Source organism: Pteronotus mesoamericanus, unplaced genomic scaffold (assembly GCF_021234165.1).
Source record: "Pteronotus mesoamericanus isolate MK-2021 breed Mesoamerican mustached bat unplaced genomic scaffold, CSHL_Meso_final scaffold_165, whole genome shotgun sequence".
NCBI classification, from domain to species: Eukaryota; Metazoa; Chordata; class Mammalia; order Chiroptera; family Mormoopidae; genus Pteronotus; species Pteronotus mesoamericanus.
In genome coordinates, this window is record NW_026555307.1 from 8,629,140 (window position 1) to 8,751,470 (window position 122,331).

The following is a 122,331-nucleotide window of genomic DNA, read 5'->3' on the forward strand; positions in this document are numbered from 1 at the left end:
GGGACTGTAGTCTCATGCAAGCTGCAGCCTGAAAGAGGACCTTTAAGGCTTGGCCAGAACACTGGTAATGTGGTTGAGAGGAAAGACCCAATAATAACTCTGAGGGCCCCTGGGGGAAATTGGGCCTAGAAGTAAATTACACTCCTTGAAGCATACTTTGTTTCTCCCTCAAGCTCTGTTAATCTTATACCAGATAACCAGCTCAAGGCTGGTAAAGAAATTTACAGAATTCCTGGACCCTGACCCAAATCCCACCTGGCGCCATAATGTTTGCTCATCTCGGACCCAACAATTTGGTGTGTTCCTGCCATTGTCTTCTTTAAACATAACCCATTCTCTGTAAGCTTAAGTTACTGATGTAATTAGATTACCTATACATTCCTGGTACCTATCCTCCACTTGTAATCCTCTCAATAAAAGCCATGGAGCACAGGAGCTCAGGGCACTCTCCTTTGGAGAGACTAGCCTTCCCCTTTCCTTGGCAGGCAAATGGTGTCTGGAATGACTCTTTCTTTCATCATGGCAAATCAGGAGACATCACGGGCCAGAGTCCCCCATAGGTCTTCTATAAGCCTCATTTCTTGGAACCTAACCTACTGAAATTTTCTCACTAATCAGAGAACACATTAATAAGTCCAAGTCCTTATTTTACTACATTGTTTGGGATGGACTTGGTTGACACACCCTGGACAGTTAATTTGGTCCAAAAAGGTCCCTTTTGGATTACCACTTACAACAGAAGCCAGAGTGTAGGCACTCTGTCTCCTGAAGCTTGTAAGATAAATATTACTTTTAATAATACAATGTGGCTACAGTATCAACACCCAAACATTTTCCTGCACCTAGGCATTGGCTTTGGACATATGAGATATACAGGTGGCCTTATTTTCCACACAACTGGGCTGGCACTTGCACCATCAGGCAGCTGTTTATCCCAGGTCAAATATATGACACTCTATCAGTCAGATTCAATAACTGCCAAGACGGAAGGCTCTTTGGTCCCAAGGTCAACACACCACATGGTGGATGTACCCATTTACCTTCTTCTCACTGATGTTTGCTAGTTTAAGTTCAAATTGGCAGATAACAGCACTTACATAGTATAACACAATGGCTCTAAACTATTCCAAACAAACTTAAACTATTAGGTCAAGAAACTACTCAGATTAGAAAAAGTGTACTTCAAAATACAATGGCTTTAGATATCATGACTGCATCTCGATGAGGAGCTTGTGCTATTACTCACACTGACTATTGTGTATGTATTCCAGATAACCACCGTATCTTTAGCCGTAGACCAGATGACTTCACAGATATAAGACATTGAGAAAATTGGACAAGATTCACTGACAGTTTGGTTTCAATAACTTTCTATACATTGGAAGAATATTCTTATGGTTTTTTTATGCTTTTGTCATCTGTTCATTGCTTGTCTGTTGTCTTTGTCCTAGTCTGACTTTAGGAAGAAAGAAATCAGTAACCTAGTTATTTCATTCAAGGCAGCTAAATTTGCTAAGGAACAAGCTGCAGAATTTCATGGAAAGAAAGCTTAAATATTTAATTATATAGATATAAGACACATTACTAACAGTGGGGATTGATACGGGAAATAGAGATAAAATTCTTTTTAAGGCCAGCTGTGTTTTCTCTCATATAGCCTTAGGTAATTACTAATAGGATGTGTTACCAATTAATCAAGTGTATAATTAACCTCATGTTCTGGCTGAGATCTCATTACAGTAACAGTTGACCAAACAAGAACGAAGGGACATTCAACCCAGACCTCTCCCTGGAATGTTCAACTGCCAGAATGCAGAGGTTGACCATCATGTACCAGGAACCAGTGATAAATATGGTTAAGACCACTTCCAAGGACTGAAGATTACAAGACTACACGTCACCAGAACTTTTTTATACTCCTTCCTTTTTATTCCCTTCCCACACTTTCCCTATATATATAAACTTGCTTGTGAAAGCCCAAGGGAACATGGATGTTAGGATTTTGACCCACAACCTTCTCAGATTGCCAGCATATGATATTAATAAAAGTGCAATTATTAACCAATCCACCTCTGCTTTTTGGCTGAGTGATAACAGGCAGCATGAGTCCTGGATGCGGTTGACCTCATTTCATCATTAAAAACTAGATGGTGTTTGAGCTGGCTGGTGTGGCTCAGTGGATTGAGCACTGGCCTATGAACTGAAAGGTCAACAGTTTGAATCTCTGTCAGAGCACATGCCTGGGTTGTGGGCCAGGTCCTAAGTTGGGGGCCTGTGATAGGCAACCAATCAATATTTCTCTCACACATCAATGTTTCCCTCTCTTTCTTCCTCCCTTCTCCTCTTAAAATAAAAATATTTTAATAAAAGAAAAACAAGATGGCATTTGAGGAAATAGAAAACTCCAACTCATCCTGGCCAAATTTCTCCCTTCTGGTTCCTCTGCTGGGGAAGAGCCCTGCAGCTCTGGAGGAGGAAAAAGGAGATAAAAGACTCTAGGTCTGTTTTGCAGCTTCCAAATACACATGATTCGAATCTCATGCTTGCTTCCTCCTCTGGCCCCCGATATACATGGAGATTCTTCAGAAGGCTGATTTTTGCCACAGAACTTGCTTTAAGCTCTAGGACATAGAATTCACAACTTTCTCTCCTGAAGGGGGGTTGGAGAGGTACACAACAGAGAGGCTCAAGAATTTTGTGTTTTGTGATTTACACCTTAATAATTCTAATAGTAATAATACTAGCATCTAGGTAAGAACTTTGTATATATTATATGCATTCCTGAAGAAGGAAAAAAATATAAACAAACACAAGTGCAATGTTAAGCATTTCTCTCCATTTTACAGATGATAAAAACAAAGAGGTTGTGGTAACTTACCAGTCACACATTTATAGGTGAGAGAATCCAGAACAGAATTTAGGTTTCTCTGATTCTGAAACTATCCCTCTTTAAGACAGTACAGCCTTGCAAATATGCTCCAGCTGTCTTCTCTGTATGTTATATGGAGTAACATTTGTGTATCTTCATCACAAGACCATATCTACAACTTAGAAAATTTTGTGCTTGGAACCTTCAAACTGAGGCTCAAATTCCTGAGAACATTTCATCACAGATTCTCTAAGGCTATTAGAGGAAAGGAGAAAGAAACAAGGGATTCACAGCTGTAGACACCAGAGACCCTAGAAAGTGTCATCCCTGAAATACCATTATCATACTGCAGAAACAGGTATGATATTTCTGCTTGAGCACACCTTTCCGCAAAGATGAGGAATCACGCATGAAGGATCACGGAAGCCAGATTTTCAGACATTCATCCTATCCTACCTTGGCAAAATCAGCAACTATTTGAGGCACAGAAAGAAAATGCTTACAAACACCATGGAATCAATAGGTTACTAAGGATTACTCCTGGGTAGCCATATAAGAGCTGTCACACACTCATATTGGCACAACCACACAATGTTACACTATCTCACTAACCTTGTGACAACAATCTTGCCTTGGTCTCTCTCACATACACACAGCTGCACCACATTACACACCATCATACATAGGTCCCCCCAGATAGGTGATTACGGCCTCACACATGGAACTCTCAGTAGCAACGCAAGATATAAAGACCCCCCTCCACCAATCCCCACAGCATGCACATGCACACATGCTCAAAGGAGCAGCCTGAGACACACCAAGGGACCTGACAAATCAGACACACAGTCATTCATGCCTAAACACTAACAGGCATCCCTGGACACAGGCTGACAGACTGGCCCCACTCCTTGACCTGCATAGACTGATCCCTCCTTAGCATCTAGCCACACCAATTAGAGTCCCAGAATTGACAGAAACACGCCCTTTATTACATCAGCCTAAGAAAGACTAGACATGGATGCTGCTGTTACATCACAAGTCTTAATCGGGCACTGCTGGGGACAGGGCAACTGCTGTTAATGCTCCAGCTCAAAGGATCTGGAGCTCACAGTTCTGGAAGGAGAAGCAGTGCTCTCAGGGCAGTAACACACTCAAATGGCAGTCTGGATGCACCCCAGAGCCAGAACTCCACCCTGTCCCATGGTCCTGAGGGACAAACCAGGGCTTCCCCAAGCAGTTCTCTTACACAGAGAAGGAGCACTGGGAGGAGGAGAGAGATGGGAAGCAATGAAATAATAAGCTCCTTAGCATGGGGAGGGAGGATTCCATAGACTGCCTGCCCATCAGCTGTTGTCAGGGAGTTCCAGAAGTGGGAGTATCCTCCTGGGAGAAGATCCTGGGAGAGGAGCCCTCATGCTACCTGTCCAAGGGAACCAATGAGCCAAGAAGCCTGCAGTTCATGGTAATGTTCACAGCTTGTTGTGTTATAACCAGGCTCAGAGGCTGAAAAAAAAGTTTGAGGGACTGCATTTCAGGAGAAAAATACTTGTGAGGGCTGCAGAAACAATGGAAATGTCTGTCTTCTTGTAAGAGGTGGTACTCAAATCACCCAAGTAGGAATCCATGATACAGGTATAGTGTTTCATGGATGCTGGACTACTGAAGGACTGGTAGAGAAGGAAATCCTGGGGGCTTCCAGCACCAAGGCCACCAACCTTTACCCCAGGTGGTACCAAAAACAAGGCATTGGATTCCTATATGCCCAAGTTTTCTGTAAGAATTGAGGGTATTCTATCTATCTGTTGGGACCAGAATAAACTAAACACCTGGATGGGCAGGAGGCAAAGGAATTTCCCTGTTAATGACACTGAGGAGGGGGAACTAGCAAAAGGGACCAAGAAGAAATGGCCCAAATTATTGTTTCTCAACCTTCATCATGGCACAATCAGGAAATGGTAATATTTGTATGGCACATTGGAATTGTATAAGTTAGGGGATAGATTATGCTGATGCAATAAAGACCTCAACATACAGAGTCCTAAATACCACATGTTTATTTCCCCCTCATGGAAGAATCTAGAGGTGAGAAGTCTAGGGTTAATGGGATAGCTCTGCCTTCCTGAATAGTTTCCATCTTTGAAGGATGTTAAAATTCTGAAGTCTCCCAGCCAGGAGAGCAGAGGAAGGGCAGAGAAAGCAAGCAGAGAAATAATAATCATTACTTTTATTGACATCTCAATGTTTAGGTAAAACTGGCTTGATAAAAATGTAAAACTTTTGTGCATCAAGGGACATAATTAAAAAGTTAAAAGATAACCTACAAAATGGGAGAAAATATTTGCAAATTATGTATAAGATAAAGGCCTAGTATCCTATATATATGGTTGGCCAAGAAGTTCATTGGGTTTTTCATTAAGACGGCTCTCATAGCACTTAGCTGTCTTTAACTTCATTCAAAACAATCTTGTTAGATTGTATTGTGACAGCTTTCATATAAGTGTGCATTTAAAAACACTTTTCAGCCCTGGCTGGTGTGGCTCAGTGGACTGAGTGCTGGCCTGTGAACCAAAGGGTCACTGCTTCGATTCCCAGTCAGGCCACATGCCTAGGTTGAAGGCCAGGTCCCTAGTGTGGGGCACACAAGCGGCAACTACACATTGATATCTCTTTCCCTCCCTTTCTCCATCCCTTTCCCCTCTCTCTAAAAATAAAAATCTTTAAAAAATTTAAAAACTTACCAAAATTGGTGCATTTTTGTGTAGCCATTTTAATACTGAAGAAGATAGGCAACGTTTTGGTATATTATGCTTTATTATTTCAAGAAAGATAAAAAATGCAACAGAAATGCAAAAAAAAAAAAAGGATCTGTGCAGTGTATGGAGAAAGTTCTGTGATGGTGGAACATGTCAAAAGTGATTTGTGAAGTTTTGTGCTGGAGGTTTCTTGCTGGATCATGCTTCACAGCTGGGTAGACTGCTGAAGTTGATAGCAATAAAACTGAGACATTAATTGACCACACTCAACGTTATACCATGAGGGAGATAGCTGAAATACTCAAAATATCCAAATCAAGCACTGAAAATCATTTGCACCAGCTTGGTTATGTTAATCACTTTGATGTTGGATTCCACATTAGTTAAGTGTAAAAACCTTGTTGACCATATTTCCACATGCACTTCTCTACTTAAACATAATGAAAATTTTTCTTTTTTTTTTTTAATTGTGGCAGGTGGTGAAAAGTGGATACTTTACAATAATGTGGAATGGAAGGGATCATGGCCAAGTGAAATGAACCACCTACAACCACAGCAAAGGCCAGTCTTCATCCAAGGAAAGTAATGTGTACATGCTGAGATTGGAAGGGAGTCTTCTATTATGAACCCCTTCTGGAAAATCAAACAGTAAATTCCAACAAGTACAGGTCCCAATTAGACCAACTAAAAGCAGCACTCACTGAAAAAGAGTCTGCAATTAGACAACAGAAAATGCATAATCTTCCATCAGGATAAAGACAGACCTCATGTTTGTTTTTCTTTTATTGTTCAAATATATTTGTCTCCATTTTCCCAACACAATCCCCTGCCCCACAAACCCCTTCTTCACTCCCTCAATCCTTCCCCACTTTGGCTTTCTTCATGGGTCCATCATACATATCCCTTGATTTGACCATCCCCCCTTCCTTTCCCTGCTACCCCTCTCCTTCCTTCCCTCTCATTTCTGTCAGCTTCGGTTTTTTCTTTCATTGTTGCTGGTTATATTTCCCTTGCTTGTTTGTTTTGTTGCTAAGGTTCCACTTAGAGATGAGATCATATGCTACTTGTCTTTCACCCCCAGGCTTAGTTCACTTAGCATAATGCTCTCTAATCCTATCCATGCTCTCACAAAGTGTAGTAACTCTTTCTCTCTTTCCGCTGCATAGGATTCTATTGTGTAAATGTACCATAGTTTTTTGATCCACTAATTTACTGATGGGCACTTAGGTTACTTCCAGCACTAGGCTATTGTAAATTGTGCTGCTATGAACACTGGGGTGCACAGGTTCTTTTGAATTGGTGTTTTGGGATTCTTATGATATAATCCCAGCAGTGGAATCGCTGGGTCAAAGGCAGGTCCATTTTTAGCTTTTTGAGGAAATTCCAAACTTTTTTTGAAGTGGCTGCACCAGTTTGCATTCCCACCAACATTGTACCAGGGTTCCCTTTTCTCCACAACATCGTCAAAATGCGTTGTTTGTCGATTTGTTTATGATGGCCATTCTGACCAGTGTGAAGTGGTATATATCTCATTGTAGTTTTAATGTGCATTTCTCTGATAGCTAGTGATGATGAGCATCCTTTCACATGTCTCTGGGCCCTGTGTACACCCTCCTTGGAGAAGTGTCTGTTCAGGTACATTGCCTATTCTCTAATTGGATTATTTGTCTTCCTAGAGTGGAGTCGTGTGAGTTTGTTATATATCTTGGAGATCAAACCCCTGTCCAACGTATCATTGGTAAATATATTTTCCCATACGGTTGATTCCCTTTTCATTTTGTTGATGTTTTCTTTACCTGTGTAGAATCTTATTACTTTATGAAGTTCCATTTGCTTATTCTTTCCTTTATGTCCCTTGCTGTAGTGGACATATCAGTGAAAATATTGCTACATGGATGTCAGAGAGTTTCCTGCCTATGTTGTCCTCTAGGATTTTATGGTGTTGCAACTTATATTTAAGTCTTTTCTCCATTTTGAGTTTATTTTTGTGTATGGTGCAAGTTAGTGGTCAAATTTCATTTTTTTCCATGTAGCTGTCCATCACTCTCAATGTCATTTGTTGAAGAGATGATTTTTACCCCATTTTTTAAAAATTTTATTTTTTCAAATACATTTGTCTCTGCCAACCCCCCACCACTTTCCCTTGCCCCCTCCCTTCTTCCCTCCCTCAGCTCTTCCCCTTTTGTTTTGTCCATGAGTCCTTGCTATATGTTCCTTGACTTTCCCCTTCCCTTCCTTGTCCCCGCCCCCCTTCCTTCCCTCTTGTCTCTGTTGATTTCTTTTCCTTTCAGTGTTACTGGTCTTATTTTCCTTGCATCTTTGTATTGTTGGTTAGGTTCCACTTATAGGTGAGATCATATGGTATTTGTCTTTCGCCCCATTTATGCCTCTGTCTCTTTGTCTAATATTAATTGACAATAGAGACATGGTTTATTTCTGGGCTCTCTATTCTGTTCCATTGATCTATGTGTCTGTTCTTATGCAGTGCCTGACTGTTCTGATTACACTGGTGTTGTAATATAGTTTGATGTAAGATATTTTGATCCTTCCTACTTTGTTTTTCTTTCTCAAAATTGCTGCGACTATTCAGGGTCATAATTTTTTAAAAATGTTTGTTCTATATCTGTGAAATACGTCACTGGTATTTTAATAAAGATTGCGTTGAATATATAAATTGCTTTGGGTAATATGGACATTTTGATGATGTTAATTCTTCCAACCCATGAACACAGTATATGCTTCCATTTATTTGTGCCTTCCTTAATTTCTTTCTTCAGTGTTGTGTAGTTTTCTGCATACAGGTCTTTTACGTCCTTGGTTAAATTTATTCCTAGGTACTTTATTTTTCTTGCTTCTATAGCAATTTTTCCCCTAATTTCTGATTCTGGTATTTCATTTTTGGTGTACAAAAATGTCTTAGGTTTCTGAACATCGAATTTGTATCTCGCTGTTTTGCCAAATTCACTAATTAGGTCGAGTAGGTTTGGGGGAGTCTATGGGGTTTTCTATGTTCACTATCATGTCATCTGCAAACAACGATAGTTTTAATTCCTCCCTTCCAGTATGGATGCCCCTTCTTTTTTCTTCTCTGAGTCCCGGGGCTAGGAATTCCAATGCTATGTTGAATAGAAGTGGTGAAAACCGAATCCTTGTCTTCTTCCCAATTTTAGTGAGAGCGCTTTTAGTTTTTGCCATTGAGTATGATGTTGGCTGTAGGTTTTTCATATATGGCCTTTAGCATGTATAAGTATGCCCTGTTTTTCACATGTTTCAGAGTATTTTTATCATAAATGGATGTTGTACCTTATCAAATGCTTTTTCAGTATCTATTAATATGATCTTGCAGTTTTTGTCTTTTATTTATGTGAAATACTACATTTATGGATTTGTGAATATCGAACCATCCTTGCATCCTTGAGATGAATCCCACTTGATCATGGTAGGTGATCTTTTTAATGTATTGCTGGATGTGGTTTGCCAATATTTTGTTGAGGATTTTAGCATCTATGTTCATCAACGACATTAACCTGCAGTTTTCTTTCTTTGGTGTGTCTTCTCTGGTTTGGGGGATTAGGATGATGCTGGCTTCATCAAAAGAGTTTGGAAGTCTTCCCTCTTCTTGGATTTTTTGGAATAGTCTGAGGAGGACAGGGGTTAGCTCATCCTTAAATGTTCTGTAGAATTCTGTGAAACCATCTGGTCCAGGTTTTTTGTATGTTGCGAGTTTTTTGATTACTGCTTCAATTTCATCAGCTGTTATTGGTCTGTTCAGGATTTCTGCTTCTTATTCATTCAGTGTTGGAATATTATATTTTTCTAGATATTTGTCCACTTTGCCCAGATTTTCAAATATCTTGTTATATAATTGTTCATAGTAATTTCTTACAATCCTTTGTATCATGTTTCAGAGTATTTTTATCATAAATGGATGTTGTACCTTATCAAATGCTTTTTCAGTATCTATTAATATGATCTTGCAGTTTTTGTCTTTTCTTTTATTTATGTGATATACTACATTTACAGATTTGCAAATATCGAACCATCCTTCCATCCTTGGTATTTCTGTGGTATCAGCTGTAATTTCTCCTCTTTCATTCCTGATATTATTTATTTGGGTTCTCTCCTTTTTTTCCTTGATGAGTCTGCTTAAAGGCTCGTCAATTTGTTTATCTTTTCAAGGAACCAGCTCCTGGATTTCTTGATCCTTTGAATTTTTTTTAGTCTCTATGTCATTCAGTTCTGCTCTGATCTTGATTATTTCCTTTATGTCCTTCTCTCTACTTGTTCTGGGTTTTCATTGTTTTTGTGTCTCCAGTTCTTGAAGATGTAGGGTTAGGTCATTTACTTAAAATGTTTCTATCTTTATTAGGTAGGCATGAATTGCTATGAACTTCCCTCTGAGGACTGCAATTTCTCTGTCCATAGGATTTGGACTGTTGTGTGTTCATCATCATTTGTTTCCATACATTTTTTTATTTATTCTTTGATCTCATTCTCAATCCATTCATTGTTTAATAGCATGCTATTCAGTCTCCATGAGTTTGAATGTTTTGACATTTTTCCTTGAGGTTGGTTTCTAGTTTCAAGCCCTGTGGCCTGAGAAAATGCTGATTATGGTTTAAGTTTTCTTGAATCTGTTGAGGCTTGTCTTGTGCCCTATCATGGGGTTTATTTTTGAAAATGTTCCATGTGCATTCGAAAAGAATGTGTATTTTTCTTCTTCAGGACAATGGGGGAAAGAAGGAGAAGGGACTAAACAAAGAACATGAATGAATGACCTGTGGACATGGACAACAGAATGGGAATTGACTGTGGGGGAGGGAGACAGGGTGAGATTGGTGGGAGAGGGCAAAGGGGGAAAAATTGAGACAACTGTACTAGAATAAACATGATTGAAAAATGAAATTTTAAAAAATGTGAGGTAACACTCTCCATCAACTAGGATGGTTATAGAAAAAGGAAAATAAGTGTTAGTGAAGATGAAGAGAAATTAGAAACCTTGTACACTGCTGATAGAAATGTAAATGTTTAAGTCACTATAGAAAACAGTTTGGCAGTTCCTCAAAAAAGGTAAGTACTGACAGTTGTCTGGGGGGAGGGGGAGTGGGGGACTGGATGAAAGAAGGCAAGGGATTAGCTAAAGAACATACATGCATAACCCATAGATACAGACAACTGTGTAGTGTTGGCAGGAGGGAAGTGGGGTTGGGTGGAGGTGGGCAAAAGGGGGAAATGGGGACACCTGCAATAGTGTCAACAATAAAAAATGTTTTAAAGTTAAGCATAGAATTAACTTACAACTCAAAAATTTCATTCCTAGGTATATCCCCAAGGAATCGAAAACAAGTACTTGTAGATACATACAGCAGCACTATTCAAAATAGCCAGAAGGTGTAAATATCCAAAATATTCATCAACAGAGGAACAAATAAACTAACTGGGATACCTCATATATACAAGTACATACAGTAGAATACTCCTCAACCATAAAAAGGAATAAAGTACAAATAATGCTTACATGGTTGAGCTGCAAAACATTATCTTCAAGGAGCCATATAAAAAAAGTCAAATATTGTAAAATTCCATTTATATGAAATATCCAACCGATATGTTCAGAAAGATGGAACACAAATTAGTGGTTGCCAGGGTCTGAGGGAAGGGCAGAAAATGTTTAATGATAAGGGGTTTTACTTTGGAATGGTGAAGATGTTTTGGAACTAGATACAGCTGGTGGTTGCCTCACACGGTGAATGTACTAAATGTTGCTAAATTGTTCATTTAAAATGACTAATTTTAGGATTTGGAAGAGAATCAAGATAGTGGAGGAGTGAGAGGAAGTCACATTGACCTCCTCCCAGAACCAGCTACAACTAAATTGGGTAGAAATAACCAGGAACAAACAACTGAAGAATGGCGAGAGGAGAGCCTTGTAACCTCAGAGGCAGAAGAATCGGCTTTAGCGCAATCTAACTGGTAAGGAGTACAGTACAGACCAGAGAAAGTGGGCAGGGTGCCCACAGACAGCAGCGCCAGAAGGATATTGAAATGGTCAGCTGGATCCCCCAGAGAAGAGCGGGGTCTAAACCAAAAATGGAGATCTCTAGCCCACAGCACCAGAGCCCAAAAGGTACACAGAAAACAGTCAGCTGCGAAAAGCGGCAGGGTTGCTCTCTGCAGAGACAGGGGGCTGGAAACGCAAAGAGCCTCCTAAAGGGCCAACATAAAATTTTTATTTGCAGCCACTTACCTTGGTTTCTGGCAAAGGCAGGGGCAGAGTGGTCTAGAGACCCACTCTAGAAGGTCAGAGTGGGCTAGAGGATAGACTGGGAAGTTTTGTGGAGAGAACTGAAACAGTAGCCAGCGGGATCTCAGTACTCACTCATCCCCTATGCAGCAGCAGCCATCTTGCTCAGCCAGAGGACCACTCCCTCCAGGTGGCACCAGTGCCAAAGGACCCAAAAGCACCGCCCACAGGTGAGATTCCATCCTGCTGTGTGCTAAGATGCTGCTGAGCGCAGAGTGGCAGCAACAGACAGATTCCTGGCTAAGGGGGTGCACAGATGTCTGGCAACACTTGAGGAGAGACTGGGGACAGAGGTTTTGGGGACAGAACTGAGACAGTAGCTGGCGGGATCCCAGTGAGGACTCCTCCCCCTTATGGCAGCAGCGTGAGAGGACCCAATAATCCCGTGCCCAGGAGTGACTCTGCCCCGCCCTGAGCTGTCTAAGGCAGCCTGCTGAGTGTAGAGTGAAAAGATTAACAGCTGAAGGTGACAGCCACAAACAGTTGATTACTGGAAGTTTCAAACAGACAAGATCAGACAGGGTCAACATCGGACACCATCAGAGGCAGATCCAGAAGCTACAAACAGCGGTCTCCAACCATAGAATGTCACTCCACAAAGTCAGAAAATCAAGACAGATCAACTCAAGAAGCAGAAGCAAAAGAGAAGACTCTCACAAATAATGGGAAGACAAAGAAATATGCCCCACTCAAAGGGAAATGAGGAATCCCCAGAAAGAAAACCAAATAAAATAGAGGCAAGTAAACTATAAGATATTGAGTTCCAAACAATGGTTCTAAGGAGGCTCAATGAGTTCAGTGAGCTCAGAGAGAATTACCAAAAACTACAGGGAAACTATGAGGAACTTACTGCAAAGTATATCAACATGAAAAAGGACATAGAAACTATCAATAAGAGACAAGAGGAAATGAAGAATACAATTTCTGAATTGAAGAACACAGTAGAAGGAATCAAAAGCTGGCTAGATGAAGCTGAGGACCAAATCAGCAAGCTGGAGGATAAGGGAGAAAAAAGCTCCCAGAAAGAGCAAGAAAATGAAAAAAGATTCAAAAAGAATGAGAGGCATTTAGGGAAATGCAGGACAACCTGAAACATAATAATATCCATATAATAGGGATACCAGAAGGAGAAGAGGATGAAGAAGGGACAGAGAACCTCTTTGAAAAAGTCATGATGGAAAACTTCTCCAATTGGAGGAGAGAAAAAGTCACACAAGTCCAGGAAGCACAGAGGGTCCCATTCAAGAGGAACCCAATGAGGCCCACTCCAAGACACATCATCATTAAAATGGCAAATATCAAAAACAAACAGAGAATCCTAAAGCAAGCAAGGGAGAAAGAGCTAATAACATATAAGGGAGCCCCCATATGGCTAGCAGCTGACTTCGCAACAGAAACCCTACAAGCCAGAAAAGACTGACAAGAAAGATTCCAAGTCATGAAAAGCAAAGGCCTGCAACCAAGACTGCTCTACCCAGCAAGGCTCTCCACTGAAATGGAAGGTGAAATAAGGAATTTCCAAGATAAAAGGCTGCTAAAAGAATACACCTCCACCAAACCAGCACTGCAAGATATGCTAAAGGGACTGCCTTAAGATTAAGAAAAAGTTTCTATGAATACCCAGTTCCTTTCACAGTTGCCAATACTTGATATTACCAATATTCTTAGTGCTCATTAATCTGATTGTGATGTTATTTTAATTGTTCCTTTACTATTTGTTGAAACTAAACCTGTTTTAGTATATTTCTTGCTTATTTCCATTATTTTTTAAAAAAGCTTTAAATGACTTTTTAGTATTCTTTATCCATTTATTGATTAAAGGTTTGTAGAACTTTTTTCTCTAAAAATAACAAAAACAAACAAAAAACCTATTAACCATGTTTTAGATGTGTTGCAAATACTTTTCTATTCTATTTCTTGTCCTTTAACTTTTTTATATGTATATTACTATATAGTTAAATGTTTAATACAGTCGTGTTGTCAATATTTACTTTATAGCTTCTGAGTTTGAACATTTTACTTCAGGTCATGAAAAATATTAGTTCCATTTTCTTCTAAACCTCCTTAGATTCCACATATTGATTTTTATCTCACCTGAATATTTCTTGTATAATGTGTAAAATAGAGCTCTATATTTGTTTTATTTCAGTAATAGTGATCCATGTATCTTATTTGTTGAATAAGGCTTATTTTACCCATTGATTTGAAATCTCACCTAATTATATATTATACTGTTAGATGGATATATATGTTTGTCTCTAGAATGCTCGTTATATTTCACTGATCTATTTGATTATTTCTGTGCTGGTGCCATGTTGATTTAATTGCTGAGACTTTATAATGGTTTTAATTTTTTTAATATTTTATAATTAACTTTAACATCTAAAAGAATAAAATCAATCTGCATTTAAGAATGAAAGAAAAAAGAGAGAGAGATGGAACTCCTACCTTTTGCGACAACAGGGATGGAACTGGAGAATATTAAGCTAAGTGAAATAAGCCAGTTGATGAAAGACAATTACCATATGATCTCACCTATAAGTGGACTGTATTTAACTAAAGAAACTAATGAACAAAATAAACCACAGGCATGGAAACATGGAGCAGACTGAATGTGACCAGAAGGGATGGGGAAAGAGGACAATGGTGGAAAGAAGGGGAAGGGACTAGGCAAAGAACATGTATGAATGACTCATATACATGGACATGGAATGGGGAGTAGGAGTGGGATGGGTGGAGGGGGGTAAAAATTGTGACAACTGTAATAGAATAAACATGAGTTATAAATTAAAAAAAGAAACAATAAAAATGATCTTTTTAGAATAAAAAATGACTAATATTGTAGTGTGTGTATTTCACCTCAATAAATTTTTAAATGTGAATAGTCTAAGCACTTCAATTAAACAGCACAGATTTTCAGACTGAATTTAAGAAACACCCAATTGTATGCTGCTTATGAGAAACCCATTTTAAATAGAAAACCACAAATAGGTTAAATGTAAAATGATGGGAAAAGACATAATATGCTAAAACTAATTAAAAGAAAGCTAGAGTGGGCATATTAATATCAGACAATGTAGAATTTGAAAGCAAAGAATACTACCAGGGACAAAGGAAGTCATTTTGTAACAATAAGGGGATCAATTAAGAGTACAGAACTGAAAAAGAGAAATAGAGAAGTTCACAATTACAGCCATCTTAAAGACAATTAGAGATTATAAACTTAAAACATTGCAACAGAAAATGAAATACATAAATGTACTCAAATACACCTGGTAATTTAGTATATCTAAAGGTGACATTTCAAATAAGTGGAAAAAATGAATTATTTGTAAATGGTGCTGAGAAATGGGGTAGGCATGTAAGGGTAAAATTAGGTTCTTAGACACAAAAAAATTAAATGTAAAAAAAATAAAAGCACAAAAATAACAGAAATCTGGAAAATTTTACAATTATTTTAAGACACAAGGGTCTTTTAAACATGAATCAAAACTCATACTCCTTAAGAGAAGGTACTGGTAAATTAGAGAAATAACATAACATTTAATTTCACATGGCAAAAGAGGACCATAAACAAATTCAAAAGACAACTAGTAAACTGGAAAAAAAATATTTTCAAATCAGATCATAAAGTGCTGATGAGATCTAAGTAAAAGGTGAATTAATATTCACTTTCCAACTGAATATTAATTGTGAAATAGATAGTTCAAAGAAAAGAAGTTCAAACTCATTCATATTTTTTAAAAATGTATTAAAAACTATACTGAGATATAATTTTCCACCTATAATGTTGATAAATATCCAATAGTTTAATGGTTAGACCTAATAGGTAAGAAATTTATTCTCAGCATACACTTTAAAAATATACATGTAACAGTATACTAGGGTTCTCTTTTCTCCACAGCCTCATCAGCACTTGTGGTTTTTTGTTTTGTTTATGATGGCCATTCTGACCAGTGTGAAGTAGCATCTCACTATGGTTTTAATTTGCATCACTCTGATGGCTAGAGATGCTGAGCATCCTTTCATATGTCTCTGGGCCCTGTGTATGCCCTCTTTGGAGAAGTGTCTGTTCATGTCCTTTGCCCATTTTTTAATTGGATTATTTGTCTTCCTGGTGTGGAGTTGTGTGAGTTCTTCAAATATTTTGGAGATCAAACCTTTGTCCAAGGTATCATTGGCAAATATCTTTTCCTATACAATTGGTTCCCTTTTCATTTTGCTAACATTAAGAATCCTGAAACACAAATTCAGAAGAACTTATGTTCTTCTGAATTTTCATGGCATTCAGTGTTCATGACAGCACAATTTACAATAGCCCAGTACTGGAAACAGCCTAAGTACCCATCAGTAAATGAGTGGATCAAAAAAACTGTGGTACGTTTACACAGTGGAATAGTACACAGCAGAAAGAAAGAAGGAAATCCTACCCTTCACAACAGCATGGATGGAACTGGAGAGCATTATGCTAAGTGAAATAAGCCAGGTGGTGAAACGCAAATACCATATGATCTCACCTAAAAGTCGAACCTAATTAACAAGACAAACAGGCAAGCAAAATGGAACCAGAAGCATGGAAATAAAGAACCAACTGACAGTAACCAGAGGGGATGGGGAAGGAGGGAAATCGGGGAAAGAAGAGGAAGGGTCAAGTCGAGGAACATGTGTAAAGGACCCATGGACAAAGACAAGGAGGGGGAGGATTGAATGTGGGAGGTGAGGGTGTACAGGGGAGGGGGAGAATAATGGGGCAAAATGGGGACAACTGCAATGGAACCACAATAAAAAATATATATATATATACATGTAACAGTTATGAAAATTGATCACCCATAAGGCTATAAGGAAAGCCTCACTGAAATCAATATGAATTTCTAACTATAATGCAATTACTTTAGAAACAATAACAAAAAGGCAAACAAGATTTTTGAGTTAAAGAATACCTAAAGTATATTCTAATATATGCGGAGGTAAATAACAAAAACACTAAATGTCAAAATTGTAGGACACAACTTATGTTGTAAAGGAAAATGTATAGCTTTAAGTATATTAATTATTAGAAATCAGTGGGCTTTGTCTCTGTAATTCACTATTTTTATCTCCAATATCCAGATTAGAACAATGCCTGGCACACAGTAAGCATTCAAAACAAAAAATTTAAATAAAACACAAACACACATACAAATGCAAACTTTCTACTTAACGAAGGGTAAATTTTAAAAACTCTTAAATATGACAAGTAAAAATGACATAAACTAAAACAAAGCAGAAAGATACATTCAGCATACAAATTAAAAAAGGAAATCTAATGGTTCATGATTGATCACAATGAACAAAATGGAAAGGGATTCGTCACCAGTATGTCCTAAATTAACTGATCTGGAACGTACTAATGAAGCATGAGTTTTTAATAATGCTAAAAGAACAAGTCAATATATCACAAGACAATGGGTTGTATAGCTGCAAATAAACAGTACCTCCCTGTGAGGAGAAACACCAGAGCATAAACTACAAACACCTATGCTAAAGGAATGGATATAAAGATTTTATTAACATTATGAATGAAGTTTAACTGTAAAAACAAAGAATCAGTCGGTGGTTTGGGTACCATGGAGGAAGAAATCAGGTGCCATACTTAGATCAGGAATTAATTAGTGAATAACTCAGACTCTTCAATTGTGTGTCATTATTCTTTTTCCTTTAGGCTTGGTAAGTTTACTGTAATCTTGGGGAGCTTTCAAAATAAGTTATTACTCAACCCTTAGAAAGTATTATAATAAATGTTCCTACACCTACAAGAAATATAAGGAATAAAGAAATGTAGACATGAATTTAGCTTATGATATTAATATATTTTTGATTTAATGTAAAATGTTTGACAATATTTTATTACATTTGTTTCTGTTCGGTGTCTGAAGTATTCAAATATATATATTAAATCTGTACTTTAAAGTTGTTTAAAGGTAATTTGTCTTAATACTTAAGAAAAATAATTTTCAGATATTTGTAAGATATAAGTATAAATTGGCTATTAAAGAAATAGTGAAAGTAGTGGCCACTGTTGCAGTCCATGCACCCATGTAAGTCTTCACTCTTTCCTAGCTCTTTTGTTCTGCTCTGCTTTTATACATTATCTCCAGACAATGCCCAAGGTTCCGACTGGTTCTAACTATTTCCATATCATCCAACTACATTTCCATAACATCAAGGTTTACCTCCCCACATCCACCCATAAAATAGGAATACACTTCTTCATACCCTCATGTTCACCAATACTCTGTAGAATGTTAATATTTATTCTCTAAATATTTTAGACTCCAACTTATTTTTACCATTATTTGAAAATAGCTTATTCTATCTGCCAGTAATGTCTTTATCTGATGTCTTGAGTTGCAAAGAAGTTATCCATCAATTTTTTTTAAAGATTTTATTTATTCATTTTTAGAGAGGGGAAGGGAACGAGAAAGAGAGGGAGACATCATGTGGTTGCCTCTTGAGTGCCCCTCTACTGCAGACCTGGCCCGCAACCCAGGCACATGCCCTGACTGGAAAGTGAACTGCTGACCATTTGGTTCACAGGCCAGCGCTCAGTCCACTGAGCTACACCAGCCAGGGCTCCATAAACTTCTTAAATGAAGTTTACAACCCACCCACAAAAGACCTCATTTTCAATTCTATCTTACATTCTACCACAGACTTTGTTTAAACACATGCCAAAAGCAGAAAATTAAATAATTTCTTTAAAATGAAAAGTCATTCACTAAATTGATGAATCCGTTATTCTCTTAACTTGTCATTCTTTCTTTGAAGGCCTAAGGTGAGTCACTTGCCATAAATAATTTTAATTCCTTATGAGAAAGCCCATTAAGGAGTTTTACTAGGTGAATTAAAAAAAATTCATCCTTATTGTGAAACAGAGTAATAAATACCAAATTAATTATCAACAAATAAAATGAAACAATTCTATCAGCTTTATGAAGTTTTGTATTGAACTTCTGCATATTTGTTATATCACAACTTTTCAGAATAAATAATTATGCCATATAAAAGATCAAGGCTCTCTTACTTGTGTAGCAAATATATGGTATATGCATCAGGGCTCTAATTCCAAGATATATAAATCCAGTTAAAATTAACTAAAGCAAAAAATAATTTTTTTTTTTACTGGCTCACAAAAATGAAAAAGTGAGGGATAGTGTAGAGTTCAGACATGACTGCATCCAAGAGCTCAAACAATGTCATCAGATTTCTGTCTCTTACCTCCATTTTTGTCCATGTTTCATTTATCTTGGAAAAGCTTTTCTCATGTAATGGCAAAAAAAAAACCCCAAAAAACAAAAAACAAAAAACTCTGCTAGTAAGTTTTTAACCTTACTAAATCCTTGAAACTTGCAGTTAAAAAAATCCTCTTATTACCCATAATAATGCCTGCTACAGCTCTATTGGTCCAGATAGGGTCATTTGCCAATCCCTTCTTAATCACTAGGTTGAGGGAAATAACTGGCCAGCCTACGACCAATTCACCGTCCTCCCTGATTAATAGTTTCACCAGAATCATATGCATTGAGGGGGAGGTATGTCTCAAAAAGGGCACAGAACAGATCACAAAGTAACAGATGTCTACTACTCAGGCTATTTCAAATAAGGGATGCTCATGAACTGAAGGTTTTTCCATATGTACTACATTCATAGAATTACTAAACAAAGAATTCACTGGTATTTATTTAATAAGGACTGAGTGGTGACTGAATGTTTTCTTTCTTATACTTGTTATAGTCAGAGAGTTTTTCTATCATGAATTTTCTGATGTCGTCTAAGGGTGGAGGCACAGCTAAAATTATTTCCACATTCACTGCAGTTATAAGGTTTTTCTCCAATATGAATTCTCTGGTGTAGCCTAAGGGATAATATCTGATGGAAAGCCTTCCCACATACATTGCATTCATAGGGTTTCTCCCCAGTATGAATTCTCTGATGTTGATAGAGGTATGAGCCACAACTGAAAGCTTTCCCACATTTGTTACAAACATAGGGTTTCTCTCCTGCATGACCTCTCTTATGATGAATTAAAACTAAAGCATCATTGAAGGCTTTCCCACATTTGCTGCATTCAAAAGGTCTCTCTCCAGTGTGGATTCTACGATGTCGATTAAGTTGTGAATCAGTCCGGAAGAACTTCCCACATTTGATGCACTCATAGGGCTTTTCTCCAGTATGAATTCTCTGATGTTGATTAAGATGTGAGCGATAGCCAAAGGTCTTCCCACATTCGTTACATTTAAAGGGTTTCTCTCCTGAATGAATTCTTTGATGCAGAGTAAGGGCTATGCGTCTGCTGAAGGCTTTTCCACACTGATTACATTGGTATGGTTTCTCTCCAGTGTGAATTCTCTGATGTTGATTAAGGTGTGCACTCTGTCTGAAGGTTTTATTACATTCCTTACATTCATATGGCTTCTCTCCTGTGTGAATTCTCTGATGTTCAACAAGGAAGGCATAACGGCTAAAGGCCTTCCCACATTCATTGCATGCAAAGGGTTTTTCTCCAGTATGAATTCTCTGATGTTGAGCAAGGTGTGCATTCTGTCTAAAGGCTTTCTTGCATTCCTTACATGCATATGGTTTCTCTCCAATATGAGTTCTCTGATGTTCACTGAGAAAGAAGTCATGGTTAAAGGTTTTTTCACAGTCATTGCATGCATATGGTTTCTCTCCACTGTGAATTCTCTGAGGTTGAGTAAATAATGAGTAACAACTAAAGGCATCACCACATTCATTGGGTAATTCTCCAAAATGAGTTGTTTGATGTTGAGTAAGTAATGAGTGGAAACTTAAGAAATTTGAAAAATCATGACTTTCATAAGGTTTCTCTCCAGGAGGAATTCCTATATCTTTACTAAAGTATGTACTCTGTTTGAATTCTTTACATTCATTACCTATCAAAGATTCCTCCTCAGCACATCGTCTTCTATGTTCAATTAGGACTGAATTTGAAGGGAACATTTTATCATAAATATCAAATGTATGTACCCGCTGTAATGCAGAAACTCTCTGTTGTGTTAAAAGTACTGACTTCAAGAAAATATTTCTTTCAAAATTTTTATATTCATTGTCTCTTTTCACAGCATAGATTTCCTTAAAACTTGCCACTTGCCTGAAATGCCTCTCCTGATTTCCATGACACTGCTCAAATTCACCCTCATGTTTCCAAGTTTCTCTGAAACTGGAGTATTGAAAGTCATGACTTTTAAGTCTTCCCATTACTATGCCCTGGGAAATTTCCTCTTCATCAATGTACCATTTTGGAGATAATTCCTTGATTTCACACCAAGACTCCCAGTCTGAAAAATATCAAGAAAGCAAATGTATTCTTTTTATCTTTTGCAAGGAGAAAGAAAACTATTATAAAAGAAATTGAAGAATTTAATTGAAGTAATGAGGAAAGAAAGTACATCATTCTGACATCTCTCAAATGATGTTATACAAAATGAACAAAATACAAAAAAAGCACAAAGAATAAAAAGAACTGCTAAAGGAAGGTATATGTGTTGGTAATGAAGAGGAGGTGACAGGGGAAACAGGTTAAATGTAGGGCAGCAGGATGTAGACAAAGCCAGATGCCAAAAAGATAAAGAACCAGAGACAACTGATTTGATCACAATCACAGTTTTCCTGCATCTAATCTTTAAAGTCTCCAGTCCATCCTGCACTATCCAGCGCTATTCATAGGATGAAAAGCTCCACAAGGGCAGGGATTACTCTCTTCTTCTTCTTCTTCTTCTTCTTCTTCTTCTTCTTCTTCTTCTTCTTCTTCTTCTTCTTCTTCTTCTTCTTTTTGTGCTGCTGTATCCAGTGCCTATTACAATAGCAGCATTTTTTGAATCTATGAATGCTCACCGAATACTCAACAACTTTAAAATTTTATGAGACCAGAGGAGGGCAAAAAGTTTTCTCAGTGTGTAGTAGGAATCTAGAGGTGAACATGTCTCATCGTTAAGAAAACATACCTCAGGACATACTTGATATTTTCAGGAGAGGATACTAGTTGAGATAAAATAGAGAACTATTGCTTATAATATAATCTCAAAAAGAGAAAAACAAGAAAGTTGTTTTACTGTCAGATCACAATAACCAGGTTATATTCAACTATATGGAACCTACTACTAGAATACCTAGTAGAGGATAAAAAATGTCTGAGACACAGGTCTTCTCTCTTTTTAAAATTCTAATAAGAGAAAACTTCTGTGCATAAAAATTCAATATGGCATATAAACAATTAGTTAATATGGCCCTGGCTGGTGTGGCTCAGTCATTGAGTGCCAACCTGCGAATCAAAGGGTTTCTGGTTTGATTCCCAGTCTAGGGCACATGCCTGGGTTGCAGGCCAGGTCCCCAGTGGGGACACATGAAAGGCAACCACAACATTAATGTTCTCTCCCTCTCTTTCTCTCTCTCTTCCCCGCTCTAAAAAAATAAATAAAATCTTTAAAAAAACAATTAGTTAATATGATAATGATTATGAGTAGCATAAATGTCAGAAAAACGGAGATCAAAACTCTCTACCTTAATTAAGGAAGAGGGGCTTGATTTTCAAGGCTTTGCTGAGGGTTCCAAAATACAGTAATTATTTCAGTAATGGAGTCATTTTCACTTTGATGTGCTTAGTGATTATTTTCTCCACAGTTCCTCCTACATATAGCCATGGATATTCTCCTCCTTGGACCCATATCACAAGCGAGGCCTGGAAGGGATTTGTTCACTTATCCATGTTAGGTCCACACTTTCTTTCTACAGAAGAACAACTACTTTAGTTTCCTAACCTTCTCTCCTAAACATCTCCTGTATCTATCACTCAGGACCACTATATTCCCTCTTACCAACGGTAAATCTTTACTCTAGGAAAACAGTAGCTTTATGTGGTACCTATTGCAATGCTGGGTAAAACAAGCCTGAAGGAAGGATATTACACACATTTCTAAAATGGGGGATTCTGGGGTGCCTAGACTCCAACCACTCTCTTAAAATTAAAAAATAAAAAGAATATTATGGAGTTAGGTAAGCAGATAAACGCTACAACAGAAAGAACTCCATATAGGTTATTTCCAGTGGAAAGTATAAAACAGGAAATACATATCATCCATGTGGAAAATATATTCACTATGATTGAAGTAGAGAAATACTAAGAGGTCAATATATTTATGAGGGGAATATCAAGATGGTGGAGGAGTGAGTGGAAGTCACATTGACTTCCTCCCAGGACCAACCTGGAATTACAACTAAATTAGGGAGAAATCGTCTGGAACACACAACTGAACAATAGTGAGAGAGGAGCCTTTTAACCTCGGAGACAGAAGAATTGGCTTTAGCGCAATCTAACTGGTAAGGAGTACAGTACAGACCTGAGAAGGTGGGTGGGCACCCACAGGCAGCAGAACCAAAAGGATACTGAAACAGTGAGTTGGCCCCTCTGAGAAGAGCGGGGTCTAAACCAAAAGTAGAGATCTCTAGCTCACAGCACCAGAGCCCAAAATGTACACAGAAAAGAGCCAGCTGCAAAAAGCGGCAGGGTCACTCTCTGCCAGAGACAGGGGGCTGGAGACGCAGAGAGCCTTCTAAAGGGCCAACGCAAAATTTTTATTTGCAGCCACTTACCCTGGTCTCCGGCAAAGGCAGGGGCAGAGTGGGCTAGAGATGCCTGAGGAGAGACCGGGGAATGAGGCTTTGGGGAGACAACTGAGAGAGTAGCTGGTGAGACCTCACTGCGGACTCACCCCCATGCAGCGGCAGCCATCTTACGCAGGCAGAAACCACTCCACATGAGTGGCACCTGTGTCAAATGACCCACTATCCCGTCCCCAGGTGGGATTCGATGCTGCCCAGTGCTGTCTAAGATACCTGCTGAGTGCAGAGTGGCAGCCACAGACAGTAGATTCCTGGTTAAAGGGGGGCACAGAGTGGTCTACAAACACTTGAAGAGAGACTGGGGATGGAGGCTTTGGGGAGAGAATGGAGAGAGTAGCCAGCGGGATCCTGATGCGGATTCCTCCCCCATACAGCAGCAGTATGAAAGAACCCAATAACCCAACCCTGAGTTGTCTAAGGCATCTTGCTAAGTGCAGAGTGAATAGATTAACAGCTGAAGAAGACAGCCACAAACAGTAGATTACTGAAAGTCTCAAACAGACCACCTAAGGTCAGACAGGGTCAACATCTGACATCATCAGAGGCAGATCCAGAAACTACAAACAGTGGTCTCCAACCAGAAAAGTTCACACCACAAAGTCATAAAATCAAGACAAATTAACTTAAGAAGCAGAAGCAAAAGAGAAGAGTCTCATGAATAATGGGAAGACAAAGAAACACGCCTCACTCAAAGGGAAAGGAGGAATCCCCACAAAGAGAAGTAAAGGAAATAGAGGCAAGTAAATTATCAGATGTTGGTTCCGAACAACGGTTCTAAGGAAGCTCAATGAGCTCAGTGAGCATGGAGAGAATTACCAAAAACTACAGGGAAACTACAAGGAACTTACTGCACACCATATAAGCATGAAAAAGGACACAGAAACCATCACTAAGAGACAAGAGTAAATGAAGAATACAATTTCTGAATTGAAGAACACAGCAGAAGGAATCAAAAGCTGGCTAGATGAAGCCGAGGACCAAATCAGCGAGCTGGAGGAAAAGGGAGAAAAAACTCCAAGGAAGAGCAAGAAAATGAAAAAAGACTAAAAAAATGAAGAGGCATTTAGGGAAATGAAGGACAACCTGAAACATAATAATATCCATATAATCAGGATACCAGAAGGAGAAGAGGATGTGAAAGGGACAGAGAACATACTTGAAAAAGTCATGATGGACAACTTCCCTAACTGGAGGAGAGAAAAAGTCAAACAAGTCCAGGAAGCACAGAGGGTCCCATTCAAGAGGAACCCAATGATGCCCAGTCCAAGACACATCATCATTAAAATGGCAAATATCAAAGACAAAGAGAGAATCTTAAAGGCAGAAAAGGAGAAACAGGTAGTAACAACAAGGGAGCCACGGTATGGCTAGCAGCTTACTTCTCAACAGAGACACTACAAGCCAGAAGGGTATGGCAAGAAATATTTCAACTAATGAAAAGCAAAGGCCTGCAACCAAGATTGCTCTACCCAGCAAGGCTCTTAATTAAAATGGAAGGTGAAATAAGGAGTCTCCCAGACTAAAGAAGTATAAAGGATACACCTCCACCAAACCAGCACTGTAAGATATGCTAAAGGGACTGCTTTAAGGAGATGGAGAAAAAGAGGAATACAGGTTCAAAAGGAGAAAATGAGTACATGCATATCAATAATAACTATAAGTGTAAATGGATTAAACTCTCCACTCAAAAGACATAGGGTACCTAAATGAATAAGAAAACATGACCTACACATATGCTACCTACAAGAGGCTCACCTCAGAACTAAGGACCTTCACAAACTGAAAGTAAAGGGATGCAAAAAAATATTCCTAGCAAATGGAGAGGAAAAGAAAAGATGGAGTAGCAATACTAATATCAGACAAAATAGATTTCAAGACAAAGGCCATAAAAAGTCACACAAAAGGACATCACGATACTCAAGGGAAGAATCCATCAAGAAGACATACACATTGTAAACCTATACGCACTCAATAGAGGGGCACCCAAATGTATAAGGAAAATATTTGAAGACTTCAAGAAATATATAGATTGCAACACACAGATAGTAAGGGATTTTAACACCCCACTCTCAACAGAGGATAGCTCTTCCAATCAAAAAATCAACAAGGATATTATGGAAGTGAATGACACATAGATCAAATGAATTTAACTGACATATGTAGATCTTTCACCACAAAGAAGAAAATACACATTCTTTTCAAATGCACACAGAATATTTTCAAAGATAGACCACACAATAGGATACAAAAAACAAGCCTCAACAAATTCAGGAAAATTGAAATCATAACAAGCATATTCGTGGACCACAAGGGCTTGAAACGAGAAACCCACCTCAAGGAAAAAAGTCAATAACATTCAAATTCATGGAGACTAAATAGCATCCTATTAACATTGAGTGTGTCAATAATGAAATCAAAGAAGAAATCAAAACATTTAAAGTAACACACTACAGTCCAAAACCTATGGGACACAGCAAAGGCAGTCCTGAGAGGGAATTTCATAGCAATACAGGACTACCTAAAAATGGCAGAAACACTTCAAATAAACGACCTTACCCTACATCTTCAAGGACTGGAGAAACAACAACAAAGAAAGCCCACAGCAAGTAGAAGGAAGGAAATAATCAAGATCAGAGCAGAACTGAATGACATAGAGACAGAAAGAACAATTCAAAGGATCAATAAACTCAGGAGCTGGTCCTTTGAAATGATAAACAAAATCGAGAAGCCTTTAAGCAGACTCCCCAAGAGAAAAAGGGAAAGGACCTAAATAAGTAAAATCAGAAATCAAAGAGGAAAAATTACAACTGATAGCACAGAAATACAAAGGATTGTAAGAAATTACTATGAACAACTACATCCCATGAAATCTGGAAACCTAGATGATATAGACAAATTTCTGGAAAAATATAACCTTCAAACACTGAATGTATAAGAAGCAGAAACACTGATCAAATCAATAATAGCTGGGGAAATAGAACCAGAAATCACAAAACTCCCAGCATGCAAAAGCCCTGGAATTGACAGTTTCACAGGAGAATTTTACAAAACATTTTAGAAAAAGCTAACCCATGTCCTCAGAGTATTCCAAAAAAGCCAAGAAGAGGGAAGCCTCCCAAACTCTTTTTATGAGGCCACCATTATCCTAATCCCAAAACCAAATAGAGACACAACAAAGAAAGAAAACTACAGTCCAATATAGCTGATGAACACAGACACTAAAATCCTCAACAAAATATTTGCAAACTGTATCCAGCAATATATTAAAAAGAACATCAACCACAATCAAGTGTGATTTATCCCAGTGATGCAAGGACGGCTCAATATTCACAAATCAATAAACCGTAGTTATCACATAAACAAAAGGAAAAACAAAAATCACATGATATCAAAAGTTGCTGAAAAAGCATCTGATTAAGGTATAATCCCCATTTATGATCAAAACACTTGACAAAGTGGGAGTAAAGGGGCCATATCTCAACATGATAAAGTCTATATGAAAAACCTATATCCAACATCATACTCAATCGGCAAATAAAAGCTTTCCCACTAAGATCAGGAACAAGTCAAGGATATCCGCTTTCACCACTTCTATTCAACGTAGTAATGGAAGTCCTAGCCCCAGGGATCAGACAAGAAAAAGAAGTAAAAGGCATCCAAATTGGACAGGAGGAAATAAAACTGTCATCGTTTGCAGATGACATGATAGTGTACATAGAAAACCCTATAGACTCCACCAGAAAACTACTCGACCTAATAAGTAAATTTGCCAGAACAACAGGATATAAAGTCAATATTCAGAAGTCGAAGGTATTTTTCTACATTAATAATGAAATATCAGAATCAGAGATCAGGAAAAAAAAAATCCCGTTTGCTACAGCAACCTAGGAATAAACTTAAGGAGGTAAAACACCTGTACTCAAAAAACTTCACAATACTGAAGAAAGAAATTAAGGAAGACACAAATAAATGGAAGCATATACCGTGTTCATGGATTGGAAGAATTAACATCATCAAAATATCCATATTACCAAAAGCAATGTATCAATTGAATGTAATCCCTATTAAAATCCCAATTAGGTATTTCACAGATATAGAACAGACATTTAAAAAATTTATATGGACCATAAATGCCCCGAATAGCTGCAGCAATTTTGAAAAAGAAGGACAATGTAGAAAGGTCACAATACTTGACATGAAAGTATGTTACAAGGCCACTATAATCAAAATTGTCTGTTACTGTCAATAAGAACAGGCTCAAGGGTACAGGTCAGAGAGCCCAGAAGTAAACACTTGTCTCTATGGTCAAATAATATTTGATAAACGGGACAGAAGCATAAAATGGAATAAAAATAACCTCTTCAACAAATTGTGTTGGGAGATCTGGACAGCTACATGCAAAAAAAAAGGAAATTTGACCACCAACTTACACCATACACAAAAATAAACTCAAGATGGAAAAAATACTTAAATATAAGTTGTGACACCATAAAAGTCCTGGAGGAGAACACAGGCAGGAAACTGTGAGATATGCCATGCAGCAATATTTTCACTGTTATGTCCACTACAGCAAGGGACATATAGGAATTAATAAACAAATGGGACTTCATCAAAATAAAAAGCTGCCACACAGCTAAAGAAAACATCAGCAAAATGAAAAGGGAACCAACTGTATGGGAAAATATATTTGCCAATGATACCTCACACAAGTTTGATCTCCAAAATATATTAAGAAGTCACATGACTTCACTCCAGGAAGATAAACAACCCAATTAAAAACTGGGCAAAGGACATGAACAGACACTTCTCCAGGGAGGACATACACAGGGCCAAGAAACATATGAAAGGAATGAAAGGATTCTCAGCATCACTATCTATCAGACAGATGCAAATAAAACCACAATGACATACCACTTTACACCAGTCAGAATGGCCATCATGAACAAATGAACAAACAAGAGCTGGTGAGGATGTGAAGAAAAGGAACCCTAGTACGCTGTTGGTGTGAATGTAGACTAGTGCAGGCACTGCAGAAAACAGTTATGGAATTTTCTGAAGGCTAAAAACGGATCTGCCTTTTGACCCAGTGATTCCACTGCTGGGATTATACCCTAAGAGTCCCAAAACAACTATTCAGAAGAACCTATGTACCCCACTGTTCATAGCAGCACAATTTATAATAGCCCCATATTGGAAGCAACCCAAGTGCCCATCAATAAATGAGTGGATCAAAAAACTACGGTACGTTTACACAATGGAATACTATGCAGCAGAAAGAAAGAGAGCGATTACCCTTCATGACAGCGTGGATGGGACTGGAGAGCATTATACTAAGCAAAATAAGCCAGGCATGAAAGACAAATACCATATGATCTTATCCATATGTGAAACCTAATCAACAATACAAACAAGGATGAAAAATATAACCATCAACATAGAAATAAAAAATAAACTGACAGTAATGAGAGGGAAGAGGGAGGGGGTAAGAAAGAAAAGAAGGGGAAGGGTCAAGTCAAGGAACATGTATGAAGGACCCATGGATAAAGCCAAAGTGAGGAAGGATTGAGTGTGGGAGGAGGAGTGGTTGGGGCAGGGTAAAGTGGTGATGGTGGGAAAATGGAGACAACTGTATTTGAACAATAAAATAATAAAAAAGAGAATAAACTCTATGTTTCATGTATCCACAACTGTAAACCTTCTTTTGTTCCACCCTGCATATAACATATCTAACAGTGTTTGGCTCATTATAAATATTTGGTGATGTTTTACCATAAAGTGAAACAAATTAATGTGTACTCAGTAAGTAATTACTAGTAGGCTCAGATATTATTACATCTGATTTCTATTACATATGGGATTTTGAAATAGGTTGATGGTCAAGTGGCAAGACCAACAATAGAAGAGGTAAGCTCTTTAGTGTCAAAATGTATCCAGGAAATACATTAGATTTGTAATTTCCAACTGAATATGGTCTGTAAAAAGACAGAAGTTATAAGTATGATCAAATTTTAAATCCAGTCAGAACTACATAGTAAGTAAGCTTATATATAATGTTGGAAGAGGAAAAGGTCTTATTAGACTGTGAACCTAGTTTGAAATCCAGGAGATTATAGTGGGAAGTCTGAGGGGAAAAAAGATAAGACCTATGGGGAAATCTTTCTTTAATTAAAGTGTAGTTCACATAAAATATTATATCAGTTTCAGGTGTACAACATGGTGATTTGATATTTATATTCCTTATTATGTGGTCATCAGATTAAGTTCAGTAATCATCAGTCACAAAAATGTTACTACAATAATATTGACTATTTTCCCTATGCTGTAAACTCATATCTGTGACTTTTTTCTTTAAAAAAATATTGATATTTGTACCTTATGGAGAAATCGTAAGAAGAAGGGAGTTTGCTGCTAATGCCCAAAATATGTTCCAATGACTAATAACCTGATTAATGACATCCAGACCTACAGATTGGATCTCCTTCTGTAAAAGACTGTATAGAATTATGCTATTCAATAAGGCAGCCACTAATCACATATGGCAATTTAGTTAATTAAAATTTAAAAAAGTTAGTGTATGTATCAGTAGTTTGTTCTTAATTTTTTTTATTTTATTATATTTTTTGTTACCATTTATCTCCCTGATAGCCTCCTCCAACATTGACCACACTGTGGTCTGTGTCCATGAGTTCTTTCTTTCTTTTTCTTTTTTGCTCAATCTCCCACATCCTCCCAACCTTCCCCCTCAAAGCTGTCAGCCTGCCCTGAGTCTGTCTGTTTTGCTTTTTAGTTCATTTTGTTCATTAGATTCCACATATGTGTGAAATCATATGGTATTCATCTTTCTCTGACTGGCTTATTTCACTAAGCATAATGTTCTCCAGATCCATCCATGCTGTCACAAAGAGTAAAATTTTCTCCTTTTTTTTAAGGTTGAGTAGTATTTCATTGTGTAAATGTACCACAGGTTTTTATCCACTGATCTACTAATCAACACTTGGGCTGCTTCCAAAACCTGTTGTAAATCATGCTGCAATGACTATAGGGGTGCATATATTCTTTTGAATTGGTGTTTCAGGTTTCTTCAGATAAATTCTCAAAAGTTTAAAAAGTTTCTCAGTCACACCTAGCCATATTTTAAGTGCTCAATAGTCAGATATTGGGAACCATCCAGCCTGGTTTCAGGGACTGCAGCCTTGCTGACAGGCAAGAGGGCCCCAAGGTTGGAGCTGAGCAAGGAGGCCTTGAGAAAATAGGCCCTGCTTGGCCCCAGACAGGTAAAACCCCTCGATGGCAGGGGCAACCTAAGACAGGCAGTCACATAGGGACCATCAGGGAAGGACTTGGAGGAAATGGAGAAGAGGCAAAAGACCCTCATCCCTTGGCTTTGTCATGGCCAGAGTACTCATTCTATTTGAAAGAAATCTCGTCATTTCTTGGGTGCCTGCCCAGCTGCCTGACTGGGTCAGTGAAAAATATTAAAGGCAAGTACAGCCCTAACCTGGATCAGGTGGTTCCTGGGTACAATTAGGCCTGGAAAAAGAATGCATTAAATCCTATGAAACTTACTTTGCTAAGAATGCCCACAAGTTAATGAATACTGATGTTGGGGACCACTTTGGGTGGTACTGGGAACTGTAGCCCCAATAAAAAATACAATATAATTACCGAAGTTTGCTCTGCTTCACACTGCCCTGATAAGGAAAAACCAGGTGTTTCATTTCACCAAAAGGAGATAACTTCTGAGCCCCCAAAATTGTACCTTAATGAACATCTGGTGCCAACTTGTCTGACACCTTGATTTAAGACAAACCTCTGTATTTCTTCAGTTTATTATCTATAATAGCCTTTTGATATAGATTGATAGGCTTTGTATGCATGCTGTATACCCCTGCGCATATCATTCTCTAAAAGCTGCTTTAAGGGAAGGATTCAGTGCACTCTCCACTAGAGGGAATTGCCACCCCCTTTTCCTGGCAGACCGAGAGTGTCTGGAATGACTTACTTCCCCATCCTCAGCAGCTTGGGGGGACTCTATGGGAAACGGAGTACATCCCCCATCAGTCAAACATGGCTATTGTATAGAAGAGCACACATACAGGTCATTTCCATCATCAGAGCATATTCTATTAAGCAGCACTGGATAGAGATCCAGATTAATATGAAAAAGATCTTAGGGTTGAATGAAGAAAAGACAGAAAAATAGTAACAGGAGCTAGTTAAAGAGAGAGAAAAAGAGGACACAGATTTGGATGGAGGAAAAGAATTGTGGTCAGAACTATTTTATATATCTCATCAAGATGGGGAATATGAAAATGAGGAAAGGCACATGAATTTAATGAAACTAGAGGGGCAGAAGCCAGATTGCAAATGGCAAGACAATGGAAGAAAATGTGAAGTGAAGGCCAAGAACGATGATTACAATTAGTATATAAGTAATTGGAAGAGAGTATGGTATACAGAAACAATAAAAAGGTCCTATAATATTATTTTAAAGAAGATTTAAATAAAAATATATACCTGCATCAAATGAAAAATATGTATACATGCTTATTTACTAGTTAATTTATATTAAGTCAATTTCAATCAGAACTCCATAAAGATTTTATTTCTGAACTTATATAATTATTTTAAAGGATATATGGCAAAATGACCAATAATGTAAAAGAAGAAAAAAATTCCTAGGACCAATAATATGACCTAAGCCTTGCATTTTATATATTCCTTCCATTAAAACCCCTCTGAAAAAACTGAACTAAGGTGATATGTAAAATGATCTATTATTGAGGGGAAATGTCAAGAGAAATATACTTGAAGCATAAAAAACTTATGGGATGCAGAGAAGAATACAGCAAAGAGGAGCATGAACAACCCCCATCCTGACCGGAGCTGGTTGAAGGGATATAGGAAAACTGCGTGGAAGTATTTCTATATCAATCTGAATCTGTATGGGAGCTACAGCTGAGGACTAGTATTAGGGCTGCTTTATAACATTTTTCTTTCTTTTCTAAAAAAATTATTTATTTATTTTTAGACAAAGGGGAAGGGAGGGAGAAAGAGAGAGAAAGAAACATCAGTATGTGATTGCCTCTCACAAGCCCCCAGCTGCAGATCTGGTGTGCAACCCAGGCATTTGCCCTGACTGTGAATCCAACCTATGACCCCTTGGTTCTCAGGGCAGCCTCAATCCATTGAGCCACACCAGACAGGGAAGCATTTTTCTTAAGGAACATATAGCAAGGACTCATGGACAAAACCAAAGGGGAAGAGCTGAGGGAGGGAAGGTGGGAGGGGGCAAGGGAAAGAGGTGGGGGGAAGACAGAGACAAATGTATTTAAAAAGTAAATAAATTAATTAAAAAAATAAAATAAACATAAAAAAAATCAAGGAAAGTGTTAGAACTATAGACTAGAATGCAAACTGCTAAGAGTCATTCCACATTTGCTTTGTTCTAGAAACAATGATCATTGTCTCCTAAATGAACTCAGGATTCTCTTTGTCCCTCTGTACATCAAAATAGCATCCACTTTATTTTAAGATAAAATATTTCTACAAAAAAAATAAATAAATAAATAGAAATGATATTCATTATAAAATAACCAAGCAGTTAAAAAATGTATAAAGTAGGGGGATCCAAGACAGCTGCAGTGGAAGCTACACTCACTTCCTCCCAGTGCCAAACCAGATTTACAACTAAATTATAGATCAATCAACTAAAACCTAGTTGAACAGAAGTACTTGTAACCAAGAAAGTGCAGAAATGCTGAAAGGGCTGGCCCAGGGCTCATGTGCGATGGTTGAGAATCTAGAGGTATCTCAACTGCAAAGTTTCCCCTGAGGAGCAGGAGGTCTTAACTCCATGCCAGGCTCCCCAGCCTGGAGGCCCAGACAAGGGAAGAGGAGCCCACATAACATTTGACTATGAAAACCAATGGGGATTCTGTCTTCCAGGAAGAGCCATGAGTCTAATAGAAAGCCAGGTGTTCTCTATAAAGGGCCAGCACATAAAATTTTGTTCTTAGACAACCATTCAGGGCTCTGGTAAGACAAGGTGATTCAGAGCAAACTGGAGTCGCATAGAGGAGAACTGAGTTGTGTGGCCCCAAGAAGAGACCTACCAAGGTACCTGTGCTGAGTCCCTATTCCACGCCACCCAGAGATGCCATCTTCCCTGGGTCAAACATTCCTATCCATATAGCATCAACCTGGGGGAGTGCACTAAACCCATCCTCCTGATTCCTGGTGTCCCTACCCTGCAGAGCTCATCCCCTGAAGAAAAGTCCGCTGTAGCTTGGGCACTGTGCACTCTGTCTTGAGGAACAATTAAGGAGATTTAAGTGAACCCAGAAGTTGTCAAAAAACTTTGGCAGACACTGACTTGTGTGGCTCTGGAGTAGGGACCATCCCTTCTCACCCCACGTGCAACTGGCAAAGTCCCCAAATAGGAGACCCACTAGCCCTGTCCTTTCAAATCCCAGGGGCCCTGCCCTGTCTAGCTCGTGCCCTGCAGAAAAGTCTGCAGAGTCTTGGCTGGTGTGTCTCAGTGGCTAGCTGGCAAACCAAAGGGTCACTGGATCGATTCCTGGTCAGGACACATACCTGGGTTACAGGTTGGGTCCCCATTAGGGGGCACTCAAGAGGCAACCACACAATGTGTCTCTCCCTCTCTTTCTCCATCCTTTCCCTTCTCTCTAAAAATAAGAAAATTTTTTTTAAAAAGTCTACTGGCTGCACCCATCCAGGACCTTTGTACATTTTTTGTTCTTGAGGAGCTCCTGTCAGATATTCAGGCAAACAACAAGTTGTGTGGCTCCAATGTGAAGGCCACTTTACCCCACTGTGTGCCACTGGTGCCACCTCCCAACAGAGCCCACTAGCCCCATCCTTCTGACTAATGTCAAGCCCTACCAAAGCTCAAGCCCTGCAGAGGGGCCTGCTAGCTGTACCCAGCCAGGACCTTCAGTGTGCTTTTTGCTGAAGAGCTCTTGTTGCAGACTCAGACAGACACTAAATTGTGTGGCCCTGAAGTGGGGGCCACACCCCCACCACATGCCTGACTAGTGCTAGTCCCCCAACCTCCTGCCCTGATCTCCTGACTCCCTATGGTCTCACACTGTCAAGCTCATGTCCTGAAAATAGTCTGCTGGCTGCACCCAGCCTGAATCTGTGGAGCACTCTTTCTTGGGGAATTCTGGTTGCAGACTTGGGCAGAGATTGAGTGGTGTGGCTCTGGAGGAGGGGCCACTATTCCCACCCTTGAGTGACTGAGTGGCACTGCCTGCAAAGAGGAAATCCACTAGCTCCATCCTCTGAGCCCCTTGGTGCCTTGCCCTGCTGAGCTCATACACTGTGGTTGGGGTCAATCCTCCAGTCAGCTAGCCTGAGGGTCGATCCCACAAACAGGCCAATAGCAATCAGGAGATCCCACAAAACCCACACAAGTGACATTCCTGGAGCACCCAACTCAGGTGATCAAGAAGACTGCACTGCTGGACCCAACAGGACACCTACAACATAAGGAAACACCACAAAAACTGGGAGTCATAACAGATCTATCTAATACATAAAAACAAACAAACAAAAAGAAACAGCCAAAATGGGGAGACAAAGAAACAGGCCCCAAATGAAAGAACAAGAGAAATCTCCAGAAAGAAAGAGCTAAATGAAATACAGGCAAGCAACTTACCAGGTATAGAGTTTAAACTAATAGTTATAAGGATGTTCTACAGAATGAAAAAGGACATAGAGACCATAAAAAAGAACCAGTCAGAAATGAAGAATACACTGGAGGAATAAATAGTAGGTAGTATGAAGCAGAGGATCGAATCAGTGATTAAGAAGACAAGTTAGAAAAAACATCCAATCAGAGCAGCAGAAAGAAAAAAGAATTTTTAAAAGTGAGGACAGCATAAATAACCTTTTGGACAACATGAAGCACAACAACATCTGATTCATGGGGTACCAGAAGGAGAATAGAGAGAGAATAAAGGATCAAATACCCATTTAAAACAATAATGACCAGAGAGGATCCAAGGTGGCTGCAGAGTAGCTAGAAGCTCTGTCCATTTGCTCTCAGACCTGGACCGGTCTTACATCTAAACCACAGAGCAATCAACTCAAAAAACCAGCTGAAAGTGAGTGACAGTGTGCATGAGTGAATATGTACACAGAAAAATGAGTATGTACACGGATGAGTGTGTGGGGCATGTGTGTGAATGGGAAAGAGCCTGTCTGCCCACAGGGCACTTGGGAAGGGGCAGCCCAGGCTCTCCTGATGGAGTTGCCACCACAGCCACTGCCCAGCCCAGCACTTCTGCTGGGCAGATTTGGAGCAGGAGCCATTTTGAGGAATTTAAAATATCCTCCTAGGGAAGAAGGCTCAAGAGTGCCTACACCTCAGCACCCATATGTGTCTCTGTGCCCTCCACACTGGGCAGGGCTGTACACCCTGCCACAGCTGCCAGGAGCCAGGATCTAGGGACTATGGCACTTACTGGGGAGAAGGCTGTTGCCTCCCCACCCTGGGGACAATGGAAACTGCAAATGTGACAGACTCTGACTGAGGAGGCTGCAGATCAGCTCAGGAGCCACAAGCTCTGGGAGTAGAGAGAGACAGGTAGGGTGGTGCTGGCTCCAGAGACAGCACCATGGGAGCAGGGCCACCCAGTGTTGAGACTCACTGGAGGGAGCAGCAAGAACACCCTGACACTGCCTCATGCTATATGTTGCTACTGGACTCTTCCCAATGCCATCCAGGAGAGAACCAGAGAGAAATTTTACCTAAAACTGTCAGAAGCTCTGGCAGGCTGTGATCAACCCTGACCAAGAGAGGCTTTAGGCTTTTCAGAGAGGGGGGTGCATGCAGAGAAGAGCCCACCAGGGCTCAGTGCTGCAGTGTGGGAGCCACACAGAAACTTTTAAAAGAAGAGCTGAGGCAGGACTCAAGACACAGCAAGGGACTCTTTGCTTGTGTGCACCTGTGCTTGTGTGCACAAGTGCAAGTGCGCTCAGAGGCTCTGCCAACAAAGAAACCAGAATGATAGTGTCATGCTGAAGGGACTGTGGGACCCGTTCCAGCACAGCTTGAGAGCAGGGAGTTATGCCAAGTGGAGAGTTTGGGCCCAGTGTCTCTTGTGGGAGTGGAAGACTGCGGACTGGATGGCCAGGAGCCAAATGCCTGAGATTCATTGAGACCAGGTAGGTCCCCTCACAGGCAGGCCTACCCAACCACTATCCGAGGGATTACAGGCTCTAAATATCAAGAGGCCAGGCTTAGGAGCCCCCCTGCTGGGCACGTATCCACAGGGGAAAGAAGGAAAAGCTCTGAAAGGGCCCTTTCTACCAGACACTACAAGCTAGACCGTTCCTCGGGCCCTGATCCACTGAAATAAGCAGAGCTGAAATTAGAGACAGGTGCAACAAGGGGTGTTCAGGGCCCTGCTCAGCCCTGGAACTTAGAGAGAGCTGCTCTCTGCACAAAGTAGGGAAGAGTTTACCCTTTTACGCACATTGGCCCCTCACAGGAAATGGACAGCTAATCCACCAGAAACCATACATTATTGGGAAGAATGTGGAATAGACCTAGATGTACGGAGAAGGGACAGGAAAACACTCCCACCATCCTCCCTAAAGACTGGACAGCTTCCCCTGGGGGTGACCCAGGGCTCCCATCCTCCCAATCACACCAGAGGCCCTCTCTGGAGGCAGGTGGAATATTTACTGGCACTCCTCTCAGGTCATTAAGTGAACCACTCCTGGGTCCTGTGCTGATGGAAAGCTGACAGGGCGGAACAGAGGGGACCAGCCAAGTTTGAAGGAGACAGCCACAGACTGTAGATCACTTGTAGTCTCAAACAGACTGCCTAGGCCAGACTAAGACACCATCTGACATTACCAGGGGAAGATCAGAATAAGAAGACAGAGGCAAACAGTGGGCCCTGCTGAGATGAATTCCACTGTAGTCTTCACTATTTGCATTATTTTCTCTCCTGCATAGCTTTTTAAAATTCATTTCTTTTCCCTCAAATTTGTTCCTATTATTTCACTACATTTTTTAAATTTTAATTTATTTCAAATCTCATAATTTGCACCTCCCTTCTCCTACTCCATTCTGCCATCTTCCTTTCTCTTATTTTTGTTTTAAATTTTATTTTATCTATTCCTACAACTTGTTTCTATTTCACACTCTTACTACTTCCCCCACCTCCAGCCTCTCAAAACCATTTTTCTTGTCATTAGGCATCAAACATTCTTTTTCCCATTCCTAAAATATCCTTATTCTCCCTCCACCTTCATTAATCTTTGCTCGTGAGCTGTTGATATGGTGGTTGTTGTTGCATTTCTTCAATTTTATTCCTAGACCTTCATTAATTTTACATTTCAAATCTCAAATTTTAATATTTCCCTCTCCTACTCCATTTTACCTTCCTTCTGCCCTTTCTTTTTTCACTTTAAATTTTATTTTTCCCTCTCTTAGCCTGGTTTTCATTCTTAACTCTTATCATTTCTTCTCTCTCTACCATCTCTAAATCACTTTCCTTTAGATGTCCCATAAACTTTATTTTCCATTCTTTTTTATCTTCTTATTCCATTCCACCTGTATTAATCATTGCTCATTTGTTGTGGTACTGAGGCAGTGGACCTTTTCCTCCAATTTGGTCCCTATTTTCTTCACTTAAAAAAATTTTTAAGCCTCATACTATACTCTTCTATTTTCTTACTCCATTTTGCCTTCTTTCACCCCCTTTTTATTTATGTTGCAAATTCTATTTTCTTTTTTCTTTGCCTTGTTTCAATTTTCTTCTATTATTTCTCCCCTCTCTGCCTTCTCAAAATCATTTTTCTTTCAGTTAGTCATTTCATATTTGTTTTTCTTTTCTTATAATAGCCTTCATCTCTTTACACCTTTATTAATATTTGCCCATTTGCTGTAAATAGTGTGGTTGTGGGTGGGGATTTTTATTGTGTACATGGGTTTTGTTTCCTGGGGTGTTTGGTTTAGTTCCGTCAGCACCTGTACAACAGCACAAAAGACGTGGTGGGTGGTGTGACTCTAAGTCAGCCAGATGGTGGGAAGTGCCCTCCAAAGAATGACCAAACCACACCCAAAACCCAATTACAACAAGAGAACCCACATAAATGACATAAAGGGCATCCCAAGAGAATGCAGCTTAGGGGATCAAGCAAACTGCACCCCTGAGTCCCACACGTCTTCTATCACAGGACACCTCACAAAGACAGGATGTCAAAGCAGATCAACATAATAAACAAAAACAAACAAGAATAACCTAAAATAGGAAGACAAAGAAATAACCCCTAATAGAAAGGAAAGGAGGAAAGCATAGAAAGAGTGCTAAATGAAATTGAGGCAAGCAATCTATCAGACACGGAGAAACATAATGGTTCTAAGGATGCTCAAGAAGGTCATCAAAACTACAAGGAACTATAAGGAAGCTACAAGGAACTTACTAGGAACTATATCAACATGAAAAAGGACATAGAAACAATCAATAGAACCAGGAAAAATGAAGAATACAATATCTGAAATGAAGAATACACTAGAAGGAATTAAAAGCAAGCTAGATGAAGCAGAGGATCAAATCAGCAAGTTGGAGAACAAGGTAGAAAAAAATCCTAGACAAGCACCAAAATGAAAAAAGACTCAAAATGAATGGAGATAGTTTAAGGCAATGGCATGACAACAGGAAATGTAATAATATTCTCATCACAAGGATACCGGAAGGAGAAAAAGAGGAGCACGGGATAGAAAACCTGTTTGAAAAAGTTATGGCAGAAAACTTCCCTAACACAGTGAGGGAAAAAGTTACCCAAGTCCAGAAAACACAGTGAATCCAAATAAGATGAACCGAAAGAGACCTACTCCAAGACACATAATAACTATAGCAGCAAAATTTAAAAACAAAGTGAGACTCTTAAAAACAGCAAGGGAGAAACAGCTAGGAATATAAAAGGGAGCTCCAATACGGATATCAACTGATTTCTCAAGAGTAACTCTATAAGCCAGAAGGGAATGGCCAGAAGATGTCCAAGTAATGAGACTCGAAGGACTGCAACCAAGACTATTTTACCCAGCAATGATCTCATTTAAAGGGAAGGTGAAATAAGTAGTTTCCCAGAAGAAAGGGGCTAAAAGAATACATCTCCAGCAAACCAGCATTGCAAAATATGCTAAAGGGACTGCTTTAAGAAGATGAAGAGAGGGGAGAGAGAGAGAGAGAGAGAGAGAGAGAGAGAGAGAGAGAGAGAGAGAGAGAGAGAAACACAGGTACAAAGGGAAAGCATGGCAATGAATAAGTACCTATCAATAATATTAATAGTAAATGGTTCAAAGCTCCAACCAAAATACATAGGGCAGCAGAATGGATAAGAAAACATGGCCCACATATATGCTCCCTACAAGAGACACAACTCAGAACAAAATATCTATACGCATTAAAAGGGAAGAGATGGAAAGAAATATTCCAAGCAAATGAACATGAAAAAAAAAGCTGGGGTAGCATTACTTTTATCAGGCAAAATATATTCCACAACAAAGGCAATAACAGACATACAAGGTGGCTTCATAATACATGAAGAAATAGTCCAATAAATGGATATAAGCCTTGTAAACATATATGCACCCAAAATAGGGCACTAAAATATATGAGAAATATTGAAGGACTTCACATCGACAGCAATACAGTAATTGTAGAGGATTTTAACATGCCACTGTCAACGATGGGTAGACCTTCCACAAATAATCAACAAGGACATTGAGACACTGAATGACACACTAGATCAAATGGACTTAATTGATATGTACAGAACCTTTCACCCCAAAGAAGCAAAACATACATTCTTTTCATATGCACATGAAACATTCAAATATGGGCCACATGGTAGGACACAAAATGAGTCTCACCAAATTCAAGAAAATTTAAATCATATCAAGCATCTTGTCAGATCTCGATGGCTGACTAGAAACCAACCTCAAAAAATAACTACAAAACATTCAATATCATGGAGACTGAAAAACATATTATTAAACAATGAATGGGGTAACAATGGGATCAAGGAAGAAATCAAAAAGTTTCTGGAAACAAATGAAAATGAGCATAAAACAGCCTGAAACCTATGAGACACAGCAAAGGCAGTCCTGAGAAAGAAGTTCATTGCAAAACAGACTTACCTAAAAACAGATAGAAAAGTCTCAAAAAAATAACCTAACCCTATATCTATAAGAACTGGAGGAAGAACAACAAATAAAGCCCAGAGCAAGTAGAAGGAAGGGTATAATCAAGATCAGAACAGAATTAAATAACATAGAGGCTAAAACAACAATTCAAAGGATCAATAGATTCAGGGGTTGGTTCTTTGAAATGATAAACAAAATTAACAAGCCTTTATGCAGACACATTAAGAAAAAGTGGGAGACCTCAAATAATAAAATCTAAAGTGAAAGAGAAGTCATAACTGATACCACAGAAATTAAAGGTTTGTAAGATATTACTGTGAACAACTGCAGCCAAGAAATTGGACAACCTAGGTTAAATGGACAAATTTCTAGTAACATATAATCTTCCAAACTGAATCAAAAAGAAGCAGAAAGCCTGAACAGACAGATAACAACTAGTGAAACTGAGACAGTAATAAAAAAACTTCCAGGACACAAAAGCACTGGATCAGATGGTTTCACAAGAGAATTTTACTAAACATTTAAGGAAGAGCTAACCCCTGTCCTTCTCAGATTATTCCAAAAAAAAGCCTAGAAGAGTGAAGGATCCCAAACTCTTCTTATAAGCCAGCATCATCCTAATCCCAAAACCAGATAAAGACACAAGAAAGAAAGAAAATTACAGGCCAATATCGCTGATGAACATAGATGCGAAAATCCTCAACAAAATATTGGCAAACTACATCCAGCAGTACATTAAAAAGATGATATACCATGATCGTGTGAGATTCATCCCAGTGATGGAAAGATGGTACAATATTCACAAATCAATAAACATAATACATCACATAAACAAAAGGAAAGACAAAACTCAAAAGATCATATCAATAGATGTGGAAAAAGAATTTGATAAGGTACAACACCAATTTATGATAAAACCACTCAGCAAAGGTGGAGGAAATGGGACATACCTCAACATAATAAAGGCCATATACAAGGAACTTAGAGCCAAAATCATGCTCAATGGGCAAAGATAAAAGCTTTCCCACTAAGATCAGAAACAAAGCAAGGGTGTCTGCTTTCACCACTTCTATTCAACATAGTTCTAGCCACAGTGATCAGACAAGAAAAAGAAACAAAAGTCATACAAATTGGAATGGAAGAAGTAAAACTGTCACTGTTTGCAGATGATATGATAGTGTACACACAAAATCCCACAAGCTCCACCAAAAACTACTCAAACTAAGAAGTGAATTTGGCAAAACAGTGTAATACAAAGTCATTATTCAGATATTGAGGGCACATCTGTACACCAACAATGAAATATCAGAAACAGAATCCGGGGTGGGGAGAGAACCTATTTACTATAGCAACAAATAAAGTACCTAGGAATAAAATTAATCAAGAAGGTAAAAGATCTATACTTGGAAAACTACAGAATTCTGAGAAAATAACTTAAGGAAGATACATATAGATGGAAGTATATATCGTGTTCATGGATTGGAAGAATTAATATCATCAAAGTGTCCATATTACCCAAAGCAATCTACAAATCCAACACAATTCCTATTAAAACACCAATGGTATATTTCACAGATTTAGAACAAATAATTCAAAAATTTATATGGAAACAAGACTCCAAATAGCCTCAGAAATCTTGCGAAAGAAGAACAAAGTAGGAGAGATCACAGTATCAAACTACACTACAAGGCCACTGTAATCTAACATTCTCGTACTGGTATAAGAACAGACACATAGATCAACTGAACAGAAAAGGGAGCCCAGAAATAAACCCACGGTTCTATGGTTAATTAATATTTGGTAAAGGTGGCAGGAGAATGAAGTTGAGTAAAAATAGCCTCCCCAATAAATGGTATTGAAAAACTGTACTGGTACATGCAAAACAAAATTTTTTTATCTAGACCACCAACTTACACCATATACCAGAATAAACTCAAAATGGATAAAAGACTTAATTATAAGTTGTGACACCATAAAAGCCCTAGTGGAAAAGATAGGCAGGAAAACTTCCATTACCCCACACAGCTATATTTTTGCTTACATACCTCCCAGGCAAGGAAAATAAAGGAAAAATTTAAGAAATGGGACTACATCAAGTTATAAAGCTTCTGCATGGTTAAAGAAAACATTAGCAAATCAAAAAGGGAACTGACTCTATGGGAGAACATATTTGCCAATGATATCTCAGACAAGGGTTTGATCTCCAAAATGTATAAAGAACTCATCTGACTTAACATCAGGGTGTCAAACAATCCAATTAAAAATGGGCAAAGAAACTGAATAGATATTTCTCCAAGGAGGACATACAGATCGCCAATACACAATGAAAGGATCGTCAATATCACTACCTATCTGAGAGATGCAAACTAAAACCACAATGACATATCACCTCGCATTGTCCAGAATGGCCATCACTAATAAGTCAACAAACAAGTGCTGGCAAGGATGTGGAGAAAAGGGAACCAGAGTGCACTGTTTATGGGAATGCAGACTGGTGCAACCACTGTGGAAAACAATATGCAATATCCTCAAACAACTAAACTTGGAACTTTTATTTTTTTCCCACAACTTTGGTTTTATTATCTAAATATTTTTAACTCTTTTTTAATTATACATCATGTTTCTTCCATTACAGTTGTCTCAATTTTTACCCTTTTATCTCCCTCCACCCATCCCAAACACACCCCCCGATCCAACAGTCAAATCCCACTCTGTTGTTCATGTCCTTGGGTCATTCATATGTGTTCCTTATCTAGTCCCTTTCTCTTCTTTCCACCATTGTCCTCTTTCCCCATCCTCTCTGGTCACTTTTAGTCTGATGCATGTTTCTATGCCTGTGGTTTACTTCACTCATTAGTTTATTTTGTTGAATAGAGTCCACTTATAGGTGAGATCATATGGTATTTGTCTTTCATCAACTGGCTTATTTCACCTAGTTTAATATCCTCCAGTTCCATCCATGTTGTCGCAAAAGGTAGGAGCTCTATCTCTCCCTCTCTCTTTTTCTTTCATCCTTAAATGCAGATTGATTTTATTTATTTGTTAAATGTCAAAGTTAATTATAAAATATTAAAAAAATTAAAACCATTATAAAGTCTCAGCAATTAAACCAACATGACACCAGCACAGAAATAATCAATTAGATCAATGAAATATAATGAGAATTCTAGAGACAAATGTATATATCTGTCTAACACTATAATATATGATTAAGTTGATATTTCAAATCAATGGGTAAAATAAGGCTTATTCAACAAATAAGGTGCATAGACCACTATTACTTGAAATAAAACAAATATAGAGCCCTATTTCACACATTATACAAGAAATATTCAGGTGAGTTAAAAATCAATATGTAGAATCTAAGGAGTTTTAGAAGAAAATAGAACTAATATTTTTCATGACTTGAAGTAAAATATTCAAACCCAGAAGTTATAAATATTGACAATATGAGTGTAATAAACATTTAACTATACAGTAATATATATATAAAACTTAAAGGACAAGGAATAGAATGGAAAAGTATTTGCAACATGTCTAAAACATAGTTAATAAGGCTTTTTGTTTTGTTTTGCTTTTAGGGAAAAAAATTCTACAAACCTTTAATCAATAAATGGATAAAGAATACCAAAAAGTCATTTAAAGCTTTTTTTAAATAATACAAATAGGCAAGAAATATACTAAAACAGGTTTAGTTTCAACAAATAGTAAAGGAACAATTGGAATAACATCATCGTCACACTCAGATTAATGAGTATTAAAAATGTTGGTAAATTCAAGTATTGGCAACTCTGAAAGGAACTGGGTATTCAGAGAAACTTTTTCTTCACCTTAAACCAGTCCCTTTAGCATATTTTGCAGTGCAGGTTTGGTGGAGGTACAGTCTTTAAGCCTTCTTTTGTCTGGGAAAGTCCTTATATCACATTCCATTTTCACTGAAAGACTTGCTGGGTAGAGCAGTCATGGCTGCAGGCCTTTGCTTTTCATGACTTGGAATCTTTCAGGCCATTCCCTTGTGGTTTGCAGTGTTTCTGTTGAGAAGTCAGATGCTAGCCGTATGGGGGCTCCCTTATATGTTACTAGCTCTTTCTCCCTTGCTTGCTTTAGGATTCTCTGTTTGTCTTTGATATTTGCCATTTGAATGGTGATGTGTCTTGGAGTGGGCCCCATTGGGATCTTCTTGAATGGGACCCTCTGTGCATCCTGCATTTGTGTGACGTTTTCTCTCCTCCAGTTGGGGAAGTTTTCCATCATGACTTTGTTCAAACAGGTTCTCTGTCCCTTCCTCATCCTCTTCTCCCTCTGGTATCCCTATTATATGGATATTATTACATTTCAGGTTGTCCTGCATTTCCCTCAATGCCTCTTCATTCTTTTTGAGTCTTTTTTCATTGTCTTGCTCTCTCTGGGAGCTTTTCCCCCTTACCCTCCAGCTCCCTGATTCGGTGCTCAGCTTCATCTGGCCTGCTTTTGATTCCTTCTACTGTGCTCTTCAATTCAGAAATTGTAGTCTTCAATTCCTCGTGTCTCTTATTGGTAGTTTCTGTGTCCTTTTCCATGCTGATATAGTTTGCAGTTAGTTCCCCATAGTTTCCCTGTAGATTTTGGTAATTCTCTCTGAGCTCACTGAGCTCATTGAGCTTCCGTAGAACCATTGTTTGGAACTAAATATCTGATAGTTTACTTGCCTCTCTTTCATTAAGTTTTCTTTCTGGGGATTGCTCCTTTCCCTTTGAGTGGGGCGTATTTCTTTGTCTTCCCATTATTTTTGAGACTCTTCTCTTTGGCTTCTGCTTCTTAAGTTGATCTGTCGTGATTTCCTGAGTTTGTGGTGTGAAGTTTTCTGGTTGGAAACCGCTGTTTGTAGTTTCTGGATCTGCCTCTGATGATGTCAGATGTTGACCCTGTCTGACCTTAGGCAGTCTGTTTGAGACTTCCAGTAATCAACTGTTTGTGGCTGTCTCCTTCAGCTGTTAATCTATTTACTCTGCACTCAGCAGGCCACCTTACACAGCTCAGGGTAGGGCGGAGTCCCTCCTGGGGGTGGGGTTATTGGATCCTCTCACGCTGCTGCCCTATGGGGGAGGAGTCCTCACTGGGTTTCCCGCCAGCTACTCTCTCTATTCTCTCCCCAAAGCCTCTGTCCCCAGTCTCTCCTCAAGTGTCGCCAGACCTCTCTGCATCCCCTTTAGCCAGGGATGTACTGTCTGTGGCTGCCACTCTGCACACAGCAGGCAGCTTACACAGCACCGGGTAGGGTGGAATCCCACCTGGGGGTGGGGCTATAGGGTCCTTTGACACAGGTGTCGCCCAGAGCAAGTGGTCTCTGCCTGAGCAAGATGGCTGCTGCCACATGGGGGATGAGCCAGCACCAAGATCACCAAGATCCTGCCGGCTACTCTCTCAGTTGTCTCCCCAAAGCCTCATTCCCCAGTCTCTTAGTAGGCATCTCTGGCCCACTCTGCCCCCGCCAATGCTGGAGACCAGGGTAAGAGGCTGCAAATAAATATTTTGCCTTGGCCCTTTAAACGGTTCTTTGTGTCACCAGCTGCCTGTCTCTGGCAGCTGCTTTTCTCAGCTGGCTGTTTTCTGTGTATCTTTTGGGCTCTGGTGCTGTGGGCTAGAGATCCCCACTTTTGGTTTATACCCCGCTCTTCTTGGGGGCATCCAACTGGCCGTTGCAATATCCTTCTTGTGCTGCCGCCCATGGACACCTGGCCTGCCTTCTTAGTCTGTTTTGCACGCCTTCCCAGTTTGGTTGTGCTAAAGCCAATTCTTCTCTCTCTGAGGTTACAAGGCTCCTCTCTCACTACTGTTCAGTTGTTTGTTCCAGGTGATTTCTCCACAACTTAGTTGTAATTCCAGGTTGGTCCTTGGAGAAGGTCAATGTGACTTCCACTCACTCCTCTGCCATCTTGATTCTCTGATTTCTCAACAGAAACACTGCAAGCCAGAAGGGAATGGCAAGAAATATTCCAAGTAATGAAAAGCAATGGCCTGCAGACAAGACTCTACCCAACAAGGCTCTCAATTGAAATGGAAGGTGAAGTAAGGAGTTTCCCAAAGAAAAGAAGGCTAAAAGAGTACACCTCCACCAACCAGCACTACAAGATATGCTAACAGAACTGCTTTAAAAAGATGAAGAAAAAGAGTGAGAAAGAGAAGATCACAGGTACAAAGGGAAAAGATTAATAAGTACCTATCAATAATAACTTCAAATGAAAATGGATTAAATGCCCCAATCAAAAGACATAGAATAGCTGAATGGATAACAAAATATGACCCATACATATGGTGCCTGCAAGAGACTCACTTCAGAACAAAGAACCTACACAGACTGAAAGTAAAAGGATGGAAAAAATATTCCAAGCAACTGGACAGGGAAAAATAGCAGGGGTTGCAATAACTTAGACAACAAAGATTTCAAAACAAAGTCCGAGGAGGACACTTTAAAATACTCAAAGTAAGAATCAATCAAGAAGACATAAACATTGTAAACATATATGCACCCCATATAGGAGCACCTAAATATATAAGGACATTCTTGGAGGACTTCAAGAAAGATATAGACAGTAACACACTGAGTGTAGGGGATTTAAACACCCCACTGTCAATATATGATAGATCTTGCAAACAAAAAATCAACAAGGATATTGTGAAACTGAATGACGCATTCGGTCAAATGGACTTAATGGACATACACAGAACCTTTCATCCCAAAGAAGCAAAATACACATTCTTTTCAAATGTACACAGAACATTTTCAATGACAGACCTCAACAAATTCAGGAAAATCGAAATAATAACAAGCATTTTCTCGGGCCACAAGGGCTTGAAACTAGTAACAAACATCAAGGAAAAAACTCAAAAACATTCAAACTCATGGAGACTGAATAGCATGCTGTTAAACAATGAATGGGTCAATAATAAGATAAGAGAAAAAATCAAAAAGTTTCTGGAAACAAATGAAAATGAACACACAACAGTCCAAAACCTATGGAACACAGCTAAGGCAGTCCTGAGAAGGAATTTCATAGCAATACAGGCCTATCTCAAAAATCAAAACATTTCAAATAAATGACCTAACCCTCCTGCTTCAAGAAATAGAGAAACAACAACAGAAAAAGCCCTGAGCAAGTAGCAGAAAGGAAATAATCAAGATCAGAGCAGAACTGAATGATATAGAGACTAAAACAAGTCAAAGGATCAATCAATCCAGGAGCTGCTTATTTCAAAAGATAAAGAAAATTGACAAGCCTTTAAGCAGACTCATCAAGAAAAAAAGGGAGAAGGCCCAAATAAATAATATCAGAAATGAAAGAAGAGAAATAACAACTGATACCACAGAAACACAAAGGATTGTAAGAAATTACTATGAACAATTATATGCCAAGAAATTTGAAAACCTCAATGAAATGGACACATTTCTAGAAAAATTTAACCTTCCAACACTAAATGAAGAAGCAGAATGCCTGAAGAAACCAATAACAGCTGGTAAAACTGAAGCAGTATTCAAAAAACTCCCTGCACACAAAAGCCCTGGACTGGACGGTTTCACAGAAGAATTTTACAAAACATTTAAGGACGAGCTAACCACTGTTCTTCTCAGACTATTCCAAAAAATCCAAGAGGGAAGACTCCTAAACTCTTTTTATGAGGCCAGCATCATCCTAATTCCAAAACCAGATGAAGAAAGACAAAATAAAGAAAACTACAGTCCAATATCACTCATGAAAATACATCCTAAAATCCTCAACAAATTATGGGTAAACAACATCCAGCTATACATCAAAAAGGTCATCTGCCATGATCAAGCAGTATTCATGCCAGGGATGCAAGGATCATTCAATATTCGCAAATGAATAAATGTGATACATCACATAAACAAAAGGAAAGACAAAAATCACATGATCATATCAATAGATGCAGAGGAAGCATTTGATAAGGTACAGCACCCATTTATGAACAAAACACTCAGCAGAGTGATAATAAAGGGGACAAATCTCGACATAATAAAGGGAATACATGAAAAACCTGCAGCCAACCTCATACTCAATGGGAAAAACTAAAAGCTTTCACACTAAGATCAGGAACAGGACAATGATGCCTGCTTTCACCACTTCTATTCAACATAGTATTGGAAGTTCTATCCACAGTGATCAGACAAGAAAAAGAAATAAAAGGCATCCAAATTGGAAAGGAGGAAGTAAAACTATCACTGCGTGCAGATGACATGATAGTTTACATAGAAAACCCTGTAGATTCCACCAAAAAACTACTCAACCTAATAAGTGAATTTGGCAAAACAGCAGGATACAAAGTCAGTATTCAGAAATCAAAGGTATTTTTGTATACAAAAACATGAAATATCAGAATCCGAAATTAGGAAAACAATATCCTTTGCTATAGCAACACAAAAAATAAAATTCCTAGGAATAAACTTAACCAAGGAGGTAAAAGACCTGTACGCAGAAAATTATACAACCCTGAAGAAAGAAATTAAGGAAGACACAAATAAATGGAAGCATATACTGTGTTCATGGATTGGAGGAATTAACATCATCAAAATGTCCATACTACCCAAAGCAATTTATAGATTCAATGCAATCCCTATTAAAATATGAACGATGTATTTCACAGGCATAGAACACACACTTCAGGAATTTTTATGGAACCATAAATGACCCTGAATAGCCACAGCAATTTTGAGAAAGAAAAACAAACTAGGAGGGATCACAATACCTGACATTAAACTATATTACAAGGCCACTGTAATCAAAATCGTCTGGTACTCACATGAGAACAGACACATAGATTAATGGAACTGCATAGAGAACCCAGAAATAAACTCTTGTCTCTAAGGTCAATTAATATTTGACAAAGGGTACAGAAGCATAAAATGGAGTAAAAATAACCTCTTCAACAAATGGTGTTGGAAGAGCTGGAAATGCAAAATATTGGAATTCGATCACCAATTGACACCATACACAAATTAAACTCAAGATGGATGAAAGACTTAAATGTAGGTTGCGACACCACAAAAGTCCTAGAGGGGAACACAGGCAGGAAACTCTCAGATATCCCATGCAGCAATATTTTCACCGGTATGTCCCCTAGAACAAAGGCCATAAAGGAAAGAATAAACAATTGGGACTTCATCAAAATAAGAAGCTTCTTATGGCTAAAGAAAACATCATCAAATTGAAAAGGGAGCCAACCATATGGGAAAATATATTTGCCAATGATAACTTAGACAGGGGTTTGATCTCCAAAATATACAAAGAACTCACATGTCTCCACTCCAGGTAGACAAACAATCCAATTAAGAAATGGGCAAAAGATCTGAACAGTCAATTCTCCAAGGAGGACATACACAGGGCCCAGAGACATATAAAAAGATACTCAGCATCACTAGCCATCAGAGAAATGCAAATTAAAACCACAATGAGATACCACTTCACACTGGTCAGAATGCCCATCATAAACAAATCAAGGAACAGTAGGTACTGGAGAAGTTGTGAAGAAAAGGGAACCATAGTACACTGTTGGTGGGAATGCAGACTGGTACAGCCACTGTGGAAAACAGCTTGGAATTTCCTCAAAAAGCTGAAAATGGAACTGCCTTTCAACCTAGCGATTCCACTACTGGGATTATACCCTAAGGATCCCAAAACACCAATTCAAAAGAACCTATGCACCCCAATGTTCATATCAGCACAATTTACAATAGCCAAGTGCTGGAAGCAAACCTAAGTGCCCATCAGTAAATGAGTGGAGCAAAAAACTATGATACATTTACACAATGGAATACTACACAGAAGAAAGAAAGAAAGAACTGCTACCCTTCACGACAGCATCGATGGAACTGGAGAGCGTTATGCTAAGTGAAATAAACCATGGGGTGAAAGACAAATACCATATGATCTCACCTACAAGTGGAACCTAATCAGAAAAGCAAGCAGGTAAGGAAAAGAAGACTAGCAACAATAAAAGAAAGAAGAAACCAACAGGGTCAGGAGGGAAGGAAGGAGGGGGGTTTAGGGGTATAGAAAGGGAAGGGTCAGATTAAGGAACTGGTGTAATGTACATATGGACAAAGCCAAGGTGGGGAAGGAATGGGGAAGGGTGTGGTGAATGGGGCAGGAAGAGTGGTGGTGGGAGATAAATGTATTGGAACAATAAACAATTTTTTTTAATCTATTATGCCTATGGATGCTAAAATTGGTGAACAAAAGTTTTAGAAGAATGGGAATAGTCTCAAAGTATTTCCTCCAACATATTTATTAATTAAAAACTGTAACTTTAAGTTCACAAACTAGGCAGACACCCACCTTCACCAAGTATTCAAAGTTAACATCAATATTAAGACATTAACATTATGAATCACTTGGTATAATGAACTGAGAGGAACACAGCATTATTTTCATGGCAATATTTTAAAAAATGCATTAAAGCTCAATCTAATCATGAGAAAAAATCAAATAAACCCAAATCAGTTGATGCAGATGTAATGAGACAATTGTCCAGAGCAAAGTATATCTGAAGACTCTGGGACCTTCTCCTAGATAATAAAATCAACAGATTACCCAATGTGTCTGAGTGTCTTAAATTAAGGAGAAAAACAAATAGACAAAATCTCCAGATAATTATTAACTACAGGCACAATAAAAAGTCTAGTCAAAATGGCAGCATCAATGTGGTACTCACATTCTCTCACAACCACAAAGAAATAACAGCTAGGACTGGGCTGGGCAGCTCAGTTGCTTATAGCATTGTTGTGATATGCCAAGGTTGTGAGTTAGACCTCCAGTCAGAGCACATACAAGAGGCAACCAATGAATGTATAAATAAATGGGACAACAAATTGATGTTTCTCTCTCTCATTTCCTCTCTCCCTCTAAAATTTTAAAAAAAATTAATTATTCCCTGGCCACATGACTCAGTTGGTAGGAGCACTGTCCCATACACCAAAAGGTTGTGTGTTCAATTCCCAGTCAGGGCACATACCGAGGTTGCAGGTTCCATCTTTAGTTAGGATGCATATGTGAGGCAACAGATCTATGTTTCTCACATCAAAGTTTTTCTCTGACTCTCTCTTCCTTTTTCTCTCTGTAAAATCCATAAACATCCTCAGGTGAGGATTAAAAAAAATTACAACTGAACTACAGAAAATACATCATTCAGAATGGCCTGAAATCTAGCTGAAATGGAAGTCCTACAACTAAGGATATAAAGAAGAAGCCATGTCAAGACTGGTAGGAGGGGTGGAGATGTGAATGGTCTGGCCCCACACCCACCTTTGGTAGAGAAAAATCAGGAGACATATCTCTGCTGCAGAGGTCCACCCTAAGGAGCAAGGGGTCCCAATCTCACACCAGGCTGCCCAGCCCAGGGTTCAAGTGCCAGGAAGAGAAGTCCCCACAATTGCTGGCTGTAAAAACCAGATGGGAGTGTGACAAGGGGTTTCTGGAATCCCAGGTAGTTCCTCTTAAAGGGCCATATGCAGACTTACTTGGACTCGCTCATTCTGAGTTCCGATTCTGAGGCATCAGCTCCAAAGGCACCAGAGACATACGGGAGACGCTGATATGCCTGGTGTCAGTGCAAGAGATAGAGGGGCAGCTTTCCCCAAGACAGGAGCACTGACAGAGGCCATTGTAACACAGTTAGCCCCATCCTGGTGATTACATGAGACCCTATTCCACCCAACTTGCAGTTCCACCCAAGATAGTTTCCAGTGGCTTTTCTGTATGAATGGACTATCTTAGCTTATGCTTCAAATTTTCCTAAAATCTCTTAAGCAAGCAGCATCTGGCCTCTGTGTGTCCCATACCTCTGACTAAGTGGCCCCAAGCCCAGCACTAGTCACAACCACATCACAGGTTGGCCTCTCCTAGATACCTCCAAGCCCAGCACAAGTAGCACCCATATGCAGATCACTGTGTAGCTCATGCCAAGTGACTCCTGGCAGAACACAGGTGGCAGCTGATCGGGGACTGCATATCCTGAGATGCCCCAGAGCCAGTATACCCAGTGCACAGCTTAAGACTATGTTGAAGCACCCTGTAACCTCCTCCATAAGATACACTCTCAAGGGGCAGACTCAATGGGCATCAAAGCCCCACTGAAGTAAGCCCTGCTCCATGGGATGGGCATCTGCAGAGCTGAAACTCTACAGCAGTCGAAGCCAGTCCTGGCAGCCGATTGGCTTGGTACAAATCCCTCCCACTAATGTGCCAAAAGCAATCAAGGCTCAACTACAACAGGAGGGTGTATATTGCCTACATGGGGGCTTACCCTGAGTGTCCAGTTTAGATGAACAAGGAGGCTATGCCACTGGACCCTACTGGAGACCTACTACATTAGGCCACTTTACAAAGCCTGGGAGATAGAGCATCTCTACTTAATATAAACAATCAAACAGAGGAATTCTGCCAAAATGAGGAGACAAACATGTCCCAAATGAAAGGACAGAACAAAACTCCAGAAAAGGAACTAAATGAAAACAAACAATCTACCAGATGCAGAGTTTAAAACACTAGTTATATGGAAGCTGAAGAAACTTAGAACTTCAACAGCATAAAGAAAAAGACATGGAAATCATAAAAAAGACCCAGTCAGAAATGAAGAATACACTAACTGAAAAGAAGAATAATTTACAGGTAATTAATAATACAGTAATGAAGCTGAGAATCAAATCAGCAATTTGGAATATAAGGAAGCAAAAGCATCCAGTCAGAACAGCAAAAAGAAAAAAGAATCCCCAAAAAATGAGGACAGTTTAAGGAGCCTCTGGGACCACTTCAAACATACCAACATTTGCATTATGGGGGTGCCAAGAGGAGAAGAGAGAAAGAAATTGAAAACCTACTTGAAAAAATAATGACAGAAAACTTCCCTAACCTGGTGAAGGAAATACATACAAGTCCAGAAAGTGCAAAAACTCCCAAACAAGATGAACCCAAAGAGGCTCACAACAAGACACATCATAAATAAAATGCCAAAGGTTAAAGACAAAGAGAGAATCTTAAAAGCAGCAAAGGGAAAACAGTTACCTACCAGGGAGCTCCCAAAAGACTGTTAGCTGATTTCTCTACAGAAACTTTGCAAGCCAGAAGAGATTGGCAAGAAATATTAAAAATAATGAAAAAAACCTACAACCAAGATTACTCTACCCAGCAAAGCTATCATTTAGAATCTAAAAACAGATAGATTCCCAGACAAGAAAAAGCTAAAGTAGTTCATTACCACCAAACCAGTATTATATGAAATGTTAGTAGGTCTTCTTTTAGAAGAAGAAAGACAAAAGATATGAACAATAAAATGGCAATAAACACATATTTATCAACAATTGAATAAAAAAAGACAAATGAACAAACAACAAAAACAAACATAGATACAGAGAATATTTTGATGGTTGGAAGATGGGAGGGTGTTTGGTGGATGGATGAAAAAGGTGAAGGGATTAAGAAGTGCATATTGGTTGTTAAAGAATAGTCATGGGAATGTAAAGTACAGCATAGGGAATGTAGTAAGTAATATTCTAATAACTATGTATGGTGTCAGATGGTTATAAGAATTATCAGGATGGTCACCTAGTAAGTCATATAATGTCTAATCATTCAAGTATACACTGAAACATTATATTGTATGTCGACTATAATTGAAAAATTTTTTTAAATGATTTATAAAAGTTATACAGAAAAAGTGATCTTTATACTCACCAGCATTGCTATGACCAGCCTTAAAATCAATAATAATGTAAACAGTAGACTGTGATTTTAATCAAAACTATGATTTGGTGAGATTGACATTGGGAGATGGGAGATAGGTGTGTGCATGCACAGATGCATATGTGTTAGATTCAGGATCAAAAAGTATTAAATTCTTATTATCTTGGTGAGAAGATATTGACAAGTCTTAAACTTTAAAAAGCAAATCACAAAATAGCAACATAAACATATTTGCTAGAAACACAAAGGAAACTGCAAAAGAAAGTAAGTGGATTCCTCTAGGAAGAGGGGAACTGGGAAGCAGGGCAAAAGACTCCCTTTTTTAAAGGAATAAGCCTTACAAAAATCACTTGACTCTTTAAACACTGTGCATATATAACTTTGATAGTAATTTTCATAAAAAGAAAAACTCTAAAAATAAATCTATAAATGTATAAATGGGAAAGAAGAGCTAGGAAGGACTGGAATTCAGGGTGTAGGCATAAGTATTTTAGAGAGAATTATTTGATAGAAATAGGAAGGAAAAAACCCAAGGTGTAGGTGCGGTTTTTAAGGAAGAGCATGCTAAAAAGATTTCAGTTTTTTTCTGGAGTCAGGATAGCCAGGCCACTTGGCCTGGCACCTTACAACAGCCCACCCTTCCCAGTTCCTTGTCGCTCACCTGTATATTGACCATCTGACATCTCTTTTTCCACCATCCAAGGTTCTTTCCCTTGCTCCAATAAGGAGATTATGTTGGGCTTGGAAATGGAGAGTCCTGTTTACAGAAGAAAAATGAGAGCAAGAGAGAAAGACACAATATGCTATAGCTGTTGCAGAACTTAATACTCAATCTCTTGGTCATTAGGCAAGAAAGGACGTTAGAGGAAGGGCTAGAGAATGGAATGATGTTTGTATGGAAGATATGACTTCTTACATAGCAATGTTCTCAAAGTACTAGAACAGAAGAACCATCACCTTGGAACTTGTCAGAAGTACAAATGCTCAGTCCCTAACCCAGACCTACTAATCAGAAGCCACAATGGTTCTCAAACTTTCCTGGGCATCAGAATCATTCGGAGGGCTCATTAAAACCCAGACTACTAAGCCCATCCCCAGAGTTTATGATTTGGTAGATCTAGAGTAGAACCCTATAATCTGCAATTTAACAAATCCTCATGCCATACTGGTGCTACTATTCCAAACCATCATTCTACAGCAAAGGGAGTTATTAATTTCTAACTATAAAACTACTTGAGGTCATTTCCTGAGGACAGAAGTAGTCCTCAGCTAAGTACTTAGATGTCTTAGATATTCCCAAAGGAGGAAGCAGAAACACCCCCAAGGGAAGATTTTGAGTTAAGGGAGACGGACATCCTTACCAAGCAATACCAAATTCCTGTAGTTCTCCAACATGACATCTCTGTATAAGTCCTTCTGAGATGGGTCCAGCCATTCCCACTCCTCTTGGGAAAAATCTAGAGCCACATCCCTAAAGCTTACCAACCCCTGAAATTAAAAAAAAAATTATAAGTGGTACAAGGAAAATCATTATTGGGAAACAAGTAGATGCTTCAGTTTGTCAAATATTTTAAGACAAAAAGAAATACCAAAAACAGACTTACCTCTTGAAAATATACATTTTTGTGAAAGAAAAAGGACAGGGAAAATTAGTTCACTACATGAAACGCGAGTTTTATGACATGAAAGTATACGAGTAAAGGCAAAGTTTTATGTTACATATACATATACATATCAAGACATTCTTATAGAATTTCTTTTTATTCCCCAAACTGAGATATCAGCCTCAGAGTAGTGAAAGAGGCCTGTAATTGGGCTTTAACAAAAGGATATGGCCTGCAATTTAGACTCCATACATGAGGAGAAACTTCCAGGAGAGTATCTTAAGAAATAATGAAGTATATATGAAGAGATTTAGACTGGAAGGTAATATAAAAAAATCTAGAAAAAAAACTTACATGTCCAAAAAATTAGAGTTTAAGCTATATCACTGATCTAAATAAGCTGTATGAGGGGAAGGATATATGTTTTATAAGCTCATGTATATCCAGTGTCTATTACAAAACCTGTCACATTGTAAATACTCAGGAAATAGTTGTCACTTAGTGAATATATGGCGATTTCTATGATACACCCTATGAAAGAAGAATACTCAATGCTTAAAAATGACAGAATTCTATTTTGCATAGAATGGTTTAATTTTTGTTAAAAATAATATCAAATATGGTTATTCTACAATGTAAAAAAATACAAATAAATGTATTTTAAAGAAAAAACAGAAAAAAAATCATACAACTACAGTGTTGTATAACTTCCATGCGCTCCTGTACACTTCCGCGTTGTGGGATGCTACCTGTATTGACTACATCATATGCCTTTACCACCTCACTTTCAGTTGGGTTAAGCCATATGCAAAACATAGGAGTGAGTTGAGCAAGATACAATGTATATTCTCCTGGCTCCTTCCTTGCAGCACCAGCCTGAGTAGTCTCTGCCCTTCAATCAAAGGTCACAGTGGCTGTCAGCACCTCCCCACTCAGATATCTCTTTCTCCAGATTCAGGCCTAAACTTAGTAAGGGACCTCTGCTTTTACCCCAGGGCGTAGCACTATTCTTTGTAGTTTCTCTGTATACTTTAAATAGCCCCCTTTTGATTTTCTTGCCAGAACCCTGACTGATAAACATGCTGATTCAGTGTACTTTTAGGATATGACGAGATGATCACACAAAAGCACCTCTAGGCAACTCTAACATACTTTCTAGTAAATTCACTCTCCCACTTCCTCATGACTATTTCATACCTTCTGTCTCTCTAACTACCACCAAGTCCTCCCCTGTTCTCACTTTGAACTTCATCCTCTAGCCCCCCATAGTTTACTGACCTGGATCTGTACTCATATATTTGGCCTTCCCTTTATTACTACAGATAAAACTCTAGGCTTCCTAAATAAAACCAGTCACTCCACTTGTCCATATAAGGACATTGTCTCCTCTTTTCTTTGTAAACATCATAAAGATAACAAATATCTCCCTCATGTTACAAATATTTTCTTACTTTACTTGATTATTCCTATCAGTATGTAAGCTGATGCAATATCTTCTGTCTATAAATAGATAAACAAATTCCTTTCCATGATCTCACTTTAGCTATTGTCCCATTTCTCTATCCTTTCAATAACAAAACATTTCCAAAGAGTTGTTTATATCAGTAATGTCCAATAGAATACAACGTGAGACACATGTTATTTAAACCTTTTCAGTAGCTACATTAAAAAGTATATATAATAAGGTTAATTTAATACTATTTTTATTTGACCCAAAAATATCTAAAATATCATTTCAACCTGTAATCAATATAAAATTATCAATGCTTTGCATTCTTTTTCATACTGAATCTTCAAAATCTAGTATGTGTTTTATACATATGTAGCACATCTCAATTTGGAGTATTCATATGTGATCACTGGGTACATTACTGGACAGCATAGAAAATAGAGATTCATTATCTGTATTCTCACTTTTTTTTGCCTTCTATTCTCTTTTAAATCTATTACAGTGATGTTTTTATCCCAACCACTCTATAAACCAGCTATTTTCAAGGGCATCAGTAGCTTCCATGTTACGAAATCTATTGGCCAGTTCTCAGTCTTCATCTTCCTTAACCTCTCTCAGAAGGATGTATCTCAGTTGATCATTACCTCCTTGAAGATATTCTACTTTCGACTTCCAGAAGCCATACTCTTCAAGTTCTCCTTCTACATCAGTCCTTCTCAGTCTCTTTTGCTAGTTCTTCCTGTACTTGTCAGCCTCTAAATGATGAATGCCCTAAACTCAGTCCTTGGCCCTCTTTCCTACCTACATTCACCACAGTCCTATCCTCCGAATAATCTCATCCTATCCTATAGCTTTAAACAATTTTTTAAAATTTATTTATAGAGGAAGGGGAATTGAGGGAGAAAGGAAGGGAAACAATGATACGAGAGAGAATATGGATTGGTTCCCTCTCATATACACCCCAGCCAGGGACTGCACCCTGACCAGGAGCTGAACCCACAACCTAGGCATGTGCCCTGACCAGGAATCGAACAAGCAACATTTCACTTTCGGGGACAATGCCCAACCAATTGAACCACACTGGTCAGGGTTGTCCTATGGCTTTAAGTATACTAATGAGACTAAAATTCACATCTCCAGTCCTGAACTCCAGATATATACTCAATATTCCTCTTGGATATCCAAAAGGTCTCTCAAACTTAATACATATAGAACTAAATTCTTGATTCCCATCTCACCCCACTCAATATTTTAATCTCAATAAATGTCATGACCATTAATACAGTTTCCCAGATCAAAAATCTTTGTAGTCATCCATGACTTCTTTATTCCTCTCACATTTCACAATCAACCCTAGAATCACACCAGCTCCAATGTTGCAACCATGGTCCAAGCAGCTACAACCTCCTAAATGGATTACTGCATTGCTTCCCTGCTTAGTATCCCTGCTTCCACCCTTACTTCCCTGCTACCTCTTTTCCTTTTAAAACATAAACCAAACAAATCACAAAAATTCCAATGGCTCTCCTTCACCCTTAGAACAAAACTCAAAGTCCCAATCATGACCGTCAAGGGCCTACATAATTTGTTCTCCAGATACTCCTCTGACCTCACAGTGCTTATCTGCCTTGCATGATACTGGCTCATTGCTATTCTGAGTACAGATCAAACATGCTTCTACTATAGTAACTTCATACTTGCTACTGCTTCTACTTTTAAAGCTCTTCCCTAGATCTCCATTAAACTTACTCTGTACTTTCACTGAAGTATTTCTTTGCTTTAATGTCACTTCCTCAGAAAGGCCATCCTTGACCTCCCTATTTAATAAGACACTCAATAATCACACTCTGTCCTTTGTTTCACTTATGTTCATCTCCAATACAACTGATCATGACCCATCCAATGAGGAGGGTTCTGTTTCATCACACAACTGAGCATAACACTGAGTAAAAAAGATACTACATGTTTATATGAACAAATGTGGAGAGAGAAAAGTGGAGAGAGTGCTCACAGGGCTCTCTGTGACCCTCTCTGTTGTCCAAAGTCCTAAAAAATGAGGTAGAATTTCTGGAAACAAAGTGAAAAAAAATCAACTTACTTGGGACATGGATTTACAAATTCCAACAGCCATTCTTCCTTCCTTCTTCAGTTTTCTCTTTTGGAGAACAAAGTCCTGAGATGGGAGAGTTAAAGAAGAAAAAATGGCAGACCATTCCATTGCTGCTGACCTTAGGCTTAAAAAGATAGAACTATTGCCCCTTTAATGGTCCCCACAGTCTCAGCCCTACCACTTCCAAGATTTTAGAAAAGGCTAAAGTTGATCTTAATCCCTGAAGTCCTGACTGATAATAAGAATACATAGCTTGAATTCACCAAAATCTAAAGTCCATCCTATGGCAGTTTATGATTTGGTCATTGCTGCCCTTTAGACCTCATTTCCTATCCTTCTCCCCCTTACTCACCCCAATGTAGGCTCACAGGTTTCCTTGTAGTTCCTCAAACTGTGTGCACTCTTTTTCCAAGGCTGTTGCCTCTTCTTTTCCCATTCTTGGTTCACTCCCTTTCTTCATTGCTACCTGTGCTCAGTTGTCACCATATCAGAGAAACTTTCCTAAAAATTCTAACAAGACCCTCCCTTCCAGTCTCTTTTTCCTTATCTTGATTTATTTTTCTTCTTAGTATTTAACATCATCAAATACGGTACTTATTTTCTTGTCCTACTTATTGTTGTCTTTCCAATCAATAGTGTAAGATCTAAGAGAGCCAGAACTTATTGGTTCCACAAGGGCCATATTTTGCCGTGTATAATGCACACTTTTTTGCCCAAATTTTTGAGGAGAAAATAAGGATGTGTATTATACATGGGTAGTACTAATTTCCGTGTATAATCTGAATTATGTGGGTGCACATTATACACAGCAAAATACGGTTTATCTCTAGTGCTATAATAAAGCTAAAACCATTGTAAGTGCTCAAAAAATATGTAATAAGTGAATAAATAAATCTTACTGTGCCTCCTGTAATACAGTACTGTTACACGTTGCATATGTTGTTATCTTATTTAATCATCACAAAACTGCAAAGGTAGGTGTTATTACTCCCATTTTACCAACAACTGAAATTAAGGTTCAAAAAACTTAAGTAATTAACTCAAAGTCATAAGAGTCGAATCACAGTGTGACTTAAAAACTGGTTCTCTTCCAAGAGGCCATGATGTCTGACTGCGAAATATTCAACATAAACTGAGAAATCAATGCCATATATTTCTTAGAGAAGCATCTTTAAGAAATGGCAGGTGTTAGCATTATTACTCCACAGAAATGCAGCCTGAGGCAATCATTGCCAAATTTTAACACTAAACCAATAACAAATTCCACAGCCTCAAATATGTTCCTTGTACTCTCAGAGCCAACATTTCTTCATTCTGAAAATGAGAATGGTTGTGTTTGAATTAGAATTTAGGATACACGACCCCTAATTCTGGGCTATTCTAAACTAGTCAGCTCAGTCTCTAACAAAGTTATTTCCTTAGTGCAATGCAGCTTGAAATTCTCCATAAAATCCTTAGTAGCCTGAGGGAAGACTAAAAGTCTTCTCAGCATCTGAGAGCCCTATGGGTCGCCATAAAATAAAATACTGTATTTTAAGTTTCTGTTTGCAAATAGCTGTGTATTCCTTGGGTAATACTTTCCAAGTTTGAGATGAGCCATCAGAAACAAAGTCATGTTAAAGACTTAGTGTTGTATAGCCCCCAACCAGTTCACAGACTCCCTACTCCTTCACTGTTATCTACATCACCTTGGGAAAGTTAATCCACGTCTCAAGACCTTTTTTTCCTTACTGTCAAGACTGCATGAGCCAGCTCCAGGCATAGAAAAGTGTCACCCTTGTTTCCACTTGGATTCTACATACACATTCAGAAAGGAAATAAGAGAGTATTTTTCTTTATTAACTGAGAAAGTCAGAACCAAAATTTTGTCTCACTTAGTACATCAGAAAAACAGCCAAACAAAAGATCAGCCTCTCTCTGCACCAAACATGTAAAAGCCTGGCAAGGAAAATGCTAAAATCTTTAATTCCATGCCCTGAGGAGAAAGATGACTGAGCTTTCTGGTTGGCCTTTCCTATCCTAGAGGCAGCCAATTTGAGGTTGGTCTCAATTCAATGTCTTCAGACTTGCTCTTGTGAATCACAAAGGGAATGAAGGAAGAGACCCAGATTTCGTTCCCCTGTCCCAAAGGTTCCTAGTCCAAGACCCCAAACAATCCTTTCCAACAGCCTCAGAACTAGGGCCTCCAGTCTTCCACTTTAGTAATTAAAAGCAAGGACCTCAGGACCAAACAGCATGGGTTCAAATACCAGTTTTGTCACTTTTAACTGTGTGAACTTGGGCAAGTAATTTAAATCTTCCTGTGCCTCACAATCACATATTACGCCACACATACATACACAAAATCTCACACAATCATACCCATAATGTCACACACATACACATTAACACAAAGCCAGAGACGATGCTATACGGTTACTCCAACAAAGAGACAGTGGCACATAATCATGGTTACATATCACAAGAGACCACATATTCTATTACAATTACCCATACAAAATTTACCTGCAGAGATAGAAGGTCATGGGCACACCTGCTGACCCACACTTTCAAATAGTTATATCCACAGAGGCAAGTGGCCAAACATAAGCACATACATACACAAGTCACACCACAGTCTCTCAGAAACCTATTCGCAGTAACACATAGTTGTACCTGCAGGGACAGTCACACACAAACACACGCATACTCCAGCTTTACACCAGAGTAGGCAGTCACAGTGGCACACAATCTCTCTCACAATCTCTCAATCTCTCTCTCTCTCTCTCTCTCTCTCTCTCTCGCTCTCTCTCTCTCTCTCTCACACACACACACATACTGAAACACGAAGTCACATTGTCACACCCGCAACCTCTCACACACTTACACATAATGACTTACACATAATCTCCCCAACGACACCTGCCTGGTCGCCGCCCGCGTCCCAGCCTGTCCACTCCAAGCCCGTCTCTAACCTCTGGCTCCCGCGCGAAGTCAGGCCCAACTCACCTATCGGAACCACGGGTTCTGGAAACCCAACGAATGATACAAGAACCGCGACGTCGCCTCCCAGAACCACCAGCGGTGAGGGGAGAGGTGGAGGTTGAGGTGTGCTGAACCTCAGAAGTCGTCTGCAGATACAAACAGTTGCAGAGACTTGAACTACCTACTCAGTTTTCCCTCGAGACTCCGTAAACTGCCAGCCCCAGCAGGCTTTGCGCCATGGCTTTCTTTGCTGAACTACATTTCCCAGACTGACCAAGCCCGCGTCCACTTCGCTCTTGCGTTACGGGCTGCCGGGGACTTAAGTTCGGGTACCAGAGGGCTGTGTGCGACTCAGGGAGACCCTGAGCGACTGCGTGTGTGGAACCGGTGAAGCTGCGCGTCTGCCATTGTATGCTCAGGTGTGGAGATTTGTATGTGACTGTCGCTGCACACTTTTGTGCATGCGCACCAGGGGGTGACGGGCTCTGTTAGTGCAGTGAGTTTCTGTATATAAAATCACGTTCTGTTATTGGGAGTCATTGCGTGACAGATTGTGGGTCTATCACGCTGAGAATGTGAGTGATTGTGGGTGTATGAGAGTACTGTGGCCGACTTTGGGCTTGACCGATTCTGCACTGTGTTGTTATCCCATAGGTCGCAGGAGTTTACCTCTGACAGGGAGTAGAACTTTGTTTCTAGTCTTGCCTTTAAGATTGAATCCATGGAAGAAGTCTTTATGTGTCTCCGTGTGTGACTGTCTCCAGACCTAACTGTTCTCCCATCCCCACTCCATCCCTTATCCCAGCCATGGGCAGACTTACTGTTACCTTCCTTTTTACATCCCTTTTCTACTTGCACCAGATGGGATGTGAGAACAGGAGGGTAATTAGATTACATTTGTAGAAAGATGCTTATTTGCACCAAAGGCCTTTATGTTGTAGCCAGTGGCTGCTTCCACCTTTTCACTTTACCACTTTAATTAGTGCCCAGCTTAAGAGGCTTCTCACAGTCAGAAAGATAAATGTCAGATCCTGAGTGATGTTAAAAACAGAGATGAACAGTAATTGAAGTAGGAAGGGGGATATTTTTTATTCAGGAACTATTTCAATAGGGATAGAGAAATCAGTATTGAATTGGGCTCAGTTCCAAATACAGCAAGAACAAGTGGGGATTTATAGGCAAGGACCAAGTTGTGGAGGGAGGTTGTCAGTGTATGGAAAATTACAAAGAGGAAATTTCAGGGTAGGGAGGAATTCTCACTAGACTGACCAACAAGATTCTTGCCAAGGGGAGGCCAGGGTGATCATTTATTGCCTGGGTAGATAAGGAATTTAATTAGATACTGTGATGACATATCAAGAACTCTGGCTAAACCTGCTTGACAATATTCTTGCTAAAATTGTGTGATGCAAAGGCAAACACTTTAGTCAAAGGTTAAAGTCAGGCTGAGAAGATAAAGAGACTTTGTCAGTGAAAGTTCCAAAAATGCAGCATTCTTTCCCCTCACTAGACCCTGGGAGATCTGGAAGGTGCACACTGTTTACCAAGTCAAGATCTTGGTAAAATCTTGGTAAGTATGGATATGTGGAAGAAAGAGGAAGTTCTTGAAATGAAAACCCATCCTTGGAGAATAATCTCTCTAATCCCCTCCCCACAAAGAGCTCTCTGGCTTAAGCCAGAGACTCATGGACAAAGGGAGTCTGGCTACTAGGGCTGAAGAGATTTGCTGTTATGAAATTGGGCATTGTTACTTTGAGGAAAAAAAGCAAGCAATTGTTTTTGTTTTTAAGGTTCTATAAAAATTTAATAGTTGGATTGCTTTAATGGGGAAATTTACTAGTTAGGTATTCTTTGGATGATAATTATGATTTGGTACTGGTACATACATCAAATATCTCTTCCCTGGACTTGATTACCATACAGGTTAGAGATCATCTTGCACATTTCAAACCAAAGTGTTAGAAATTTAAGATGACCTGTTCTGGATTGGCAAGGTATGCCTTCAGAGAAACTTTGTATATATATATGACCATCTCTTCATATGTCAGTAATCGATCATAGGAAGACTTTTTGTCCTTTATTTTCCTATCTCAAATCACCAAGTCCCAGTTATCTCCATTAGAGTAGGGCAGTGTTCCTCAAAGTATGCCAACTAAATAAGTAGTTACACTGCTAAAAAAAAAATTGTGGTAGGACTAACCAACAGAGTTTGGTCGAGAAAGCAGAACTACAGTGGGAATTTCAAACAGGAGGTTAATTATGGTAAGTTAATTACATGTATTGAAGAATTGAAAGAATAAAGCAGGGATAGAATTATTATTATGAAAAAGAAGAAGGAGAAGGAGAAGAAAGAAGAAGAAGGAAGAAGAAGAAGAAGAAGAAGAAGAAGAAGAAGAAGAAGAAGAAGAAGAAGCAGCGGCAGCAGCTAATGCCCTGGAGCTTGGGGATCAAAGCAAGAAGAGGTGGATTTACCAGAACCTAAGATCTCTGATAGGAGTCTCAGGCTGACTGTTAAATGAGTTTGGTAGTCAAGTGCTAGAAAAGCAGAAAGAATTGCAGGCTCTCTGTAGCCCTTCTCTGCTGCTAGAGAGATACTGAAAAACCATAATAAAGGAATCAAGTTCATTCTCCCTTTCTGCCTTCCAACTTCCCTTTAATGTCTCCATTGACAAACTAAAACAGAAAGCCAGTTAATAAAGGGAGACTTGGAAATGTTTTTGTCAGAGTCCCAGCCCCAGCATTACAGAATAGAAAAAGGCATGCTCAAAGCTCTACTTTTTCAATATATTTTTCTTCCCCAAAACTTTTAATAATAATGTTACTTATTCTTATAAAATAATCATATTAGATTACAAAAATGGTGCATATTTTATGAGTATCTTAATAACAAAGCAACACATTTAAATTACTTATATCTAATTTAATATACAGTTATTTGGATGAACTCATATTTTTACCTATTTTGTTGTAATTTATAAATATATTTATGGGGGGGTCCCCACATTGGGTGCTAGATGAGGGGGGCACCATGTCCCGTGCAGAGTCCACCTGGGAATCGCTGTGGCTGGAGGGAAATAAAATAAGTCATTCCAGATACTTCTCAGTCTGCCAGGAAAAGAAGGTGGTGATTCCCACTAGTGGAGAATGCCTCAAGCCCTTCTCCTGAAGTGGCTTTTATTGAGAATGATATGTACAGCATGCATACAAAGCTCATCAATCAATTTCAAAAGGCTATGTTTACAGAAAACAGATAGAGATCATAGATAACAATTGAAGAAACACAGACTTGCCTCAGGTCAGGGTCCACTGGACAAGGTGGCACCCATTGGGCCCTGAAACCTGGGAAACTGATCACATTCTATGCTGGACCCTAAACATCAGTACCCATTAACTCAAGGGCATTCTTAGCAAAGTAAGTTTCATAGGATTTAATGCACTCCTTTTCCAGGTCTAAATGTCCCTGGGAACTGCCTGATCCAGTTTAGGGCTGTATCTGCCTTTAGTATTGCTTAAAGCCTGAGCCAGAAGGGTGGAGCAGAGCAGCCAAGAGATAAGGAGGCTTCTTTCAGGTAGAATGAGGACTCCAGCGATGACAAAGCCAAGGGTGAGGGTCTTTTGCCCTTCTCCATGTCCCCCAAGTCCTTTCCTGATGGCCCCCATGCGACTATGCCTGTCTTAGGTTGCCCCTGTCATCAAGGAATCTTACCTGTCATTGACTAACCAGCTATCCTCCAGGGCCAAGCAGGGTGATGTGAGGGAGGCAGGGGCTGTGCCCCTGCCAGAGGGACAGGTTTTGTCTCCTCAATGGCCTATTTTCTCAAGGCCTCCTTGCCCAGCTACAACCTTGGGGCCCTCTCACCTTTTGGTGAGGCTACAGTCCCTGAAACCAGCCAGGACAGGTCCCAACAATATACATTTTCTCAACTTTGTTATCTAATGTAAATATTTTCTCAACGTTGTTATTATCTAAAATAATATTTTATGGTGAATTTCTAATTACCCTCATGACTTCATAATGTGAGAGTCATGGAATGTGACTTTTTGGTGAACTATTATGTACATTAGTTATTTCTTTCTTTTTCAAGTAGTTATTTAACACATATTTTATTATTATTATTTTTTATTTATAAATCATGTTAATTCTACTACAGTTGTCTCAGTTTTTCCCCCTTTACCCCTCTCCACCCATCCCTCCCTCATCCCACCCCGACTCAGTTCCCAATCTGTTGTCGATGTCCATGGGTCATTCATACATATTCTTTATCTATTCCCTTCCCCTTCTTTACACCATAGTCCTCTTTCCTCCTACCCTCTGGTCACATTCAGTCTGCTCTATGTTTCCATGCCTGTGCTTTATTTTGTTCATTAGTTATTTTGTTGAATAGAATCCACTTATAGGTGAGATCATATGGTAATTGTCCTTCATCAACTGGCTTATTTCACTTAGCTTAATATTCTCCGCTTCCATCCATGTTGTCACAAAAAGTAAGAGTTCCGTCACTCTCTTTCTTTCTTTCTTAAATGTAGATTGGTTTTGATTATTTTTAAAATGTCAAAGTTAATTATAAAATATTTTTTAAAATTTAAAACCATTATAAAGTCTCAGTAATTAAACAAACATAACACCAGCACAGAAATAATCAAGTAGATCAATGAAATATAATGAGAATTCTAGGGACAAATGTATATATCTGATTAATATATGTATGATTAAATTGATACTTCAAATCAATGGGTAAAATAAGGGTTATTCAACAAACAAGGTGCATGGACCACTATTACTTGAAATAAAACAAATATAGAGCCCTATTTCACACATTATACAAGAAATATCCAGGTGAGTTAAAAATAAATATGTAGAATCTAAAGAGTTTTAGAAGAAAATAGAACTAATATTTTTCATGACCTGAAGTAAAATATTCAACCCCAGAAGCTATAAGGTAAATATTGACAATATGACTATATTAAACATTTAACTATATAGTAATATACATATTAAAAAAGGTTAAAGGACATGGAATAGAATAGAAAAGTATTTGCAACACATCTAAAACATGGTTAATAGGTTTTTTCTTTCTTGTTTTTTCTTTTTAGGGAAAAAAGTTATACAAACCTTTAATCAATAAATGGATAAAGAATACCAAAAAGTCATTTAAAGCTTGTTTAAAAAAAATAATAGAAATACCCAAGAAATATACTAAAGCAGGTTTAGTTTTAACAAATAATAACGTAGCAATTAAAATAACATCATTACACAATCAGATTAATGAGTATTAAAAATATTGGTAAATTCAAGTATTGGCAACTCTGAAAGGAACTGGGTATTCATAGAAACTTTTTCTTCACCTTAAAGCAGTCCCTTTAGCCTATTTTGCAGTGCAGGTTTGGTGGAGGTGTATTCTTTTAGCCTTCTTTTGTCTGGGAAATTTCTTATTTCACCTTCCGTTTTAATTGACAGCCTTGCTGGGTAGAGCAGTCTTGGTTGCAGACATTTGCGTTTCATGACTTGGAATATTTCTTGTCATTCCCTTCTGGCTTGCAATGTTTCTGTTGAGAAGTCACCTGCTAGCTGTATTTGTGCTCCCTTATGTGTTACTACTTCTTTCTCCCTTGCTTGCTTTAGGATTCTCTGTTTGTCTTTGATATTTGCCATTTGAATGATGATGTGTCTTCGAGTGGGCCTCACTGGGTTCCTCTTGAATGGGACCCTCTGTGTTTCCTGGACTTGTGTGACGTTTTTTCTCCTCCAATTAGGGAAGTTTTCCATCATGACTTTTTCAAACAGGTTCTCTGTCCCTTTCTCATCCTCTCCTTCTTCTGGTATCCCGATTATACAGATATTATCACGTTTCAGGTTGTCCTGCATTTCCCTCAATGCCTCTTCATTCTTTTTAAGTCTTTTTTCATTGTTTTTTTCTGGGAGCTTTTTTTTACCTTGTCCTTCAGCTCGCTGATTTGGTCCTCAGCTTCATCTGGCCTGCTTTTGATTCCTTCTTCTGTGTTCTTCAATTCAAATACTGTATCCTACATCTCCTCTTGCCTCTTATTGGTAGTCTCTAGGTTCTTTTTCATGCTGATATAGTTTGCAGTAAGTTCCTCGTAGTTTCCCTGTAGTTTTTGGTAATTCTCTCTGAGCTCACTGAACTCATTGAGCCTCCTTAGAACCATTGTTTGGAACTAAATATCTGATAGTTTACTTGCTTCTATTTCATTTAGTTCTCTTTGTGGGGATTCCTCCTCTCCCTTTGAGTGGGGCGTATATCTTTGCCTTCCCATTATTTGTGAGAGATTTCTCTTTTGCTTCTGCTTCTTAAGTTGATCTGTCTTGATTTCCTGAGTTTGTGGTGTCAACTTCTATGGTTGGAGACCAATGTTTTTAATTTCTGGATCTGCCTCTGATGATATCAGATATTGTCCCTGTCTGACCTTAGGCTGTATGTTTGAGACCTCCAGGAATCTGCTGTCTGTTCCTGTCTCCTTCAGCTGTTAATCTAGTTACTCTGCACTCAGAAGGCTACCTTAGACAGCTCAGGGCGGGGTGGAGTCCTTCCTGGGGTGGGGTTATTGGGTCCTCTCATGTTGCTGCCATATAGGGGAGAAGTCTGCACTGAGATCCCGCCGGTTACTCTCTCTGTTCTTTCCCCAAAGTCTATGTCCACAGTCTCTCCTCAAGTGTCTCCAGACCTCTCTGCACCCCCTTTAGCCATGGATCTACTGTCTGTGGCTGCCACTCTGCACTCAGCAGGAGGCTTAGACAGCACAGGATAGGGTGGAATCCCACCTGGGGGTGGGGCTATTGGGTCCTTTGGCTCTGGTGCTGTTCAGAGGGAGTGGTCTCTGCCTGAGCAAGATGGCTGCTGCTGCATGGGGGATGAGTCAGCACCAGGACCCACTGGCTACTCTCAGTTCTCTTGCCAAAGCCTCATTCCCCAGTGTCTCCTCAGGTGTGTTTCACCCTCTCTCCCCCGGCCCTTGCCATTAACCAGGGTAAGTGGCTGCACATAAAAATTTATGCATTGGCCCTTTAAACAGCCTTTGTGTCTCCAGCCACCTGTCCCTGGCAGAGAGCAACCCTGCTGCTTTTGACAATTGGCTGTTTTTGTGTACTTTTTGAGCTCTGGTGCTGTGGGCTGGAGATCCCCACTTTTGGTTTAGACTCCGCTCTTCTCGGGGATCCAACTGGCCATTCCAATATCCTTCTGGTGCTGCCACCTGTGGGCACCCCACCCACCTTCATGAGTCTCTACAGCACTCCTTACCAGTTAGATTGAGCTAAAGCAGATTCTTCTGTGTCTGAGGTTACAAGGCTTCTCTCTCACTATTGTTCAGTTGTTTGTTCCAGGTGATTTATCCACAATTTAGTTGTAATTTCAAGTTGGTCCTGGGAGAACGTCAGTTTGACTTCCATTAACTTCTCCACTGTCTTGATTTGTTCCAGTAATAGTAGATTTTAACACCCAGTTGACATCAGTAGATCTTCCAGACAAAAAAGAAAATTAACAAGGCAAGAATACATTTAAATGACACTGAATTGGATGGATATAAATGGTATTTATAGAACATTTCATCACAAAGCAGCAGAACATATACAAGGTCTTTCTGGGAAAAATACAACCATTGTTAATACAACAAGAATGGTTTTCATGACATCAACATAACCAGGCAGCCAAGGATAGTGCCTGAAATGCAAATGTGAACAATGATGACTTCACTGTACTAGTCAGTGGAGGTGGTAGATATTGAGTGAGCATCACTCAATATACTGTGTGGCCATCATCTTCAAAATGACTGAGTGAGGTGGGGGAGATGGCAGAGAGGTAGGTGGAAGCTGAACCCACTCACTCATGCCCCGAACTGGGACACAAAGCCGATCTTCTGAAGGACAGAGTGAACAGCCAACAGAATCCCAGATGATAGGAAGTTTGGAAGCCAAAGGTTGCAGAGGATGCTTAAAAATGGACAATAAGTAGATTTGAAGGCTGATGGAAAGGTCTCTGTGTCTTGTGCCAGAGACCATAGCCATCACAGAAGCACTGGAGGAGAGCTGGGTCAGTGACTGCAACTTAATGGCTCCCTCCCCTCCCAGAGTGGGGAAGTCACAGACCCATGCCATAAGGGACGTGGATACTTAAAGTTGCTGGAGGGATAAAGGGGCAGTAAGAAACACACATCCAGTGGCATACCCTGGCTGGGGTGGCGGTCGCTGGCTAGGACAGTACTAACATTGGGGATCTGGGATACCTGGAGCTCAGAGAAGAGATGGGCTGTGACTGGCTGTGACACAGGTAGACTCTAGACTGGTCAGCGTTGGTCTGTGTGGAAAGCTAGGTTCTTGTTAAGAACACCAGGCCACACCCAAGGGGACTTCTCAAAAGAGGTTCTCAGCCACTGTGCAAGGACCTCACATGCAAAGGGTCCTCGTGAGCACAGCTGCCAGAACAGCAAAGAGTGTGGAATAGGGGACCTGATCTACTTCTATTCAGGGCACCTCTGGGATTGACCAAACGTGGGCAGCAGGAACTTGGAGAGGTAGCAGCACCCAGAGAGACTTCTTTCAATAAGGGAAGACAGCTGTCCTGTAGGGACTTTTCACACACACACAGTGCCAGGCCAACAAAGAGGGAGGTCAGGAGACACAATTTGTTCCTGCTCAGGACTGATCTTCTCATGGACTAATCAAAGAATTACAAAAGGAGGTGGATTATCAGTGCCGGTCTGTCTCACAGGCACAGAGTAGACAGTGTGGGCTGCACATTGCTTTGAGGGAGTGGGCTAGAAACTGGGCACCTGTGATTATTGTGGCCCAGACCAACCCCCATCCTCCTGGAATCACAGGAAAGGAAAAAAATGGAGCCAAGCCCCCTCTATCTGCCTGCAGGATCTGGGAAGACCAGCAAAACCTGTTTGGCAGGTTTAAAGTCAGCAGAAGGCTCTCTCTCTCTCTCTCTCTCTTTCTTTTTTTTTTAAGACAATAAGACCTGGAGCTGTGAGAAAATAAGAGAGGATCCAGAGAAGTCAGAAGATGAATACCAACAGCTGAGACAACTTTCACTTTGCTATCTTTCAGAACTTGCATTTTTTTAAATTTATCTTCTTTCCATTTAATTAGTTTTGTTTGTTTGATTGTTTTTTTATTCTCCTTTTCATGTTGCATTTTAATTTTTCTTCTTTCACTTCACTAGTATTACAATAACACACTACTCTTGATCTTTTACTTTGTGTTCTTTTTATTCAGATTATATATTCCTCATCACACTATTGTTATTCCAAATCTCACACAGCACCCTTCCCTGGTCTCAATACATTTTGCCATCTTCCTGAGCTTTATTACTGTTGTGGTTAATTTTTTCTTCTTATTCTGTGCCAAGTTTCCATCCCTTACTCTCATTAATTCTCCTCCATTCAACCTCGCATATACATTCTGCTTTCTAAAGTCAGCTCATAATTTTTTCCTCTTCTCATAAGATCTTATCTCTTTTTCACCTTTTATAAAAAGTTGCTAGTTGGGTGAACTATCATGGTGATTGCTCTGCTTCTCCAAAGGAGCTCTTATTTGTTCACTACTTGTTAGTATTTTAAATCTCATAGAATACTCTCCTGCTGTCTTACTTCATTTCGCTTTCACCCTGCACCTGGTCAGTTGAGTAAGGAATTTTGTCTCATTGTTTTCTCTCTCCTTTTTTCTCTTTCTTCTTTTTTTTCCCCTCTTTCTCAACTTGGGCTTTACTACTTACTCTTCTTAGTTTCCTTCCCTCATCCTCTCAAAACCATTTTCCTTGACTGTAGACATCTCATATTCACTTTTTGCCTTTCTACAACATTCTTAGTCCTGTTCCACCTTCATTAAATTTCATTCAAATGTCATTGCTATTGACCCTGCTGTGGATTTTCTGAAATTTTGCTCCCATTGCTCCAGTACCTTTTCAATTGCATTTCAAACTTCATAGTATACCTTTCTTCCTTCTATGCCACTGTTTCCATAGCCCTTTCATGTTATACTTACATTTAAGTTTTCTCTGTCCCTTTCTTTGCCTCATTTCTATCCCTATACTTATGAATTCTCCACCTCTTGCCACACAGTAACATTTTCCCCTCTTATAGTCATCTCATCTTCCCTTTGTCATATCATATAATATCTGCAATCCCTCTTCACATTTATTAATCTTAGTTCTCTTGTGGTTGACACTGTTGATGCAGGAAGGGGGTTCTTTTTACTGGAGTAGCTTTAGAGGTCTGGTAATACTCCTTTGTTAACCAACACCTGTACCAAATCCCAACAGTTGTGTGGGATTTGGAATAACAATAGTATGATAACATACAAGACTATGTGAGAGTTGTTAATACCAGTAAACCCACTAGAGGGGAGGACCTACCAGCAAAGGAGCCACTAGCAGGTAAAGCCCAAATACAACAGGAGAGCCCACACAAACAGAAGGGAACCCTAGAACATCCAGACAAGGCAATCAAAGAGACCACACCACTGAGCTCCTCAGAACCTCTACCACAGAAGTTCACCCTACAATGACAACAGGCAAAGCAGAGTATCTGGAATCACAGAAACAAACAACAGTCACATAAAATGGGGAGAAAAAGAAAGAACCTGCAACCAAAAAGAATGGAAGACTCCCCAGTAAAAGACTGAAATGAAATGGAGATAAGCAAATTATTAGATATAGAATTCAAAAGAATGGTTATAAGTATGCTCAAAGAACTCACTGAGAGCTACAGGGAACTTCAACAGTATGAAAAAGGATATAGAAACTATAAACAAGAGCAAGTAAGAAATGAATAATATAATATCTGAACTAAAAAATATACTAGAAGGAATTACAAGCAGGCTGGATGAAACAGAGTACTGAATTAGTGAGCTGGGAGACAAGGTAGAAAGAAATAGCCACGTAGAGCAGCTTCTCTACAGAAAATCCGTCAAAAGAAAAATACTCAACAGAAAAATCCATCAAGAAGATATAAACATTGTAAACCTATATGAACCCAACATAAGAGCACCCAAATATATAAGGAAAACCTTGGAAGACTTCAAGAAAGATATAGAGAGAAACACACTTATCCTAGGGGATTTTAACACTCCACTGTCAACAATAGATAGATCTTCCAAACAAAATATCAACAAGGGTATTCTGGCTTTGAACATTGCCCTAGATCAAATGGACTTAACTGATACAGATATAGACACTTTCATCCCAAAGAAGCAAAATACACATTCTTTTCAAAAGCACATGGAACATTTCCAAAGATAGACCAAATGATAGGACAAAAAGCAAGCCTCAATAAATTCAAGAAAATTGAAATCATAGCAAGAACTTTCTCAGACTGCAAGAGCCTGAAACTACAAACAAACCTCAAGGAAATACTAAAAGAAAATGCACTCAAATTCATGGAGAAACAGTAACATGCTATTAAACAATGAATGGATTAATAATAAGATCAAAGAGGAATTCAAAAATTTCAGTAAACAAATGAAACTGAACACACAACAGTTCAAAACTTATGGGACACAGCAAAGGCAGTCCTGAGAGGGAAGTTCATAGCGATACAGGCCTACCTAAAAAAGATAGAAACATTTCAAAAAAACAACCTTAACCTACATCTACAGAACTGGAGGTAAAAAAACAAACAAAGCCCAGAGCAAGTAGAAGGAAGGAAATAACCAAGATCAGAGCAAAATTAAATGACATAGTGACTAAAAGAACAATTCAAAGGATCAATAAATCCAGAAGCTGGTTTTTTGAAAGGATAAACAAAATGAACAAGCCTTTAAGTGGACTCATAAAGAAAAAAAGTGAAAGGACCCAAATAAAATCAGAAATGAAGGAGGAGAGATTACAACTGATGCCACAGAAATACAAAAGATTGTAACACATTACTCTATATACCAAGAAATGTGAAAACCTGGGTGAAATGGACAAATTTCTAGAAAAATATAATATTCCAAAACTGAATCAAGAAGATGCAGAAAGCCTGAACAGAATGATAACAGCTATGAGATCGAAGCAATAAAAAACAAAACACCTGTCTGCAAACAAAAGCCCTCTACTGGATGTTTTCACAAGAGAACTTTACAAAACATTTAAAGAAGAGCTAACCCCTATCCTTCTTAGACTTTTCCAAATAATCCAAGAGAGAAAACTCCCAAACTCTACTTATGAGGCCAGCATCATCCTAATCCCAAAACCAGAGAAAGACACAACAAAGAAAGAAAACTACAGGTCCACATGGATGATGAACATAGATGCGAAAATCCTCAACAAATATTGGTAAACCCCATCCAGCAATACATTGAAAATATCATACACCATGGTCAAATGGGATTCATCCCAAGGATGCAAGGATAGTATAATATGCACAAATCAATAAATGTAATATATCACATAAACAAAAGGAAAGACAAAAATCACACAATCATATCAGTAGATGCAGAAAAAGCATTTGATAAGGTACATCACCTGTTTATGATAAAAACACTCAGCAAAGTTGGAGCAAAAGGGGGCACACCTCAACATAATAAAAGTCACTTACAAGAAACCTACAGCCAACATCATATCAATGGGCAAAAAATAAAACCTTTCTCATTATATCAGGAAAAAGACAAGGGTGTCTGCTTTCACTAATTCCATTCAACTTAGTATTGGAAGTCCTAGCCACAGCGATCAGATAAGAAAAGGAAATAAAAGGCATCCTAATTGGAAAGGAAGAAGCAATACCGTCATTGTTTGCAGATAACATGATAGTGTACACAGAAAACCCTATAGGCCCCACCAGAAAACTACTCGTCCTAATAAGTGAATTTGGCAAAACAGTGGGGTACAAAGTCAATATTTAGAAATCAATGGCAATTTTGTATACCAACAACAAAATATCAGAATCAGAAATCTGGGGAAAAAAATCCCATTTGCTATAGCAACAAGAAAAATAAAGTACCTAGGAATAAACTTAACCAAGAAGGTGAAAGAACTGTACTCAGAAAAATACACAACACTGAAGAAAGAAATTAAGGAAGACATAAGCAAATGGAAGCATATACCATGTTCAGGTATTGGAAGAATGAATATCATCAAAATGTCCATATTACCCAATACAATTTATAGATTTAACACAATCCCTATTAAAATAGCAATGACCTATTTCACAGATATAGAACAAACATTTCAAAAATTTATATGGCACCATCAATGACCCTGAATAGTTGCAGCAATTTTGAGAAAGAAGAACAAAGTGGGAGGGATCACTATACCTGATATCAAATTATATTGCAAGGCCACTGTAATCAAAACAGTCTGGTACTGGCATAAGAACAGACACTTCGATCGATGGAACAGAATAGAAAGCCCAGAAATAAACCCAAGACCCTGTGGTCAATTAATATTCAACAAAGGAGGCAGAAGCGTAAAATACAGTAAAAATAACCTCCTCAACAAATGGTGTTGGGAGATCTGGACAGCTACATGCAAAAAAGAAAAATGAAACTCGACCACCAACTTACACCATGCACAAATATAAACTCAAGATAGTAAAAGATTTAAATATAAGTCACAACACCCTAAGAGTCTTAGAGAAGAACATAGTCAGGAAAATCTGTTATTCCATGCAGCAATATTTTCACCAATATGTCCCCTAGAGCAAGGGACATAAAAGAAAGGAAAAACAAATGGGACTTCATCAAAATAAGAAGCTTCTACATGGCTAAAGAAAACATTAGCATAATGAAAAGGGGACCAACTGTATGGGAAAATATGTTTGCCAGTGATACCTCAAAGAAGGATTTGATCTCCAAAATATATAAAGAACTCACACAACTCCACTCCAGGAAGACAAACAATCCAATTAAAAAATGGGCAAAGAGCCTGAACACACACTTCTCCAAGCAGGACATACACAGGGCCCAGAGACATATGAAAGGATGCTCAGCATCACTAGACATTAGGGAGATGTAAATTAAAACCACAGTGAGATACCACCTCACACCAGTTAGAATAGGCATCATAAACAAATCAACAAACAAGAAGTGCTGGCGAGTTTGTGGAGAAAAGGGAACCTTAATACACTGTTGGTGGGAAGGCAGGCTGGTGAAGCCACTGTGGAAACGTGTTTGGAATTTCCTCAAAAGGTAAATATGGAACTGCATTTTCACCCAGCAATTTCACCGCTGGGACTATACCCTGAGAAACCCAAAATGCCAATTCAAAAGAACCTATGCACCCCAAAGTTCATAGCAGCACAATTTACAATAGCCAAGCACTGGAAGCAACCTAAGTGTCCATCAATAAGTGAGTGGATCAAAAACCTATGGTACATTGACACAATGGAATACTATGCAGCATAAAGAAAGAAGGAGCTCCTGCCATTTTGGACAGCGTGGATAGAACTGGAGAGCCTTATGCTAAGAGAAAGACAAATACCATATGGTCTCACCTGTAAGTTGAATCTAATCAGCAAAAAATCAAGCAAGCAAAATATAACCAGAGACATTGAAATCAAGAACAAACTGACAGTAACCAGAGGGGAAGGCAGAGGGGGATAAGGTGGGAAATAAAGGAAGGGTTCGCCACAGAGCATGTATACGGGACACATGGACAAAGCCATAGGGGTATAGGATTGAGGTTGGGATGTGGATATGGGCGGGGAAGGAAGTAGTGTTAGGGGGAAAATTGAGACAACTGTACTTGAACAATTAAAAAATGACTGAGAGAGTAATGAAATGAATCTGCATCAAATTTTGCATTATGCTTGAACATTCCTCCATGATAACCCTTTGAATGATTCAGAAGGCTGCAGCAATGGGCAACAGACGATGGGCAGCTTCATTGCTAAAATGCACCTACATCACTTCTCATTCAGAGTTTTTGGCAAAACATCAAATCACCCAGGTGACTCAGTTCCCCTACAGCCCATATTTGTCACACTGTGGTGTCTGGCTTTTCCCAAAATTAAAATCACCTTTAGAATGAAATATCAATTTAAGCATATATTACATTATTAGACATATATATACATGTTTGTTTCTAGAATGCTCATTTTATTTCATTGATCTACTTGATTATTTCTGTGCTGGTGTCATTTTGTTTTAACTGCTGAGACTTTATAATGGATTTAAATTTTTTATTATGGTATAATGGATTTTGACATTAAAAATAAATAAATAAAATCAATCTGCATTTTTTTTTAAAAAAAGAAAGAAGTAACTCCTACTTTTTTGCAACAACATGGATGGAACTGGAGAATATTATGCTAAGTGAAATAAGCCAGTCAGTAACAGACAAATACCATATGATCTCACCTATAAGTGGAATATATTCAACAAAATTAACTGATGAACAAAATAAACCACAGGCATGGAAACATGGAGCAGACTGAAAGTGACCAGAGGGGATGGGAAAGGATGACAATGGTGGAAAGGAGAAGGAACTAAACAAAGAACATGTATGAATCATCCATGGACATGGACAACAGTGTGAGAATTGACTGTGTGTTGGGGGGAGTGGGATGGGCAGTGGAAGGCAAAGGGGGAAAATTGAGACAACAATAATAGAATAACCATGATTTTTTAAAAAAGAGAAGGGAAGAGATTTCAGACCATTGATGAGATTCAGGAAAATAAGATGAGGCATCTGATGGTGAATGGAACTATGTCCCAAAGTACCAACTCTGAAGGGGACTAAGGCATTATTGTCCTATGTACAATATGTCTTGTATCTTGTATCTTTTTTGATAAATGAACCTATTTTTTATATTACATGGCTGAATATGTTCTGGACAGACCTCGTAATCAAGTGCACATGGAGTATTCACAAAGATAGACCACATGTTAGGACACTAAATAAGTCTTAATCAATTCAAAGACTGAAATCATATCATCTCTAAACAAAATGGTATGAAACTAGAAACTCACTAGAGTAAAAATAAAACCAAATAACATTGAAACACATGGAGGCTACATAGCATGATATTGAACAATGGATATGTTAACAATGAGATCAAGAAGGAAATCAAAACAAATGAAAATGAACACACAACAGCCCCAAATATATGGGACAGAGAGAAAACAGTCCTGAAGGGGAAGTTCACAGCATTACAGATCTAAACACAAGAAACAATAAAATTTTCAAATAAACAATCTAACCCTATACCTAAAAGAACTAGAAAAAGAACAAGAAAATCCCACAGTAAGTAAAATTAAAGGAGTAATAAAAATCAGAGCAAAAATAAATAAAATAGAGACTAAAAAAATTACAAAAAATGGGAAGGTTCCAAGAAGGCTGAGGAGTATATGGAAGCTCTGTCTACTTGCTCCCACACCTTGGATTGATCTTACAGCTAAACCAAGAACATTCAACTAAAAATTCCAACAGACAGTGAGTGAGAATGTGTGTGAGTTAGTACATAAGTGAATTAATGGCACAGTGTGTGTAAGTGGGCAAGAGACTGCCTGCTTGCAGGACTCTCAGTAGCAGACAGCCTGGGCTTTCCCAGAGTAACTGCCACAGCTGCAGCCCAAACTACCACTTCTGGCTGTACAGATCCAAGGCAGCTGCAGAGCAGCTCAGGAGCTATGAGCCGTTGGAGCAGAAGATGGGAGCAAGCCCACCTGACTTGGGGAGCCACTGGAGGGAGTGGTGAGTGTGGTGAGTGCACCCTGACACTGCCCCATGTTATAGTATCACTGCAGAGCTCTTCTCAGTGCCATCAGGGAAAGCTCAACAGAGAAGCTCTATTTAAAACTGTTAGAGGCTCTGACATGCTGTGGCCAGCCCTGACAGACAGACAGTGATTTTGGGGGAGGGGACCACATGGGAAACAGGACCCCAGGGTTTGAGCCTGCAGCATGAGAGCCACATGGAAATACTTTTAAAAGAGGAGCTGATTTGAGACTCAGCAGAGACCTGTTGCTTATGTGTACATGTATATGTGAGCAGTGGCCCTGCAAACAAATAACTCAGAGGCATAGGGTCATGCTGAAGGGATAGAGGTCCCAACCCAGAAGGCTGGTGAGCAGTGTTCCATAAGTAATGGAGAGTTTGGGGTCGCGTCTCCAGGGAGACAACGGCAGACTGGCGACTGGACAGCCAGGACCTGAATGCCTGAGATTGGCTGCAGCTATGCAGGTTCCTGCACAGACAGGTGAGTCCAAGACCTACCTGGGGGATTACAGGCTCTGCAGATCAGAGAGGCCAGGCTGGACACATTTCTGCAGGGGAAAGAGGAAAAAGCTCAGGAAGGGCCATTTACTATGACCTACACTGTTCCTCGAGGCCCAAGAGATAGAGAAAGGCACAACAAGGGGTATTCAGGGCCCCACCCAGCCATAGCTCCTAGACAGCTGCTGTTCACACCAAGTAGGAAAGAGTTGTGCCTTTTATACTGATTGGCCCCTCACATGAAATGGACAGCTATTTCACCAGAAACTGTACATAATTGGAAAGAATTTGGGACAGACCAAGATGTATGGCAAGGGGGCAGGGAAACACTCCCACCATCTTCCCTAAAGACTGAACAGTGCCTCCCAGGTGACACAGGATTCCCACCACCCTGATTGCACCAGAGATCCTCTTTGGTGGCAGGTAGAAGAGGTACTGGCAGTCCTCAAGGGTTGCTAAATGAACCACCGCAGGGCCTGGAGCTGATGGAAAGCCAGAAGGGTAGAACAATGGGGACCAGCCAAATCTGAAGCAGAAAGCCACAGACTGTGGATCACTTGTAATCTCGAACAGGCTGCCTAGGGCCAGGCTAGGACATCAGCCAGGGTGGATCCAGAAAGAGAAAATGGTGGTAAATACTGGATTCTCTTGAGACAAATACCACCACAGTCTTCATGATTTGCATTATTGTCTCTCCTGGGTAGCCTTTTAATATTGATTTCTTTTTCTACAAGTTTTTGCCTATTAATTCATTAGTTTTTATATTTTATTTTATTGCAAATCTTATATTTTGCTTCTACCTTCTTTTACTCCATTTTACCTTCTTCTTCCCTCTTATTTTTGTTTTAAAATTTTTCTCTTGCTACAACTTGTTTCTATTCTGTACTCTTTACTATTTCTCCACCTCGAGCTTCTCAAAACCATTTGTTTTGTCATTAGTCACCCACATTCTTCTTCCCATTCTTAAAATATCCTTATTCTCTCTCTACCTTTATCAATTTTTGCTCATTGGTTCTGGATATTGAGGTTGTTGTTGCATTTCTTCATTTTATTTCTAGATCTTCACTATCTTTGTATTTCAAATCATAATTTTTAAAAATTGATTTGCTGTGTTTTCTTTTTTAATTTTTTTTATTTTTCAAGTACAGTTGTCTCCATTTTCCTATCACCACTTTCTCCAGCCCCACCCACCCCCACCTCCCACCCTCAATCCTTCCCCACTTTGGCTTTGTCCTTTGGTCCTTTATACATGTTCCTTGACTTGACCCTTTCCCTTATCTTCCCCATTATCCCTCTCCCTCCTCCCATTTGGTTACTGTAGGTTTGTTTTTTCTTTCAATGTTGCTAGTAATATTTTTTCTTGCTTGTTTGTTTTGTTGATCAGGTTCCATTTATAGGTGAGATCATATGGTATTTGTCTTTCACCACCTGGATTACTTTGCTTAGCATACTGCTGTCAAGTTCCCTTCTCCTACTCCATTTTACCTTCCTCCTGCCCTCTCTTTTTTCATTTTTAATTTTAATTTTTCCAGGTCTTAGCTTGCTTTTCATTCCTTGCTCTCAGTATTCTTTCCCCCTATTCTCTTAAAAGCAATTTTCTTTCCTCTAAACATCTCATACTCTTTTTTTCCTTTCTTTTTTCTTTGTTATTCCCATTCCACTTACAATAATCTTTGCTCATTTGTTGTTGATAGTGCTGTGGTGGATTGTTTCCTCCAATTTGGTTCCTATTTTTTTCACTATATATTTTCAAATTTTTTTTAATCCTAATACTATACTTTTCCCTTTTCTTACATCACTTTGCCTTCTTCCTTCCCTTTTTTACTTACAATATAAATTTTATTTTCTTCATATCATCACCTTGCTTACATTCCTTATTACTCCCACTCCCTTGACCCTCTCAAAATCATTTCTTTTTCAGTTAGTCAATCATATCCATTTTCCTTTTTATAATAGTATCAATCTCTTTACACCCTTAGTTATATATGCTCATTGGTGTTAATAGTGTGGTTGTGGGTGGAGGTTATTTTTTCTGGTTGTGGGTTTGTTTCCTGGGTTGTATGGTTTTGTTTTGACAGTCCCTGTACCACAGTATACAAGGCATGGTGGATGGCATGAATCTCAGTCAGCCAGCCAGAGGGAAGAACCCAACAAAGAATGACCTAACAACCAAAACTCAATTACAACTAGGGAGTACATACAAATGGCATAAAGGGCATCCCAAAAGCATCCAGATCAGGCATCAAGGAGACTGCACCACTGAATCACACATATCTTCTGCCATAGAAGGTCACATCATGAATACAGGGAGTCAAAGCAGATCAATCTATACACAGAAACAAACAAGCAGACTTACCTAAAATGGGGAGACCAAGACACAACATCCAAGTTAAAAGAAAGGAGGAATCCTCATAAAGAGTGTCAACTGAAATTGAGACAGACAAACTATCAAACATTAAGTTCAAAATAATGGTTATAAGGGTGCTCAAGGAACTCAGAGAGAACTACAAGGAACTACAGGGAAGCTGCAAGGAACTTATTGGGAACTATACCAGCATGAAAAAAAGACAGAGAAACTATCAATAAGAGCAATGAGAAAGTGAAGAATACAATATGTGAAGTGAAGAATACATTAGAAGGAATTAAAAGCAGGCTAGATGAAGCAAAGGATGGAATAAGCAAGCTGGAAGACAAAGTAGGAAAAAAACTCCCAAACAGAGCAACCAAATTTTTAAAAAAGACTAAAAAAAAAAGGGGGGGAGGGCTTAAGGGAAATGAGGGACATAAAAAAAATAACATTTATATCATAGAGATACCAGAAGGAGAAGAAGAGGAGCAACGGATAGAAAACCTCTGAAAAAGTAATGACAAAATCTCCCTTAACTTGATGAGGGGGAAAGTAAATGCATGCCTAGGAAACACATACAGTCCCAATCAAGACAAACACAAAGAGGCCCACTCCAAGGTACATCATAATTAAAATTACTAAATTTAAAGACAAAGAGAGAATCTTAAAGGCAGCAAGGAAGAAAAAGGAAATAACATACAAGGAAGCTCTGATAAGGCTTGCAGCTGATTTCTCAACAGAAACACTACAAACCAGAATGAAATAGAAAGAAATATTTCAAGCAATGAAAAGCAAAGGCATGTATGCAAGACTACTCTACCCAGCAAGGCTCTCATTTAAATGGAAGATAAAATGAAAAGTTTCCCAGACCATAAATAGCTAAAAGATATTTACCAAACCAGCATTCCTGGAAACACTAAAGAGACTGCTTAAGAATGTGAAGAAATATAAGAGGGAAGGACAGAGGAAGAGAAGGACAGAGAAATGCAGGAAAAAAGAGAAAAAAATAGCAATGAATGCCTATCAATAATAATCTTTTTCTTTATTTATTTTTCCAAATACATTTGTCTCCGCCTACTACCCACAATTTTCCCCTACCCCATCTTCCTCTGTCAATCCTTCCCCTCTTTGGCTTTCTCCATGAGTCCTTGCTATATGTTTCTTGAATTGCCCCTTCCCTTCCTTTTCCCTGTCCACCCCTCCCTCCTTCCCTCTTTTCTCAGTTGGTTTCTTTTTTCTTTCAGTGTTGCTGGTCTCATTTTCCTTGCATCTTTGTTTGCTTGATTAGGTTCTGCTTATAGGTGAGATCCTATGGTATTTGACTTTCACCCCCTGGCTTACTTTGCTTACCATAATACTCTCTAGTTCCATCCATGCTCTCGCGAAGTTTAGTAGTTCTTTTATTCTTTCTGCTGTGTAGTATTCCATTGTGTACATGTACCATTACTTTTTGATCCAATCATCTACTGATGGGCATTTAGGTTGCTTCCAACACATGGCTATTGTAAATTATGCTGCTATGAACATTGGGGTGCATAGGATCTTCTGTATTGGTGTTTTGAGACACTTAGGGTATAATCCCAGCAGGGGAATCACTGGATCAAAAGGCAGTTCCATTTTCAGCTTTCTGAGGAAATTCCACACTGCTTTCCATAGTGGCTGCACCAGTCTGCATTCCCACCAACAGTGTACTAGGGTTCCCTTTTCTCCACAGCCTTGCCAGCATCTGTTGTTTGTGGATCTGTTTATGATGGCCATTCTGACCAGTGTGATGTGGTACCTCATGGTGGTTTTGATCTGTATTTACTAATGGCTAGTGAAGTCGAGCATCCTTTCAAATGTCTCTGGCCCTCTGTAGCTCTTCCTTGGGAAAGCATCTGCACAGGTCCTTTGCCCATTTTTTGATTGCATCGTTTGTCTTCTTGGAGTAGAGTCGAGTGAGTTCTTTATATATCTTGGAGATCAAACCTCTATCTGATGTATCATTAGGAACTATATTTTCCAGTAATGTTGGCTCCCTTTTCATTTTGCTGATGTTTTCTTTAGCCATGCAGAAGCTTCTTATTTTGATGAGGTCACACTTGTTTATTCTTTCCTTTATGTCCCTTGCTTTAGGAGACATATCGCTGAAAAACTTGCTGCATGAGATATCTGAGAGTTTCCTGCCAATGTTCTCCTCTACAACTTTTATGGTGTTGCGACTTATATTTAAGTCTTTTATCCATCTTGAGTTTATTTTTGTGTATGGTGTCAGCTGATGATCCAATTTAATTTTTTTTGCATGTAGCCGTCCAGCTCTCCCAACACCATTTGTTGAAGAGGCTATTATTGCTCCATTTTATGCTTCTGCCCCCTTTGTCAAAATATTAGTTGCCCATATAGAACTGGGCTTATTTCTGGGCTTTATATTCTGTTCCACTGGTCTATGGATCTGTTCTTGTGCCAGTACCAGATTGTTTTGAGTGTAGTGGCTTTGTAGTAGAGTTTGATGTCTGGTATTGTGATCCCTCCTAGTTTGTGTTTCTTTCTCAAAATTGCTGCGGCTATTCGGGGTCGTTTATGGTTCCATATAAATTTTTGAAATGTCTGTTCTATTTCTGTGAAATACACATTGGTATCTTAATAGGGATTGCATTGAATCTATAAATTGCTTTGGTAGTATGGACATTCTGAGGATATTAATTCTTCCAATCCATGAGCACGGTATATGCTTCTGTTTATTTGTGTCTTCATTAAATTCTTTCTTCAGTGTTGTATAGTTTTCTGCATACAGGTCTTTTACCTCCTTGGTTAAATTTATGCCTAGGTACTTTATTTTTCCTCTTCCTATATCGAATGGTATTTTTTTTCGGATTTCTTCTTCTTCTGTTTCATTGCTGGTGTACAAAAAAATGCCTTTGATTTCTGAATGTTGACTTTGCATCCTGCTGTTTTGCCAAATTGACGTATTAGGTTGAGTAGTTTTTTGATGGAGTCTACAGGGTTTTCTATATACACTATCATGTAATCTGCATGCAGTGATAGCTTTACTTCCTCCTTTCCTATTTGGATGCTTTTTAATTCTTTATCTTGCGTGACCGCTGTGGCTAGGACTTCCAATATGATGTCGAAAAGAAGTGGTGATAGCGGACATCCTTGTCGTTTTGCCGATCTTAGTGGGAAAGCTTTCAGTCTTGACCCGTTGAGTATGATGTTGGCTGTAGGTTTTTCATATATTGCCTTTATTACATTGAAGAATGCCCCATTTATTCCCATTTTGCTGAGTGTTTCTTTCATAAATGAGTGCTGTACTTTATTGAATGCTTTTACTGCACCTATAGAAACGATCATGTGGCTTTTGTCTTTTCCTTTATTTATGTGATGTATTACGTTTATTGACTTGCCTATATTGAACCGGCCCTGCATCCCTGGGATGAATCCCACTTGATCGTGGTGGATAATCTTTTTAATGTATTGCTGGATGCGGATTGCCAGTATTTTGTTGAGGATTTTAGCATCTATGTTCATCAGCGAAATTGGCCTGTAGTTTTCTTTCTCTGTAGGGTCTTTATCTGGTTTTGGGATTAGGGTGATGCTGGCCTCATAGAAGGAGTCTGGGAGAGTTCCCTCCTCTTGGATTTTTTGGAATAGTCTGAGAAGGACAGGGGTTAGCTCTTCCCTAAATGTTTTCTAAAATTCTCCTGTGAATCCATCCGACCCTGGACATTTGTGAGCCGGGAGTTTCTTGATTACTGCTTCAATTTCCCCAGCCGTTATCTGTCTGATCATGCTTCCTGTTTCTTCCTCCTTCAATGTTGGAAGATTATACTTTTCTAGAAATTTGTCCATTTCATCGAGGTATCAAATCTTGGCATATAATTTTTTTATTTACTTTTTTATGTATTTATTTTTATTTACTTTTTAAATACATTTGTCTCTGCCTCCCCCCCTCCTCTTTGCCTTGCCCCCTCCCACATTCCCTCCCTCAGCTCTTCCCCTTTGGTTTTGTCCACGAGTCCTTGCTATATGTTCCTTGACTTTCCCCTTCCCTTCCCTTTCCCTACCCCCTCTTCTCTCTGGTCTCTGTTGATTTCTTTTCTTTTCAGTGTTGCTGGTCATATTTTCCTTGCTTCTTTGCATTGTTGGTTAGGTTCCGCTTATAGGTGAGATCATATGGTATTTGTCTTTCGCCCCCTGGCTTATTTCGCTTAGCATGATGCTCTCCAGTTCCATCCATGCTGTTGTGAAGTTTAGTAGTTCTTTTTTTCTTTCTGCTGCGTAGTATTCCATTGTGTATATGTACCATAATTTTTTGACCCAATCATCTACTGATGGGCATTTAGGTTGCTTCCAACACTTGGCTATTGGAAATTGTGCTGCTATGAACACTGGGGTGCATAGGTTCTTTTGCATTGGCGTTTTTGTGTTCTCAGGGTATATTCCCAGCAGGGGAATCGCTGGATCAAAAGGCAGTTCCATTTTCAGCTTTCTGAGGAAATTCCACACTGCTTTCCATAGTGGCTGCACCAGTCTGCATTCCCATCAACAGTGGACTAGGGTTCCCTTTTCTCCACAGCCTCGCCAGCACCTGTTGTTTGTGGATCTGTTTATGATGGCCATTCTGACCGGTGTGAGGTGGTACCTCATGGTGGTTTTGATCTGCATTTCTCTGATGGCTAGTGATGCTGAGCATCCTTTCAAATGCCTCTGGGCCCTCTGTATCTCCTCCTTAGAAAAGCATCTGCCCAGGTCCTTTGCCCATTTTTTGATTGGATCGTTTGTCTTCTTGTAGTAGAGTCGAGTGAGTTCTTTATATATCTTGGAGATCAAACTTCTATCTGATGTATCATTAGCAAACATATTTTCCCATAGAGTTGGCTCCCTTTTCATTTTGCTGATGTTTTCTTTTGCCGTGCAGAAGCTTCTTATTTTTATGAGGTCCCACTTGTTTATTCTTTCCTTTATGTCCCTTGCTTTAGGAGACATATCAGTGAAAAAATTGCTGCGTGGGATATCTGAGAGTTTCCTGCCCATGTTCTCCTCGAGGATTTTGATGGTGTTGCGACTTATATTTAAGTCTTTTATCCATCTTGAGTTTATTTTTGTGTATGGTGTCAGCTGATGATCCAATTTAAATTTTTTGCATGTAGCCGTCCAGCTCTCCCAACACCATTTGTTGAAGAGGCTGTTATTGCTCCATTTTATGCTTCTGCCCCCTTTGTCGAATATTAGAGGTCCATAGAGACCTTGGCTTAATTCTGGGCTTTCTATTCTCTTCCACTGGTCTATGGGTTTGTTCTTGTGCCAGTACCAGATTGTTTTGAGTATAGTAGTTTTGTAGTAGAGTTTGATGTCCGGTATTGTGATCCCTCCTAGTTTGTGTTTCTTTCTCAAAATTGCTGCGGGCATTCGGGGTCGTTTATGGTTCCATATAAATTTTTGAAATGTCTGTTCTATTTCTGTGAAATACGTCATTGGTATCTTAATAGGGATTGTGTTGAATATATATATTGCTTTGGGTAGTATGGACATTTTGATGATATTAATTCCTCCACTCATAGAGCACGGTATATGCTTCCATTTATTTGTGTCTTCCTTAATTTCTTTTTTCAATGTTGTATAGTTTTCTGCATACAGGTATTTTGTGTCTTTGGTTAAATTTATGCCTAGGTACTTTATTTTTCTTCTTGCTATATCGAATGGTATTTTTTTTCTGATTTCTTCTTCTTCTATTGCATTGCTGGTGTACAACAATGCCTGTGATATCTGAATGTTGACTTTGTATCCTGCTGTTTTGCCAACTTCACTTATTAGGTTGAGGAGTTTTTTGGTAGAGTCTACAGGGTTTTCATGTAGACTATCATGTCATCTGCAAACAAGGATAGCTTTACTTCTTCCTTTCCTATTTGGATGCATTTTATCTCTTTCTCTTGTCTGACCTCTGTGGCTAGGACTTCCAATATGATGTTGAAAAGAAGCGGTGAGAACGGACATCCTTGGCGTGTTCCCGATCTTAGTGGGAAAGCTTTCAGTCTTGACCCGTTGAGTATGATGTTGGCTGTAGGTTTTTCATATATGGCCTTTATTATGTTGAGAAATGCCCCATTTATTCCCATTTTGCTGATTGTTTGATCATAAATGGGTGCTGTACCTTATCAAATGCTTTTTCTGCATCTATTGAGATGATCATGTGGTTTTTGTCTTTTCTTTTATTTATGTGATGTATCACGTTTACTGATTTGCATATATTGAACCATCCCTGCATCCCTTGGATGAATGCCACTTGATCGTGGTGGATAATCTTTTGAATGTATTGCTGGATGCGGTTTGCCAATATTTTGTTGAGGATTTTAGCATCTATGTTCATCAGCGAAATTGGCCTGTAGTTTTCTTTCTTTGTAGGGTCTTTATCTGGTTTTGGGATTAGGGTGATGCTGGCCTCATAGAAGGAGTCTGGGAGAGTTCCCTCCTCTTGGATTTTTTGGAATAGTCTGAGAAGGACAGGGGTTAGCTCTTCCTTAAATGTTTTGTCAAATTCTCCTGTGAAATCGTCCGGCCCTGGCCTTTTGTGTGCCGGGAGTTTCTTGATTACTGCTTCAATTTCCCCAGCCATTATGTGTCTGATCATGCTTCCTGTTTCTTCCTCCTTCAGTGTTGGAAGATTATACTTTTCTAAAAATTTGTCCATTTCATCAAGATTTTCAAATTTCTTGGCATATATTTGTTCATAATAGTTTCTGATGATCAATTTTATTTCTGTGGTATCAGTTTTTATTTCTTTTCTTTCATTTGATATTATTAATTTGGGTCCTCTCCCTTTTTGTCTCGATGAGCCTACTTAAAGGGTTGTCAATTTTATTTATCTTTTCAAAGAACCAGCTTCTGGATTGGTTGATTCTCTGAATTGTTCTTGTTGTCGCTATGTCATTCAGTTCTGCTCTGATCTTGACTATTTCCTTCCTTCTACTTGCTCTGGGATTTATTTGTTGTTGTGTCTCCAGTTCTTGAAGTTGTAGTGTTAGGTCTTTTATTTGAAATGTTTCTATCTTTTTTAGGTAAGCCTGTATTGCTATGAACTTCCCTCTCAGGACCGCCTTTGCTGTGTCCCATAGGTTTTGGACAGTTGTCTGTTCATTTTCATTTGTTTCCAGAAATTTTTTGATTTCTTCTCTTATCTCATTATTGACCCATTCATTGTTTAATAGTCTACTGTTCAGTCTCCATGAGTTTGCAAGTTTATGAAGTTTCTCCTTGAGGTTGATTTCCAGTTTTAAGGTCTTATGGTATGAGGAAAATTTTGGTATTATTTCCATTTCCCTGAATTTGCTGAGGCTTGCTTTGTGTCCTATCATGTGGTCTATCTTTGAAAAACTTCCATGAGCATTTGAAAAGAATGTGTATTTTTCTTCTTTGGGATGTAAGGTTCTATATACATCAGTTAAGTCTCTTTGATTCAGTGTGTCATTCAGTGCCATCATATGTTTATTAATGTTTTGTTTGGAAGATCTGTCCATTTTTGACAGTGGGGTGTTGAAATCCCCTACTATCAGTGTGTTGCTGTCTTTTTGAAGTCATCCAACAATTTCCTTATAAACTTGGGGGCTCCTATATTGGGAGCATATAAATTTACAATGTTGATGTCTTCTTTCTTTTTTTTCTTTTTTTTAAATTAATTTATTTAATTTTTAAATACATTTGTCTCTGTCTTCCCCCCACCTCTTTCCCTTGCCCCCTCCCACCTTCCCTCCCTCAGCTCTTCCCCTTTGGTTTTGTCCATGAGTCCTTGCTATATGTTCCTTGACTTTCCCCTTCCCTTCCCTTTCCCTACCCCCTCTTCTCTCTGGTCTCTGTTGATTTCTTTTCTTTTCAGTGTTGCTGGTCATATTTTCCTTGCTTCTTTGCATTGTTGGTTAGGTTCCGCTTATAGGTGAGATCATATGGTATTTGTCTTTCGCCCCCTGGCTTATTTCGCTTAGCATGATGCTCTCCAGTTCCATCCATGCTGTTGTGAAGTTTAGTAGTTCTTTTTTTCTTTCTGCTGCGTAGTATTCCATTGTGTATATGTACCATAATTTTTTGACCCAATCATCTACTGATGGGCATTTAGGTTGCTTCCAACACTTGGCTATTGGAAATTGTGCTGCTATGAACACTGGGGTGCATAGGTTCTTTTGCATTGGCGTTTTTGTGTTCTCAGGGTATATTCCCAGCAGGGGAATCGCTGGATCAAAAGGCAGTTCCATTTTCAGCTTTCTGAGGAAATTCCACACTGCTTTCCATAGTGGCTGCACCAGTCTGCATTCCCATCAACAGTGGACTAGGGTTCCCTTTTCTCCACAGCCTCGCCAGCACCTGTTGTTTGTGGATCTGTTTATGATGGCCATTCTGACCGGTGTGAGGTGGTACCTCATGGTGGTTTTGATCTGCATTTCTCTGATGGCTAGTGATGCTGAGCATCCTTTCAAATGCCTCTGGGCCCTCTGTATCTCCTCCTTAGAAAAGCATCTGCCCAGGTCCTTTGCCCATTTTTTGATTGGATCGTTTGTCTTCTTGTAGTAGAGTCGAGTGAGTTCTTTATATATCTTGGAGATCAAACTTCTATCTGATGTATCATTAGCAAACATATTTTCCCATAGAGTTGGCTCCCTTTTCATTTTGCTGATGTTTTCTTTTGCCGTGCAGAAGCTTCTTATTTTTATGAGGTCCCACTTGTTTATTCTTTCCTTTATGTCCCTTGCTTTAGGAGACATATCAGTGAAAAAATTGCTGCGTGGGATATCTGAGAGTTTCCTGCCCATGTTCTCCTCGAGGATTTTGATGGTGTTGCGACTTATATTTAAGTCTTTTATCCATCTTGAGTTTATTTTTGTGTATGGTGTCAGCTGATGATCCAATTTAAATTTTTTGCATGTAGCCGTCCAGCTCTCCCAACACCATTTGTTGAAGAGGCTGTTATTGCTCCATTTTATGCTTCTGCCCCCTTTGTCGAATATTAGAGGTCCATAGAGACCTTGGCTTAATTCTGGGCTTTCTATTCTCTTCCACTGGTCTATGGGTTTGTTCTTGTGCCAGTACCAGATTGTTTTGAGTATAGTAGTTTTGTAGTAGAGTTTGATGTCCGGTATTGTGATCCCTCCTAGTTTGTGTTTCTTTCTCAAAATTGCTGCGGGCATTCGGGGTCGTTTATGGTTCCATATAAATTTTTGAAATGTCTGTTCTATTTCTGTGAAATACGTCATTGGTATCTTAATAGGGATTGTGTTGAATATATATATTGCTTTGGGTAGTATGGACATTTTGATGATATTAATTCCTCCACTCATAGAGCACGGTATATGCTTCCATTTATTTGTGTCTTCCTTAATTTCTTTTTTCAATGTTGTATAGTTTTCTGCATACAGGTATTTTGTGTCTTTGGTTAAATTTATGCCTAGGTACTTTATTTTTCTTCTTGCTATATCGAATGGTATTTTTTTTTCTGATTTCTTCTTCTTCTATTGCATTGCTGGTGTACAACAATGCCTGTGATATCTGAATGTTGACTTTGTATCCTGCTGTTTTGCCAACTTCACTTATTAGGTTGAGGAGTTTTTTGGTAGAGTCTACAGGGTTTTCATGTAGACTATCATGTCATCTGCAAACAAGGATAGCTTTACTTCTTCCTTTCCTATTTGGATGCATTTTATCTCTTTCTCTTGTCTGACCTCTGTGGCTAGGACTTCCAATATGATGTTGAAAAGAAGCGGTGAGAACGGACATCCTTGGCGTGTTCCCGATCTTAGTGGGAAAGCTTTCAGTCTTGACCCGTTGAGTATGATGTTGGCTGTAGGTTTTTCATATATGGCCTTTATTATGTTGAGAAATGCCCCATTTATTCCCATTTTGCTGATTGTTTGATCATAAATGGGTGCTGTACCTTATCAAATGCTTTTTCTGCATCTATTGAGATGATCATGTGGTTTTTGTCTTTTCTTTTATTTATGTGATGTATCACGTTTACTGATTTGCATATATTGAACCATCCCTGCATCCCTTGGATGAATGCCACTTGATCGTGGTGGATAATCTTTTGAATGTATTGCTGGATGCGGTTTGCCAATATTTTGTTGAGGATTTTAGCATCTATGTTCATCAGCGAAATTGGCCTGTAGTTTTCTTTCTTTGTAGGGTCTTTATCTGGTTTTGGGATTAGGGTGATGCTGGCCTCATAGAAGGAGTCTGGGAGAGTTCCCTCCTCTTGGATTTTTTGGAATAGTCTGAGAAGGACAGGGGTTAGCTCTTCCTTAAATGTTTTGTCAAATTCTCCTGTGAAATCGTCCGGCCCTGGCCTTTTGTGTGCCGGGAGTTTCTTGATTACTGCTTCAATTTCCCCAGCCATTATGTGTCTGATCATGCTTCCTGTTTCTTCCTCCTTCAGTGTTGGAAGATTATACTTTTCTAAAAATTTGTCCATTTCATCAAGATTTTCAAATTTCTTGGCATATATTTGTTCATAATAGTTTCTGATGATCAATTTTATTTCTGTGGTATCAGTTTTTATTTCTTTTCTTTCATTTGATATTATTAATTTGGGTCCTCTCCCTTTTTGTCTCGATGAGCCTACTTAAAGGGTTGTCAATTTTATTTATCTTTTCAAAGAACCAGCTTCTGGATTGGTTGATTCTCTGAATTGTTCTTGTTGTCGCTATGTCATTCAGTTCTGCTCTGATCTTGACTATTTCCTTCCTTCTACTTGCTCTGGGATTTATTTGTTGTTGTGTCTCCAGTTCTTGAAGTTGTAGTGTTAGGTCTTTTATTTGAAATGTTTCTATCTTTTTTAGGTAAGCCTGTATTGCTATGAACTTCCCTCTCAGGACCGCCTTTGCTGTGTCCCATAGGTTTTGGACAGTTGTCTGTTCATTTTCATTTGTTTCCAGAAATTTTTTGATTTCTTCTCTTATCTCATTATTGACCCATTCATTGTTTAATAGTCTACTGTTCAGTCTCCATGAGTTTGCAAGTTTATGAAGTTTCTCCTTGAGGTTGATTTCCAGTTTTAAGGTCTTATGGTATGAGGAAAATTTTGGTATTATTTCCATTTCCCTGAATTTGCTGAGGCTTGCTTTGTGTCCTATCATGTGGTCTATCTTTGAAAAACTTCCATGAGCATTTGAAAAGAATGTGTATTTTTCTTCTTTGGGATGTAAGGTTCTATATACATCAGTTAAGTCTCTTTGATTCAGTGTGTCATTCAGTGCCATCATATGTTTATTAATGTTTTGTTTGGAAGATCTGTCCATTTTTGACAGTGGGGTGTTGAAATCCCCTACTATCAGTGTGTTGCTGTCTTTTTGAAGTCATCCAACAATTTCCTTATAAACTTGGGGGCTCCTATATTGGGAGCATATAAATTTACAATGTTGATGTCTTCTTTCTTTTTTTTTCTTTTTTTTAAATTAATTTATTTAATTTTTAAATACATTTGTCTCTGTCTTCCCCCCACCTCTTTCCCTTGCCCCCTCCCACCTTCCCTCCCTCAGCTCTTCCCCTTTGGTTTTGTCCATGAGTCCTTGCTATATGTTCCTTGACTTTCCCCTTCCCTTCCCTTTCCCTGCCCCCCCCTTCCCTCTTGTCTCTGTTGATGTCTTCTTGATAGATTCTTCCTTTAAGTATTATAAAGTGCCCATCTGGGTCTCTCGTTATGGCCTTTGTTTTGAAATCTACTTTGTCTGATTCAAGTATGGCAACCCCGGCCTTTTTCTCATGCCTATTTTCTTGGAATATTTTTTTCCATCCCTTTACTTTCAATCTGTGTAGGTCTCTTGCTCTGAGGTGCATCTCTTGTAGGCAGCATATGTGTGGGTCATGTGTTCTTATCCATTCTGCTACCTTGTGTCTTTTGATTGGGGCATTTAGTCCATTCACATTGAGAGATATTACTGATAGAAACTTACTCATCTTTTCTCTTTGTACCTGGGTTCCTCTCTGTCACATTCTTTTCCTTCATCTGCTTAAACCAGTCCCCTTAGCATATCTTGGAGTGCTGGTTTGGTAGAGATGTATTCTTTTAGTCTTTTCTTGTCTGGAAAACTCCGTATTTCCCCTTCTATTTTAATGGAGAGCCTAGCTGGGTAGAGCAGCCTTGGCTGTAGGCCCTTGTTTTTCATGACTTGGAATATTTGTTGCCATTCCCTTCTGGCTTGTAGTGTTTCTGTTGAGAAGTCAGCTCCTAGGCATTCGGGACCCTCTTGTATGTTACTTTCTCCTTCTCCCTTGCTGCCTTGAGGATTCTCTCTTTGTCTTTGACATTTGCCATTATAATGATGTTTTGTCTTGGAGTGGACCTCTTTGAATCCCTTTTGAGTGGGGTCCTCTGTGCCTCCTGGATCCATGAGAGCCTTTCTCACCTCAAATTAGGGAAATTTTCTATCATTACTTTTTCGAGGATGTTCTCTATCCGTTTCTCCTCCTCTTCTCCTTCTGGGATTCCTATTATACGGATATTATTGCGTTTCAGGTTGTCGTGCATTTCCCTAAATGCCTCTTCATTCTTTTTGAGTAGTTTTTCCATTTCTTGTTCTTTCTCGGAGCTTCTTTCTACCTTGTCCTCCATCTGACTGATTCGATCCTCAGCTTCATCCAGCCTGCTTTGGATTCCTTCTACTGTGTTCTTCAATTCAGAAATGGTATTCTTCATATCCTCTTGTGTCTTCTTGATAGTTTCTATGTTCTTTTCCAGGCTGATATAGTTTGCTGTAAGATCCTGATAGTTTCTCTGCAGGTCTGATAGTTATCTTTGAGCTGGCTGAGCTCATTGAGTTTCCTTAGAACCAGTGTTTTGAATGGAGTATCTGATAGTACCCTTTCCTCTATTTCATTTAGCTCTTTCTGTGGGGAGTCCCCTTTTCCATTCATTTCGGGGTAACTTGTTTTTCTTCCCATTTTTGTCAGAGTCTGTTAAGTATTTTTGTCCTTTACTTTTCTTTCTGGGTCTCCCTCTGATGATGTCAGTTGTTGACCCTATAGGATCTTGGGTTGTTTGTTTGAGCCTTCCAGGAGTCTAATGCCTGTGTCTGCCTCCTGCTTGGAGCAGCTCTGTGACCCCTTCGGTCAGGGCTGGGCTATTTTTTGGGATCTCCCTGCACACTCATGCAGGTTCTTTGAGCGCGCTCCCAGCGCGGCCCGATCCCCCTCCTGCCTGGGCTTGCATGTGCTTGCCCCAGACAAGGGGGCTTATGCATGACCTCATGTACTCATCTGGCCCCCTGTCTGTCGAGCTCCGGGGCACTGGTCCGTTTAGGGTCTTCCATTGTGTATTTTTCCCCGCTTTTGGCTCTTTGGGTGCATTGCTTGCCCTCGCCAAATGGGGATTATGGAAATGGGAGGAAGTCAGCTCCAGGACTTTCCGGTTAATCCTGTTTCTGGTCTCTCCTCCAGGGACTCTGAGCAGCTCTACTTATTTTGTGGGCCGCTCCGCAATCGCGGGGCGGGGGGCGGGTCAATTTACTCCCGCCCTTGCCCCTCTGCGCACTCCCTCGCAGGCCCTATGGGTGCCAATCTGTGGGAGGCCTTGCCGGCCAGTGCAAGCATTTGCCAGCCCGTGCGGGTTACACACACGCTCGCCAACCCTCGCCGGTCACTCGGCGCACGTGTGCGCCCCTGCACTGGGTGTTTTGGTGGTGTCTATGTGTGCTTTTCGGCTTTTGTCTCTTTGAGGGTGTGGCCTCTTCCTGTGCAATGGAGACTATGACAAGGAGAAGGAGTTGGGACTCCCCGGTTCCTCCTCCCCTTCTTTCCCCAATGCCTCCGTTTCCAGACTCTCTTCAGGGGCCCCCGGGCACTTCCCTGACCCCTTCAACCAAGGATCCACCCCCTGTGCAGACTGCGTTTCAATCGCAGGCAGTCTGGTTCATGCACGCCCTGCTTCTGCCTCTTTGGGTCTCGCCTTTCCAGCCCACAATGGAGACTACAGAACAGGGAGGGAGTCGAGACTCCCCGGTTCCTCCTCCCATTCTTTCCCCAATGCCTCCATCTCCAGTCTCTCCTCAAGGCTCTCCCAGCCAGTCTGTACTCAGCCCCGCAGCTCACACGCGTACAAGCTTTGTGTGGAGCTCACAAAAGGCAGGTTAACTGATTCCCTTATACCTGAGCGAGATGGTAGCTGCAGAGTAGGATGCGTGCCATCACCGGGGCTCCACTGGTGCCGTGTCAGTTCTCTTCACAAAGTTTTCCTCACCAGTCTTTTCCCAGGCACCAGCCCACCCTGCTGCCTCCTCTACCCAGAGATCAAGGAGGGTGGCTGCCACTGCAACTTTTGCGTTTGCCCTTTAAATGTCTTTTTGCATCCCCAGCCACGTGTCTCTGGCAGAGAGTGCCCCTAAGCTTTTCAGGGTTGCGTTTTGTCTGTATTTTCTTGGCTTTAGCTGCTGTAGTTTAGGGGTTCCTGTTTATGATTCAGACCCCGTTCTTCTTGGGGGAAGCTAACTGGCCGTTTCAATGTCCCTCTGGTGCGGGTGCCCGTGGGACCCAGCCCACCCTCTCGAGCCTCCACCGCACTTCTCACCCATTGGGATGTGTGAGAGTAGAATCCACTGTCCATGGCACCAAGGCTCCTCTCCCACTATTGCTCCACTGCTTTCCAGGTGATTACTTCCTTATTTAGTTGCAATTCCAGTTTGGTTTTGGGATGAGGTCAGCGTGACTCCATTCACTCCTCCGCCATCTTCTCTCTCGATTTTTTTGTTTTTAAATTTGTTGTTGTCCTTCTTTTGGTTGTGCGAGGAGGCAAAGTGTATCTACCTATGCCTCCATCTTGGCCAGAAGTTCATCTCCTAGGATATACATTTTGAAAAGGAAATAAAACTATCAGTTTTTGAAAAAAATATGAAAGGTGAAGGGAACCGAGAGTTAATTCTTCAAAATAATGAACAAAATTGACAAGTTATTAATCAAACTTATTAAGAAAGAAAAAGAGAGAGGACCTATATAAATAAAACCAGAAATGATGTTGGAGAAGTTACAAATAACACCAGAGTCTAAAATAGAAAGGAGTATAAGAAAATACTACTAACAACTATATTCCGACAAGTTGGACAATCTTGATAAAATGGACAAATTCCTAAAAATATACAGTTGTCCAAAACTGCATCAGATAGAGTCAGACAATCTTAATAGATAACAACTAGTGAAACTGAAACAGTAGTCAAAAAACACTTTCAGCCAACAAAAGTCCTGCAACAGATGGTTTCACAGGCAAATTTTACAAAACATTCAAAGAAGAAATAATACCTAATTTTCAGATAATATTCCAAAAAATTTTAGAAGATGGATGACTGGCAAGCTCATTGTACAAGACCAGTATTATCTTTATTCCAAAATCATGTACACTACAAATAAAGAAAATTATATGGCAATATCCCTGATGCGCATAGATGTAGAATCCTTTAAAAACAACGAACCAGATCCAGCATATATTAAAAAGGTCATAATATGATCAAGTGAGAATAATTCTGGAGATGCATGGTGTGTACAATATCCAAAAATTAATATTCATAATATACCACATAAAACAAAAGTCACTTGATTATATCAATAGATGCAGAAAAATCATTTGATCAAATCTAACAACCATTTATAATAAAAACTCTCAGCAAGGAAATATAGGGGACATACTGCAACATAAGAAAAGCTATATATGACAAACCCACAGCCAACATTATTCTCAATGGGCAAAAACTAAGTTATTTTTCTTAAGATCAGAAAGACAGGGATGCTGGCTTTTACTACTCTTAATTCGATGTAATACTAGAAATCCTAGCCACAGTAGTCAGACAAGAAGAAATTAAGACATCCAAATTGAAAAGGAAGAAGTAAAACTGTTATTTTAAACAGTTTTGTAGCAGATGACATGATACTGTATATTGAAAGCCCTAGTAAACCAAGGCAAGGGGAGGGAGGGAGACACATCTCACCCACTGATTCAGCAGTCATGAAACCAGTCCAATAAGATTTCTGGTCATTCCAAACATCACAAGCAAATACAGCACAGGAGGAGGGGAGTCCTTGACACTGTGCTGGGACAAGGAGCCTTTGTAGTGATATCCCCAAGACGGAAAGCCTTTACAACTGCAATTAGATCCCAAGGTCTACAAGGAGGAAAAGAGGGGTACCTAGAAGCTAACTGAAGTGTATAACCCCTTTACTCCCATCCTTGGGGCTCTCAGATTATCTGAGTACCCAATTGTAGCTTTTTTGCTCAACTCTATAAATAAAGTTGCTAGTTCATTTCCACTATATATGTTGTCTTTTTTTTTTTAATTCTCTTGTGAGTGAGGCAGGAACTGAGGAGATGGGGAAGCACACCCTTACCTTCCATGCCTGCTGTCTCAGGTCTCCCTTGTAACATATATAGTATTATTTCTTTACATATATTCTTTTCATTTTCTCTTTTTTTCCCTTTCTGTTTTTTATCAGCACCCACACAGCAGCTTGCACATGGAGAACTCATAGCCAATCAGTCTGAGAGTTGATCCCATGCAGGAATAGGCAAACAGCAATCTACATTCATTACAATAGAAGAGCCCACAAAACCCAAACTTGTCATAGTCCTAGAGCACCCAGCTCAGGAGGTTAAGGAGAATGCACTAGTGGGCACTCTTACGTTGGGGTACATACAAGGGTTATATATACCCTCTTGCTGGATCAATCTCTTCATTATTATGTATTGTCCTTCTTTCTCTCTTGTCATGGTCTTTGTTTTGAAGTCTGTTTTCAGATATAGCAGATATATTACTGTTACCCTAGCTTTTTTTAAAAATTTCCATTCACATGGAATATATTTTTCCATCCTTTTACTTTTAATCTGTGTGTATCTTTTGTTCTGAGGTAGGTCTCTTATAGAGAGCATATATATGATCTTGTTTTCTTATCCATTCCACTATCTATGTCTTTTGATTTATTTTCATTTAAAGTAATTATTGACAGCTACTTATTTATTACCATCTTATTCTTTATACATATGTTCCTCTTTCCCCTCTCTCTCTTTCTCTTCTTTTTATAAAAGATCATTTAACATTTTTTGTAATACTGGGTTGGTTGTAATGAACTCCTTTAGCTTTCTTTTTGTGTGGAAAGCTCTTTATTTAGCCTTAATTATAAATGATAGTCTGATGGGGGGTACCACATCCTGTGCAGTGTCCCCCCGCCCCGCACTGTGGGTTGCTGGGGAGGGAGGAAAATAAAATAAGTTATTCCATACACTTCTCAGTCTTCCAGGAAAAGGGGATGGTGATTCCCACTAGTGGAGAATGCCCCGAGCCCCTCTCTTGAAGTGGCTTTTACTGAGAATGATATAGGCAGGGGTATACAGAATGCATGCAAAGCTCATCAATCAATGTCAAAATGTAAATCAATGTTTACAGAAAACAGAAATCATAGATAACAATTGAAGGAATACAGAGATTTGTCTCAAGTCAGGGTCTGGTAGACAGGGTGGCGCCCATTTGGCTCTGAAACCTGGGAAACTGATCACATTCTATGCTCAACCCCAAACATCAGTACTCATTAACTTGAGGGCATTCTTAGAAAAGTAAGTTTCATAGGATTTAATGCATTCCTTTTCCAGGCCTAATTGTCCCTCGGAACTGTCTGATCCAGTTTAGGGCTGTACCTGCCTTTAATATTGTTTAAAGCCTTGTATTGTTTAGTATTGTTTTGAGCCAGGAAGTGGAGCAGAGCAGCCAAGAGATAAGGAGACTTCTTTCAGATAGAATGAGTCTGGCCATGATAAAGCTGAGGGGTGAGGGTTTTTTGCCCCTTCTCTGTGCCCCCCAAGTCCTTCCCTGATGATCCCCATGAAGCTGTACCTGTCTTAGGTTGCCCCTGCCATCGAGGAGTCTTACCTGTCATTGACTAACCAGCGATACTCTGGGACTAAGCAGGGTAATGTGAGACACAGCCCCTGTCAGGGGGACAGGTTTTGTCTCCACAGTGGTCTATTTTCCCAAGGCCTCCTTGTTAAGCTCCAGCCTTGGGGCCCTCTCATCTGTCAGTGAGGCTACAGTCCCTGAAACCAGGTGGGACAGTTCCCAACAATAGCCCTGCTGGATATGTTACTGGGGAGAACGGAGAGAGGGCACGCTCCCCACCTCCTTGGTTCTTGCCTTGCTCACAAGAGAAGAATTCAAGCAAGAGACCACGCATTAGTGGAAATGAAATAGCAAGTTTATAGATAAACTTGAAGAAAAGGCTACAAGTGGGCAATCAGCTAATCTGAGTGCCCCAACTATTATGGTTCAGGGGTTATATACATACCTTAGCTAGCTTCTAGGTATTCATCCTTCTCCCCCTTTTAGGCCTTGGGATCAATATGCTTTTACAAAGTGTTTCTTTCTAAGCTAGTAAAAGTTTTCTGTCCTAGTTAGTGAAATTATTGTAGAGGCTCCCTGTCCCAAAACAGAGTTTCAAGGACTCCCATCCTCCTATGCTATCTTTGATTGTTACGTTTGGAAAGCCTGTCAATCTTATTGGACCAGGCTCAGGACTGCTGAATTGACATGTGAGACATGTCTTTCTCCCTCTCTCTGCCTTGATTTACTATCTATCCTGTCTAACATTCTCCCCAAAAGTGACACCATCCAAATTCTTTTGGGATACTGAAGGTTGAAAGTCAGTTTTCTGTATCTACTTCTGGCTGATTAGGGCCTAGAGCAGGTTCTGGGACAGTGTCAGTTGTTTCCTCTCTGGGCAGGTAAGGAGTAAGGTTTTGTGTGGAATATGTCAGCAGCCTGATCTAAGGGAGACAAGAGAATAAAATCTGAGACTGGAACAGAGAGGCTGGCTCTTCTAAAGGAGGGACAGTCTGGAATCCCTGAAGAGTCATCATCTTCATATGGGATTTCTGTATGCTAGAAGTGACAAATTTCACAGGAAGATTAAAAACACATGGTCCAAGAAGGATTATAATTGTTAAGGGTCCAAGGAGTGGTAGAAACTAAATAATGGGAGAACAGAATCTATAGTATCCCAGATTGAACTGGCAGTAGAGTTCCCCTTTCCAAAGTTATGGAGCCAGGTATCCAGGTCATAGATTTTTTTGATGTTCTCCTCTACTTGACTTGAAGAACTGAAGCCAGTTCAGGAGGTTTTATCTGTGACTCATATTTCTTAGGGTGACTTCATTGTTAACAAATCTTCCCCATCAAACAGTTAGGCTGACAGCTGTTTCTATGCCACCTATAATGAGACCAATGGCCCTTTTATTCTGAGGGTGAATAGTATTGTGTACAGTGACAGAAACCCCTCAGGGGCCATGGAGACCTAAGGTTCACTGGCCTTGAATTTGTGTGTTGTTAACACATGGGTAGGCTAGAATAGACAACAGTTGGTTAAACATGGTATATGAGGTCTGCCATCATAAGGTAGGCTATTTTGGGGGTGTCCACAGAGGGCACCCTGATAATAGTTAGATTTAAGCTAAGGGTTGCAGGTGAAACTGGGGTAGGGGAGCATTGCAAGTGGCTGTCTATGGCAGATGCAACAATTGGAAAGTTGATTTCCAGTAGCAATAACATTGGAAAACTTTACTAATATATTTGCCTCCCATTCTCATCACAGAGGTCCTGAGTACAGTAAGGATATGAAAACAAGAAACAAACATTGTTAGTTAATGGAGGAGGCCTGGGACCTTCGCTGAAGTTCAACAGGAATATGATAGAGACAATTATACTAAAGTCATAATTACTATATTACTTATCTTGTCTTCTGAACAGCAGCTTTATATCTTCCACAAATTTACAAGTCCAGTCATCCATGTTCTTCCATCTCTTGGTCTGCTGAGTTATAAGGTTTTATCCTGGAATGATTAATCCAATTAGCTATTCCAGGAACTTTGACTGCTCTGGGCATTGAAAGAATGACACTATAAGGTCCCTTCCATTTTGGAGCTAGTTGTGCTGCCAGAGATCTCTCCTTCCAGGTTTTAATGAAAACCTGGGCTCCCAACCCATATAATGGAGTAGAGGAGGTCAGAGGCAGTGTCTTTATTCCTAGGTCTTGAATTATCTGTTGGAATTTGGCTATAGAGGTGAAGGGTCTTATCTAATTCTTCATCTAACAGAATATCCATAATTAAAAAGGGCCAGCCATAGAGTCTCAAAAGGGCTAAGTCCTAATAATGGAGTTGGACTTATTCTTATCCTTAATTGCACAATAGAAAGTATTTGTACCCAATTTTGATGAGTTTCTTGACGTAATTTTGTTATTGCCCTTGTGAACATTTGGTTTGCCCTTTCAGCCTTTCCTGAGGGTTGGGGTATTCAGGCTGAATGTAAATGCCAATCAATGTCTAAGTCTCTATCAACCTTCTATGCTATATTTGAGGTGAAAGCCAGACCATTGTCACTTTGCAAGGATCAGGAGAATCTAAATTGAAGGATTAATTCTTTTGAAAATATTTTGGCAACTTCTTGTGCCCTTTCTGTTTTGGTAGGGGATGCGTCAGTACATCCCATGAAGGTGTCTGTGAGAAATAACAGACACTTATATCCCTTACATAGAGGCATTTGGGTAAAATTAAGTTGTTGATCCTCCCCAGGATAGGTGCCTCTTCTTTGTACTGCCTCTATTAATTGTGGGTGCCTTGAGCCTTGAGGATTATTAGTAGTACAAAGAGGGCAACTTTGACTTATTTGTCTGATGGTCTTCTGCAATCTCTTTCCAGTAAATAGCCTCTTACATATTTGGGATAATTTGTCTCTTCCAAAATCACAGGAGTCTTGGAGGCTTTTTATAATGGTCCATTGCATTCTTTGTGGGAGGTGTAAAAGGCCATCCCTTTGACACCATCCCCATTTTTCCTCGTTATATCCATGCTATTTAGCCCCATCTATTTTCTCTTTGTTATAGTGAAGTGAACCTATCTTTAAGCTTAGGAATAAGGGCTCCCATAACTATTTCCTTTTTATAGCTGCCTTCTTGGCTATATGATCTACAAAATTGTTGCCCTAGGCAATTTCACCTATTCCTTTTTGGTGTCCCTTGCAGTGAATTACTGCTATATCTTGGGGCAAACTGGCAGCCTCTAGGAATTGTAGGATGTAGGGACCACACTTTATTGGTCCCTACTTTGCATTTAGATATCCTTTCTCCTTCCAAATAGCTGCTGCATGAGCATGTAGTACTAAAAATGCATATTTAGAATTAGTGTATAGATTCAGTTTATTATTTTTTCCTAATCTTAGGGCTGTTGAAAGAGCTATTAATTCTGCTAATTGTATTGTGCTGAGGATCTTGGGGGTAATGCCTAAGCCTCTATGAATATAAGCTTGGACACTATTGCATATCCAGCATAACACCCTCCTTTCCTCACAAAACTACATCCATCTGAGAACAAGGACTCATCTGGATTTTGGAGTGGCTGTTCCTTTAGATCAGGTCTGCTGGCATAGTCTTGACCTAAGCTTTCATAGTAATTGTGTGTAATCTCTGCATTTGGGATGGACATTAAAGTGGCTAGATTTAGGACAGAGCATATTTCCATTTTCGCCTGTCAGTTTTCTCTCAGGATAACCTGGTATCATAATATGTGATTATGAACCAGTGAGGTCCTTTAATATTGAGTAAAGGGCTAATTTGGTGGATAGTAGAGTTACATCTTGTCCTAATGTCATTTTAAGTGCTTCTTCTAGAAGCAAAGCTGCAGCTGCTATTACCCTAAGGCAGGGTGGCCAGTCTCAGACTAATCTTTTGACAAATAACCCACAAGTCTCTTAGTGGGTCCTAGGGTCTGAGTCAGGACCCCTAATGCTATTCCTTCTTTTTCATCAACAAATAGTTGGAAGGTTTCTGTAAATCTGGCAAACTTAGAGCTGGTGCCTGCATAAGAGCTTCCTTTAGTTCCTCAAAAGTTCTTTGTTGTTCCTTGTCCCAGAGTAAGTGAGTTCGTCTCTGTTGACTACTTTTTTTCAATGCTTTGTTTAGGGTCTGGCCTTTTCTCCATATCCTAAAATCCACAATTTGCAGTATCCTGTCTTTCCTAAGAATGCTCATGGTTGTTTCTGAGTGGTGGGCTATACTCATTTAAATGAGATATAGGCCTAAAATGGCCTATATCTCATTTAAGGATAGCATTCTGCAAAGATGCAAGGAAAATATGACCAGCAACACTGAAAGGAAAAGAAATCAACAGAGACAAGAGGGAAGGTGGGGGGGCAGGGAAAGGGAAGGGAAGGGGAAAGTCAAGGAACATATAGCAAGGACTCATGGACAAAACCAAAGGGGAAGAGCTGAGGGAGGGAAGAAGGGAGGGGGCAAGGGAAAGAGGTGGGGGGAGGCAGAGACAAATGTATTTAAAAAGTAAATAAATTAAAAAATAAAAATAAAAAAAAGATAGCATTCTTTTCCCAAGGGTTAAGATGAGGGCTAAATAATCTACCTTTTGTTGCAGTACTTGAGACTTATCACTATGTATCTTAATCCCCTTGTCTGCTAGAAAATTTAGGGTCTGTATTACATGATTGTGGCCCAGTTCCTCTGTAGGGGAACAGAAAAGTAGGTCATCTACATATTGGATTACTAAGGTACCCCCCTCAAGTGACAGGTCCCTTAAGTCCTGTGCTAATTTTTGTCCCAGTAAATGAGGGCTGTCCCTAAATTCCTGAAGGAGGACAGTCCAGGTTAGTTGTTGTTTATGTCCCAGTGAATCTGTCCACTCTAAAGTAAATAGAAACTGACAAGCTGGGCCCAAGGTGATGCAGAAGAAAGCATCTTTTAAATCTAGTACAGAATACCATTGGGTTTCGGAAGGAATTTGTCTTAGGATACTATAAGGGTTAGGCACCACTGATGTATAGGGATGACGGCCTCATTAAGTTCTCTTAGGTCTTGACCTAATTTTTAGGTTCCATCTTTCTCCCTTATAGAAAAAATGGGACTGTTACAGGGAGAATTACAAGCTACTAACAATCCATGATTTAAGAACATAGTGACAATTTTCTGTAGCCCTTCCCTGACCTCTGAATTTATGGGATATTGCCTTCTATTAGGAAAATTGGTTGGATCCTGTAATTTGATTGGAATTGGTTTAGCTCTATGATCTTGTCCCAGAATTCCTTTTGCCCAAACTTGTGAGTTAAGCTCTTGTTCTTATCTATATCAGTTTCAATTGACTGTCTCTTAATGAATAATGCCATAATAGAAACAGATTCCTCTGTGCCTATAGAGAAAGTTACTTGAGTCTTAACCTAACTTAAAATATCTCTGCCTAACAGTGGAGTAGGGTATTTTTCCATGACTAAAAATTGGTGTGCAAAGGTGTCCATTCCCCAAAGGCAATGTAAAGACAGAGTAAAATGCCTTGCCCAGGGCATGCCATCTACTCCTTGTATAATATTATCAGAAGGGAGGGGTCTCTGATAGGAGGTCAATACAGAGAAGGTAGCTCCTGTACCTGAAAGAAAGTTAGTAGACCTTCCTGCCACTTCATGTGTTAACCTTGGCTTTTTCCCTTTTATAATGATGTTCTTAGTGGGAAACAACTGGAGCACAGGACACCCTCAGGTCAAGGTGTGGTGCCTGAGGGCTCCAACCTAAGGTCCCCTTGGCCCTCAGGACAGTCCCTCCTCTAATGGCTGGTTTTCTGGCATAGGGGGAATGGATTTCGGGGAGTCCCCTTCCTGGGGCTTCCTGCCTCCAGTGTCCAGGCTTCCCACATTTGTTACATTTATTGAGTACCCTTAGGTATTCCCTTTTGTGGACTTTGAGGCCTCTGCCCTAGCAGGATAGCTATTAATTGAGCCTGTTTCTTCTCCACATGTTTCTGCTTTTCTAGGGCCCTCTTTTCCTCTTGATCTCAATTATAGAATACTGAGGAAGATATCCTTCGTATATCTTCTGTGGAGGTCCCTGGTCCCATTTCTAACTCCTGTAGTTTTCTTCTGATATCTGGGGCCGACTGAGTCATGAACTTGTCTTTTAGTATTATTCTTCCTGCAGGGCCCTCAGTATCTAATTTAGTGTATTTGATTATAGCTTCCTTCAACTTTTCTAAAAAAGCTGTTGGGGATCTCCAGAAGCCCCTCGTCAATGTTTGCTAGCTTACTATAACTGACCTTTTTTGTTTGTTTGTTTGTTTTTTGAGAACTTTTCATCTCCTGTAAGAGACAGAAAAGCATGTGTTCTTTTAACTGTATTCCATCCTCTGAGTTATAATCCCATTGGGAGGTCTGTCTGTATAGAGTACTGACTGCATTCCCAGTGAATAATTATCACTTTGCATATGTCCTTCATTGGCATAAGTTATTGTCTTTCCCTTAATATTCTCATTCTCACTCTTAGAGGTTGTTAGAACTTCCTGGAGGATAAAATTAATATCATTTCAGGGCAGGTCAAAAGTCAAAACAGTTTTCTTCCATTCATTAAAAAATTTGCATGAATCATCTGTAAAGCTACCAAATTTGTCCTTAATGCCCATTAAATCCCATATGGTGAATTGGGTCTGAATCCTGACTATCTGGCCCAGTCCCAAGGCTTCTTATAATGGAAAAAGCCAAGAGGGCACTGTCCTAATTGGTGGTTTATATTCCTTTCTGGGGCCTAGTTGTCCCATCTCCCCCAGACTCTAAGGACTCTGCATATGGTGGTGCTGGTTCCAGAGCCAGAGGGGCTTCAGGCTCCTTGGGTGTCATAGGTGGAGGCATGGGATTTTTATTTACCTCTCTAGGGTCTGGTTCTTTTTCATTCATAACTGCTAAGAGAGCGGGATCTACCTTGCAACTTTTACATAACTCAGGATCATTCCTCAACACCATAAAAACCTACACATATGGTATCTCTGTCCACTTTCTTTGCTGACTACAAAATAAATCTAATTGTAAAATTGTGTTATAATTTAGACTACCATTCTCAGGCCAGACCTCCCCATCTCCTAATTTATATCGGGGCCATGCTGCATTACAGAAGAATACTAATTTCTTCTTTTTTAAAGTGAGGGTCAAATTTATCCCAATTTTTTAAAACCAGATATTTTTTTTTATGGCTTGGCTACAAAAATGCATACAGTACAGAGTTTACATTTTTTCCCTTACAACTTGAAGTATTAACCACTTAAGAAATATTGAAACTTTTACCTATATTTGCCTCGGCCTTCCAGTAAGAAGAAATAAATTTAACTGAGAACCACAAGCAAGTTCAAGGATTTGGTAATAGTTTTGTGAAAGGAAGCTCTTAAGATGCATCCCAGAGGCTTATCTGGTGTACTGAGCCTCAGTTTCCATCTCTAAGACAATGGAGAACATGGGAGGGCTGGGAATTCCCTGCCTCTTCCATGGATACTGTCTGGGGACAGCGTCCTCTTTTAGACACTGAGTTCCCAGAACAGTTAGCCTTCACTGTGTAACCCAAACCTTGGATGTCCAAAAGAGGATTTTCTACTTAGCCCTGGGTTTTGGGATTCGATTGCTCTTACTGAATAACCCAAACCCTGGCTGGCTAAAGGAAGTTTTCAGAATTACTAACCTTACTCTGTAACCTAACCCTGCCAAGCTGGAGGAGCCTTTTGTCCTCATCTCCTGGGTTTTCAGACTTAGCCAATCTTACTGTGTAACCCAAACCTGGCCTCCCTTATTTCATGAGGCCATTGGTTCATCTCCATTCTCAATATGGAAATCTCCTTCTCCTTCATCTTTGTCTTCTCCTGGGGAAGACTATGTAGGGAACTGCTATGCCCTCTCTATGTACTCCTTTCTTGCATAGGTGGTAGATCCTCAAATTATTGTCCTTGATTGACTGCCAGGCCCCCTGCTTGTATAGAAAGTAAAGAAGGGATATAGCTGCTGGCCATTTGAGTGAAGACATCCCCTATATTTCTTGTAAAATTTCTAGATTTTTGGCAAAATTTGCTTTCCAAATGATATGATCACTTGAGTGCCTAAACCCCTCCAGGGTCTGGACATTTTCCAACCTCAAGAATCATGGGGGCTAAACACAGTAGATGTCTGAACAGGTGTGGTAGTCCCTCCTTGGCCCATTGCCATAGGAGCAGTTCCGCTAGTTCCCCCAAATTTGCAGTATTTCTGTCGGCAAAGTCAGCATCCCTAGTTACATTTATCAGCGTTTTCTATATATTTTAACAAGCCTTATAAGCATGCTGGAATTTGGAATTAGGACCTCTATAAGGTACATTTAAAAAGTGCCCTGGTCCTAATGATTCTACAGATTCTAGGTTAATGAGACAGAGTGTGAGACCCTAAACATTCTAAGAAAAGCCTTAAAACCTCCCACTCTATCTCCCCTGTCAAAGTTTTCTTGGAATGTTTCTGTCCACAGACTAGATGTTGATTAATTGCCTTTGCCCAATGCTTCTCCTGACAATGCTTAATTATAAAGACAGCCTAGACAGAGACCTCTTCTTGCCTTTTTGGATAACATCTCTGGAGTATGAGGGGTCCCCAACTACTTCTCTCGCTTGCTGACTGGCATATACAACATTGTCCTTCCTTGCAGCTTCTACAAAGGTAATACAGATGTAGTTAAGCTTGCCAAAATCCTTGTGGGTCAGCGAGTTGTAGCAGACCAACAACAGACTGATAATTTAAACATATTTTTTTTTTACAGCCATATTGTAGAGGCAGAAAAGACTAGGGACTTGTGTGGTGGATCAAAACTGGGAATAGTGACATTGTTTGCAGATGACATGATAGTGTACATAGAGAACCCTGTAGACTCTACCAAAAAACTCCTCAACCTAATAAGTGAATTTGGCAAAACAGCAGGATACAAAGTCAACATTCAGAAATCAAAGGCATTGTTGTACACCAGCAATGCTAGAGAAGAAGAAGAAATCAGGGAAAAAATACCGTTCGATATAGCAAGAAGAAAAATAAACTACCTAGGCATAAATTTAACCAAAGACGTAAAAGACCTGTATGCAGAAAACTATATAACATTGAAAAAAGAAATTAAGGAAGACACAAATAAATGGAAGCATATACCGTGCTCATGGATTGGAAGAATTAATATCATCAAAATGTCCATACTACCCCAAGCAATTTATAAATTCAATGCAATCCCTATTAAGATACCAATGACGTATTTCACAGAAATAGAACAGACATTTCAAAAATTTATATGGAACCATAAACGACCCCGAATGCCCGCAGCAATTTTGAGAAAGAAACACAAAGTAGGAGGGATCACAATACCGGACATCAAACTCTACTACAAAGCCACTACACTCAAAACAACCTGGTACTGGCACAAGAACAGACCCATAGGCCAGTGGAACAGAATAGAAAGCCCAGAAATAAGCCCAGGTCTCTATGGACATCTAATATTTGACAAAGGGGGCAGAAGCATAAAATGGAGCAATAACAGCCTCTTCAACAAATGGTGTTGGGAGAGCTGGACGGCTACATGCAAAAAATTTAAATTGGATCATCAGCTGACACCATACACAAAAATAAACTCAAGATGGATAAAAGACTTAAATATAAGTCGCAACACCATCAAAGTCCTAGAGGAGAACATGGGCAGGAAACTCTCAGATATCCCACGCAGCATTTTTTTCACTGATATGTTTCCTAAAGCAAGGGACCTAAAGGAAAGAATAAACAAGTGGGACCTCATCAAAATAAGAAGCTTCTGCACGGCAAAAGAAAATATCAGCAAAATGAAAAGGGAGCCAACCATACTGGAAAATATATTTGCTAATGATACATCAGATAGAGGTTTGATCTCCAAGATATATAAAGAACTCACTTGACTCCACTCCAAGAAGACAAACGATCCAATAAAAAATGGGCAAAGGACCTGGGCAGATGCTTTTCTAAGGAGGAGATACAGAGGGCCCAGAGGCATTTGAAAGGATGCTCAGCATCACTAGCCATCAGAGAAATGCAGATCAAAACCACCATGAGGTACCACCTCACACCGGTCAGAATGGCCATCATAAACAGATCCACAAACAACAGGTGCTGGCGAGGCTGTGGAGAAAAGGGAACCCTAGTCCACTGTTGGTGGGAATGCAGACTGATGCAGCCACTATGGAAAGCAGTGTGGAATTTCCTCAGAAAGCTGAAAATGGAACTGCCTTTTGATCCAGCGATTCCCCTGCTGGGAATATACCCTGAGAACACAAAAACGCCAATGCAAAAGAACCTATGCACCCCAGTGTTCATAGCAGCACAATTTCCAATAGCCAAGTGTTGGAAGCAACCTAAATGCCCATCAGTAGATGATTGGATCAAAAAATTATGGTACATATACACAATGGAATACTACGCAGCAGAAAGAAAAAAAGAACTACTAAACTTCGCGACAGCATGGATGGAACTGGAGAGTATCATGCTAAGCGAAATAAGCCAGGGGGCAAAAGACAAATACCATATGATCTCACCTATAAGCAGAACCTAACCAACAATGCAAAGATGCAAGGAAAATATGACCAGCAACACTGAAAGGAAAAGAAATCAACAGAGACAAGAGGGAAGGTGGGGGGGGGCAGGGAAAGGGAAGGGAAGGGGAAAGTCAAGGAACATATAGCAAGGACTCATGGACAAAACCAAAGGGGAAGAGCTGAGGGAGGGAAGGAGGGAGGGGGCAAGGGAAAGCGGTGTGCGGGGGGAAAGCAGAGACAAATGTATTTAAAAAGTAAATAAATTTAAAATAAAAAACAAAACAAAACTGGGAATAGTGAAATAAAGGGAAGACTTAGGGTGGAGAAGTAACAGGAAAGAGCATAGGAAGACTGCTTTGGCTCCTTAGAAAAGTCAGAGGAAAACAGCGGCCCTGGAAACAGGATCAGGGGGTAAGCCCAGGTCAAGCTTCCAGTGCCCACTGCCCACCTGGCTGTAAGCCTCCTTGGGACCCTTAGAATTTAGAGGAAATAAAAGGTTTATGCCTGAAAAGGGTCACAGCTATTCCCCAAGAGGTAGAGAGCAAGACACCTGCCTGGCAAATATAGCAGGCTTACAACAGGTCAATGATTTAAACTTATTGTTCCTTGGGCATGTTTAGAGGCAGAAAAGACTATGGGATTTTATGTGGTGGGTCCAAAGTGTGCTGTTTTGTGAGAGGGGCTCCCAAAGGCCATTACACCTTTGGTCATCACTCCCACTCTCTTACATGTCTTGGTTTCTCCCCTTATTGTCTAAAACAATCCAGAGGGGCTTAGAGTGCTGAGTAACCAATCCTTATTTTGCACATGTGCAGAGGAGTCAAAATTACATTACACGGATTGCAGTTCCCTATGAGATCCATAGGGATTAATGCTAGAAAGCTCTGAGGCCCTCACCAGAGGGAGGATGTGCCTCTTCAGTCTTTGTAGCCCAAGGGATCTCAAGGCCTTATTTTATTTTATTTATTTATAAATCATGTTTATTCTATTACAATTGTCTCAATTTTTACCCCTCCACCCATCCCACCCCCACCCCCTGCTCACACAGTCAATTCCCACTCTGTTGCCCATGTCCATGGGTCATTCATACATGTTCTTTGTCTAGTTCCTTCCCCTTCTTTCCACCATTGTCCTCTTTCCCCATCGCCTCTGGTCACTTTTAGTCTGCTCCATGTTTCCATGCCTGTGGTTTATTTTGTTCATTAGTTTATTTTGTTGAATAGAGTCCACTTATAGGTGAGATCCTATGGTATTTGTCTTTCATCAACTGGCTTATTTCACTTAGCTTAATATTCTCCAGTTCCATCCATGCTGTCACAAAAGGTAGGAGTTCCATCTCTCCCTCTCTCTTTCTTCCCCTTCCTTCCTTCCTTCCTTCCTTCCTTCCTTCTTTCCTTCTTTCCTTCTTTTATTTCTTTCTTAATGCAGATTCATTTCATATTTTTTAAATGTCAAAGTTAATTATAAAATATGAAAAAATGTAAAACCATTATAAAGTCTCAGCAATTAAAACAACATGACACCAGCACAGAAATAATCAAGTAGATCAATGAAATATAATGAGCATTCTAGAGACAAATGTATATATTTGTCTAACAATATAATATGTGATTAAGTTGATATTTCAATTCAATGGGTAAAATAAGGCTTATTCAACAAATAAGGTGCATAGACCACTATTACTTGAAATAAAACAAATATAGAGCCCTATTTCAAATATTATACAAGAAATATTCAGGTGAGTTAAAAATCAATATGTAGAATCTAAGGAGTTTTAGAAGGAAATAGAACTAATATTTTTCACGACCTGAAGTAAAATATTCAAATCCAGAAGGTATGAAGTAAATATTGACAATATGACTATATTAAACATTTAAGACTATGTAGTAATATACATATAAAAAAAGTTAAAAGACAAGGAACGTATTTGCAGCACATCTAAAACATGGTTAATAGGTTTTATTGTTTCTTTATTGTTTGTTTTAGGGGAAAAAGTTCTACAAACATTTAATCAATAAATGGATAAATACCAAACGTCATTAAAAGATTTTTTAAAAAAATAAGAGAAATAGGCAAGAAATATACTAAAACAGGTTTAGTTTCAACAAATACTAAAGGAACAATTAAAATAACATCATCGTCACAATCAGATTAATTAGTATTAAAAATATTGGTAGTATCAAGTATTGGCAACTCTGAAAGGAACTGAGTATTCATAGAAACTCTTTCTTCATCTTAAAGCAGTCCTTTAGCATATTTTGCAGTGCTGGTTTGGTGGAGGTGTATTCTTTTAGCTTCTTTTGTCTGGGAAACTTATTTCACCTTCCGTTTTAATTGACAGCCTTGCTGGGTAGAGCAGTCTTGGTTGCAGACATTTGCTTTTCATGACTTGGAATATTTCTTGTCATTCCCTTCTGGCTTGCAATGTTTCTGTTGAGAAGTCACCTGCTAGCTGTATTTGTGCTCCCTTATATGTTACTACTTCTTTCTCCCTTGCTTGCTTTAGGATTCTCTGTTTGTCTTTGATATTTGCCATTTGAATGATGATGTGTCTTGGAGTGGGTCTCATTGGGATCCTCTTGAATGAGACCCTCTGTGCTTCCTGGACTTGTGGTACTTTTTCTCTCCTCCAATTAGGGAAGTTTTCCATCATGACTTTTTCAAACAGGTTCTCTATCCCTTCCTCATCCTCTTCTCCTTCTGGTATCCTGATTATATGGATATTATCACGTTTCAGGTTGTCCTGCATTTCCCTCAATGCCTCTTCATTCTTTTTGAGTCTTTTCATTTTCTTGCTCTTTCTGGGTGCTTTTTTCTACCTTGTCCTCCAGCTCGCTGATTTGGTCATCAGCTTCATCTAGCCTGCTTTTGATTCCTTCTACCGGATTATTCAACTCAGAAATTGTATTCTTCATTTCCTCTTGCCTCTTGTTGATAGTTTGTGTCCTTTTTCATGCTGATATAGTTTGCAGTAAGTTCCTTGTAGTTTCCCTGTAGTTTTTGGTGATTCTCTCTGAGCTCACTGAGCTCATTGAGGTTCCTTAGAACTGTTGTTTGGAACTCAATATCTGATAGTTTACTTGCCTCTCTTTCATTAAGTTTTCTTTCTGGGGATTGCTCCTTTCCCTTCGAGTGGGGCATATCTCTTTGTCTTCCCATTATTTTTGAGACTCTTCTCTTTTGCTTCTGCTTCTTAAGTTGATCTGTCTTGATTTCCTGACTTTGTCATGTGAACTTCTATGGTTGGAGACCGCTGTTTTTACTTTCTGGATCTGCCTCTGATAATGTCAGATGTCATCCCTGCCTGACCGTTCTAAACTTCCAGGAATCTACTGTTTGTGGCTGTCTCCTTCAGTTGTTAATCTAGTCACTCTGCACTCAGCAGGCCATCTTACACAGTTCAGGGTGGGGCGGAGTCCCTCCTGGGGATGGGGTTATTGGGTCCTCTTAGGCTGCTGCTGTATGGGGGAGGAGTCCGCACTGGGATCCCGCTGACTACTCTCTCCATTCTCTTCCCAAAGCCTTAGTCCCCAGTTTCTCTTCAAGTGTCTCCAGTCCTCTCTGGGTCCCCTTTAGGCAGGGATGTATTGTGTGTGGCTGCCACTCTGCACTCAGTAGGCAGCTTAGACAGCACAGGGCGGGGTGGAATCCCACCTGGGGACGGGGCTATTGGGTCCTCCAATGTGGTGCCGCTCATGGGGAGTGGTCTCTGCCAGAGCAAGATGGCTGCTGCTGCATGGGGGATGAGTCAGCACAGAGATCCTGCTGGCTACTCTCTCAGTTCTCTCCCCACAGCCTCTTCCCAGTCTCTCCTTAGGTGTCTCTAGCCCACTTTGCTCCTGCCTTTGCTGGACACCAGGGTTAATGGCTGCCAGTAAAAATTAAGCATTGGCCCTTTAAACAGTTCTTTGTGTTTCCAGCTGCCTGTCTCTGGCAGAGAGAAACCCTGCTGCTTTTAACAGCTGGCTGTTTTCTGTGTATTTTTTGGGCTTTGGTGCTGTGGGCTAGAGATCCCCACTTTTGGTTTAGACCTCGTTCTTCTCAGGGGGATCCAACTGGCTGTTTCAATATCCTTCTGGTGCTGCCTCCCGTGGATGCCCCGCCTACCTCCTCAAGTCTGTACTGCACTCCTTACCGGTTAGATTGCATTAAAGTCAATTCTTCTGTCTGTGAGGTTACAAGGCACCTCTCTCGCTATTGTTCATTTGTTTGTTCCAGATGATTTCTCCACAATTTAATTGTAATTCCAGGTTGGTCCTGGGAGGAGGTCAGTGTGACTTCCACTCACTCCTCCACCATCTTGATTCTCTCAAGGCCTTATTTTAGAGCTTATACTTGTTTCTGTCTCTAAACACAGGCCCTGCATGTCTGAATACCTCTTGTCCCACCAATGCATTTCCCTTTTAACTTCAATGGTGAAACAAGCAATAAAACACTGCTGGTGAGACCATTACTCACTGTGTTCTGAGCATCTGGTGACAAAGGGTGTGACCTGAGTCACAGCACCAAAAGATTACTGGGGATACCTGACATAGGGGGAGGACTTCCCCATCTCTTCAGTTCTTGCTTTGTTTGCAAGAGAAGAATTTGAGGAAGAGACAACATGTATAATGGAAATGAAATAGCAGGTTTATTTGCACACTTGAGCAAAAAGTCTACAAGTGGGTACTCAGCTAATCTGAGTGCCTTGACTCTTGGGGTTCAGAGGTTATATACTTTAGGTATATACTCTAAGTACCCCTTCTTTTCCCCCTTCTAGACCTTGGGATCAATATACAGTTACAAAAGCTTTCTTTCTAAGGTAGTAAAGGATTTCTGTCTTATTTTATGAAATTGCTAGAGGCTCTCTGTCTCAGCACAGAGTTTCAAGGACTCCTCTCCTCCAGTGCTGTCCTTGCTTGTGATGTTTGGAAAGCCTGGAAATCTTATTGGACTAGGCTCAAGACTGCTGAGTCAGGTGAGATGTGTCTTCCTATCCCTTCTCTTCCTTGGTTTACTATCTATCCTGCCTAACTGTATCAAAACATATATATAAATAAAAATAGAAATATAAAAATAAAAACTTGGAAAAAGAAAAGCAGAAAAGAAAAACAAAAATAAAAAAAGGAAATAAGAGTTAATAAAAGAAGAAAAAAGAAAAGAGAAGCAGAAAAGAAGAAAATTTAAGAGAGAAAAGAAATAAGCAAAACATTTAAAGAGAAAAATGGAATTCTCCTTTGCAGAATTTGGTGCCTTCTGCTACCTCCCTTTCGATATCCTATTTTTGTAGTTTGTTGAATTCTGCTTCACTGTTATCTGGTGCTGACCTCTTGGTGTGGGCCCCTAGAAAGGGACTCCAGCTCAGACCAATGTCAGATGTGCTCTCCCTGGTTTGCCCTTGGCAACCTGCTTGAAGCTACAAGCCATCCACAGTTTGCAGCTGCTTCTGCTGGACCAGGCTACACCTGAGATGTACCAACCTGCATTCCAGAGCCAGCTTTTACCAACACCACACCTGGCTTTTATCAGCACCAGCCCAGAGGTGGGCCAGCAAACATCACAAGGCACCCCAGGGTCTGAAAGAACTTCTGGAAGAATGGGTAAGATGGACCTGACAGGTCTTTGGTGAGGGCGAGGTGCCTTTCAGGCTTCAGGGAAGGGTGGTGGGTGCAACCCCCACCCCAGAGCCACTGAATCTGTCCTGGATTTTGCCCTGATTTGGGCAGTGCAGAGCCCTAATATCTAGATGGGTAGGGTCTCTGGAGTCAGGCTGAGATGGTGTTTCTGTCAGATCCCCTGGATCTCCTGTGAGGGAGAAATGCCAATCAGGTTCATGGAAAGTGGGAGTAATGGCCCTTCCCCACAGCCAGTCATTAATCCCCACTGATTCTGCCCAGATTGCTACACCCCTGGCCTATACTGTTGGCTCCTCCCTTGGGGGCAAGAGAAATTCCTATTGGTGGGATAATTGCCCTCCTCCAGGCTGATGCAGCTTGGAGTGGATTGCTCCACCCAGAAAAGATAAGGACTAATAAACCACTACAAAGACTAACCAAGTAAAAAAAAAAAGGCAAAAATAATCAAGATCAGGAATTAAATAATATGCACTATAATGCAGATTTTAGACAAAGTAAAATTACACCTATTGATCTGAAAGTATGTACAAATTAGACTGTTTTTTATGTAAAGCAAGTTAAAGAAAACAATGCATAGCATAGAGGCACTTTAAAATTTGAATAAAGGCAAACAGATATGCGTGTAATGTTGGTATGAGAAAGGAAAAAGGTGAAGAAAGGTAAATAAACTTTGTTGAAATTGTAGGTAGGCTTAAAAGAATTGGGTAAGGCATGATATTATATATTCATATATCTTCATTGTGTATGTGTAACAGGGTACAGCTAGGCCCCCCAAAGGAGATTTGTAACGGGGTCCAGAAATTGTGGTGTCCAAGAAAAATATAGGATATTCTCACCCCACCTCACCCCCACTCCCTCCCCCACAACGTGGGCTGCCATGCGGGATGGGAGACAGGGAGCAGGGCCATTGAGAGTTACTTTATGTATCAATAGCAGGCCAGCTTCATATCAGACCTGGAGAAGCACCACGGAGAGTCATTTTGTATGTCAGTAACAGCAGGATAGCCACAGACCTAATATATAAAGGTGGTTATTTTGCATCTCAACAAGGCTAACCAGGAAGGTTTGTAAAACTTAAACCCACAATGTAACTGAGAGGCAGCTACCCTCCGTGCCTCTTCCCCGGCCCACCTTTTGCACTTGCTGAAGGAGTAAGGAATGGGGTTGCTGGGCAGGATTCCCACTGGGGTTGGGACCCAGGCACGGCAGCCATGCTAGAGGCTTTTGACCACGCAGTTTTGGGAGTGGAGTGTGGGTTCCCTTGACCACGAGGCTTAGGAAGCAGGAAAGCTAGATGTAGCAGCCATGCAGGAGCCCCCCTCCCACCCCTTGGTTACAGCATGTGTGTCTGAGAGCTCAGAGATGTTTTGCTCCACCCCTTGAGGGCACAATGCGAAGACCTTGCGGGAAGGAAAGGGGAGAAAGGACTCTTGCTAGTGGGCCATGAAGAGGTGCCACGTGGTTCTGAATTAAGAACTGGAGATCATGGCAATGCAGCAGATGGTGCTGGGAACATTGAGAGGCCTGCTTAGCTGAGCTTGACTTCTGTTCTTTTTCTCTTCTGAAGGATGATACCTCTGACTGGCCTGACTGGGCAAAGAGGAGAAGGCAGGACTGTGTGTGTTGGTGGGTATTTTAAAGGGATTTTGAGATTTAAGGGCAACATTTAGCCATTAACCAAAACCTGTATATTTGAATGAATAGTTCTTTTCCTTTTCTCCAAACTCTGCCACTGAGAGGCATAATTTCAAGGGCAGCGGTCAAATGAACCTAGAACAGAGAGACCCCAGGGAGAAGGGGAGTGTCGTTTTGGCAATAGTCTCTGGGGCTCTCCCCTCAATGAGTCCATGTTTGGTAACACTAGTTGTGGTAAAATATATAACTGTAACCGCGGTAGAGGAATATAATAAAAGATATATTTAAAATTTATATATGCAAGGAAAATTAAAAGTTCTATTTCAGACAGCTCCTATTCAAATATTAAAATAAAAGTAGAAACAAAACCAGTGCTAAGGTTCAGATACTTTTTGTCTTTTTAAACTCCAATTCTCAGAGGTTGTCTCCCTTAGAAAACTGTTGATTTTCTCAAATGGTTTAATGATGCAATTTAATGTAGATCACTTTTTCCTGTAAAAATTTTCATAAATCAAAGTTTAAAGAAAATATCTCTTATAGGATCTAACTAGAGGGGAAGTTATAAAGGAAGAAAAGATCTGTAAAATCTTTGGTGAGAGGCAGTATCTTCTGCAGAGGACAGCCAGTCTTCCACAAACTAGAGACTTTCTACAGGGCCTAACACCAGAGACACAAGAAAGCTCCTAATTCCAAATACCTAGCTAACTATTCACAAAAATCTCTAAACTTCATCTTTTTAGTCATATAAACATTTTTCAGATATGTATATTTCTTTCAAATGTATATAACAATTAGGAGGAAGATAGGTGTCATGGTCAAATTACTTTGGGACACGTTGGAATATACAAGTTGAACTCTGGGGTTTGTTGTTGGCTTTTAAGTTCTTTATTCTACTCCATTGACCTGTTTGTCTATCCTTAGAAAATACCACAGTCTTTATTGCTTTATCATAGCTTTATACCAAGTCTTGAAGTCAGATACTACAAGTCCTTGTAGTTTCTCAGTACTTATTTTGGCCATTCTAGGTCTTTGGATTTCTAGAATAATTTTAGAATAATTTTATAAATTTTAAAATAAAAAGCATGCTGGTAGTTTTGGATGGCATTGGATCAACAGATAAATTTGGAAAAACTTTATTAAGTATTCTGATTTTTCCAATCCACAGCCGTGGCATCTTTACTTTTAAAGATCTTGTCTAACTTCTCTCAGTAATGTTTAATAGTTTTCCATGAAAACACCTTTCCTATCTGTTAATAAACTTACTTCTAAGTATTTTATGTTTTTTGATACTGTTAGAAAAAGTATTTTTGTCTCATTTTACAATTTTACATTCATAATATAATGGTATACATCTATGGTTACTTTATTTTTGATAAAAGTGCCAAAACAACTCAATTTAAAGTCTTTTTTTAAAAAAAATATTTATCTTTAGAGAGAGGAAGGGAGGGAAAGAAACATCAATGTGCGGTTGCCTCTTGCACACCCACTACTGGGGACCTGGCCTGCAACCCAGGCATGTGCCCTGACTGGGAATTGAACCCACAAACTTTTGGTTCGCAGAGCAGCACTCAGTCCACTGAGCCACTCCAGCCAGGGCTCAGTTTAAAGGTTTTCTTTTTTTTTTAAGTGAAATAACAACTAAACACCTATATGAGGAGGAAAAACAAACCTCAATCTATATTTCATATCACACAAAAATACTAATTCCAAGTGAATCACTCACCTAAAGTTAAAAGCTAAGACTAACAAGCATCTGAATGAAAAGAGGACTTTTTATATATCTTGAATCACTGAGTTTTACTTAGTTTTAAGAACATAATCTGTGTTACTTCTTTGGCCATTGTTGACTCTTGTTCTGTGACCCGACATGTAGTCTATCTTAGTGTTCCCTATAAAAGCAGGTGTATCCTATGGTTTAAAGTCCCATTAAATTAGGTGAGGTTGTTTGATAGCATTTGAAGCACTTCCAGAGCCAGGGGTGTCCAACCTGTGGCCCATGGGCTGCATGCAGCCCAGGATGGCTATGAATGTGGCCCAAAACAAAATCGTAAATTTCCTTAAAACCTTTTTTCATTTTGCTCATCAGTTTTCGTTAGTGTTTGTATATTTAATGTGTGGTCCAACACAACTCATCTTCTTCCAGTGTGGCCCAGAGACACCATAAGGTTAGACACCCATCTAATCCGTCCAGACACTCCTAAGTACCATTTTAAGCTCTACTGATTTCTCGATCTTTGCAAAGTCTCTTTATTTCTTAGGCTTACTTCATCCACTTTTATCCATACCCATACTTAAACACACACAGCAATCTGTCCCCTTATAAAGGGTTTATTTCTATGAGGAATTCAGTTCAAGCCTTCCTTGTCTCCACCACTCTTAGCCCCAAAGTATGATTTTTATCTTATCAAGGTTTTTTTGTGCTGTAATGGAAATAAAAGACCTTTCATATTCTTCTACATTCTAATTGTAATTAAAGTTAAATTCTGCTCTTGTTTTAATAACCTCTTTCCCACTTCTCACTACATCCTCATACTAAAGATAATGTTACCTTTATTGATCTGGGGGCTAGTTACCATGGTTTGTTCAATTTGTAATCATTTAATGAGTTGTACATGTAGGATTTTTGCACTTTTCTGTATGAATATGATTTATCTGAAGTAGTTCACTAAAAAAATCTAGAGGTTATTTATAATTCAGCCATTTCTGTCCTCTGGGGAAATATTAACTCTATACAACCTAATACCCACATCACCTTAATGCTATGTTTGAAGTCAAAACCAGAAAAGGAGTATTGTATTTTTGAAGAAAAAAATTAAAAAATTAAAAAAAATGCATGACAATGCTTAGGTTCATTGCCTATGTTTTCAAGTGAGAAGTAGACAGGATATATGGATAAATGCAGTGATAATGCAGCAGGTAGGATAACTCGTTTATTTATCAATATATCCCATTCTGTCAAATACTGCTAAGAACAAAAAGGCTGCTCTAGAAGATATTAGGGCTTAATGATAAATTTTCATTTTTAGTGCTTTAGTTATTTGAACTCTAGAAATTCCTTGTGAATTATCTTGTGTTGTATCCCAAGAATCCTTTCCTTCAAAATCTACTTAGTTTCAGAGTTCAGACACTAAATACTGTGTTACCTAAATCAATTTCATTGCCAAGTTTCAGAGAGTATCATGTCTAAAGAAACACTTTGCTCCTAAATTCAGATTGTGATAAATATTTACTTTTTCAATTGATTAATAGATTTGATTTGCTTATTTACAATATCACACTTTCATAACTGATTCTGGACATACAGCTGTACATTAAACAAGGTTGGGATTATGAGTCCTGACCCTCCTGCAGTTAGAAATCTGCATATAACTTTTGACTTTTCTCAAACTTAACTAAAGTTGGCCCTTCACATCTGTGGATTCAACCAACTGTGGATCAAAAATCTGTTAGGGGACAACTGTAATAGAACAACAACACACACACACACAAAACAGAATTAAAAAATATCTGGTAGGAATTCCCAGTGAACTGTTGGGAATCTATGGTTTGGAATGCAAAAATACTGTTTACAACCAACAACAGATGGCTGAATCTGCAGATTTGAAAGGTGGAAACAAAACACTGTAAAGTATTTTTTTGGTTTAATTTTAAAATGCTCCTTTTGGAGAGAAGTATTAAGATTTTACAACTATCAATTTAATTTCTATATAAAAATAAAAGGGTTTGTCCAGATTTTAAGATATATTATAAAAATGTCCATAATATTAACTTTTAAAATTTTTAACTGAGATAAAATTCATGTATCATTCTATTCACACTTTTAAAGTATACTGTTCAGTGGCTTTAGGTATATTCACCAAGTTATGCAACATACAGCACTAATACCAGAACATTTTCGTCATTGAAAAAGATACAGTCCTTTTAAATTTAAATAGGTTGTCAATTCAACTTCTCATTCACAATGTTATTTGTCATTCTTTCTTCCTCACATGAATCACTAAAGTTTGTCTATTTTTTAAGTCAAATAATAAAATTTTCTATAGATTACTTTTTCTTTCACTCATTTCTGCATTTTATAACTAATAATGCCTTTCTCTACACTTTTTCAATTTTTTTGCTTGTTTTAGCTCCTTGGGTTCTATCTTGATTTATTAATGATCTTCCTAGCATTTTAATATACATATGCATATTGGGTTATAAAACTTCCAATATAACTTTGCCCCCTCCAGGTTTTTCAACTCTGTTCTTGTTTATTCACATTTAACTAATGTGTATATTAAAATTTTAGTTCCTTGCCCTGGCTGGTATAGCTCAGTGGATTGAGTGCCGGCCTGTGAACCAAAGGGCTGCAGGTTCCATTCCCAGTCAGGGCACATGCCTGGGTTGCGGGCCAGGTCCCCAATAGGGGGCGCATGAGAGGCAACTACACATTGATGTTTCCCTCTCTTTCTCCTTCCCCTCCCCTCTCTCAAAAAATAATAAAATCATTTTTAAAAATTAAATTTTAGTTCTTTAACCCATCTTGATCAAAGGGGGCACTGAATTAAAATTTGAATATTTGATGGCTCTGTCA

General features: G+C 39.4%; 1 protein-coding gene across 1 annotated transcript; it reads right to left on the bottom strand.

Annotated features, from left to right (window-relative positions):
- Positions 1 to 19,702: 19,702 nt before the first annotated feature.
- ZNF527 (zinc finger protein 527) lies at positions 19,703 to 62,870 on the bottom strand. The gene is made up of 5 exons (XM_054589090.1): positions 62,685 to 62,870; positions 59,685 to 59,759; positions 55,894 to 56,020; positions 55,194 to 55,289; positions 19,703 to 21,267 (listed from the first exon to the last, which is right to left on the bottom strand). Exons 2-5 carry the CDS (start codon positions 59,715 to 59,717, stop codon positions 19,703 to 19,705), a joined length of 1,821 nt encoding a protein of 606 aa, XP_054445065.1. The 5' UTR covers positions 59,718 to 59,759; positions 62,685 to 62,870.
- Positions 62,871 to 122,331: the final 59,461 nt, after the last annotated feature.

What these genes read in the sequence shown, in the direction of transcription:
- ZNF527 (XM_054589090.1), bottom strand. Translation starts at nt 59,717, where the DNA reads ATGGCTGTTGGAATTTGTAAATCCATGTCCCAA. An exon ending in CAGGAATTTGGTATTGCTTG is followed by an intron (nt 55,290 to 55,893) that starts GTAAGGATGTCC and finishes TTCTGTAAACAG; the next exon opens with GACTCTCCATTTCCAAGCCC. An exon ending in GTCAGATGGTCAATATACAG is followed by an intron (nt 21,268 to 55,193) that starts GTGAGCGACAAG and finishes GATATTTTTCAG; the next exon opens with ACTGGGAGTCTTGGTGTGAA.